This window comes from Ixodes scapularis, unplaced genomic scaffold, assembly GCF_016920785.2.
Source record: "Ixodes scapularis isolate PalLabHiFi unplaced genomic scaffold, ASM1692078v2 PGA_scaffold4__175_contigs__length_147842914, whole genome shotgun sequence".
In the NCBI taxonomy this organism is placed as follows: domain Eukaryota; kingdom Metazoa; phylum Arthropoda; class Arachnida; order Ixodida; family Ixodidae; genus Ixodes; species Ixodes scapularis.
The window spans coordinates 129,390,124-129,508,808 of NW_024609879.1; the positions used below are offsets into that span (position 1 = coordinate 129,390,124).

The 118,685-nt window shown below is 46.3% G+C and overlaps 1 protein-coding gene across 1 annotated transcript; it reads right to left on the reverse strand.

Annotated features, from left to right (window-relative positions):
* Positions 1–24,827: 24,827 nt before the first annotated feature.
* LOC8032028 (A disintegrin and metalloproteinase with thrombospondin motifs 16-like) lies at positions 24,828–93,307 on the reverse strand. Its single transcript, XM_040206570.1, has 14 exons — positions 93,235–93,307; positions 88,700–88,878; positions 85,414–85,506; positions 83,527–83,653; positions 74,307–74,342; positions 71,771–71,904; positions 71,603–71,680; positions 64,248–64,372; positions 44,800–44,852; positions 41,257–41,368; positions 39,948–40,121; positions 37,518–37,662; positions 26,519–26,632; positions 24,828–24,860 (listed from the first exon to the last, which is right to left on the reverse strand). Exons 1-14 carry the CDS (start codon positions 93,278–93,280, stop codon positions 24,828–24,830), a joined length of 1,449 nt encoding a protein of 482 aa, XP_040062504.1. The 5' UTR covers positions 93,281–93,307.
* Positions 93,308–118,685: the final 25,378 nt, after the last annotated feature.

Below are 118,685 nucleotides of genomic sequence, written 5' to 3' on the forward strand. Positions count from 1 at the left end.
TTTGTGACAAGCAAGGTTTCGAGTTGAGAAGTGGTCGGGGCGATCTCTTCCGCTAATGGATACTACACATGATCCGTTTCAAATCCTGGAGCTGCTGCTCTTTTGTATAACGTGCCAGTTCCTCCACATGTGAATAATATGTGGAGAAGCGCGTGTGTGTACGAAAGAGAGTAAAGGCCTCTTGGTTGCCGGTACAAGAAAATATATAAAGCATGAAAACAAAATACCATTTATTTGGAACCAGAGATTGCAAGAAGCACTCTAATTGTTTCTATTCATCAGGGACCAGTGGAGATGTTTCGGGTGAAATAGCGATTGCGGCACTACTAGAAATTTTGCAGCTAGAAAAACCGATAATCTAATGATGCAGCGCACAGTGATGACTGATGATGTAGAGGGGACCCGTTTTTGATTTTTCAATACTTGCGAAAATGTGAAATATAGGTTGGAAGTAGTTCATTGTTAAGAGCGCTAAAGATCTAAGTCTTCACATAATAAAGTAATCGGAAAAGTAACGGTTAGTTCTTAAAGTAATGTCCAACTACTCTTGCTGTCGAGTAATTAAGTAATCTAATCGAATACGTTTCAGCCAAGAGTTATAGTAATTGTAATCGATTACTTTTTTTTAGTAACGTGTACAAGACTGCACAAATGTAGCACAACTTTCCCAGGTTATGAAGCCAACGCTACTGGCGCCCGTCCAGTCGCGAAGCTTTGAGCGCCACTCAAAGCTGTACACGCGCGCTTTTCCCTTCTTCAGAAATGCCCCTCGCTTCAGCTGCATGCGGCTTCGGAACTTTACTGTTATTGCTCTTTTTAGGCGCGTTGTGCATTATATGTTGGGGAAAACACATAAAAACGTCAATTCGTTGGGTGTAGGACATGTAGTACAGCAATTGTTGTTTGAAAATGTTGTTGGAGAGAACCCCCTGGTGTTGGCTCCAAGGCTCAGAAAGAAGGGCCTGTCGCAATCTTTGATTATATTTTTATTAGGAAAATCCCCCCCCCCCCCCCCCCCATGGGTGTAATTTCTGTTTTTGTTGTTCTGTTATTCACAGTATGCTTAGAGCCCGTAGACTGGGTAATCACCATTAATAGACGACATCAGAGTTCATTTGAGTGCCCTTTTTCAGAAACGCAGGACGTGGTTTATTATGGTCACGATCCTTGCTTCGCGATTGGTCCTTCGGGTTTTTATCGGCTAATGCCACATTGTGATTGGCTGCCGAGCTGTCGTAAGATGTTCGGGACTTGTCAGGGACCATAGCAGACGACATTTGCGCCGCTTCAATCAGAAGTCATGACGTCACGAACCCTGGAAGCTGCGAGGCTTGCGTATTTAGTCAACCGACATGTTCATCAGGTCATTCGGCAGATGTCTACTGCATAGCTCCCAGTGATTGGTCCTCCCAATGCTCTACGTCACCATCACCGTTATAGTTTCTGGACTTGTCATGTGTAAGCTCCATGTGGGACAATGCGTGACTCAATTTTGAGTTACAATTAAAGGTGCCCGAGGAGGTTCTTCAGATCCCCTAAAAATGGCGATGAGTCACTCTGGGGTCTCTAAGTATCCCAGAAATTTAGAAATCGTAAGGACGCGTGGCCGGTTTATCTATTAAAAATCAATAAATGATCGAACACACCGAGATCATCTTCGGCGATGGGAGGAGCATTGTTCCGGCAGCCAGGACGACTTGTGACCAATGAAAACGCGACATTTAGTTGAGATTGCAAACTCTGTTGTTGTAGAATGTGCATGCTTTTCTAGATGACTACATCAAATAAGAGTAGTCGAAATATGTGAATTTTTCGCAGAGAAGGAACAAATTAATACAATAATCGTTAAAAAAACAAAAAAACAGCGCAGTACGTTGTTGTTGTTGCTTTTTTTTTTTTTTATTCCCGGCTGTATGGGCAACGCGCTGCGCGCATTCAAGATGTCACTCCGCGGTTCCACCGGTTGGAGGCGCATCTGACAGTGGTCCTGGTTTCGGAACATAGTCCTCCCCAGACCTGTACACATTACTAAAAAAACCAGCAAGGAATGACATTTACAATTAGCCATGGCTAAATGTAACTAATCGCAGTTACAATTACACTTCCATAATTGTAAGTGACCGTTATTTCCAAAAGTAATTGGTTCCTTTCGCGGCTTTACTTTCAACCTTATTGCCCTAGGGGAAATGTTATGAAAGCGTGTATTGTTGCCGCAGCTCACACTCTTGTGACCTTGAGCAACATCTGGCCCTCCAGAAGACTCATCACACATCTTGCCTCGTTTCTATGTCGTCCGATGCGCTAAGCACCTCTTCAGTCCACCTTTTTGCAAATAGGTGCTGCCACCTGGACGCGCGACTGAACGTCTAAAAAACGACGCGTCCGCAAGACCTCCCCTATCCGCACGATACCCAAAATGTCAGCTAGGTCCTGTTGGCCCATTGAGACGCTATTTCCTCACTACGACTTCATTGAACTCCGCTTTCTCCCCAGTGTGGATTGATTATCTTGGTCCCTGAAGTTGATACAAAAAAGTCATCTCACACTCTCTTTCTCTCGGCCAGAAGGAAGCAAAGGAAGAGTGAAGAGACAAAAAGAAAAGGCTCGCAAAGAACCGCTACACCAGCTCGCGTGCACTTTGACGGTTTCATATTTTTTTAAGGAAATGTTTTGAATTAGCGAGTTTGCCTAATATTGTTTGCACAAAAAACCAAACCTTACACAAAAAAAAAAATTGTGTTGAGGTTTTAGGTTATCTGAAGAAAGATTTTCAGCATATAAAGCCTTGCGTTTTGTAAATGCTGTGGAGAGTGTGATTCCGGTAAAACTTACTCTTACGAAAAAAAAAAGAAAAAAGAAGTGTTTACAAGTTCTTTTTTAATATTTAAAGTTCCCGCATTTTTCCTGCGCGAATGAAAACAAAAATGTAACATATTACAATCATTTCCTTACGTAAAAAGTAGGGAAATCGCGTTACTAGTACTATCTGAAATATCTAATTATTACCTTACAAAATTACTGATTAATGTAAGGGATTACAAGTAATTTCGTCACTTGTAACGGATTACGTACAAGTCTGGTCCTCCCCAATGCCGTAGATGACCTCGGTGTGTTGCGATCCTTGATTTCTTTCTTTTTAACATGGAAATCGGCCGCGTATCGTCATGACTTAGAAATTTCTAGTTGCTTTAAGCCAGCAGAGGGCGTTATAGCCATATTTAGGCCTCTGATTTAGGCGATCTAAAAAACCTCCTCAGGGCACCTTTAAGCGTAAAAAAAATTTATATACCTATTTTGTCGTCGGGATCGTGGAATTAGATTTTACACCAAGTCATGTTTACAAACAAACCAGAGCGCCCCTAGCGGACGCCACCGCTGCAGCGCATGTGCGATGGGGGTGTGGGCAAGAAGCTCGCCGTCGCCCATAAACAAACCATTGGAATGCGATGTTGTCGGCGTCAGTGTGAGTCCCCCTGCCCTTTTTCGTGTTCGAATTGTTGATTCTACGTCTTCCTGGCGATTTCTGACTACTTGAGCGGCGACAGCGAAATTTTTGAGGCTCGTTACACCGCAAAACTTCGCGCGAATAATGTGACATCTGGCGATTCATTCCGCGTGGACGTATGTACGCGAAAGCCTGATTCGCATAATGCGATTTCGCTCGCAATTTTCAGTGCCGACGCCACTCGGGCTGCAAAAGCGTGAAGCGTAGCTGAGATAGTCGACGTCTTCCATAGCTTATAGACGTCCTCACTTTTTGGGATGAAAACTGTGTACGCTCACTTGTGTGAACGAACGGGGTAGCATTTTACGTTTGTACGCTTCTGAAGAAACACGCAACAAAAGGGTGGTTTTAGTGCTTTTGAACTTTTTAGAAAACTCCGCCCCGAAACTACTTAGGCCCGGCATCCTTGAGTTGGGCAGATTGTCAATGGCCCTTTCTATCTCCTGTGTGGTGATAGCATCCTCAAGCCTTTCCTGCTCCTCTCGGTCGAGCTGAGGAAGAGACTCAAGTTGGCTCTCGGACGCGGGCTTCTTCCTTCCGTCGACTTGGCTATTAAAGAGCTGCTGATAGTGCTCAGCGAAAGCTTCTTCGATCATACTTGGGCTCGTGCTGCTGACGCCCCGGTTCTCGATTTCCCCAATCTCGTTACGAAGCGCGTACGTCCTCTCATAAGCCAAGGCGCGTCTTCGTCGGTTGCTCCCCTAACAAATACTTTTCCGAGCGAGCTCGGATTACGGCACCTCGGTAACGTTCACGGTGCAGCTCGTCTAAGCGCTCCTTGACTCCTTTCAAATCTTTAAGACCGCTGCCAGGATCCTCACACTCAGCTCTCGACAGTACTTCCATGTCGGTGTTTAAGCTGCTTTCATCGCATCGAGCCTCAAACGCTATAATTAGCGACCTTTCCACAGCTTTTTTTATTTTTTTATTTTAACTTCTTGTTTGTGGTGTTCCCACGTCTCGAAAACGTCGTCCCCCATTCGCTCACGCGAAATTTGGAAAATGCTGTCTACTGCTTCTAAAAATGTTTCATCACTCAGCAGCTTTAACTTCAGTTTCCAAAGTTTCTAGTTAAAAAACTTCGGTGGCGCCCTATCACCTATAATTATTAATAACCAACAATGGTCCGGAAAAAAAGGCGTGATGCGGTATTTTTGCAACATGGTTGCTACTGAAGCCGACACGTATACATTGATATAATCGCGCGTGCGAGTTTGCTTGAAAATCTGTGAAACGAATCTCTGACGTTTCGTTCCTCACGGTTCCGGCATCTACCAAATCAAAATCCTCAAAGTGCTCGTTTAAGATAGGAACACTTCTATCTGCTCGCCGCTAGTATGTACCGCTCTCATGACGCAACCAAAACCGCCGACAAGCAAAATGGTCTTATGGCATTCTACAAAACGGCGGAAGCCGAAAAAAAACAAAAAAACCCGGTCTTTCACCGTGGGGGGGGGGGGGGGGGGGGGTCATATATACAAATAAGCCGCCAGCCAACTATTGCAAAATGAAAAGCGCACAGAATGAAAGGCCTTTCCTCGTCAGTCATGACGCTCAACGCCGGCAGGGGCAAGGACTTCCCTCAAGAGCGAAAAACAACCTCCCGAAAGACCGACAGCGTGGGTAACGCAAACCTCGTACGTAAGTAAAAAGGGTTTCAGTACGTTGCTTCGTGCTCTTCATCAGTCATCTTGGTTTTTTGCACCGCTAAGAAATCGGGTCTATTCTTAAATAGCAAACGTTGTACTTAGTACTGTTTCTTGCGTGAGCTAAGACCACGAACATTTATTCATTTATTTATTTATTAATACTCCTCACCTCGTAGAGGCGGTAGCAGGAGTGAAACTGTAGATATTCGAAAAGAAAAGGAAAAAGTGCTGTTATACACAGTTCAAAAACTCGGCAGCGCCTTGCTTCAACGCGACACAGACAAGCAAAGTGACTGGCTCATCGAATCCCATAGGAAAACGCTCGCGAATATAGACTGCATAATATACAATCAAGATGCAACTCACACGTACAACAACTATTTACTTTTCTAACCGATTTGGGAGAGGAATGAAGACAAGGTTGGGCTGTTCACAACGTCGGCTGGCAGGGAATTCCATTCTCTAACAGTCCGTAGAAGAAATGAATGATGAAATACACTGTTTTTAGCGGAAAATTCCCTTATTGACAGTTGATGTGATCGTCTTGTTAATCGTGGCTGAAAAAATGAGATATACTTTTTTTTTTAATCTTTAGCTGGTCATTAATGATTAGATACAAGAATCTTATTCGATCCCTCCGTGGTTTATTATCAAGGCTCTCGAGGTTGGCATTAGTTTGCGTCGGTGACAAGGGTTCCCTGATATCTTCAAGCTGCCAGTCAGCGGACGGCGGTGCGGCCGCACCATAGCCGTATCAAGATCATCGGGGAGAGCATCGACGCATGCCCGGGGCAACTACGTCACCTGGAAGGGCTACAAAAGTAACTGCGGCGGTTCGGCAGGCTGCAGTCCGGCGGAATGAGAACTGCAGTGTGTAACGCTGTCGCCTTGCTCTTTTAGTTTGCGTCGGTGACAAGGGTTCCCTGATATCTTCAAGCTGCCAGTCAGCGGACGGCGGTGCGGCCGCACCACAGCCGTATCAAGATCATCGGGGAGAGCATCGACGCATGCCCGGGGCAACTACGTCACCTGGAAGGGCTACAAAAGTAACTGCGGCGGTTCGGCAGGCTGCAGTCCGGCGGAATGAGAACTGCAGTGTGTAACGCTGTCGCCTTGCTCTTTTAGGTAAGGTTCCGACATTTTTTCCTTACTGTAGGTTCTTTAACATTCCGCTGGACTGCCCTGTATGTAACATGTCGTCGGAAAGCGATTGCTTAGCTTGCCTTAAAGCCTTGTCACCTGACTGTCTTCATTTAAAATGTGCGGAATGTTCAAACAAGTATCACGTCGGCAAGTGTTCCGGCGTTGGGAAAAAAACATTGAAAGATATGTCACCGGTAGATCTGAACTCTTGGAGTTGCAACACTTGTAAACTCCACCGTCAAAGGCAGTCGGTTGGGTCGAACGATGATGTATCTGGGCCAAGTAAAGAAGCGACTGATAGTTCGTATGGACTTGGTCTCGACATTTTGACGGCAAAAATTTCTGAAATGAACTCAACTCTGGTGACAGTGCTGAATAGGATAGAAAAAATTGAGAAAACCTTAGAAGCGCATGGACCGAAGTATGACAGCATTATCACAAAACTAAATGAGAATGAAAAAAAGGTTGAGGGAGTGGAAACAACCGTCAACCAGCTATCGGAGCAGTATCGGGAGATACTTGCAAACTCCCAAAGTCAGGCAAAACTCATCGAGGAGCTAAACAAGAAAACGAACCATCTGGAGGCACTAATTCTTGAAAGGGACAACCAAATCCTGAGCCTCAAGACTGCTATTGACAACGCAGAACAGTACTCAAGGCGTAAAAACATTGAGATACATGGGGTCAGAGGAAGTGAAAACGAAAACTTGGTAGAGGTTGTGACTGACCTAGCCAGGAAACTTGACCTCCCACCTCCAACAAGTCAAACCATCGAAACGGCACATAGACTCAGGGCCAGAGAGGGGAGAATCGCTCCCATTTTAGTCAGATTCACCCAGAGAAGCACCAGGGACATGTGGATCAAGAAACGTTTTTCCTTGAAAGAGGAAGGGATATATGTAAATGAAAACTTGACAAAGACACTGAAAAACCTCTTCTGGAGCACAAAGACCAAGGCCAGGGAAAAGAACTACAAATTTGTTTGGGCGCGCAACGGAAAGATATTCGTTAAAGAAAAAGAAACCAGTCCTGTCATACGAATCGAGAACGAGAATGACCATAACAAGATAAGATAAATGGCAGGGACGTATCAGTCTTTTCAAGAGTGGGACGCGTTCGTACAGTCCGCTCTTCACAATAAAAACGGTGTTATTGGTCTGAACTTGTTGCATGTTAATATTCGGAGCTTGAGAAAGCACTGGGCTGAATTAAACGTTTATCTTGCAGATAGATTGACTGAGCTTAGCGTGATAATTCTTACTGAAGTAAATGTTGATGAAGAAACTTGTGAGATGTTCACTTTAGAGGGCTTTCATCGATATCAAGCTTGTAGACAAGGCCGTAAAGGAGGAGGTATCGTAATGTTCATAAATGATAACTATTTAACCAATCAGCTTAATATAATCATTACACAGGCAGAGTTGTTAGTGGTTAAAGTAAGTAATCCGACGGTTTCATTTACAGTTTGTGCTGTTTATTGGCCTCCTGATTTAAATGTGGGATCATTCATTTTTGAGTTCTCGGATATGCTAAGTAGTTTAAATGTGTGTAAAGCTTTATTATTAGCCGGTGACTTTAATATAGACGTGAGAAATGCTTCAAAAAGTGGCGTCAATGACTATCTTGACATGTTAGCAGGCTTTGGTATTGAAAACTTGATTGCGGACTACACTAGAGAGGAGCATCTTGGAAACAAAATAACAAAAAGTTGCATTGATCATGTTTTGGTCAGACTAGACTGCATGTCCGTAGTGGCTGGTGTAGTTCGTAAAAAGCTTTCTGATCACTATTTTACTGTCTGTGTCGCAATGCTGGATAACATAGCTGCAGAAAATAAAAATGATAAAAAAGAAATAACAATATTGGACAACAAGAATGTAGATAAATTGATTTCGGAGTTCGACTGGAACTCTTTAAAGCATCTTCCTCACACTTGCATATATGAAACTATGGTTGGAGTGTTCTCTAATATATACAAAAACTCCCAGAAAACTATCAGACTGAAACAGAGAAGTGTGGGTAAAGTATGGATCAACAGTGACATACTAGAGCTGTGTCGACTCAAGGACAAACTATGGACTAGGTGTAAACAAAATCCGGGAAAACAGTCCTTAAAAGATGAATTCCGTTCAGTAAGGAACAAGTTGACAGCTAAACTCAGATTTGCAAAACGCAGTTACTATAAAGAAAAATTTAATAATACTAAAGGTAACTCTAAAGCAGCGTGGAACCTAGTAAATGAGCTAACAGGAAAAGAAACAAAAACAAGCATTGATGATACAATCGCAAGAAACTTCGGTGAATCAGCTGATTGGGTATCGTTATGTGAAACATTCAGTAATAAATTTGCAACCGATGTTGAGGAACTTAAAGCTAAAATGAACTTCCAGCAGCAAACCGAGATATCAAATGTAGCACACAACCTGGAGTCGGCATATCTGCCTTCGATGACTGAAGCAGATTTGCGCTGTATCATAAACACTATGTCGATAAAAAAGCCGGCAGGAATTGACCAGATTCGTTTAAGAGATATTGTACATAATTTTGATAAGCTAAAGGCTGTGTTACTATCTGTTCTAAATGGCATATTCGAGACGGGGGTTATTCCAGCTGGGCTTAAAAGTGCGATTGTAAGGCCGTTATTTAAAGGAGGAAATAAAAAAGATGTAGGAAATTACAGACCCCTATCGATTATGCCAGTAATCTCCCACATAATGGAGAAGCACATTGCGAACACAATAAACTCTTTCTGTGATAAATTTGATTTAATTAATAAAGCGCAGTACGGTTTTAGGAAAGGGAAAAGCACAACATCACTTCTTGAGGATTTCACTGATGTTGTGAACGAAACTCTGGATGAAAATAACATTGGTTTAGCATTGTTTTTAGATCTGTCAAAGGCATTTGACACAATTGACCATCCAAAAATGCTTCAGAAGCTCTTTGCTTTGGGCTTGAGAGGACCTTTTTTTCAGTTCTTTAAGAGCTATTTTTCTAACAGAACGCAGAGAGTTAAGATAAAGAATTATATGAGCAAAACTGTAATGGTAAATTATGGAATACCGCAAGGATCATCATTAGCTCCCTTGTTGTTTAATATTTTTGTTAATGACCTGGGCACACTCAATTTACAATCGAAATTATTTATGTATGCGGATGATACGGCCTTAATTCTCCCACATGAAAATTACGAAGTTGCAGTAACAATATTTCAAAATGATATAAACGTATTAATGAACTGGTTTAATGAAAATAGGATATTTGTAAACTCGAAAAAGACCAAATGTATGTGTTTTAGGAATCCACATAAGCGAGTAGTTTTGGATCGTTTTTTATACCTATGTGAACCAAAAAGGGGACCTCAAATTTATACCGAAATTAATTATGAGACCAGCGTAAAATATCTAGGGTTGCATTTTGACGAACACATGACCTGGGAATATCACGTGGATTACATAAAAAAGAGGTTGAGAATTGTTTCTTCATACATATATCGTATTGGTACGGCAGCGAGTGCCGCTATAAAACAAAAGATCTATCGTGCTCTTGGAGAATCTGTGCTCAGATATGGTATATTAGTTTATGGGTCCTGCTCAAATAACAGACTGCAGACAGTAAATAAATTGATATTTAGGATAGTAAACAACATTTCATATGGGACTCAGTTTCAACAATTAGGTCTGTTTCACAAACTTGAATCATTTAACATAATGCCATTGCATATTCTATTCAAATACATCGTTATAACAACGCATTATTTCTCTAGAACGGAATTCAAACAACCAGTTCGTAAAAGGCCCCTCAGAAAGGCGGAAAGGTTCTATTTGCCAAGAATACATACGCTCTACGGAAAAAGACTAAGAGGTTTCTACATTCCCTGCACTTTCAATGATATACCCGAAGAACTTATAGACCTAGGGTCTCTTAAATCAGTAAAAGACAAATTTAGAGCATGGTGCTTGCAAAAGTATATTTAGAACGTTTTATGTCTTCCTGTGTGCTGACCTTGATGCCTCTTGTACAGTGATTACAGTATAGGTATTTAGGTATATGAATTTTAAGTAATATCCTCCTGATCCTTATGTTTGTTGCGCCGATGATCTCTTTATATTGTATAATTCTGTACTCTGGTATATGTGCTGAATTTATGTGTTCAAATTATCAAGTATTTTAATTCAATAATGCCTGTCTCTATTGTGCGAATTGTGTCCTTTATGCTTCAGTTGCTATATAGCACTTACAGGAACTAAGATTTTGTGATGTATCAGAGGTTCAGATTAGTGAATGTATATTTGAACTTTTGTCATTTGTTGTTTTGCTCTTTGCAGATGGAAGTCATTGTCCTTTCTTTTGTACTAGGCTTGAAGTTATCTTTTCTTTTTTTTTCTGATTTTGTTCAACGCGAGGAGCAGCTTTTGCTTAATTTAGTTTTGAGACTGCCGGGCCACGTCATACAAGCCTCATGGGCTTTGACGGACCCGAACTTTGTAAAACGAAAAGAAAACAATAAATTATTATTATTATTATTATTATTATTTTGCAGGGGCTGGCTAAGAGACACAGACCAACTATAGGAGCTTTAGATAAACCTTACCGCCCTCCTTTGTAATTTTTCCAGTTTATTTTTGTTTACATCGGTGTGCGGATCCCAGACCACTCCTGCATATTCTAGAAAGGGTCACACGTAGGTCTGAAATTCAGTCAGCTTCGCCGATACATGGAGCGCCCCAGGGATACTCTCAGGTAGCCTAGCTTCTGGAAAGCACATCTTGAGATGTAGTCAATGTGATCGTTCCATCGTAGATCCGATGTAATGATCACCCCTAGGTACTTAAATGATTCCTCTGTTTGCAGAGGTACGCCGCCTATTGAGTAAAAAAAATGTGAAATGTTTTTTTTTTTCGTGTGATGTTCATATATACTGTTTTTTTTCGCGTTAAGAGTCATTGGCCACTTCGCGCACCATAAACTAATTTTTGCCAGGGAGGCATCGATGAGAAAGTGGTCGTCAGGGCTAGAAATTTCAGTGTCAAGAACACTGTCGTCGGCGAAAAGGTTAATCTGGACTAGTATATCATCTAAGATGTCATTAATGACTATCAAAAAAAGTAACGGTCCAAGAACGGATCCCTGAGGCACTCCAGAGTAAAAAAAAAACAGGTTCGGAAATTGATCCATCTATGACAACCCCCTGTTGACGAAGTCACTAATCCAATTTGTAATCATGTCGTTCCTTAAGATTGCTTTCAGTTTTATTAATAACTTCGGGTGGGATACTTGGTCGAAAGCTTTTGAGAAGTCCAAGAAGACCACGTCTACCTGGCCTCGACGGTTTAAGGCCTCAGAAAAATAATGCGTGGTTTCAACCAACTGAGTGGAAGTAGACAGAGCTTTGCGGAAACCGTGTTTCCGAGGATGCAGCAAGTTACTTGATTCTAAAAAATGACAAATATGCGTAAATAATACATGTTATAATACTTTCCCCGCAGTACGCAACAGTGAAATTGGTCGGTAATTTGTCCCAAGCTCACGATCTTCGGCCTTAAAAACAGGGATAACTTTTGCGTATTTCCACTCTCTGGGTACCCTGCCGCTTTCTAGAGACCTCCGAAAAATAACTGTAAGATATTTTGCACACCATTCGGCATAACGGCGTAGAAAAGCGTTCGCAACGTGGTCTATCCCGGTAGATTTTTTAACGTCGAGGTCGAGCAACAAAGAAAAGATTCCATCTTCACAGATTGTTAAGTCGTTCAACGGAGGGGTATTCGTCGGCGCCTCAAAAGTGGGGTGTGTGTTATCATCTATTGTGAAGGTAGATTTAAAAAAGAGGTTGAAACAGTTTGCCAGTTTTGCTTTGTCGCTCACATGCTCCCCGGCCACTTTAAGACTACTGATCGTCAGTTTACGATGCGAGAGATACCTCCAAAATCTAGCTGGTGATGTCAGCATAAAATTTGGCAGTGTTTCAGAATGGTATTTCTGTTTAGCCGCTTCAATGCTTTCTTTCAACTGCTGTCTGAGGTCGTCCAGATTACGGCTCTCTTGCAACTTTTCTTTACTCTGTTAATTTTACGTACCAAGTGGATGATGTCGCGGGCCATCCAGGGATTCTTTTTGTGCGTCGTTTTCTTAATTTTAGGCACATAATCTTTGATGCACCGTAGTACCAATGATTTAAAAAAAGAAACCCCGAAAGGCGCGACTTTGATCGATTTAAAAAAAAAGTGAAAGCCGTTTACAACTCCCTGTAACGCCGAATTGGAGCGCAGCTGTTGAGGAGGAGGAGGGAAGGGTACTGAGGAGAGGGTAGACCCCTCCTCCTTCTCCTCCTCACGTGACCTTGGGGTCACCTTGGGGGGTCACGTAGGGGTCACCTTGGGGGTCACGTGACCTTGAGGTGACCTTGGGGTCACATGACCTTGAGGGTCACGTGACCTGGAGGGGTCACGTGACCTGGGGGGTCACGTGACCTTGGGGAGGGGACCACGTGACCTCGAAGGTGACGTAACCTCGGAGGGGTCACGTGACCTTAAGGGGGTCACTTGGGTGTCACCCTGGGGTCACGTGACCTTGGGATGACCTTGGCTACGCCGACGGCGACGGCGACGGCGACGCCGCTCAAGCCGGAAAATGGCGCCTAAGAGCTGCGCTCTAAAAAAAGCCAGAGCTCATCCACATTGCATTGAGGAGAGTCGCTAATGGCTGAACGCTCACAGAAAGCCTCCTCCATTTCGTCGAGAATACAAACATCATTCGCCTGTGCAAAATCAGAGACATACACTGTTCTGCTTTGCTTCTCAGGTTCCGCAGCGATGGAAAGGGACAAGTGAACCGTTTTATGGTCGGAAATCGCGTCCAGAGTGGAAATGACAGGGTCTTTTTGTGCTAGAGTGTTGCTGACGAATACTAAGCCCAACGTAGACCTGGCGGAACCACACACGCGAGTTTCACACTTCACTAGCTCTGTCAGGTTGTGAAAAAAAGCCATGTCAACCAAAGGTTCAGCCTGTGACGATAGCGGAACTGGGTAGGTGGACGACCAATCAATTTCAGACGTGTTGAAGTGAGTCCCCTGCAAGGATTAGGTTCCGCTCCCCTAAATTATTGTTCGTAATGTACTCGTTTAACTTGATAAAGAATGAAGAATCAGAGTTAGGGGGGCGATAGCACGCTCCTATTACTATAGTTACTTCTCCCAGACCTGTCTTAACCCATAGGCATTCCAGATCGGGAATGTCAGCTAGTCTGGTTACGAGAAGTTTGTCCCTAAGGATCACTGCGACACCTCCCCCTCGTCTATTACGGTCTTTTCGAAGCATTCGGTATCCCGGTGGAACTATTTCACGGCCTGCAATGTCATGGTTCAGCAGGTCTCCGTGACAACAATAACATGAGGCGAGTAAGCCCAAATGAGGCTCTCGAGGTCAACAACCTTGTTTACCACTTTCGTGCATTAATGTTTAATAAAATGAATTCATGGTTACAGTCAGCTACCTTCGAACCCGACCTTTTTTCTGGTAACGCTCGTTGTCACGCATATTCGCGTCTTTACCTCATAGGGCCCTTCCCATCTATGAGCAAGCGATGCGGCGAAACCGCTAGCTGCGTTACTCAGAGGGTGGGTTCTTCTCAGGACCAAGTCACCAACCTTGAATTCCAAGTGCCTATGGCTCCTGTCATACTGCGCCGCTTGCTCGATCCTTGCGACATCAAGATTCTCTCTAGCATCGTGCAGCACCCCAGACAAGCGGTTCGTTAGCTGTTCCGCGTACCTAGAGAGCGGGCGTCCTGGTGTTCCTTGGTTGCTCCGTAACTCGTTCTCCAGCGGAGACGGGATCTCTTTACCCAGGTTCAGAAACGCTGGCGTGAAACCAGTCGATCTGTTCACAGTATTCCGGATGGCAAAACCCATCTCAGCGATGTGCTCATCCCAGTCTCGGTGTCTCTCCGTTAGCGCGATCAGCATGCTTTTGATATTCCGATTCACACGCTCAGTGATATTGGCTTGGGGATGGTACGGTGTTGTCCTCTTGTGCTTTATGTTCAGCGCCAAGCAGGAGTCCACGAACACTTTACTAGTAAAATAACTAGCGTTATCACCAATGAGACACCTGGGTGTGCCGAAGCGTAGGAAAGTATCCAGTAACTTTTCCCAGATCCGCTCTGAAACCAGCTTCCTCAGTGGGTACAGCTCTGCCCACTTTGAGAAATGATCGGTAATAACCAAGGGGTACTGGTTTCCCCACGGACTTCTCGGCAGTGGGCCGATGGTGTCGCAAGCGACGATCTCCCACGGGTAGTGACTCTCCACCGACTGCATCAAGCCCGGAGGCTTGCCCCCTCTGGGCTTCGCTTTCTGGCAGGCTGGACAGCTGCGGGCGTATCGGAGTGCGTCTTGCCTCATCCCCGGCCAGGTCGCGGCGCGGCATAACTTATGAAAAGTCTTGCTGCCACTGCCATGACCTGCCAGAGCCGAGTCGTGGAAGTACCCGATAAACCTCTTCCGTAGCTTCCTCGGAATCACCACCCTGAAGGGAGACTCATTACTCTCCCCTTCATCGATCGTTGGGATGTAGCGAAGCAATAAGCCGTCTTCGCCCAGCAGATATGAATCAAATTGATCATTAACTCGACCGCCAGCCTTCCCGGTGTCGACCGCAATTTCAGCCAGTTTACCCAACACCCGCTGGCAAAAACCATCTGCTTTCTGGGCCTCGACAAGCTCTTCCTTGCTGACCACTTCATCCCAAGCGACCATCCTTTGCTCCTTCGTGCGGCGCGCTAAGGCTGCTACGAGTGCCGGTTGCTTCGCCTCCTCCCAACCGTCCGTGAGGGACCTCACCCCTGCATCCGGAGACCTCTCCTGTTCTTCCCGCGCTTCTCGTTACACTCTGGTTGCGTCACCTCCTCCCAACCACCATCCTGGGGCGCCCGAGAGAGCGCATCCGCGACCTTGTTGGTCGATCCCTTTCGGTACTCAACCGTGTACGAGTAGCGCTGCAAGGTTAGTACCCAGCGGGCCAGCATTCCCGCGGGCTCTTTTAGCCTCTGAATCCAGGTAAGTGCTGCGTGATCAGTCTGAATAACGAAAGTCGTACCGTCTAAATAGAGGTCGAACTTCTTCAGAGCAAACATGACGGCCAACCCCTCCTTTTCCGTCACGCTGTAGTTGCGTTCCGACGGTGTGAGCGTTCGACTAGCGAATGCCACAGGGCGCAACTGTCCATCGTGCTCCTGTAGCAATACTGCTCCGACACCGTAGTCGCTCGCATCTGTCTGCACAACAAAATGCCGATTAAGATCTGGTAACCGAAGGCTAGCGGTGCTTGCTATTGCCCTCGCGAGAGACGAGAAGGCAGCACCCTGCTCTGGACCCCAGACCCACCTCGAGCCTTTCCGGAGCAGCAAATTCAATGGCCGCGCCAGCTCCGCGCACATCGGGATGAACTGCCGGTAAAAGCCAACCATCCCCAGAAACCTTTGAAGGCTCTTTACATCGTGCGGTGGTGGATAATCGAGAATGGCCCTCAATTTCTCATCGTTCGGCTTCAGGGTACCATTGTCTACGACAAAGCCCAAAAGATTTACCTTTGAGGCGGCCAGTTGCACCTTTTTTGGATTAATTGTTAGACCGGCCTCACTCATTCGCCTTAAGACGATCTCGAGATGAGTTAGGTGCTCTTTGAACGACTTGGAGAATACCACAACGTCATCCATGTAGGCCATGGCGAAGTTAAATTTCGCATCGCCCAGCACGATGTCCATGAGCCGTTGGAAACTCGACGGCGAGTTCGACAACCCAAACGGAAGACGCGTAAACTCAAATAACCCCCTGTAACAGGTGAACGCCGTCTTTTGGACATCGTCTGGCGCCACCTGGATCTGGAGAAAGCCCCTGCTACAATCCAGCGTGGTGAAAACCCTCGCGCCTCCAAGCGAATACATTATAGACTCAATAGAGGGAAAAGGATACGCGTCCCTTCTAGTGACCTCATTAAGTCTTCGGCAATCAACGCAAAGGCGCGCGGTGCCGTCTTTCTTTGGCGCCAAAACTACTGGAAACGCCCAGGAACTCTGCGATGGCCGCACCGCCCCTGTGTCCAGCATCTCGTCGAGAGCCGCGTCTAGGAGGGCCCGTTTATGTACGCTCAGTGGTCTAGGATTACACCCCCACGGCCTGGCCTCTCCTGTATCTATCTTATGTTGTAAAACAGTCGTAAGCCCCGGTCCCTGGGTAAACATAGCTGCGTGTTGGGACAAGGCGTTCGCTAGCATCCGCCGTTGGTCGGCGGGCCCATCGAAAGACGCAATTATCATTTCGACGTTCCCGGACACGACGCGCGCAGCTAATACCTGCTCCTGGCGTGACGCAGCGAGCGAACGTTCCATTCCCTGCACCAGAGATGATGGGGCAACAAAGGGAATAAGAGGAGAAAACGCATGATAACGATACCCGTTGTTCCTCAAGTCCAGGATTATGCCCTCACGACAGACGAAGTCCTGCCCCAAAATAACAGGAATCGACATACCGGGCAAGTAAACGAAACGTTGCCTCCTTCGTCTGCCGTCAAGGCCAAGGTGAAGGCGGATCGCCCCTAGCGCTTCGGCCAATCCTGTCGCTAAACGCAGCGGAGTTACAAGTTCCCGCGCGCAAAGGTTCCTGTTACGGCAGTCCTCGTACACATTATCGCCAATTAGAGAAAGGGTAGAACCGGTGTCAATTAGTGCCGAATATTCTCTACCACCGATCTCTACACGCACGTACGGGCCTTTCTCAGGTGTCGTGCCCTGAGCCCGACACGCCGACGGGGCCATCGCCACGCGGTCGCCGGCCACAATTTCCGCCCTGTCGGCACACTGATACTGGGCCTCGGCAGCGGCCGGCAACCTCGACTCAGAGGACCTGATTAGTGGCGCCGGCCTCTGGCGTTTCCCTGGGAACCCTGAGAACCAGACGCTACCCACGTGCAATGCCGCCTGATGTGCCCAAGACGGTGACAGTTGTAATACCTGACTTGTGGCCGGTCGTTACGCGCAACCTGTCCATCGTTACTCTCACGCGACACTTCATCTGTGGCAAACCGCGGTGAGTCATGATTCCCGCGACTGTCGTGACCAGTCGCGCCTCTGCGGTGGTTGACCACTGCGCCACCCCCACGGGTCTGCACTCGGGCCGAGTTTGCGTTGGCTGCCCTGCGCCTTTGCTCGTAAGCGAAGGGGTCCAAAGCCCGGGGCGTTATAGTTACCCCGTGATCGCGGTCCGCAACGGCCGTATACGCTGTCCGCGACTCAATGTGAGTGTCTGCGGCGCGTCCTGCCCACGCGCATCTTGGCTCTAGGGACTCCTCGGCCCTCGGAGGGGGGCGGTACTGCAGCTCAGCGAGCAAGCCCGCTTGGACCGTTCGCGCCTCTCTGGCAAGTGCCTCCAGATCCGCGAAATCCCGTCCGTGCAGATAGGCTTTGAATCTAGGGTGACATTGCCGTATCGCTCTAGCTACCTTCTCTGCGTCAGACGCGGATGGTTCGACCCTCGAGTAGAGCTCCTGGAGCGCGCGAACGTACTCCACGAGGCTCTCGTCGGGGTGCTGAGTGCGATTAGCTAGTTCGTCCCTAATCCGCATCTCGTAATCAGGGGGCAAAAATTCCTCCCTAAACCGCGTCCGGAAGTCCGCCATCGATAGAAACGGTCGTTGCAACCGTCTCCAGCGCGACGCGTCACCCGTTAACGCGATTGGCACAATCTGCACCAAGGCCGTTTCGTCTGATGCTCCCAACGCGGCTACATACGCGTCTAAGTCCTGTAAGAAATCGTGGACCGATTTCCCGTCGGAATATCCCGCGTAGGTCGGCGTCGGTACGGACAACCGCGGTCGGGGCAGAGACATAGGCGCGGCACTCGCGACTCCTGGAGTCGTCGCGATTTGTCGCGAGAACGTCTCCATCATCGCCGTCATGGCGCGCATAAACTCGCCGACGTCTGCCGCGCCTCCAGCTGGAGCTGGTGGTAAAATCCCAGCATCTGGAGATGCTCGCGTACTAGAGCCTTCTCCGGCCCCCGCAGCGTCAGTCGGTTCCTGAATTCCGCTCTCAGACGAGTCGTCCTCGTCCCTATTTTGGGTCGACCTCGTCTTGGGTGGCATCGTTAGCGTTTACCCTTCTACACCACGCTGAACGCTCAATAGATCTGTGTGACTCCCCGGGACGAACAGAACAAGCAGCAGACCAATCGGGCCCCACGTTGGAAGCGCCAGTTGTGTGGGTCGCTCTACTATACTGCTGCCCAATCGGTCCCTGCCTGGTCCGCCCTCCCAAGAAGTCACACGAGCAAGAATTGATTCAAATCGTTTTACTGTTCGGCGTCTTGGTTCTGGGCCTGGCAGTCGCTGTCGTTGTCCTGACCGTGCCTGACGGAATCCTTGTGCACTCCCTCACGCGCACCGGGCCGCCGGCCACCGCTCCTGCCCCCTCGCACACCGTCGTCCTCCTCGGCTTCCCACAACACCTGAGAAGAAATCCGCTGCCGCGGGAGCGGATCCGCTCCCGGCGGCGGCGGCGACGAGAGGGTTGCGTTTACATCTGTTTCCTTCGAGCAGTGGCGGCAGCGCCGGCTGCGGCAGCGGTTCCCGTAACGTCTCGTCAAATATGACGAGAAGGCGCGAGAGTTCCCGCCTCGCCTCTCTCTCTCCCGGGCGTTGCTGCTCCCGGAAGAACGCGTACTCATGACGTAGGCAGCGTCGCGCCGCGCAAGAATGGCATATCCGGTCAGCGAAACGCCTCGTTCGGCGGCAGAAATAGATCCCGGACCTAAACGGCTCGCCGCCGCGTTTTCCGCCCAGCGTTTCGCCCCAGCGGCAAAAGCTGGGCGGATTCGCTGTGTAAACGTACCATTATGGTACGTTTACACTTGCGGATCCGCTAGCGAATCTGCCCAGCTTTTGCCGCTGGGGCGAAACGCTGGGCGGAAAACGCGGCGGCGAGCCGTTTTGGTCCAGGACCTATTTCTGCCGCCGAACCAGGCGTTTCGCTGACCGGAAGTGACATTCTTGCGCGGCGCGACGCTGCCTACGTCACGAGTACGCGTTCTTCCGGGAGCAGGAACGCCCGGGAGAGAGAGAGCCGAGGCGGGAACTCTCGCCTCTTCTCGTCATATTTGACGAGATGTTACGGAAACCGCTGCCGCAGCCGGCGCTGCCGCCACTGCTCGAAGGAAATAGATGTAAACACAACCAGCACTTCGCCGCCGCCGCTGGGAGCGGATCCGCTCCCGCGGCAGCGGATTTCTTTTCAGGTGTAAACGTACCATTAGGCGCCCCTTTCCGGCTTGAGCGGCGTCGGCGTCGGCGTCGCCGTCGGCGTAGCCGCGCGATGCATTATGAGAGCGTAAAGTCACTGATGACGTCATCAGTGATGTCATCGGCATCGTCATCGTCACTGAAGACGTCATCATTGACGTCACTAACGACGTCATCGGCATCGCCACTGATGACGTCATCGGTGACATCACTGATGACGTCATCGGCATCCACATCGTCATCGTCCCTGATGACGTCATTGGCATCGTCACCGATGACGTCATCGGCATCGTGACTGATGACGTCATCAGTGATTTCACTGACGACGTCATCGTCATCTACATCGTCATCGTCCTTGATGACGTCATCAGTGATGTCATTGATGACGTCATCGGCATCCGCATCGGCATCGTCACTGATGACGTCATCGGCATCGGCATCGTCACGTTGCTTTCCTTGCGTCAATGTTTCAGACAGAAATTAACATGATCTGGAATCTCCAAGTCAGAATAAATATTGTAAACGATATTTGTGTGGCAAATTGCCCAGCAATGGACCTTTCTCGAGTAAGCTTCTGCGCATGCGTACACTCTCGTCGTCGCAATTTTCGCAGTGCAGCACGACGGTGCTCTGCAAAAATCGCGACAGCAACATTTTGAGAATCTGTGTTGGCACATTTGGCCTCTTTTGACACTTCAAATTTTAGTATCGGTAGTATGGGGGTATAAAAAGCCCTGAAAACCAATACAACGGCACGATGCCAATGTGTTCTGACGGGCGAAGGCATGCTGAACTACTCTTCATTTGTAGTTCGCAGACAACTCCCCAGACGGCACCCGTTATTCAAAAAAGGTTTGTTGTGTGGCATACACGACACGTTCTAGCATCAAGTGACATTTGCATCACGGGACGTTAGTTTCCCCACTAAATTCAGCTGGGAAATCAAATCGGGGCGTAGGTCACGGAACGTTCCTTTTTCCGCTAAATTTAGCGGGGAAATTAACTTCACGTATTCTGATGTCACGTGACCCAGACTTGTACACGTTACTGAAAAAGATTAAGGAATTACATTCCCAATTACTTGAGGCTAAATTGTAATTAAACTTAATTGCAATTACTCTCCTAAAAAGTACGTGTCCTCTACCCAGAAAAAGCAATCCGTTACTTTCGTGGCGTTACTTCCAACACTATGGTCCTCAAGTAGGAAGCAGAGGGGAGAGGGTTATTCAAGTTCTTATCGTTGCACCTGTTATATTTATTGACCTTGAGTATTTAGGAGCAACAACGGGCTCACAAAAGTGTCGTCAGACATTTGTGCGTCATATCATTCTGAAGATATTGAATGCTACGCTGAACACCTTTCGAACTGACGCACTGGATAGGTGTGCCATATCGTGCCTCACGAATGCTCCATGCTCTGCTTCGAGCTTCTTCAGCAAAGCTGAAGAAGCTTTATGCAGATGTACATAAATCGATGAGAATTGATTTCTGTACATCTTGCTATACCGGCATATATTGCCAGAGAATAGCAAAACAGTGTTGGTGACAGTAAGGTGATAAGTAAATAATAAATATTTGATAGGATTAATATTCTTTTTCCTTTGGTTCCGAATAAGCCGAGCTTCGGTTCAGGCGTTGGTGAATAAGAAAACGTTTTAAATATATAAATATCAGTAATAATAAAAAAACTTGGACATTCATAACAAATAATTGGAACGTTGGTTAAAACAATGAAATGTAAACGCACGTTTGCCTTGTATACCTATTTTGATGACGCTCAAAAATGCACAGATCACAGAAAAACAGGAGTTTACTCTGGTGTTCTCAAGATAGACGTCTGCTGAGAATCCCGGACAAAAGCTCACCGGACAAAAGCGCACCCGACAAAAGCTCACCGGACAAAAGTTCACCGGACAGAAACTCACTGGACAAAAGCTCACCAATTTTTTCACAGACCCCGACAGAAGCTCACCAGGAGAAAATTTCATGTTGGTCTTAACACGAGTTTGGACAACTTAGGTGCATGCGTGCGACACTAAACTGCGACGACAAATTAAATCTGACAGGGCCCATGGTTTCTTAATTCGAGTGGAAACAAGTTCATTTATCCATTGGCTAGAAGCGACTACAGTCCCCTACAAGCTCCAGCAGTCTTGGTACATCTCAGTCTACCTGAAAACCCTCGCAAATATTTTTCAGATAATTCTGCAGTCGCAAACAGGTTTTTTGCACCCGCTTCACTGGGGGCTCACCTCTCCGGGCTTTTGTCAAAGCCGTGGCAACAAGCGCCTGAATTTGCTGTAGGCATTCAATCAGCCTCCTGACGATTGAAAGGGCGTGGCCGACGATCTTCCGGAACCCGGTATTCCATCCTTCAAAAGTATTGTTCGTCCTTCTTTATTTTGAAAAGTGGCGTCGTACATGTTTTACCATCCTGGGGGAAACTCCGATCGTCGTCGGCGTACAGTCAGGCAAAAGGAAGAATTCCCTCTAGGTGCCGCCGCATAAGGAGCGGAAGTATCACGGAAAGGGCCTTTGACATACGTACAATCAAAGTAGTCCACCGGTAGACTTTCCCCTGATGTAGGTTAGTCTTTTGGGCATATGTGGTGGAAGGAACGCCAGCCTGTCCAAAATCCACCACAACTTTCTAAAGTGGTCATGTGTCTCGTATTTGTCGAAAAAGCCCAACTCCCGTTCCTTCAAAAATCTTTTTTTTAAATTCGCAATTTGATAGTTTCTATAATGCAGCTTTGCTTTAGTTTCCCTTTCACATTACCCTGAAATATTTCTTGATTTCAAATACGTTTACGACGCAAAATGGCAGAAGCAATTTAATTTTCTTAGCCATTCACTCGAAACATTACCCTAAACCCCCCAAAAAAACATGCATTAGTAATGAAGAAACATTCTGCCTAACCTTTATGTGCGTTTAAAGGTGACAGAAGCACAATAAAAAAGCGAGGTCACCAAAGGGTGACTTCGCTTCTTCGTTGACTCTTCGGGCTCAATAACTTCGGTTCACGAAGTTTCTTCGACGTGGCACAAGGGTCCTCCGGCATACCCTCAATCAAGCAAGCTTGATCTTATCAGCTCCCCTTAATTTAGATTACCTAAAGTTTGGTACCAAATCGTTGCTTCCCTGCCTGCTGTGGCTTATCTGTCCCCACCTTTGCATGGGATGGGGTACCACTTCTCCTAAAAATGGTGCAATGTCCATCACATCCGCACTTCATCCCAGCCCGCGTTTCGCCCGGGTAGCCCCCCCAAAAATGATTTGAGCTTTTGTGAGGGTCTGTGAAAAAACAGGTGAGCTTTTGTCCGGTGAGCTTCTTTCGGGTGAGCTTTTGTCAGGTTACCACCTGGGAAAGTACAACAGCTGTTTTTGAAAGAATTCAGTGGACTTCACCTCACCGTGCAAGTACCTTAGGGTACAGATCTAGCACCACCGAGATACTGCTGAGTACTGGAGGGAAGAAACGGAACAAGCTCGTGCTAAAACGATAAAGTGTGTATGGGGAGGGGGGGGGGGTGGTCTAACCTTTAATGTTCGCTCGCTCAACAGTTTGTAACCTCTTTATTTTGGCAAAAGCATGGTATGTGATCCAGGTGCTTTGGACGTCTAGAGTTAGTGTAGACAAGTTCCACAGGGTGTTCGGGATTGTTGTTTGGGTTTCAAGCTGGGAGTGCACTAGTTGTACTAACTTGATTCGTTCTGTGTGAAGTGAAGCGCTGTGGTAGGCTCATTAGTTTCTACGGCAAGTCGTGTCTAGATTAAGTTTCTTGCAGGATCAAAATTATTTAGATTTGCAGATTGCATTACAGTTTTTTAACTGCGTGATGCCTTGCCTGAATTTGTTATATCTTCGAGTAATGTCAGATGCTTGAGGGTACGAGGTTTCTTGCACGAAGCTGTGAAGGCTTTTCAGTTTCTTAAGGTGCGCTTTTCTTTGGAATACCTGAGCACAAGCGGTTGTACAAAGATCTAGTTGATATGCTTTTTTCCTTTGTTCCTCTGTGCCGTTCTTTTTACTTTGACGGCCCCGGCCAAGATATCCACAAAAGGGTTAAAGAGTTGCCGGTTCGGCCAGCATTGAAGTCGTTCTTTTTCCAACTACACAGAGGCATGGCTCCCTGTTAAGGCGCGGCTTCAGGATAACGACATCTTTGATCTCTGGTCAATCAATCAATCGAATTTTGTGCCGAAAGCTGAAACTATAGAACATATATTTCTAGCCTGCTAGGATACGGTATTTCATTGGGACATCATGCAGCGCACTTTGAAAAGAAAAAAAAAAACTTTGCCAATAGCAATTTATGGAATCAGTTTCCTTTCTGCGGAGAACGAAAGGCGCGTGCCCTTTGGCATATTTATGGCCTTAGCTCTGCATAGTATGTGGAGATCAAGTACGGTGGTGCGACACGCTTATGTGGATACTCGTACCGTTTGAGAATATTTTATTGAGAGTGTTGCTCACGTAAAAGAAGTGTATAGAGCACAGAGTCAGCAGCCCGTCTGGCTGCCAGTTCTGGACAGACTGGTTGCCATGAAAGTTTTTTAACCACACTGCGCCGGCGAGGGTACGCCGTGCGAATTTAAACGTTGAATTTGTGCCCCTGCGTTTTATTCGATTCATGCACTAAAAAGGTGAAAAAGAAAAAAAGCCTTGCGTGTCCTATTTAGTAGCCTGTCTTGCTCACATCGGAAGGGTCGTGGGTTCGAATCCCGACTAAAACTTTTCACATTTTTGTTTAAGGCAAATTATTTACTTTATAGAGTGAAATTATATGAGACATGCGGCGACCTTTCATTCGCATTACAGGCCATGTTTTTTAATCACTTTTTTTTTACCCGCGACGTCACGTGAGCGTTGTGGGTTGTTTGAAATACCCGCGCGAGGCCATGTGGTTGTAACGGTGTTGACGAATTAGGATTTCCGCGGCACGCCCTCGCCGCCGGCTTTTTTTCATCACGCCACCAACGCCAGATTTTCTGTGACACAAACTCCTTAACGCTATCGTTTTAAAACAAAACGGTTTGCTAGAGCTACCTCGTCCATCTCGCACTTAAAATGTAATCTTGAACAATAAAAAAAAAAGCCGTTCTCGACATAATGACGCCCAGTGGCACCAGTACTTGGTTGTTTCAAATATCAATTCACTTTATTCAGTGGAAAATAAACATACATTTTTTTTAAATATTTGTTCTTTTTAGTACGTAGCAAATGCAACGAGTTAATCAGTGATGCACTGTCCTTTGATGCAGCTCTGAAAGAGACGGAGGCATGTAGTTAGTTGCTTGGGTTATGATATTTAGTAAGGTGCCGTGTTTCCGGGTTTTTTTTCCCCTTCGAGTAAGGCGGGCTCTTCCGGGGTTTATTTTCCCCCGGAGATTCGGTCTTTTTGAGCATAAACATTTTCTGTTGGGCAAGCAATTGCGTTTTTTCGGGGCTCATGTTGAAGAAAATGGGACGCGTGCTTGTGATTACCCTTCCTCAGAGGAACATACGCGTGACCCCAGATACTTGGAAAACGTCTTCATACAGATAAAATAAGGAATGAAGAAAAGGGGCGTGGTTCTCAGCGGCCTCACGGCCAGTTCATTGGGGGTCGTTTCTTTTTTAGTCAGCAGAAAATAAAGCTGTATATAAATGTTTGCTCCCCGTGGTGGCTGGGGTTTCTGTTCTTCAATGACAGCTACCATTTGTATTTTTTTTCTGGTTTTTTCTTATTTTGATTACGCAGACTCGGGCGTCACTTATCTGTTTTTACCGGTATTTACCGAAAACACGGAACCTCTTAGATTTGAGGGCACAGCAGAAACAAGCACACAAAAATGCGAAAACGAACAAACTCGAGACAAACGAAACGAGGGATGAAAAAAAAAAGAAATGAAGAAACAAAAAAAAAAAAAAAAGATGCATAGCTAAGGGTGGTTTTCACATTTGCGATTCAGTGTGATCAACTTGATCGCACGCTCTTGTAGCCGCTTACGACTTGAGAACACTCTGGCGCCATTTATTGGGTAGCCCTAAGACAATATACAATCTGTGTACATATTCTCATACATTCTTTACGCGGCATTGTTTTTTTCTTTATATCGTCTTGAGAGTGTTGTAAGCCTGCAGACCGTTTGGTCTCGTGGATGTGTAAGTTTTTTTGGTCGATATTTAGCCGATTAATTATTTTAAAAATTAATTGCGATTAAAACAATCGATTAATCGGTAGGTTGAATGATTTAGTGCCCAGCCATAGTTTTTACCCTACTCTCCACTTGTTTATTCTGCTTCTCTTCTTTCTCTCAAAAACACCCACAAGGATGTATTACCTTTAGTAGGAATAGCATCTTACTCCGTAAAAATCCAATGGTTTTGGCACCGACAGCTTTTACGCAGTAGGAACGGCTGGACGCGCGGATGCTCGGGGTTTTCATCGTTGAATAAGGACGGATGACTGCCGCCATCTATCGTCACGGAGAATCTTCGAGATAGCGGAGACAGCCGTCTTTGCTGTCTTGGCGAATTCGGTATCTCGGCGCCTTGGCGGCCAGAGCTCCGCAGCGCTGTACATCGCGATGCGCATGCGTTCTCTCGAAAGCGGGCTCCTTACCAATAGGGGCGGACTTGGTGCTTCATACGTACGCCACCTAATGCAAATGTGTGGAGTGGAATGTATTATTTTATTCGCCGTTGCAGGCTAAGAAAAGAAGCTCAAGCTTAGCAGAACAAACGCCGGAGAGCAGTTGAGACGATGCGAGGAGAGACTTGCCTCCTGTCCAGTGTTCGCTCTGCTAAAGCGGAAAGAGGCTTTGCAGGAGGAAATTGTTCTGCTTTTTTTAACCTGCAACAGGTTTTAGTGAACTACATGCACAAACTATCGCGAAAATTGGCTCATTATGATAGTATTATTGTACAGATCCTTCTCACCTTTCCCAAGACACAGACCATGCCATCTAGAGCCGGGGTAACGATGGAACGCTTCGACCCATCTGTTCTATAACCGGAACAAACCACCTTGCAATTTATCTCCTTCTGCCGGTCCTGCATCAGAATTTTCGAGAATCACTATTGATAGGGTGACCAGACGTCCCGTTTTGGTCGGGGCGGTCCAGTTTTAGAGGTTCATATATCTGCCGTTCCGTCATCTTGCCTGAATAGAGGCAAATGTCCCGTTTCCGTGGGAACTTTCTCGCTGAATCAATACCAAACGAGGGGAAGAAGACAAAAATGCCTACTCATGATAGTGTATTAGAATGAACATAGTATAAAAATGTTATATTTAGCAGAGTACGAGTTTTAGCCTTTTCAGCGTCTCCACTTGACAATAAGTTTTGTTCGCACAGAAGCGTGCACGCGACACTTTTATATTATAAAACTGTTGTATGCTTAGGTTTTGAAGAATAAGTAAGAAAGGTGCTTCTGTACTCAACTAGTGAATGAAAGGCCCCAGAAAAGAGGGCATTTTCACAATAAACTGAATAGTAGCAAAAACTTTGTTCTTCTGTCTCGTTGATGGAATATAATAAAATATTTTGTTTTATTTTCAAAGCAGAAAAACCACGATTAAGCGGAAGGCCATATTAGAAGGGCGGGGGGAGGAATAGTATTTTTGGATTTCAAGGCTAGGTGGCGCAAGCTACCGCCCGGAACTAGGCCGAGCTGAATGGAATGACTCCAACGAAGCGTCAGAAGCATGTGTCTCCAACTGTCGTGTACGGCGAGTCGGGGCAGCCATTTTCCCTATGATTTCGTACGTCGGATGGGATAGCGTTGTCGCGCATGAGGCCCAGGGGCAGTGGTTTAGCCAGGAACTGCAACAAGGTGTACAGTTGGGCGAGTTGGTTGATGGTCATATTGAATGGGTTGAAACAGCGCGAAAAGACAAAGGACCAGTAAAAGGAAACACACAGACACAGCGCTGTTTCTGTGTGTTTTATTTTACTGGTCGTTCGGTTGTTAGAGCGCAGCTCTTAGGGGCCCGTTTCCAGCCTGAGCGGCGTCGGCGTCGGCACGTCGGCGTCGGGGTCGGCGTCGGCGTAACCGGGGGGGGGGGGGGGTTACGTGACCCCCGAGGTCACGTGACCCCCCCCCCCCCCCCCCGAAATCACGTGACCCCCCGAGGTCACGTGATCTCGGGAGAGGGGGGGTCGCGTGACTACTCGCAGCTGACCTGACCCCCCTCGGTACCCTTCCCTACTCCTCCTCAAGAGCTGCGCTCCAATTCGGCGTTACAGGGATTTGCAAACGGCTCTCATTTTTTGTGCTGTTTTTACCCATTCAGCGCTCTTTCTGCGTGTCTCCTTTTACTGGTCCTTCGTCTTTTTGCGCTGTCTTAACCCAATCAATATGGCTTAGCCAGGAATGTATTACGGGGGGGGGGGGGTGAGTGGCTTGAGGTAATTGGGACGACCATGACTCGGGGTACGGGGGGAGGGGGGGGGGGGAAGGGCTGAGGATACATGTGTATATCATAGACCTGTTTTTTTCGCCGAGTTGCCGCGAGCGCTTCCTAAGGACGCGACCATGGTACCATCTGAGTCACGCGACCACAAAGGCGGTGCTGTATCAGGTAATACACGAGGTATTTTCGAATACAAGCGCCTGTCAGTGTCTGCTCTCCGCGCTACCAGAGTGCCTGAAAAAAAATTAACATCAATGAACAAAATTATACGAGTCGTGGCCTCGTTGTCTATAGAAACGCTAAAAGTGCGTTCCTTACAGCGGCTTTTTTTTATAGCGTCTGTGGGCAACTTCGAGGAGCATGGTGTCACGCAAACAAAGCGCGCGACCAAAAATATTTTATTGTGCTCGCCAGGAGCACTGATAAAAACTCAAAAATTTAAAGGTTTACAGTGTCGGCTGGAATTTGGAGAGTGTGGGAAAGGAGGGGGGGCGGTTGGGGCTGGTGCTGGGGCTGCAGCTGATGTTTAAAAACCTTTCCCCTGGCTACACCGGGGGGCTCGTCATGGTCCTCAGTCATCTCGAAGACACCCTTACCCCCTTCGACCTACCCAGGAGACAACCCGGTGACAACACACCCCAAGCCACCTTCACACTGTACCACAGCTCAATGTACGCTTCGAACGTACTGACCCTCTCTTTTCATGCACCCAAAGGGACGAGTATTCTGGTGGCAATCAGCTGGTCGAACGACGTTGAATCGAGATATCGTTTAGTCGACACGCGACGTCTACAGCCGTGCCACGGCTCAAGCACACCGCCAAGTTTTGAAGACGATTTAAAGGAGCAGTGGACGCCCGATGCTGAAACCGCGGCACGGCGCAAGCGTACCCCGAAGGCATGGTTTTGTAATGTGAGGAAGCAGTCATGAAACACGCATATATGCATTATTAAAAAATTAATTTGTGACTGGCTAGCAACCTCAGACCTCTAAAAGAATTGCTACAAATGAGTTGCAGTAATTGTTAATTCACAAATTAAAACAGAGTAAATTGATAGGCTCTTCGTTTAAAATAGAAGCGTATACGGATTAAATTGGTGATAACCTGGATAAACTTCGTTTTCTCTCGGATTAAATTGGTGCTAACTTAAATTAAATTCATTTGCTTTTGGATTCCATTGATGGCCACTTGGATTAAATTGTTGTACAGCCTAATTATATTCAGGGACGCTCAGATTTAAAAAAAGAATGCTGCCTCTTGGATTGGTATGAGCGGGAAAACTTAGAACCGGATTGTCGTGCCACTGTCAATTCCAAGAGCTTAAGCCTGGAGACGCTCTTTCACGCGCTGTAGAGCGAAACAGAAAGGAAACAAAACGTCGCGGGTAAAATGGTGCTTGTCACAACATTCTTGTTGCTGTGTTGTTTTAAAGCATGACCTAAGACCTAGCTGACAGTTCGGAGAAATTTTATTTCTCTGCCATGCAATGAAAGCATATGAGTGGTTTTTGAGGGTTGGAAAAATGAGAAAGGCTCTGTCATTTAATACAATAACACAATGGTTTTATCCTAATATATGCAGTGCAACGAATTACAATGAAATATAAGCTAGCCCTACGAATGTTTTCTTATAATTCCGAAGGGAACTTTTGGATTCTATGTAGAGTGCTTCAAGATGATTTAATCCAGTCAGATAACTGCAACCTTTACCATAAACTATTAATAAAGTCAACCAGGGAGAGAACATTATACGGCAAAAAATTATATCTAAAATGAGATAATTCTGATCAGTGAGCTTGATTATAGCTTCCACCAAAACAGAACTGTAGCAAAAACTAGTACTTGTTATTTATTTATTTCTTTATTTCAAATAGCCTCAGGTCCCGAGGGCATTGCAGAGGGGAGTGGGTTACAAGGAGACATCAAAAGCAAACAACAATCCTAAGTGTTGTGTAGTTACCGCCAAGCGCGCGCTACTGGGACTATAGTGGCGGCGCTTTAGTTCCTTCGCTCTTCTTTATCGTCGTGTCAGTTTGATAGCACGAGAGGTTCGTTCTAGTTCCACTCTCCATGGAATAAACCTCGGGCCATGGTCCTCCGGTCTACTGTGTCTGTTGCCCCGTCAAGACACGACAACTTGGCGACGAGGATGGGATTGCCATGTTTTGTCATGCTGACAAAGAAAAGAAATCGAAGTGGACGCCATGTAAGGCGATGAAGAAACTGGTTCCTGTTCAAGACGCAGTTAGCATGAAGGAAATGACCACGTCTGGTATGGAACCAATAAAACTCACAATAAACGTGCAGGAAGCTGCCTTGGAAATGGAACTGGACACAGGAGCAACTGTTTCTGTCATGTCACTGCAACAGTTTCGTCAGATATCTCCTTCAACAAAGATCACGCCGACGACGCTCACGCTGCGCACATTCAAGGGAGACATCGTTCAGCCCGTCGGGGTTGCTCACGTCGACGTGCAGTACGGACAGCAGAGGACCGAGCTTCCCCTCTACATCACAAAAGAAAAGGGACCACCTCTGCTCGGCCGGCAGTGGCTGCAAGCGATCCGATTGGATTGGAACCGGATCTTCGGGATCAACAGCATTGCCAGGTCAGATGTTTTGGCGCTTTCCGAACAACGCACAAAGCTTAGTGCGCTTCTGGACAAGTACCAAAATCTGTTCAATAAAGACCTGGCAACTATTGCTGAAGAAAGGGCAGAGCTGACGCTAAAAGAAGGTCACGTACCGAAATTCCTCAAGGCAAGAAACGTGCCGTTTGCACTACAGCCTGCTGTCGAGGCTGAACTAAAGAAGATGCAAGACATGGGCGTCATAACACCAGTCACAACGAGTGATTATGCGACGCCGGTTGTGCCAGTAGTGAAGAAGGACGATGGAATAAGGTTGTGCGGCGACTACAAGACCACCGTGAATCCTTGCCTTGACACTGACCAGTATCCGCTCCCGAGAGTCGACGACTTGTTCGCAGCGCTTTCAGGAGGCCAGGAATTTTCGAAGATTGATTTAAACCGGTATAATCACCAGGTGGTGATGGCTGAAACGTCGAGCAAATACCTAACTTTAAATACACACAAAGGACTGTTTGCCGTAAACAGGTTACCGTTCAGAGTCTCCTCGGCACCCGCCATTTTTCAGAGAACCATGGACACAATGCTGAAAGATCTGAAAGGCGTCAGTTGCTACTTGGATGACGTCCTCATCACCGGTAGGACGCCGGAAGAGCGTTTGGCCAATTTGGAAGCAGTCCTAAAGCGGTTGTCAGAGCGTGGATTTCGTGTGAAGAAGGAAAAATGCGCGTTTTTCCAGAAGGAGCTGCGTTATCTGGGCCACATGATCAGTGCTGCAGGTATCAGCACGACGCCAGAGAAGATCGAGGCTCTGCTGAAGGTTGCTGTACCCTCAAGCAAGCGGCAGCTCCAGTCGTTCCTGGGTATGGTAAATTACTACGGGAAATTTGTTCCACGACTATCCACTCTGACGAGCCCGCTCTACAGGCTGCTGCGTCAAGACCAGCGCTGGTGTTGGGACAAAGCGTGTCAAGCAGCGTTCGAGGAAATCACGACAGCGCTAGCAACACCATCGATTCTGGCACACTACGACCCAAGTAAGCCATTGCAAGTTGCGTGCGACGCATCCCAGTATGGCATAGGCGCTGTTCTGTCTCATGTGACTGAAGATGGAAGCACTCGTCCTGTGGCGTATGCATCACGCACACTGACCGAAGCTGAAAAGAAGTACAGCCAACTTGAAAAGGAGGCACTAGCCATTATTTTTGGGATCAAAAAGTTCCACTTATACATCTACGGCCGAGTTTTCACTCTCGTCACGGATCACAAACCGCTGCAGACTATTTTGGGCCCAAAGACAGGCATTCCGTCTATTGCGGCAGCACGTTTGCAGCGCTGGGCTGTTACCTTGTCAGCGTACAAGTACTCGTTGGTGTACAAGAGATCCAGTGACAATGCAGAGGCCGATTTCTGCTCAAGGTTCCCTTTCGAATGTGGGAAAGACGATAGTTGCGAGGGCGAAGAGCCCTTCTATGCACTGCGCCTAGAGTCAATGCCGGTGTCCTTTAAGGAGATTGCACGCGCGACGTCGCGCGACCCGTTACTTTGTCAAGTACTTGAATACACAAGCATGGGTTGGCCGACGCACGTGCGAGAACAAAAACTCAGACCGTTCTTTGACAGACGCTTGCAGATGAGTGTTCATCAAGGGTGCCTAATGTACGGCATGAAGGTTGTTGTTCCGTCCCAGCTGCAGGAGCCCGTGCTCGACGAACTGCGTCAAGGCCATCCCGGCATCGTGCGAAGTAAGGAGCTGGCTGGCAGCTATGTTTGGTGGCCATCAATTGACTCAGACCTTGAAAGAAAGGTACGAAGCTGCCAAGCATGCCAGGAACAGCGTAATGATCCATGCAAAGCGCCTCTTCACCCCTGGGCATGGCCGACAGCACCGTGGAGACGACTACACCTGAACTTTGCAGGCCCGTTCCGCGGAACCATGTTCCTAGTCGTGGTGGACGCGCACTCAAAGTGGCCAGAGGTGTTCACCATGCAGAGCACTACGACCGAGCGCACTGTGAGCTGCCTGCGTGAACTTTTCTGCAGGTTCGGAATTCCGGAAACAATCGTTTCAGACAACGGGCCGCAGCTGGTGTCCGAGGAATTCAAGGCGTTCATGAGGAACAACGGGGTCAGACACGTCGTGAGCGCCCCATACCACCCGAGCACAAACGACCTGGCAGAACGGTTTGTGTGGACACTGAAGTCTGCACTACGCAAGTCATCCGCTGGTAAGTCTCTGGAAGAAGCATTGCAACACTTTTTGCAGACGTACCGGAATACTCCACATTCAACAAGAGGAGAGACGCCAGCAAACTTGTTGATGGGCAGAAGATTGCGTTCCAGGTTGGATGTAATCAAGCCTACGGTAGAGGGGAAAGTGATCCACAAGCAATTTATACAAAGTAAGCAACGGAGGATAAGCAGAGAAGAAATCTGCCCTGGTGACAATGTCCTAGTGCGAAATTGCAGGAGTTCGCCGAGGTGGCTACGTGGTACCGTCCTCAAGAAGACTGGTCCAGTATCTCACCAAGTCCAGGTTACCACGCCTCGAGGCAAGTTCATCTGGCGTCGGCACCTCGATCAACTTTTGAGCCAAACACGGCCAACGGCAACGCCGGCACCTTCGGACACCGACGACGCAGAGGGGTTCCTGGTCTTTTCACCAGGCGAGCCAAGTGTCCCGACCACGGAACAAGCGCCTGGGCCACTACAGCCTCACACCATCCCACAACGGGATCCTGTACCTCCTACAGGCCGATCTACTTCTGAAGGACGCTACCCATCGAGAGAACGGCGTCCGCCTGACAGATACGAAGCTCGCTCCTAACTTTTGTATAATAGTGCCGTTGGCGCTGCTACGTAATTAAAGGGGGAGGTGTGTTGTGTAGTTACCGCCAAGCGCGCGCTACTGGGACTATAGTGGCGGCGCTTTAGTTCCTTCGCTCTTCCTCTTTATCGTCTTGTCAGTTTGATAGCACGAGAGGTTCGTTCTAGTTCCACGCTCCATGGAATAAACCTTGGGCCATGGTCCTCCGGTCTACTGTGTATGTTGCCCCGTCAAGTCACGACACTAAGAATGAAAAAAATACATAATAATGAAATGCTAAAAGTTAACACAGTTACGGCATTGTTTAAAAGCGATGGAATCGGATATAGATGCCACAGACGCTGGAAGGTGGTTCCATATACCGTTTATACCGTGGTCTGAGGTATAAATGAATTTTAAAAAGTTGTAGCGTTACATTGAGGAATACCCATCTTCTGCGGATGATCGAGACGTGATGATATGTAAATGAGGGGTGTTAGTAACTTGTAACGTAGCAGAGGATTATGGTAATAAATTTTGTGGAACAGACACAAACTCTTAAGATTTCGACGTAATGCAAAATTAGGTAGGTTCAAACTTAGTTTCGCTGATGTCACACTGGAAATGCGGTGATAATTGGTAAGGATAAAACGAACAGATTTGTTCTGAATCGCTTCAAGAGCCGATATCGATACGTTAGTACCAGGGTTCCAAATTGAAGAGGCATATTCCAGCTTAGAGCGCTCGAGCGTTTTGTAAAGAAGTAGCTTGAGAGATAAGGTAACTGACGAGAAGTTTCGTTTGATGAATCCTAACGAACGGTTAGCATTATTCGTTATATACTGAATATGAGTTTCCCAAGATAAGTCAGATGAAATATTAACGCCTTAATATTTGTAAGACGTCACTAGTTGTTGAGAAATATAATAAAGGTAGTAGCATGAGACATTAGCAGTCATTCGGGAGACCCTCATTACTTTACATTTGTTAGTGTTAAGCTTCATATTTCGCTTGTTACACCATTCAGATATACAATTAAGATCAGATTGAAGACAGGGCACATCATGATCATTAGTCACTTCACGATATAAAACACAGTCATCGGCGAACAAAGTGATTGAAGATGTAACACAGGAGGGTAAGTCGTTGATAAATATCAGAAAAAGAAGAGGGCCCAATAAAGATCCTTGCGGGACTCCAGATGTTACAGGTACTAAAGGGAAAGAACAGTCGTTTACAAATACAAATTGGGAGCGATTTGTTAAGAAAACACATGAACTGTCTGACTTAGAGCGGTGTTCGAGTTCTGAGGCACGTTGGTCACACAGGGCATATTCTATGTCGCTACTGACTGACCCTTACCTATTTCAGAAGATGTTCGACTTAAGGTGGTTTTCGACATCGGGGAATTCTCTTTAGCTAGATTGCCAGAGGATAACAGACTAATCCGGAGGAATATGTTTGATATACTTTAAGATAAATGAATAAATAAATAAAAGAATAAATAAATAAATAAAGAAATCAGTAAATACATAAATAAAAAGCTTATGAATTTAAGTTAAAAGAGGTATATAAGTTTTTCTGTAACTTAACCTATCTCACATTTTAACATAACATTTTTTGCAGAAGACTCGTGGGCATAAACCCAGAAGGGGTTCCGGCGGGCTTCACAGAAATTGGCTCTGGTACACCCGAGAACTCTAGAAGTTCAAGAAGTGGCAAGAACATTTAGCACTATAGTTTGTTGCTACAAAATAAACTCAAGATGAGCTCCATCCACTTGAGCAGAGCAAATGCTGGAGAGGAGGTCAGTGGTAAGGAAGATAGTACTAATCATGGCGATCAGAGAGCTTTGCGGGAGCGCCTCTGGGATAAAGTATTAGTAGTTTGATAAGATATCATTTTATCTGTACAGCTGATAATGTTCATTTTATATAAATGATAAAAATTTGAGGCAAAAAACACTTGGTTTTTCTTCACAATATGTTCAATTGAATGGTTCAATACCATCAGGACCAAAGATGTATATGTCACCTTTCTTCAAATCTCTATGAATTTAGAAGTGTATTTTCCCCTTAATACACGGTCATATTGCAGGCAACCACCGAAATTGCTTGCACAAAAAACGCGGCATTCACTCCACGAAGAGCTTCGGGTTCACCAGTTATATGTGCATGTATATGTGAAACAACAGAGACATACACAACCTTCCCGAAGTGTTACATCTTCTAGAATGGGAGTCACAAAACCTGTCCAATGATATAGAGTGTCCTCTAAATATATTTAGTTTTTTTGCACCTCAAAAAAATAATCTATGTATTACCAAGTGCTCGGTTTCCGCTGAGGGGTGACGCTAGTAGTTCGGACCAGATGCCAACATTTCGGAACCTGCCATCTGATTCTATAGTTATAAGTGATTTTCGGAATATTTCAGTGGCCGGTAATGTGAGGCCTGTTCCTGTAAGCTAGGGTCATTCATCTCCATGTATTCGTTGGCAGACATTTCTATATATAAAATTTCATAAAGTGACTTATAACGTTCGAATCAAATAACAAGCTCTGAAACTTTCTAATTTCGTCCAGATGGCTTGTGATAAATTTAGGTGCAAACTGAGCGTTCGGCTATGCATAGTTTATTTTTGCAGTAAAAAAAGCACTACATTTTATGGGGACGCTTACAAAATTGTGAGCGCGCAGTCAGACCTAAAAGTGGAACCTGCGCTGACATTGTTTACAACAGAACATGTGCTGTTTTCGAACATGACACACTTTCCGTATCAGGCAGCACTTGTACCCTTATAGTGGTGTGGGGGACACAGGCATGCTAACCTTGTTGCCCCAACATGTCCCGTACTATTGACTTACGGTTAATGCTCCATTATTCAGTGACACAGAACTTCTTGTTGCAAGAAGTTAAAAGGGATATGTCCCGTACTTCATCGGTATTTTTTATAAGGGTGTAGTTGAAATATATAAAATTAAATAAGCCTCTTCTCTTCTTTCCAGTCAGCAAAAAAATTAAGTTTAAATCAGACATTGGCTTAATCTGCTGTATCGACGCTATGCAACCCGACCCAGTGGAGTAACGTTAGGAGCTGTAAGGGGAAAGAGGTCTTTTTCGATTCCAAATTTCTAAACATTACACATACTGCTTCGTGGACCTTGAGCAAGGAAAGTGGAAATCACAAGGCTTACGGCAGAAATTTATTTGAGCAATTTCAGCGAAATTTTATAACAAAATCCCATTATAGAGGGGCCTACGGTTAAAAAGTTTATGGAGATAGTAAGATAAAAACGAGAATCTTAAAATTGTATTTTTATTTTTGCAACCGTACCTCACAAGCCCACCGATGGAAACAAAGTCATTATGGTTCTATAGTCCGTTGCAACCTAAGAACGAAGGGCGAGGGTAAGACGGGCCGGGGAGGAGGAAGCAGACGGAAGGCTGGAGAAGAGAGGGATAAACCTCCTTCTCTCCTTTGCTTTCCGTCTGCTTCCTCCTCCCCGGCACGTCTTACCCTCGCCCTTTGCTCTTAGGTTGCAACGGACTATATGTAGAGTGAAGTTGTGTGAATGACCGCGAATAACGTGGCCAATCTTACGATGTTTCACGCTCACTAACCAGTTCTGCCGATTATAAATCAAAGAGTGACTACGGCATGTTCATAGTTCTTGGTTGACATTGTCATATCGCGTGACTGTAGATCTCGTGGCATTCAGTTAATCACTGGTCCGGGTTTGGCGGCTACCATGGAAAGTCTTAATATAAAAAGTAAGCCGCATACCATCTAAGGACGTGGCAAGAATCGACTAGGACGAGCGCAGGCAAAAGTGGACAAAGCCGCAAGCCAGTGAGATAAACTGGAATTGAAAAAAACAAAAGATGTGCTCCAACAGCAAATGGGAGTTGCAAGTGAGGCTCGGTCGCTGAATGGCCGTCACAGCAAACTCAGTAGTCACTAAAAGACTAAGAAACGGAGGGCGTGGTTTAATATGTTCTTATCTTTCATGATTCGTTCTTTGGTGCTCTCATCGGCTGACGCCACGATCTCATTGGCTGCGGAGATACATTGAACGTCTTTCATTTCTTTAGAGTGCCAGTGACTATAAGTATGATAAATCTTGAATTACCGGTTCATAGAAGACGTTCTTCATATCTGGGTACTTTGCCTGGCAGTAGCGGCCGACAGATGTGACCCTGGCTGGGAGCAAATTCGGGAAGGTCTTCATGAAGTCCATTTGGAATGTATTTTTGAAGCACTGTTCTACTTGGTTGCTGAAAAATAAGAAGACAGATGTCGCAAATTTGTGAAATCTTCCACGAGAGTATATTTTAGATTCTAAAAATCTGGTGAGTCTTCTTGCCCGAAAAGTACACGAGAGAGCCAATCGCCGTTATCCACAGAGGGAGCTGAGCGAAAGACGAGATTGAATATACGGTATACCTACCCCCCTCCCTTTCAAGGTCATCGCTGTGAGTGACGTTTCACCTGCTTACGTCGTGATTTCTGTGCCATCCGAAATTGTTCATTTAAGTGTAAAAAGATTTTGAGCCTCATAATACGTTGCATTGATTGGCTGCCCCAATTGTTTTGCGGGAAATTGGTAATACAAATAATGGGAAGGTCATAAAACACGGAGATGGAACAGACGATCTTTGAGTCCAGAAGTTAGTTACCTATGAAGTTCATCATCTCTCTTCCGTTTGTTAACATTAGTTCCAACAAAAGTTTTCTTCAGGTTTTGTTTTAGTAGTAGCTTAGTCAGCTAGTGTGCGCTGGTGTTCCGTTTTTAAGGTACTGTTTCTTTAGGTAATAGCCACCTTAAACAGGCGGCACGTTGTGATCTCAAAGGAATGTTCAAGTGTTACCTGAATTCCTCTTTTTCGGGCGTTTTTTTTCGCAGCCGGAATTTATGCCTAATGTGAAATTACGTGAGTTCAAAAATGATAGAAACATTTATTGATATGTTTCTTAGTGGGAGTTACAGTCAACATTTGGGGCATCTTGAAGCTAGGTCGCATGCTAATATTACTGAAGTAAGCAAACAAGAGAAAACATTATAAATGCAAACGAGTCTCAAGGATTCTTGGTCGTCATGTCACCTAACACGCCAAAAAAGAAAAAAAAATGTTAGTTTTTTTTATTTATTGGGAAATGTCTGAAACAATGCACTAAAACAACCTTTTATTTTTCCCATCTTGTTAAAAAAATTCTAACGCAATAACACAATAGGACTGCTGTCTCATTTTTTCAAGCAGCCTTGAGACAAAATGGCGGTTGTCTTATTGATAATAAGGTTCTTGTCGTAATATTGAAATATTGTCTCAACGATGCCACTGTTTTCTGCAACCTCGAAAAACGGACAACTTATTAAAAAAAAAAAAAAACAGTAGGAAGGAAGTTTATAGCGAACGTTCCCCTATTTCTTCTGGCTTTGATGTATCAACTGTCAATGACATCTTAAGACACGCAGGGCGTGGTGGGTGCCAAGAATCTCATTACCGCTCCGCAGCCAATCAGACTGCAGGATTTGACAATAAGACAAACGTAGAACCAATCACAAAACAAGAATAAATTAACATAATAATCTCCGCCCTTAATTCTCTTAGGCTGTCGGCGACAGTCGAAAACATATAGGATCAAACATAGCCTTACAAACTCAACATGTCAGAAATAGAAAGAACATCTTTATACCCAACCTTGGAGTGTTTCGGGACTCCGCGCGTCTGGTATGGACCCGCACGTTAATACTGTGGTGGCTTCATCGTTGAGAATGATCGACGTATGGTCTCAAATATTACGTAAGAGTTTAAAACATTGTCATCTGCCCTTGTGCTGTATAATTGATTTGTCCGCTCGAAATTGGACTTTGGCTTCTACTGCCCAGAATTCGCTTAATTCTTCAAGATATAACTGTATTAAAAACATCCAGGAACACTTTGTTTGTTTAATGTATGATCGATACCTCGCAAAGAAATATTTTTATCGCTACAACTCACTGCTAAGTAAAATACGCATGGACACACTTTCGGAAACACGAGATCTTCATGGTTTGTTTTTTTGCACAAACCTTGAAATGGCAAAGTACCATATGCTCAAGATTATTGTCCCAACGTGAGCGTTTATTTATCTTCTTGCTTTTTGATGTCAGTGGAACTGGTTTATATCGGTTTATATGAAACTGGTGTATGTCGGTAAAAAGAAAAAAAGCTTAACAATGTTAGAAGTATAATAGGATATGTGAATTTGTTTTTTGTTCTGTGTTTAGTTTCGTGATTTGTATGTATAATGTTAGTGTGTTTGCTGCGTGTGTGTATGTTTCTTTTTCTTCTGTGTTGTGATGCACCACCGGAAAGCATGTTGCTGCTTTGGAGATCAAAAATAAACAGAATCATAAGAATTAACATAAACACAAGCATATTACCGAGTGTCTATTTATATGTTTCTGAAATATTTAATTACTCGCCTCCACGGGCATCAAAACCAATTAGATATATATGGACACGTCTGTTCCAAGAACTGATGTTTACAAAAATAAGAGATAAAAGTGACAAAATACCTCAAGAAAACGCGCATCTGCGCCAGACAGCATTTAGAAAAATAAAATCTATTGATTCCGCCGTCAAAATAACTCATGATGTAGCCGTGCTTGAAGGCGCAGTCTGGATCCTGGGAACCCTTATGACCATGAATGTGCTTGGCCGGTCCGTCTCCATCGTGAACGCAACCGTACCTAAAGAAGAAAGCAAAGCGTAAGACTGCAAAAGAGCAAAACTAACTGTGTTGTGCGCATTATTAGACAGCGGGAAGTTAGTCAGTTCCAGTTACTACCGAAGACTGCCATTATCAGTCTTAAGTAGCAACTCGTCACAAGTAACGCGTTACTGTTGCTTCACTACCGTTTTCGTAACTTTTAATTGTTACGCTCTATCTTTTCCAGCTGTAACTTGTTACCGTAGTTCTGTTTCATTTTCTGAAGTAACGACGACATAAACGACGTTATTGCATTGCTAATTTTTGCAATTTCAGCACTACGACGTCATTGAACGAGTAAAATCTAACCATTTTTTGTTCTTTTTCAAATTACATGTTCCGACATCTCGAGTGTCATGTTTGCCTTGCGCCAACTTGCGCCAGCTATACTTGCATGCTCTGTCGTAAAATGCGGGTTGTTCTTCGTTTGTAGCCCCAGAGAAAAGTAACTTAAAAATAACGCTGTTACTTTTTAAAATTAAACGTAACTGGAACGGATTACTTTTTCGCTGCAGTAACTGCAACAGCAACTTCGCTACTTTCATCTAAGAGTAACTGTGGCTGTAAAAAAAACAATTTTTTAAATTAACTTTTTTCGAGTCTGGTTATTGGAAAACTGAGCCGAACGAACCAAACAAATTGTGGCAAATCGCTAGGAAAATATGTTGGATACTTGATACGTTATAGACACACTTTTAGCGATACAATGAGTTTCCAGGCGCGAGATGCCTAAGGTCACGCCACTCTTCATGAGATAGTTTGACGCGTACCATGTGTACACTTGGTAGTTCTTCCTAGAAGGAAGCGATATTACCGTTAATCAGGGCTGATAAACCTGGCGATCTTCCAAAACCTTCCATACTCTCGAACTCCCCTCCCTCAGTGCGCACAGGTGGTCGAGCTCTCCCTCGCCAACATGACTCCTCGCCTACCCGTCTGCTCACGTGGTCTCGCGTTAACCAATCAGCGTCGAGCACATTACTTCTACTCTCCCACCAGTCAACCAATCAGTGACGAGCCTCGCGGCTACGCTTTCATCCAGGCTTCACTTTTATCTGGGCTTCACAAGATGCGGAACACCTAGTCAAGAAACGTGTCCCGTTAAAAACACTTACGAATGGCCCAATTCGTGAACGGCGAAGTGAATGCCAAGGTACGCTTGCCCTCGGTCTTCAACAATGGCAAAGTTCGCATACGTTGAACACGCACCACCGACTTCTGCCATACCTGAAAATATACGTTAAAGAGTATTAAAAAAAAGTACTTCACAGTCTAGGTTTGGTACGTCTCGTCAAGTTGTTGGTAACTAATTCTAGAACAGAGTACGCACATTAATTCGCTTTAAAAAATTGAGGACTAAGGTTAACTGTCGAAACCTAAATCAAAACAAAACAAGCACCATCGTGTTGACGAATACTTGGGGAGCAAATTGTGTCGGGCGCGAAATACCACCTTGCAAAAATAGAAGTCATGTGGCCTAAGCAGCCTTGGGAAAGCTACTTTTAAAAACGTTATTCGTTACAGTTACAGTTACTTTTAGAAAAAAAAAAGTGGTGAGGTTACCGTTACAGTTACCGCTACAAAAACGTAACTCGTTAGAGTTAGAGTTACTTTTAAAAAAGTAACGACGTTACTTTTCAGTTACTTTTTTATAACACACAAATTTAGAAAAAACGAGAAAACGCCCCTCGCCAATTTTGTTTTCATAAAATTTAAAAAGAAATGTATGCTTTTTACATCATATTGTAACTTTGCAGCAGTTGCTTTTTGAAATTAGTGTCTGAAAGTTTCCATCGTTTGATGGCGAACACGTCCCAGCCCTTGCTGAACAAACCCCGCGGAACCAGAGCAACGAGCAAACCCCGCGCAAACACCAGTAAATGTTGCCTCAACTGTTGACACCACACCGAAGTAGTGGCGCAAATCAAAATATGAAACATTCGCAGTGCCCTCCACGTGTATTGTTGTTTTACGGTTGATTCACCCGATTAAAAAGCGTTTCCGCTGAAAAAAAGACTACCGCAACATAGGCAGTGCTTCAAGATACTAAGATGTAAGTTTTTCAGCCACAAAGTACAAGGGTCTGCGTAAAGATAACTAGATTTTTTGTTATCACATCTACACGTGGCTATTTTCGAGTCGTGACTCGAGAGAAATAACGCAATCAAAAGTTTCCGCAAGGCCACCTTGACACTCGAAATGCCGGAACAGCAAATTTGGAAAGTACAAGGAATAGCTATATTGTACTTGTTGAATGATATATTATTCATACAAAAAACTGGAAAGTAACGAAAAAAGAAACGTCGTTAATTTCATTGTTACCTGAGAAAAAGGAATAGAACTACAGTTACAAGTTACACTTTTAAAAAGTAACTCGTTACAGTTACAAGTTACCAAAAAAGTAACGAAGTTACAGTAACGCGTTACTACCCAAGACTGGGCCTAACGTCAAGCTAATTCATTCGCTAAATAAAGCGGGAAAATCAACATTTGGTTCTTTAAGATGGTGTTTTCATGAGATACGGCTGATAAAATACCTTCTCTGATGAAAGCACTGAATAAGTGGTGAGCAGCTGCATTAGTAAAATGGTTCCACGGTAGGCATGCGTGCATTCATTGAACCATTCATCCATTCATCCAGGCATACACAGGGCCCACATATATTGTATGGAACGGGCTCGTTTATAAATAGTGATCAGATGGATGCGAGAGTTTTGCCTTCTTGTTAAGAGTCTTTATTTTCTTTTTCTCGCAAAGTCCAAGAGATCATTTATTTCTCACATTCCTTTTTCGTAATTCCTCTTTGGGTAGCTATTTGCAAAGAAATCGATCTCGAGTTGAGGGATTATGGTGTCGAAGGAAACGCAAAGATTAAGTGTGCAGATGTGCCATAACAGGACACCCTACAGTTACGCTGTATACTTTCCGGTTTCAACTGAAAAGCACCAATAAACATCTGCCGGTGTCGAAAAAAAATCGGTTAAACATCGGAAACTGAGGTTTTCGGTTACTACGATCAAACGTCCACAAAACGTCGTTCGATCAAGATGTATCCACGGGGCACATAGCAGTGAGAGTGACAAATGACTGATCTGATTTTAGAGTCATCGCGTCGAATCCGAAGACAACCCCGGGCTTCGAGCATATTAATTCCAAATATCGAGTAAAATAGCCCATTTAGAAATCCGTCTCGAGTGAGGCAATGTGAACGGAATGCTTATTTTACACGTTTTCGGCATTTATTCATCTCCGACGGCGTTGTATTTTCCACGGCCTCGACTGGAGCCTTCACCTCTGTTAAGCTTCCGGGGTTGCGACAGTCATGTACGCAACATGGCCTATAGCTTCAACATTTGGTCTTCTGCAAAATCCAATAGCAGTGTTAAAAACAATGCACGAATCAACACCTTCAAATTGATGCCTGAACAGCCCCGCGAGAAAGCAGGCTGGCGAAAGGTGTTGCAGTGTTGCAAATACTTTGAGCTAGATGGCGCAACGTGTCACACGCAAGTCATGGGCACTTCGCCTACCTCAGCACCACTCGAAAAAATTCCTGGCTACGCCACTGACTCGAACAAGCAATACGCAGCATTACATAAAAAAAAAAGTTTACAATTTTACTTATTTCTTTTTTTGACGGCTTTGGCAAACACGACATTTGCGTGATTTTCTCGCAACTCTGCTTACATGCCTAACTAAAACATACAACAAAAATCGCGAAGCGCGCAGCTCGAAACCTTGAACACAAAGAAACGGGGCCATGAAAGTAGTCTGTCGCTGTGCATCAACCCAAGATGACCGCGATTCTGAAGTTACTACGAAAGGTTGCTCATAGAAGGCGCCACGGGATAGATAGTAAAATCCATTGGGAAAGGCAGTTTTCATGCTTCACCGGAGTGCACACTCGACTCTCCTATTTCACTATTGAAATACAGGGAATGAAGATCTTGTAAAATATATGTTAAGAAATACATTCCCTTCCGCAACGCCTTGTCATATAATTTATTAGTGCCTCTGTTTTGTTCCGAACTGCTCGGGACTGGCAGGTTGGGGAAGTTGGAAGGAATTCAAGCTCCCGCAGAAAATCTCTAGCTTTAAAATTGGGAAATGTGCGACCGGGAAACGTGCAAAAAGAAGCAGCCAATATAATCGTTTCGAAGAAGTGGTCCTTGTTCAACTGCTGTGTTCGTCAGGTGGGGGTATTGAACATCGTGGCTTCTTCAGGCGGTGATCTAAGTGTCGAAAGCGCGTTTTCGCAAGTTGAGTGACGAAAATTCTTGAACCTACTCGTAATTGTGCATTTCTTATAATACGTTAAACTGTAACAATTGAATTGAATATGTTTATTTAATGCCTCCTACGTGAGTAATAGTAACCAAAAAGTAGGTCTCAAATGCCTTGCGAAAATGTTTGATATATTTTATTTTTCAAAACCAACGACAGTTTTATTTATAGGTGCCAGAAAACGCTTATTTTATTTCTCTAGCTAACCATACAATGAGGCAAATGAATGTCAAAATTCACCCTCTAATTCCGCAAACATAAAGACAGAAAACTTAAAACCCGAATTCGAGTTGTTTCCTAGGTGGCGTTGCTGCGTTCATCGTTAAATGTGAATAGATATAGAATAACAAAAATTAAGAAATATTGAAGCTTACCTGCAATTCCCTTAGACATATGTCCGCCGTTGTCCACAGTAACTAAATCTCTCCTGTTGTAAAAAAAGTGTAATTTCAGGCGAACAAAACTGTAAAACGGCACTGAGCTTTTTATTTTAATTTAGATTAAAGTTTCAAGTTGACAAACATAGATTTTTAAATTAAAAAAAAATCCGGTTTTAATCTAAATAAACAAATTACTTTATACCATTGTTGTGCACGCTCCTCAGAACGAAAAATTAAAGCTATCTCCTTGTTCCTTCTCTCTCTTTGAACGAGTTCCACTACAAGTTTCAGTGGGTCGAAAGGAACGTGATCCCGTTAATTTTCTAACATTGGAAAGTGTTGTTACTTTAAAGGGGCCCTGCAATCATATTTAAGCGTCTACCATTTTGCGGTTTCCACGTCTCTTGAGGTTCGGGCAAGACAGCGGGCAGCGAGAGAGTAACTAAATATCAGTGCGTCGCATTTTAACCAGACAACGCGGAAACCTCCTACCCCTACGGGGCGACCCGTGGTGCCGAAAGTGAGCGATATGTGGCCTCTTTGGTCCTTGGCTTACTACTGGTGAGAACCGCTAAAAGCTTATTTTTATTCGAAATACAAAATACAAGTGGCGCAAACCGTTGCAATTATCTGTAAACGTAGTTTTTGTTCAGTATTTTAGATCAAAAAAAGAAACAAGTGCAGTTTAGAAAGTACAAAAATAAAAAATGACCCGTCGACATACCCGCCACCAAGCGATGCAAAAGGCGGCGCATACTATACTTTGTTTCAGCTTCCGTCCGAGGGCAGCCAAAGCTACGTGTGGCCGGAGCCAATCACACGCCGGCAATAGGTCACGCGATCTCGCCTGCACCCTTGTATCACTCCGCTTTGCCGCTGGTCGCCCGCGCCGCCCGCGCTCCCCGAGTATTTCGTCTGCTACGGGTGTATCAACGGTATCATCTCCTACAGGTTTAAAAAGTGCCCTCTCAAGTTCTGAAATTTAGTGACGAAGGATGTCGTACGTAAGCTGGCCGCTGGCATCTGTGTCCCAGCTTTCCACTTGTTCGGCATTTCGGCATAGTTTCGAGATAGAAATACATAATGCAAGGTGCCCGATGACCCGGCCGCTGATGCTTTTTTGTATTGTCTGGATATACCATGGGCTCGAGGCGCAGTCAGCCCAGTCCTTTCCACCAGCTTCTCGGCGCAGTATGTGATCGGCAGGTAAAGGGGAGCCCTGATTTCGTCGCGTATCAGTGAATTGTAATGGCCTGGACGCTCTCCTTTGTTTACAACGCATTCGCGGTACGACACTGCCGGAGTCTTCCGCCGAATTTCAACAATCATCACGACCCTTCGCGTCTGACACCCAAACGTGCCTTTGCGAAAGGACGTTTTGAAGCGACTGGGTGAGGAAAGCAGCGAAGCACATGATTCGGCCATTACGGGAACGAAATAACACACAAAAACCGAGCGCTGCAGCCGTGTTGCCAGCGGATGCTGGCAACACGGCTGCAGCGCAAATTACATGCATTTACATTTAATAACAAAAAACATAAACTTCAGATTATTAATTCCTTTAGTTGCAAATCATTCTTAGCAGTACACATCCGGAATGTTGTGCAATATTTAAGCACAAAACAGTTATTTTAAAAATAGTACTTTTGCGGACCACTTCGTGCTGCGTAGGAGTGCTTTTCTCGAAGTTGCGAACCGTCCCTCAGCATTCGGCTGCGCTCGGACGGAAGCTGAAACGAAGTATAGAAACGTGTAGCGGCATCAGGCACCAACGAGCGGCGAATGTAGAAAGGCTCCGGATGTACACGGCGGCGCTGCGGTCGTATGGACTGGAGGATCCGACAGGTTCCGAGTGTTCTGAAGGCCTTCGGCGAGCAGCTTTGGCTTGCGGTTTGGCCTTTTGGCGGTATGGCAGCGCGAAGTGACTCCCGCTCTGAAGTGATCTTTACCCCGTGTTTGCTGACGTTTGTGGCCAATAAGTGTCATGCCGAATAAGTGTTGAATCGCGCAGCAAATGCAATGTGAGCCGCCCTGGCTTCCCGCTTCATACAGTCTATTCAGAGCATGCTTTAGTGGCGCCGTCTCGAGCCGTCGACACACACTGCGGCAGCCGTGAGCGTTGGCTGAGCTCACTACCCCTCCTCTAGTTTACGGTCCCTCAAGCAACCAAGGACGTCATGAAGGAAATTATTTTTTGCTTGTTTTTGTAATTTTAATTTGCCTTTAACTTTCAAAATAAAGCAAAATTCCAGAACAGAAAAGTTTAATCGAGTTACTACGTTCAGTGCGCTCAGGTTCGGTGCAAATTAGGAACCAGTAAAAAAGTCCTTGCAGGGTTCTTTAAGGTTACATTAGCATATTTTGATACGATGTTGTGCTGGATAGGCCGTGCACTGAATATAAGCAAGCTTGTGAAAATATTAACACCGAACAACGCGTTGTATCTCCACGATCACGTTTGTTCAAGTTGTTAGTTTTCGACTATCTCTCGGACACTTCCCCATGCGTTAAAGCCGATGCTGAAATAGGCGAAAAAACAACTACAAATAACCTTAATGCCTACTGAATTCGGGTAAAATTTGAGATATATAGACGAAGAAAGCAGAACGCCGTTCCGCCTGCCGTTCTCTCGGAAACCTAACGAGTTTCCGTTCCAGTTTGTGGGGACCGTTGGTCGCCCTTCCCCGATGGCCGGTATAACGGCCGTGGTTCGGGACGCGCGGCCTGGTTGCCGTGAGTTTCAACCTGTTCGTGAAGCGTAGGAGAGCCGCCTGGCTTGGGGGGCTCTCCTCCTCACTCTCTCCCGGGGGGACCTTTTCCGTCCCCCCGCTCATCCGGGACCTAGTTGTTTTGGGTGAGGACGACGCCCGCGGGGGGAGGAGGTCGACGCACGTTCCCGACATCGGGAACGTGGGGGGGACTCCTCCCGCGGATGCGATAGAGATCGGACGTGTCGCGAAGGACTTCCTTTGCCCGCTCCGGACTGCGCTCTCGGGACGGTGTCGACAGGGTGAGCCTTTCATCTGACCTTGTCGGCGCGGGGGTTTGGGGACAGTGTGTCTTTTGGTGTTCCAATAAACACCGTTGGACCCAGTCCTATTGTGGTACGTGCTCCTCCTTTTTAGAGAAGCGATCAGTTGTGCGGCTGACGTTCGGACCCGCCCGTAGCGGTGTTCTCGAGAGAAAGCTGCGGGGTGTGGGAGTAGGCTTGGCGTCTCCTGATTAGAGACCGCCGCTGAACCCTTCGGTTACCACCACCCGTGACCATCCCACATATTCTGGCGCCCAACGTGGGGCCACGACTTCCTTTATCGCGGTCGTGGCATTCGTTGAACGTTTGGCTAGCACTGTTGTCTGCCCTTTCACGCCATGTCGACAGGTCAGCCCAATCTTGGGTCGCTGATCACGTTGGCAGAAGTGGCTACGAGAGGGCTCACTTCTGATCCCCTCGTACCCATCGGTGACCCGGCTGCCTCTTATGCAAGCCGTGTGTTGTCGCCGAGCCAGCCAGGTGCACCTCTGATTGGAGGAAGCGCCTCGGTTGATGGGCCCACGAGAGCTTCTCCTTTCCGAGACGGCTCTCTGTTGCGGCCAGAGCCCTACGCCGCTCCTATTAGAGCCAGCGTTGGGGGCTCCTTCGATGCCACTCCCCTCGGAGGCGGCGCAGATCACCGGCATTTGGGTGTAGCTACTGTTCAAGCTGACGCCCTGCCGGGCAGCCACATGACAACTTCTCCTGTCCGAGACGGTTATCAGGTTCGGCAACCGCCCGGTCGCTTCCCGATGGGAGGCAACCCGGCGGCTGGACCGAGCGCGCCCCTCTTTTGTGGTGCCGCTCGGAGTTCCGTGCAGTTCGGCGCCTCTCCCCTTCGGGACGGCGCGCTGCCCGATGGCCACGAAGCGGTTCCTCTGCCGCGAGGCAATATCCCACCCTGGCCCGCGCAAAGCACGACCCCGATTGGAGTCAATGCTTCCGGCGACTTGATTGAGTTGCCCGCCGACAATGTCCGTCCACCGGCTCCGTGCGACCCCGCTCCCTTCCGAGCTGGCGCGTCGCCCGTTAGCGGCCTGGAGGCTTCTCTGTTTGGAGATGGCCCCCGGGCTCCGCCGGTGTCTAGCGCCGCTCCCTTTGGGGCTGGTGCTGGGAGCTCTCATGATGTGCTGCTACAAGAAGCGGCGCGAGTCATTGAAAGCTTGACCGGTGCAATGCAGTCAGTACTGCAGGCACCCAGGGCACTGCGACCACCTGTGCGAGTCCCAATTCCCAAGTACAAGGGTTACGGAGACTCCATAAGCGCGAACGACTTTCTCGAGGACCTGCTCCATTACCAGCAGGCCACGGGAATGGTCGATCAAGAGGTTCTTGGCCGAGTCCTGCCTGTCGCACTGACTGACCAAGCTGCGCGGTGGTTCCGCCTTTGCGGACAAAACGCGCTGACTCTCGATCAATTCCGGGCCCTGTTTCGCCAGGAATTTCTCCCCGCTGACTACGAAAGGCGGATGAGACGGGAGTTGGAGCGGCGTACACAGCACCCAGACGAATCGTTGCTGGAGTACGTGAGGGCGATGCAGGAGCTGTTCCTTCTCGCTGACCCCTCGGCCCCTAATGCGGAACGGGTTGAGCGTGTCATTCGGCAGGCGCACCCGACTTTCTCCGCCTACCTTCGAGGCAGCCGTTTCCATTCACTGGATGACCTGGCACTCGAGGCTCGCCGCATTCAAGGTGACATTCTTGCGGCTCGAGCCTACCGGCCCCCACCCCCACCCACGGCATCTCTTGAGCCGCGGTGCGCGTGGAATGGCGACCCTGTCGCTCCCCATTCCCGCCGGGCCGAGGCCTCCACGGCATATGCCGACGCCCGGGGTCGAGACGCACGAGAGATTTCTGATCGGGCGCTTGATCCATACTCCTACGGGTTGCGAAGATCCGCTGCCAAATCGCAGTCGGGCCCGCACAGTCAGGACCGCGTTGTGGGTCCTAGACGCGAGGAGAGGCGACCTCGAAACGAGCCTTTCGCTCCGAACGAGAGGAGGAATTCCCCGAGACCTGCCGGACGGAACCCTTTGGCTCCCGAAATTCGATGCTATCGCTGTGACCGCATTGGTCACTTGGCGCGAAACTGCACGAATCCACAGGCATCGGGAAACGGGCCAAGCCGCCGCTAACGAGGCCGGCGGCTCGACGGAAGGCTGGAGCACCTGGTTCTGCTCTAGCGCCGTCGGCGTACCGGGCCGATGGTTTGTCCGGTGCGCCCGCCCCGTTCCTGGCCTTGACGATCGCTGGCCGAACGTTTAAGGCTCTCCTGGACTCCGGAGCCAGTGCTTCGTTGTTCGGTGAGGACGTGTTGGCGCACCTCCGGACCCATTCTGTCCGATTGAGAGAGTGTAACACGGCATTTCGGCTCGCAGCGGGGGGCACTGCTCTTTCGAGCGGCTCCGTGCGGCTGGTTGTACGCTGGGACAATCGGGTGAGGCGACATCGCTTTGTGCACCTCCCTGGTCTTTCTGTGCCGGTAATTTTGGGTCGAGACTTCTTGGCTCAGACTGGCATAGTCATTGATCTCGGCAACGCTGGCTATCGTGAAGGCGCTTTCGGCTCAGTCAAGCCGTTCGCCGAACCCCCCGCCGCCGCTCCGGCCTCTTTCCCGTTGAGCAGCCGCAACAACCGCGGCCACGCGGGAGACGCTGTTTCCCGGAAACCGGTTGTGGACCCTGCGGTCGCGCGCCCCCCTCTTTTGGGAGCGAGCGCCGCCGCGGCGTCCCGAGTCGCCACCCACCCGCTAATTGCTGGTTCTTGCGGTTTGGGGAGGCGCGACAAGGCTCGTCTTGCGTCGTTGTTGTACTCTTACGACTCGATGTTCACGGATCGTCCGGGCTGCGCCGATTCGGTGCGGCATCGGATTGACACGGGTGAGGCCCCTGCTTGGAAGTGCCATCCCCGTCCCGTGAGTCTGGCCAAACGAAAGGCCATTGACGCTGCCTTGGACGAGATGATTGACACCGGCGTTGTCCGGTCGTCGGAGAGCCCATGGGGGTTCCCCGTCGTTCTCGTTCCAAAAAAGGACGGCAGCTCGCGCCTGTGCGTGGACTACCGCAAGCTGAATGAGGTCACTCGCAAGGACGCTTATCCGTTCCAAAGCATTGACTCGATCATATCCAACCTGGGCGGAGCTAGATATTTCACTACGCTCGACGCCAGCAGAGGGTACCTGCAGGTTCGGATGGAGCCCGGTGACGAAGAAAAGACCGCATTTGTTTGTCACCGTGGGCTTTTCGAGTTTACTCGGATGCCCTTTGGCCTAGCCGGAGCTCCTATGACGTTCCAACGGCTAATGGACAATGTCTTAGGCAATGCCAGATGGTCGCATGCAATGGCTTACCTAGACGACATCGTCGTGTACTCCGACACCTTCGAGGACCACTTACGTCACTTGAAGGATGTTCTCGAGAAGCTGCGGGCTGCGGGGATCACTTTGAACCCCAACAAAGCCCAAATCGCTGAGACCCGTATCTCCTTACTGGGTTTCGTGATCGACGACGGGCGCGTTGCGCCCTGCCCGCAAAAGCTCCAGTCTATTCTGGAGTATCCGAGGCCGTCTGATGTCAGCTCTCTGCGCCGCTATCTCGGACTGATGAATTTTTATCGTCACTTTATTCCGGGATGTGCGGCCCTCCAGGCACCTCTCACTCGTTTGTTGAGGAAGTCTGAGAGATGGAGTTGGGGTCCCGAGCAGGAGGCGGCTTTTATTCGTCTTTCCAACGCTCTGGTTGACACAGCCAACTTAAGGCTGCCCGACCTGAACCGGCCGTTCGTGATTCAGACTGACGCCAGCAATCTGGGTCTCGGGGCAGTTTTGCTCCAGGAACACGAAGCCGAGCTCCGACCGGTGGCCTTTGCCAGTCGATCGTTGACGCCGGCGGAGGTCAACTACAGCACCACGGAGAAGGAGTGCCTGGCGATCATTTTTGCCCTGTCCAAGTTCGACATGTTTGTCGATGGAACCACCTTTGTGGTAGAAACGGACCATATGGCACTTGTGTGGTTGCAAAGGCTTCGCGAACCCTCTGGTCGTCTAGCAAGGTGGGCCTTGACGTTGCAGCGCTATACCTATGTGGTGCGCTACAGGAAGGGGAGCTCGAATGTCGTGGCGGACGCCTTGTCGCGTGCCCCCGTTTCTTGCCCGAACCCTCCCGCGTCCGACGCCCCGGCTCAGCACGTAGCGCCGTTGGCGCCGCGTGAAGCCGAAAGCCAGTCCCAAAAGGAGGCGATTCCGCCACATTCCTCGGACGAAATCGTGAACCACCTGAACCTGATTAGTTCGGTGGGGATTGCGTTCAGCAGAGAAGAGCTCCTCAAAGCTCAGCAGGGTGATTCTTTGTGTCGAGAGATGATCGACGAGCTCAAGAAAGAGCTGGACTCCGCGGAGTCGGACGGCGCGGCCGTCGGGCGAATAGCAGCTGGTAATGCTGTGGAAAACGCCGAGCACCGAGAAACTGCTGGTATTGCAGTTGGTGCGTTGGATTCATACCTGCTTGACGCTGACGGACTCCTGCTGCGGTACATACCATCCGAGAACGACACTAATGCGTTCAAAGTGGTCGTACCCCGCAGTCTTAAGGGCGCACTTATGCGCTTTTATCACGACACGCCCCTGGCAGGGCACGCGAGTGGCCCCAAGACTTATTTCAAGTTGTGTCACTTCGCCACCTGGCTGGGCATGAAGCGCGACGTACTTCAGTATGCGCGTTCGTGTCACCTGTGCCAGAGCCTCAAGCCACGAGGCGGCAAACCCCCGGGCCTCCTGCAGCCAATTCAAAGCCAGCAATCCTGGGCTCTGGTGGCGTGCGATCTGGTCGGACCCTTTCCAAAGAGCCCGAAAGGACACCAGTATTTGCTGGTCGTCACCGACCACTTCAGTAAATGGGTAGAGCTTTTTCCTCTGCGCAAACTGACGGCCCGGGCAGTGCTGGACAAGCTAATGGAGGTGTTTTCCCGTTTCGGATACCCTCAAGCTTTGATTTCTGACAACGCCAGCATCTTCACGGCAAAGGTATTCGCCGATTCCTGTGCAGCCCTTGGCATAAAGCACAAAAGGACGACGACGTACCACCCCCAGTCGAACATCACCGAGCGTGTCAATCGCAACCTGAAGCCTATGCTTGCAGCGTATGTGGAACGACACCGGGATTGGGATGCCTATCTACCCGAGATCGGGTTTGCACTCCGCTCCACGGTGAACAGATCGACAGGTTTCAGCCCTGCTCTCCTCAATCTTGGGAGGGAGCTGCCGAACCCCATGGATCGGGTCTTGGCGGCTACAGGCGACGGGGGCGGCGCGCAGCCAGCCTATGCTGACTACGCCCGGCGGTTGCAAACGCGGATGGAGGCGGCCCTGTCGAAAGCCCGCCAAAATCTGTATGCAGCCAGAGCCAGTCAGAAGGCTCAGTACGACCGTTCACACCGGGATGTCCGCTATCAAGTGGGCGATCTGGTGCTCAGACGAACGCACGTCTTGAGCGACGCTAGCAAAGCCTTTTCTGCTGCGCTGGCACCGAAATGGTCGGGCCCCTACCGAGTAAAAGAGACTGTTTCTCCTCTCGTGTATAGACTGACGGACCTGCAATCCAGGGACGTTGGCGGGCCGGTGCACGTCGGCGATCTCAAACCCTACATTAGCAGGGATGAGACGGCCGAGGAAACGTGTCGCATGCGTCAGCAGACACGCACGAGGCGTTCCCGTGACGGCCCCTCTGGGCCACAGCCGCGCTACAATCTGCGGAGTTTTCGGTCCTAATGTCCGAATAACTTCGTACGACTGAGGCCATAGTGCTGGCTATGTCGTCTGCCCAAGCCGCTTATAGCCAACGGACGGGTTTCCGGGGGCTAGAAAGCCGGATAATGTGGGCAGCTTCCGTGTCTGCTGGTGGGGTGAGCTCTGTACTTTTTCTCAGAAATTCTCCCCCTTGGACTCCGCCGCAGAGCAGACCCTATTTGGTTTACTTTGCGTGTGGACAAGGAAGAACAAATGGCTTTTCTTTGTGTGTCTCCTGCCCTCCCTTGTCGGCGGTAGAAGACAGACCCCAGCCATGTCGTTCGCGCTTTCGGAATGACTTCTTCCCGGCTCGACAGACGAACCCCCGGAGTGTTTGGGGGTGCCGTCAGGTCTGAGCCGTTTTTGCGCAAGGTCCATCATGGAGGCGCGCGGCAGTGGCCTGGAATGCCGCTGCCCCCGCTCTGGTGGAGGGGGACGGGTGAGCCAGGCGGAAGTGCTTTCCCCTTTTGGGGAAGCTTGCCCCCTCATCTCGCAGACGAGGCGTCTTTTCGTCGCCTTTGCTCTCCGCCGCCCGAAAGAAGGCTCGAGCGGCATGGCCTAGCTTTGCCTTGCTGCTCGCCTGACGGTGGGCCACCAAGAGATTTATGTGGCTCCTGTCGGTTGCCGACCCCGTTTGGAGACAGCAACCTTTCCCCCGTTGGACTTGCGTCGGTCCGCAGGCTCGTCGTTTCCGTTTTGAAATGGCTTGAAGCCTGGCCGACCAGGACCTGGCTCGCCCGCTCCGTGACACCTGATACTCGCGGAGCGGAGCGGCCAGGGACGGCGGGCCACTTTGTGACTCTGGAGGCCACCCGTCCCATTGGAGGGGTTTGCCAGAAGCCACCATGTCGCCGACCGCCAAGCACGCAGGGTCATCGTCGTCAACATCTTCGCCGTCTTCACCGTCGCCGTCGGGCACTCGGGCCGGGGGTCAGCGTCGCCGGGGTGGCCGTGGCGGGCCGAGGATGGAGCGGTCGCCGCCGTCATCTGTGTCCCGGGCTGGAGATCGACGTGGGCGCCGTCGCCGGGATCGTCGTGACGGCCCCGGGCAAAATCGGATCCTGGGGAGCGGACGGGGCTTGCCTGCCCCACGTTCGGCAACTCCGGTCGGGCTCTCTGTGGCCACCTGGACCTCCCAGGACGGCACGGAGCCCCCTCGGTTCTACGTCTCGAGAAAGCCCTGGGGGGACCAGAGACGACCGGAGCCGGGGCATGCACTCGACCGCGTCCCCTGGCCGTTCCGGGGCCGCACGGTCAGCGAGATGGACACCCGAGCGCGCGGTGCCTGCCTCCCGTCTCGGCCGAGGGACATCTTTTGCCGCGTCTGCGGCGGGCTGCTTCTTCACGGCGACGGGCACGACCGGTCGCTGTTCCACCGGAGCCGGGCCAACGGCGGGGACGGCGACATCATCGGGCCACGGCGCGTGGACGACCCGGCGGAGCACCCGGACGCCATCCGCTGTTTCGGCGCCCGGCTGGCCCGGGACCCAGTGTTTGCTGCCGCCGCCCTGGCAGCGGCCGGGCTCCAAGGGGTGGCTGCTTCGGCTCCGGCAGCAGTGGTACCGGGACCGCAAACGCCGCCCATCGACGAGCAGGCCGGGCCCAGCGGACTCCAGGACCTGATTGACGTGGATGTTGACATCGACCTGTTTTGACCTGGAGGCCGCTGGGCAGAGACGACGACTTCGAGCCCCTTTGGGCTCGGGTAAGCCTGCGATTCCTTTTTTTTTTATTTATGAGAGCCGGTGGGCCTCCCTCTTACATCGGGGAGGCCCACCAAGCGTTTTAAGGAGGGGGGGATGTGGGGACCGTTGGTCGCCCTTCCCCGATGGCCGGTATAACGGCCGTGGTTCGGGACGCGCGGCCTGGTTGCCGTGAGTTTCAACCTGTTCGTGAAGCGTAGGAGAGCCGCCTGGCTTGGGGGGCTCTCCTCCTCACTCTCTCCCGGGGGGACCTTTTCCGTCCCCCCGCTCATCCGGGACCTAGTTGTTTTGGGTGAGGACGACGCCCGCGGGGGGAGGAGGTCGACGCACGTTCCCGACATCGGGAACGTGGGGGGGACTCCTCCCGCGGATGCGATAGAGATCGGACGTGTCGCGAAGGACTTCCTTTGCCCGCTCCGGACTGCGCTCTCGGGACGGTGTCGACAGGGTGAGCCTTTCATCTGACCTTGTCGGCGCGGGGGTTTGGGGACAGTGTGTCTTTTGGTGTTCCAATAAACACCGTTGGACCCAGTCCTATTGTGGTACGTGCTCCTCCTTTTTAGAGAAGCGATCAGTTGTGCGGCTGACGTTCGGACCCGCCCGTAGCGGTGTTCTCGAGAGAAAGCTGCGGGGTGTGGGAGTAGGCTTGGCGTCTCCGCCGACACACGTCCTATCTCTTTCGCGGTCACCCGGACGAGTCCCTTTCCCGAAAGCGGGAAAACAAGAGGCGAAACCTCCTCGCCTGTCAGCAGTGATCCGCATCCGAGCGGGGGAACGGAAATCGGTCCCCCCGGGAGAGAGTGAGAGGAGAGCTCCCCAAGCCAAGCGGCCCTCCGCGTCACGAACAAGTCGGTGCTCACGGCGAAGAAGGCCGAGCGTTCCGACCCGCGGCCGTTATCACAGCCATTGGGGAAGGGAGACCAGAGGAATCCCCACATCCCCCCCCTCCTTAAAACGGTAGGTGGGTCTCAAGAAAGAATAAAGGAGGCCCACCTGCTCTCATAAAATAATATATCTCTCTGTGCACCCCCAAACATATACACGCGACACCGAGCGCGCGTCTTCACAGTGTCCGCCGTCAACAGCTGGCCCGCAGGACCTAAGACCCGGAAAGTTCAAGTTCCAAGCACTTGGCAGTCGCTGCCACAGCACCGCAGAGCATCACAGGCACCGCGCTGACGCCGCTGGACGTAGGTGTCGCGGTACGAGCTGGCCGGCAGCGGGGGCAGTCAGGCGGTCGTGAAGGCGGAAGCACCAAAAGACCAACGACCGCCGCACACCAGCGGAGACCAGCTGGGGAAGTCCCAGACACGCTGCCCGGGGGGTTCGGCGCCATCTCGGCCGCAGTGGGCTGGTGAAGGGGGGGTGGACGACCTCGGAGCAGACCTGCGAAGTCGTTTTGCGCCAGCAGCCAACACGCCGAGAGCCGGCCGTAGACCTCCCCAAAGGGAAGGGGCGCCGCAGCCTCCAAACGAGGGGGGCGCGCGCGACCGACGCTCGCCTGCCTCGGGCCGCAAAGGCGGCAGAAACGGGCAGGAGCAAACGACAAACAAAAACCACAAAAAAGGCGGCCAGTTTGTCAACGGTGACGAGAACATGCCAGAGTGACCCGATTCGACACCGGAAGAAGAAGCCATAAAAAAGGGGCCCCTCCGTTCGAAACGCGTCCACATACCAAGCAAGCTAATTGAGTTCGCTTAATGTGGGCACCGGGGAGAGAGCTTCTAGGAAAAACGCCGAGTTCTCAATCCGTTGCGCAGGCAGCTAACACAGAGGCTGCCTACAATACCCGGTTTTATAGTTACCGGAAGAGTCTGTTGACTATAAATGGCCAAAAACAGATAACAGTCTGCAGCTGGCCCGTCTTCTGAAGTCGAGGTAAATAGATACGGGGACTTCGAAGGGGGCGAATAGAAACGAACCGCCATGCATGTGCGTCTGCGAGCGGGGAAGACGCAAGTTCCCGCGCAAAATAGCCGCCATCTTGCTCCCCAGGGAGGAAGACAAAAGGGGCCGCAGCTCACACGCTCAAACCTGCTAGCTTCGCCAAATATTTGAGCTAGCTAGCTTACCGAGGATAGAAAAATATGTCTTGCACTCGATACGGCTTGATCAAGGGCTCACAACGGTGTGGACCCTTCTTTTGAGGCAAGGCCAGGTTTCAGAGCAACGTAACTGCTAAGAGTCTTAGAGTCACTCTTCCACCTGGATCACGCGAGTCTGACAGATATCGCCAAAGGGCGCTCTGGCTACATGGCGCCTGGGTTTCAGAGCAACATGACCTCCGAAAGTCTTGGAGTCACTCGTCCACCCAGATACTGTCAAAGTGCGCCTCAAACCGCGTAGCGCCACTACCATGAACGCAAAACTAGTGTCGTTCCTGGAGAACAACAACAGGCTGCAGGAGTACGTTGGCATCTAGCAGATACAAATCTTTCCCGAAGAAAACCCTCCGCGCCCACTGCAATACCAGCAGTGAATACAGCGCGCGCGTCAACAGTGTGCAAACTGCTTCTCGACGCCGACGGTTACGCGGCCCGGCTCCCGGAGCCCGTCAGTAGCAGTACCAGCTACTTATCGACGTTATTGGCAGGCGTACCGTCCGACTCTAACTGAGTGTCCGCGACTACTCAGAGCCAAAGAAAACGCGAATATTTACATTCCCAGACTGCACTGCTGATCCTTCGCTACTCTTTTCTGCAAAGCCTCGCTTCCCGCCGTACTTAAAAGTCCACCCGGTACTCAAAAACGTCATCAAAACTTCTATTTACATTTTCCCTTCAGGACAAGTTGTTGGTGGCGCGCAAGGAACCCAAATACACACAGGTGAAGGGTTCGCCACAAGCATGGAGAACACAGAGTCTCCCGCAACAACGAATGTTGCTTGACGCACGCTAATTCAAAACAGGAACACGCGTACGAATCACACTGCGCTCGCTCATAGGAGTGGCACTGCGGGTTGCCGACTCGGCATTAATCGCTCAGCCATAAGTGGCGAGATCAGGACGCTCGTGGTACGGGGCGATCAAAGGCAAGGAATTGCTGGCAAAGGCCGGACAAAAGGGACGGAGGCCAGGAGCCACGACCACGATAAAGGAAGTCGTGGCCCCACGTTGGGCGCCATTTTATGTGGGATTTCGCTAGCTACCAACACAGGTACCGATAGAGTAACCAAAGGATTGTCTCAACAGCGGCGATATCTCAAAGGAGACGTCAAACCTAGTAGCCCGCGGTCCCCACATCTCCGCGGCAATGTAGACGAACGTTTAGGGCCACATTACCGCGGGTCGGTTCGATTAATTACCTCCGTCGGTGCCAATGATCGTCTACCTTGTCTCACTCTCTCGGATATAGCGGAAGAGAAGACACACGTACCAGAGTAAGGACAGAGTCCAAGAGCATTTATTGGAACACTCTTAAGATGAACTACTATGTCCCCATCCAAAATGCCCCCCGCGCCGGCAAGGTAAGAAAAGGTCCTTACCTGGCCAGACGCGGGGTTCCGGAGAGCCAAGACCGGGAAAGCGTCGGAGAAGTCGCCGACACACGTCCTATCTCTTTCGCGGTCACCCGGACGAGTCCCTTTCCCGAAAGCGGGAAAACAAGAGGCGAAACCTCCTCGCCTGTCAGCAGTGATCCGCATCCGAGCGGGGGAACGGAAATCGGTCCCCCCGGGAGAGAGTGAGAGGAGAGCTCCCCAAGCCAAGCGGCCCTCCGCCTCACGAACAAGTCGGAGCTCACGGCGAAGAAGGCCGAGCGTTCCGACCCGCGGCCGTTATCACAGCCATTGGGGAAGGGAGACCAGAGGAATCCCCACAAGTTATACCGATGCACTATGGAACGACAGCGTTTCTCCGTCCCTCTGAAGATGAGCGCGCTCTAGGAACGTCGTTCCGTATAATACTGCTTTGTACTATGCGGAGCGCAAGTTCGTCTGCATCTTTTGTAGGGGCTGGGATGACGTCAGAACACCGAGCTCTGTTTGGCTCTGATTGAAGAATAGTGGGTAGACCTCAAGACAGCTTGCTTTGACGTCTACCCGTAATCCTACAGCCAAAGCTGATCAGAACTCGGCGTCGTTCTGACGTCACCGGAACCCCTGTGCAAAAAGCAGGCGACTTGCTCTTCGCATAGTGCCTGAAACGCGTTTCGGACCGTTGTGTTTCCTTAGCCGTTATATGTGGTCCTTCGATTTCCGTCTGGTGACGTCATCAAAGTGTCATGCTCTCGCCGGTCGCTTTTCTGGCGGTGAGACAGCAGCTCTGGTGTATGTGGTAGACGCCTATTCTGCTGGAGGTCGCTCTCTATCTTGACAGTCTAGGGAAGCTTCGGCAACCGGGAATTGGGACGCCGCGACGATAGCGACATTCGCGGTCGCTCCTACTTCTTGCCGGGACTTCTAACACTTACTGCCAGGATCTCGACATCCGATAGCGTAACACCAGTAACATGCCGGCTTTGGTGACTTCACTTGTTGCCACTTCGGGATCACTTTGATGTATGGGCTGCATACGACGCTAAATACACCAGTCAGAGACGCGTTCCACGCAGCGTACTTCTGCACAGATAACGCGGACACACGGGGGGAAGAAACCGCGTCCCAGAGTGGTGCCTGGGACGCGTCTGCGTTCTCAAAGCCACTTCTCCGCGTAATTATCGCACAGGTCATAGCCTCCTCTATACTCAGAAGTCCTGGCAGTTCGACGACGGAGCCATAGAGTGCCCGATCGCAGATTCGGGGCGCGAGGGTCCGATAGCGTTCGCATGCGCCATGCAGAACCACATATAAGGGAGAGTTTGGCCACATGGCGTGGCTTCGTTGACAGCTCGTCAACTATCTCACTGACACGCCACGAAAATGCCATGTCGACGCCCATTTCGCCATCTTCGAGCCTAACCAACACCACCTAGACAGATTTCAAGCCTGGGCGTCACATGAGATGACATCACGCCCCGGAGGCCTGCACGGGCGTTGAATGGGTCCGAGTACCGCGTCAGCTTTCGCGTGAGACTATGATAGGAAACGAGTCCCACGCGAACGCTGACGCGGCACTCGCATCCAATCAGCGCCCGTGCAGGCCTCCCAGACGTGACGTCACGTCACCTGACGCGCAGGCTATTGAAAGCTGTCTAGGAGGTGTTGGCCCAACCAAGCGCGGAGACCCATGCCCGTAGGCTTGGCTCTCGGTTGCCTCCTACGCGTATGAAAGTTTTATTGTGTTTTAAGTCATCCGCTAGCAGTATTTGGAGTGTGCCGTGTTTATTCAGAAGCCACATTATTTTAGTTTCCGGTTTTCTTGTCTCTTCTCCCTTCGTACGCGCCGGGTTATCCAGTCCGTCCATTGGCTTCGAGGACGGCCGGTGTGTCGCGCAAATCACGCTCCCGTAAATTTTGCAAACCTTAGTTCTGGTTAACGCCTCTTGTTATTGTAGCAGTGCGCAATGGTAGCAACTTCTAAATCGCAGCTGAGGGGCTTTCCGTAGAGTGTCCTGATAAGCGAGCGCATACGAGAGCGTGTTGTTTGTTAGATTGTAAAGTTAACTAAAGCCCTTCGTCCGAGAGTATTCCGGCGTTTCGTTCCTTCCTAATTGTTTTTCCTATTGACTATGCGTCAAAGTGTCAAACGAGATGGCTTGAGCGAAGCGATCGCTACTCCTGATATGTGATGGCGACGCCGTGCATGATTACCGTTTTCCTCCACCGAACTCTCTCAGCAATGAAAGAGCCGATTTTGTTCTTCAAGCATCTAAAAAGCCGGAAGGTTACGAAGAAATAAACAAAATAAATGAAGGTTGTGCGAGTTTGCTGGCATTAAAAACGTTGCCGGGACTAACATTTGTTGTAACGTTAGAGCCGTCTGTTTCATAGCGAAAGGTTACGAAATAAACATCGAGCGACTCAGCATCAGGCGGCTTTTCGCGAATGGTAAGATGGCTCGCTTTACTCGATTTAAGTCAAACGATTGGCCGTTCCTAACCGCGGTGAGATCCCAGCAGCCATCGTCATGTCCTCACATGAAAAGTAAAGGAAGATAGAAACACAAGAAAGCCAGCTTTTTCATACCAAAACAAAAAAAAAAAACATTTATTAGAAGGTATCAAACAATAAATTCATTCACTTCGCAGTTTGGAGAAGAAGGCAGGGGAAAAACGCTTCGCAGACGGGACGTCCCTTTCTCGTGCCGCAATTATTCACATTCCATATTGTCACGGGTGGTGACCAAAAAAACAAGAAAGAAACAGGAAGAAATAAACGTTTAATGTGGCGAACTTGTGCCAAAAATAAAAGGGTACAAAAGATAATAACAGCGTCACGGGCGTCGAAGTCGGCGTAGCAGCAGAGTCGAACGGTGGGGCGAGACTGACTCCGCTCGCCTTGCGGAATCCCTTATGTACCCTCGTGGGTTTCCGGATCGTTCGGCGTAGAAGGTTCGGCGCGTAGAACATTCTAACCTCGAATCAGCAAGACGGTTCTCGAATTCACCAGAACCTTACATTACAGTGTCAACAAAAATGTGTAGCCGCGGCCAGCAATCGAACCCTGGCCTTCTGCGTGGAAGGCAAGCGCTATGACCGTTAGGCCACGCGCGATGACCGTTAGGCCACGCGCGCGCTGCCTACTTGGCCGGCTGCGCGCGCGACAATGTTACATCCGTTCTTCGTGTAGCAACAAGTTCGCTAGTTTTCGTCGTTAGTGCGACGAAATCTCGATTTTATAAAGCGTCCCAAGGTGAAATAGTTCACTCTTAAAAAAAGGGTATAACCTTACACCCTTTTGTCCCTTATATTGCACCCCAACATTCAGTTTGACATAGAGCGCCCATAGTCGAACAGACGGCCCCATATTTTACGAGAGGCCTGATAACGGTGCAATATAACTTACTAAATAGCTAAAGTACGTATCAAAGACCATATAAAGAAAACACGGAGCCTTTGCAGTATAAAGCCAAGAAAACCCCGATTGTTTTTTTTTTTTCGTAGTCAGTAACACGTACATTGGGTATTTTATAAGTTGAGCCACACGGCTATCAAGCCTCTGGTGAAAGTAATACTCTCAACTCGACGTCAGTGTGCTGTACGTCGAACTGAAGTTTTGGGGTGTCTTATATGGGACAAAAGGTCTAAGAATACTCCCTTTTCTTTTAGAGTGAAGCATTCTTACCTCAACAAAGACGGGAGCCTTCCGTGGGCGTCCACAATTGTGGCGCTCCATTTTATTCAACCATATTTTGCGAAAGATTTTTGTTTCATTTCTTATTTAGAATGACATACAAGGGAGAATGAAAACCGCGACGGTGGTGATTGGAACATCCAACACCACAACAACCGACCATTGCCTCACTTAAAAATAATGGTCTTTACGCAGGATACTAGAGAGTTTTAGTAGATCGTTCCCATGACTCCGATAACGATACCCAATACTCCGCCACCGCCTTCCTTGTGCATGCATAGTATCGTTATCGGGGCTATCGGAGGTATCGGAACGATCTACTAAAACTCTCTAACATGTGGCCCTATATGCATGAGCTTTGGCCTGGGATCGGTAATGGCGGACATGCCCGCGCTGTTCCCCTATGGTCCCTAAAAAGGCTGGCTATACTCTGTTTCATGCTGAGTGTGCAACGCCGTCGAAGCTAGTGGCGTGAGCATGGGGCTGGATCTCGTTGATCATTTGCACGCGTTCTCGCGCAAACAAAACCATAGATGAAGCCACGCGCTCGCTCACCAGTAGCTTTGACAGCGTTGCACGCTATGAAGCGGAGTATAGTCTTCCGTCCACTGCCCCCCTTGGTAACTGCTCCGGAATGAAAGAGCGTGTCGGCGCTGCGAGCAATCGGCGTGATAGAATTTGGCAGTTGCCAAACCACTTAAGAAATCTAAAACAAAAAAAGAAGCACTGACACAGGCCATCAAGCACTTCACAGATGAAATATTTACACCTCCTGGCCTTTAGAAGCCTCAGCCGCTCCCGCCTTGCTCCCCCCTCCCCCCCCCCCCCAAAAAAAAAAAAAAAAGAAAGAAAAGGTCAAATTAGTTGTTAGTTGTTTATACAGCAGGAGTTTAGTCTGCCAGAACATGGCGACATTGTTACCCACTCTAGGTAAGCAATTTAGCCAGTGCAGTACTACTGCTAACCTGGGGTCTTTAACGTGCATCATGCAGTAGCGTTACACGACTGCACGCCGGCACGATGCTCATCCAGATCTAAACGGACAGGGGTGGGGATTGAGCCCCGGATCTCTGCAGGTTCGGCAGCGGAAGCTTTCGCTCCACGTGCTCCGAGCTGGTGCGCGCTAGCGCACTCGGCCATCGATACCCCCCCCTTCCCCTCCCCCCCCCCCCCCTTCCTGCTCCCCTCTCGCTGTTCATAACTTTGGGGTCAAGACGGAGAAGCAGGAGGATGAAGAGCTTTAGTATGCTTGTTGGTATCGCCACGGCATGGAACTCAAAACTTAGCAAATGTGAATCTGTCCTTGCTAAGAAGGTAGAGAAGTCAACAATGATTGTCGCAAAAAAGTTGTTGAGATTGAAGAAGGTAGTGAGCGAGGCACGTAGAGACTACAACGACGCGCAGCGCCCCTTGCAGTTTCAACCACAGTTCTGCCATCTCGCTGCGTGGAGGCAGGCGTTCGAACGGGAGACTAGCCAGTCTTTTTAGGTACCATAGTCCCTCCGGCGTTTCCCGTTGCTAGGCGGTTGCTAGGCGTGACGTCAGTTCTATGAGAGTAGTCTGGGAGGAGCGAAGGTACGGCGAGAGGTCACCGAGGACAATAGCTGTCCAGACTCTTCCCCCATATATGGCAATGGCGCCATGCTTACAGCAGCGCCACCGCTGTAATGTGATGTGATTAGAGCCGCTGGTCGGTCTATTTCTGTAAAAAAAATTGTTTTATGGCCTTCGGTACGAATCGAATGTTTTACTTACCCGGACAACGCCAAAAATAGGTCGGGATAGGAGTTTTCGTATTGCCTCGTGAACTCATACATTTGCTTTACCGTAGCATAGGCTTCCACGTATTCATTGTGCATATGAAGGAACAATAGGTCTTGCTGCGGCAGGGAACAAAAGGGACGCATGCAAAACGAATGTGAAACACACACACAAACACATATATATATATATATATATATATATATATATATTTAATTTCTAACAAATTTCGCAGTAGCTTGTTTGTTTGCAAAGTACACAAAATTACTGTTCCTTAGTCGATGGCTTTCCCATTCGTAGAACTATTAAACTAAATTAGTTTTCAAGTTTTTCGAAATTGCAAACAACATGAGATGTGTCGGCGAAACAATCTTGCAAATCACGCATACTTAAAGGGGCGATGCAACGATTTTTGTACTTAGCGCAAATACCGCTTAGAACGGATGAATCCCTGACGTTAATCACATGTAAAACACCCGTACATTTTTCACCACACACAATCGAAGTCACAGAAAAAAATTTTAAGAAGAACGAACAGCGTTCACCCCGTCAACTCGCAGCCAGAACAAGCGGCCACGTGATCTGGAGCAGATTATATGCCGCCAATGTTGATCATAACCACGCGCTGGGGTTGGCAAGGCACAGGTCACGCGGTTCCAGGCATTGTTATGGTTCGGCTATTGTCGTCATTGCAGCGATTGGAAACGGGCCACTACCCGAATGCTTCTCGGGCGATCGATTATCACGAGCCAAAATCGAGTATCCACGCAATGCTGGGGTCCAGTCTATCAGCCGCATTCAAATCTCGTCACTGGGCGGTACTGTGACCACCCAGCTATATGTCATCAAGTTTTGGACGACCGAATTAAAATGCACGCTTTTGTCCTTGAAATTACACCGCAACAAAGATGTTTCTTAGCCAGTAACGTTGCGTGCGAGCATCCCTGAGTCCCACTAGTGGCAGTAAGCTCGCGTAAAGTGAAAAATATTCCAACTGATTATCGTCGCACCGCCCCTTTAAGGCAGACCGGTGATTTACATGTTTTTGTTTTATTTATTTATTTATACAGGTACCTGCAGCGCCATTAGACATTACGCTGGTGGGTATATGGATTGCTTACACATAATGGATACATTAAAAATTCGTGCGCAGGCACATAGAAAAAAATTAATAATACATTCCTATACTTCAATACAATGTTAGGCATAGTGTTGTACATAGATTTTGTACACATAATGAACATCTACATTAATGGACACACACAAAAAGAAAAACAACGAAGAATATATTTTTATATTTCAATACAACTCTCTAATCTCTTATAAAAAAACGTCATCAGAAACCGAGATTAGCTCATCTGAAAGTGAAATCCACTCCCTAATAGTTCGAACAAAAAATGATGGAGAAAAACTGTGAGTTCCATAACGAAACTCTGCCATTCGTTAGAATGATTCAATCTTGCAGATACATGATGCGGCTCCAATTTATACAAACTTCGGTCAATACCTGTCTGCCCGTGATACACTATGAGATAGAATCTTAAAACTTAAACACTTTTTCCGATGTATAAGATCTTAAAACTTAAACACTTTCTCCGATGTATAAGAGGGACCCAACCCAATTTTATTTTTTCATTCCTGTACATCTGTCTATGGGCTTTAATCTCGAGTCATAAACATTAATGCCTGACTCTGAAACTTCTCTAACTTTTGTATTACGTAACTCTGCGGCAGGTTTCAGATAAAACACGAATATTCAAGAATCGACAACATATCAAAACAAATATAATGCCTGTTTCACGCTACTTAGTGTATTTTTAAGATTTTTACGGACAAAGCACAACATATTACTATTGTTGGCAAAAGTATTACCGATGTGGTTACTCCTTTTTTAAACTTGACGAGAGATAAACCCCTGGGTACTTATAGCTGCCTACATATTCAAGTATGACATTTTTCAGTTCATATGCAGTTGGGCAAGCCATACCACGTAAAGAACACTCGTATTTAAAATTTTTATATTTAACCTCATTTCCCTGCGGTCACACTTCAGGGCGATTTAGAAGTACTGCAAGGTTGTTGCAGTACTTCTAAATCACCCTGAAGTACGCAAGCATCTGTGTCATGTTAAACTATTCAGTATACTGTTACGTTTCTCCGGGAGAATCGACGAATCCGGAGACCGACGTTTATTTGGCAGCGTTTATTGTTCGGCAGCCGGAACCAAAAGAGCACAAAGCTTGCCGGCGATGCCGCTTATATCGGCAGCAAGCACCAGAGGTACGCCCCCCTGACTCAGCAGTTCTGCTGCGGCCGCGACAGCGATAAGCGATAACATCGCATCGTAACAATACCACATAAACGTCCGCAAATAATTTCACATTCGATTGTATACCTTCAAAAATGTCGTTGATAATGAAACGAAATAACAAGGGCTCCAGCACACTTCCGTGTGGTACCCCTGAGCCTACTAGATTTGACGAAGATTTCTGGCCTTTCAGTACGGTACCTTGTTAACGACCGGACAAGCAGTCAGTAATCCAGTTGAACATTTTGTTGTTGATAATTAGAGAAATATATATTTCTAATAATAAATAATCTGGCACGGTATAGAAGGCTTTACAAAAGTCTGAAGATATATAATCTACACGTTCTTTGTTGTTAATAGCATTCGAAACTAAACGGGTAAATTTTCCAGTTGTATGACACATTAGTAACCGCGACGAAATCCGTGCTCTGCTGGTGAAAATAAACAACTTGAATATAAGGGACTATACATCGAGCTTTATAATTTATGTTTAAAAAGCTCGCAATAAATGTCTGTAACTGACACTGGGCGATGATGTTCTACCAGGTTTCTTGAACCGGAATTAAAAGTCGGAGACATAATTGTACTTTTCCAGTCACTCGGGATTAAACCAGTATCTAGCGAAATAATATGTAAATACACAGCAATTAGGTATCTGCAATTGTGACAAATTTTTGGGGAAAGTCTATCTGGTCGTCAAAATTCGGACGTGTCTATGCCTCTTAGTAAAACCCATCTACTTCGAATATCATATCCAACATGACCGTTTCTATTGTCTGACCAGACACAAGAACGATAGGATTAAAACAAAAGGCGTGAAAACTGATTTAAAATAAAGTTAAAGATATTTGGCTTTTTCAATGTCCCTATTTATTAAATTGCCTGCATTATCTTTTTGTTATTTTTCACACATTTCCAGAATTCTCGATCACATCCTCTTGAAAAGACGCATCCAAAGTAAGTTTGCTTTCTTGTACATCTTTTCTTAAGATTCCTGAATCATCCTTAAAATTTTTCTTCGATGAATCAGACAGACTCCTTTGGTACCTTTTATAATCTCTGCCTTTACGTCTTATTTATTTTCGCTTAGGGTAAGTAACCCAGGATTTATGTATCTTACTCGCTTTGAGAATTTTGATTGGTAGAGAATTTCGGAGTGTAGAATAATTTTGAATGCGAAAGCATTAACTCTCCCATGACGAAGCTGGCGTTGTTTGTAGCCGTTGTCTTTAGTATAGCAAAAAACGGCACCTAAATTTCTATTGGCTGAGCGAAGCGGCACCTAACATCCCATTGACCAAAAGCACAGCAACGCAGATGCTTCGTCACGGAAGCCGGCGGGGCGCTCAAGGTCAAAGCGGACACGCCTTAGAAACAAAACAAAAAGAAAAGCAGAGCAACGCAGATGCATCGTCACGGAAGCAGTGGAGTCGGCGGGTTTCGCCGCGCCTGCGCAGTGAGGGAGCGTGACGTCACCGCCGGAGCGCCGTGTGCAAAAGGAAGACCTGGCGCGCTGCTTGTAAGAATGCGCTGCGTGTAGGAATGCTTTGGCATTCCTACACGCAAGCAGTCTTAAGTGTCTTCGTTTCATTTGTTTTGTCCGAAACATTTCGACAAGTAGTAAACAGCCTTTTCCACATTTTGTTTAGAAGTAAAACTTTAGTGTCAATGTTATTAATGTAAACAAAAAGTTGTTCTCATACAGATTGTAGAACTGAATATCCAAAATTTCGTTGCTGTACCACTAAATTGCGTGACTACAATTTTAGAAAGTCGCAACTTTGTGAAGACAAGAAACGCTTTTCAAAAGAACGCGCCATCTAGATAGCTGCTATGCCCATTACCTGAGTCAGCCATTGTTTGGGCACGGGCTCTGAGCATGTATTGAAACTAAAGCCGCGACAATGTCTCGGCGATACCTCGGCTCAACCTGTATCGAGAGTGAGTGGTGCGCCAGTGTTCGGCGATTACTCGGATCCCATCACAAGCGTCGTGCCCAATGAATGGATGGATGTTAATGGCCCTACCCTTTGTAACGGTCGTAGCTTGCGCCACCTGGCCTAAGCCTAAAAAGACAAACATGGGATTCCTCCCGCCCTTCTAAGCCAATTTTCTCCCCCTATCACCAGGCAGTGTGATATATCAGCAAGGAATGGCGACCGTTAATATTGTTTGATAATTTCCCCAAAAAGGGTCTTTAACAGTGTTGTACACGTTCCTAAAAAAAAAAGGAACGGAAGCTCGTTCCTCGTTCCTTCTGATTTTTCGAACACGTTCCCGTTACAAGTTCCATTTGTGAAAAAGGAACTCGTTCCCGTTACAGCTTAAAAAATGGAACGTATCGTTACATATACGTTACATTTGTATTTTTTGCTAATTACCATATTTAGTTAAATCAAGCAGTTTTTTTTATCTATCCCAATAATAGTCAACATACGAGTTTGTATGTCGTGATGGAAGGGCACCAGGAGTAAAAAACACGCGGAAATGGGGTTTCATTTGTTGATATATTCATGTTAAAAATCTCAGCTATTAATCATGTCCATGTTTGTAGTGGGCAATTCAGACGAGCCAAATGTCCTTTTACCCAACATTGTACGAGCGTTTTACAACAACTTCACAAGGCTCAATTTAATAGAGTCCCGTGTTAGAACTTAACAACAGTTGCTTCTCAATGTTGCAGTCCGCAAGACGAGCAAGCGAAGGAAAGGGTAGGGCTTTAGGAAAGTCAGTCTTGAAAGCTACAAATACTTCGTTGTGAAGGTTGAATTGGTTGTTTAGTTTGAAGGTAGAGGACAAGAGAAGGAATGAAGGTTTTTTTTTTTTGTGTATCTTTTAAGTGAATAATGTTCGGGATACAAGGGTGAGTCCGATATCTGGCAATCTGTGATCTTGTTGTAATTGTAGGTCTCGTTATTGAAGTTCAAAAATGGCTGTAGTCGGAATAAGATTTCTAGGTGTACGAGGATTCGTGGAACCAAAGAAAGTAGCTGAGTTTGAAACAACCCTCTTTCTTTGTCTTTTCCTACGACTAGAAGTTTTGCTTTTTGTACCGCGCAGTTTCGGGCACTCAAAAAAGTATCAATACCCACCAGCTCTCCTGCACCCAAAACTGTTAACAAGCGAGGACCACACAAAATAATCTATTATATTAAGAGCCAAAAAGTTAAAGAGATCCTGCACGCCGTAAAGATATTGTCTCTGTACTTTCACACTTTCCCTGTGAGAAATAAAATAAAAATTACCCCACCGGACGAAAAAAGGAACGCCGTTACTTCTTCCGTTCCAGTAAAAAAGTAACGCGTTCCCGTTCCAGTTCCAGCGATGCAAAATGGAACGGCGGCGTTCCTTCGTTCCTCCTAAAAGGAACGCGTTCCAGGAACGCCGTTCCTTGGAACGCTGTTCCGTACAACACTGGTCTTTAAGAACTCCAGCGGAAGACCCGCATTTTTTTAAAAAATTTCTAAAACATTTTTACCATGAAACACCAAACTTTTTCCGACCAAGGGGGCAATTAGTTCTTCGATCCACGTTGACATTATGTCACACTACGCTCCATAAATAAGGTGTTCGAGCTAACTTTCCTGCAGCACACAAAACAATTAACCGACCACGGCCAACGATGGACACATGCCTAAGGAACGACGAGGCAGAGAACATATGACTTGCACCAACGGCCTTGCTGCTGAGCGCGTGCTTAAGACTGGAGCGTGCATTTCAGACCATCGAATTTGTTTTCCTGGGCAGAAAAAATTCTAGGAAAAAAAATGGTGTGTGTGTGTGTATGTTTATACAGCCTAGAACTTGGTCTGCCTCAACGGGCGACGAGTGACCCAGCTGTAGATGAGCAATTTAGCCAGCGCGGTACAACCGCTAGCATGGGGTCTTTAATGTGCATCACGAAGTAGTGATACGCGACCACACGGATGCTCATCCAGATCGAAACGGACAGTGGTGGCGATTGAACCCAGGATCCCTGGGTTCTGCAGCGCGAACTTTCGCTCCACGTGCACCGAGCTGGTGTGCACTAGCCCACTCGGCCACCGATCCCTCTAGACAATTGTAAGAATGGCCACCAGCATTGCGCAGTGACGTCACGTCCAAACAATGCGTACGTTTAGAGTTGAAAAATACGACTTGAGCAGGGAAAATATGAACACGACGAGCCACGTCCTCGTTGCCCCAGTTCACGATCAGGTCTTGTTTCAGATATAATTATATTTTAAGCTTCGTCATTCGCTCAGATCTATGCATTGCTCTCCCTAAATGACAGTCTCTGCGTTTTCATAGTAACATGAACGTAGAGACTAAGCACAGAGATGATATCATACAGCCACCGAAAGCTTCAGAAATGCAGGTCATGGCTCGTCATGTTTACAATTCTGGCTTCGTGCTTCCTTCTGCAGCGTCCTTATTGGCTGATTCCACAACCTCATTGGAGGAGAAGCTATAGTAAGATGGCCAGGATGCGGCGCGCCATGCGTTTTTTAAGACGCTAGTAGCCACGGATACATGGATGCGACAAGGCACGTAGGCAGCATTTTGTTGGAGGGGGGGGGGGGGGGGGGGCCCATGACAGAATGCAGCACGGGGAGGAGGGAGGAGGGGAGGACCCAGCAAAATTGAAAATTTGGGGGGGGGGGGGCATGCCCCCCCCCCCCCCCCCCTGGCTACGTGTTTGGATGCGACAGTAGCTTATCGAATCGATATATGACGACTGTAATTGGGTAGAAAAGAAAAAAAAAAACAGAGGGACTGGGCGCGTGTGATCGGTTCTTTCTCAATTCGATGCGCTACGGTCGCATCCATGTAAAAGCAGCCATTCACAGTATGGCGTGCGAGTTTGTCTGCTCTTTGCTGCGTTTGTTCACTCCATGAGAGGCGCCCGCGGGCTTTTGTTTCCGCCCGACCTCGAGCAATGACGCTGCGCGCTTGGCTGCCTCTCGCTCCGATGCGCCAAAAGATGCATGTTAGGAACACATCCGCGCCATATAAATGTCAAGCAAGGGGCATTCGGGTGAATACAAGACTAATCACTCACCTCCTTTGTTGTCATCACTATCTGAACCACTCGAAACGAGAGAGTTGGATTTGACGTCTGATCAAATCGCATGCTGACCTGACAAGAAAAGTCGATATGCGATTTTTGGCGTCGCATGGTGAATGGGAATTACTATAACTGACACGAATTACTATAATTAATACTTACAGCAGTCATAAAAATGACAAGGTAAGCACACAGCTGTTCTCTGGACATGTTCTTGTGGTGCTCCGAATCCGAGATGATAGACACCTCTTGCTTGACTTCGCGCCGATGTACATCGACCCTCGTGGATCTTGGAGCTAAATAACGACATGACAGCCGTTAGAAGTCTGCCGTAGTTCAATCAGTGCGGGCTACCAATACACCGGATGGTTGGGTGAAAAGAAAATCGCCTTTGTTTTCGTTCATAATTAGTGCTAGGTGTTGGGACCAGATTATAAATTTTCACCAAGTTTATGTAGCCTCATTAAAAATTTAGAAGAAATTTTGGGAAATTTTCAATGAAGAATTTGTGCCCGTTAATACTGGGAGATGGATGGCGATAGGAAAGGGTACTTTGCAGAATCTAACCAATTTCTTTAAGTGAGCGACGTTTCGAAGCCGGCTCGGCTCCTTGTTCTCGGGTGACTGTATGTGAGCCCAAAGGTAGCAATATGCCGTTTTCTTCTTCTTCTCTACCTTAGCATTGTTTTCTTCTGTTTTTTGTGTAGGGCGCACCGTAGTCCGTGTTTATAGCTGCTTGGAAGCGTTCCGGTGGATTGGTTCAGATTGTTGTTAGTGTTTTGCATGTGGCAATATTCTAATAAAAGCCACTTTCTCCAATTTCTTTCTCCGTCGAGGATGGAACTGCTGTCCAAGCCGATGACATGGCCGGTCTTCTGAGCATGTTCCGCCAGCGCGTTGCCTTCGATGTCTTTCTTCTTTACGTCATACTAATGTCTGCGCAGACGTTCGGGAAAGCTCTTCGTTTCTCCAGCATGAAAGGCGTCGCATTCAGCACATGGAACGTACTGGCGGAACATGCTCAGAAGATCGGCCACGTCATCGGCTTTGACAGCAGTTCCAACCTCGACGGAGAACGAAACTGGAGAAAGCAGCTTTTATAAGAATCTTGGCACATAAAAAATACAAACAACAATCTGAACCGATCCACCGGAACGCTTCCAAGCAGCTATAAACACGGGCTACGATACGCCACAAACAAAAACGGAAGAAGGAAAGTGTGCTAAGATAGAGCAGAGGGGCCCACATACAGTCACCGGTGAGCAAGGAGCCGAGACGGCTTCGAAACGTCGGGCACTTTGAAGAAAATGGTTAGAGTTCTACAAGGTACCAATTCCTATTACTTACCTAACCAGGTGGAGTTCCACCGAAATGTTTACTTTTACCACAAGGAACGCTCCTTTTTAGAGTGCAGCTCTTAGGCGCCCGTTTCGGGGCTAAGCGGCGTCTCGCTGTAGCCGTCCCCGTCGGCGTGACCGCGCGTTGCATCATGGGACGTTTCCCGTAATGACGTCACACGTGACGTCACATGTGACGTCACAAGGGTGAAATTTTCCTGCTATATTTTGAGGAAAATTTTTGCGCTAAATTTAGCGCGGAAGCTTTTCCGCTAAATTTATCGGAGAAATTCTTCCGCAAAATTTACCGGGGAAATTTTCCCGCTAAATTTAGCGAGAAGATTTTTCCGCTAAATTTAGCGGGAAAATTTTACCCTCGTGACGTCACACGCGACGTCAGGTGTGACGTCATTATGAAACGTTGCATTATGGGACGCTTCCCATGATGACGCAACACGTGACGTCAAGTGTGACGTTATGAGTGTAAAATTTTGTAGCTGAATTTAGCGAGGAAAATTGCATCAGGTGACCTCAACATCAGTTCAGTTTCCCTGCTAAATTTAGCGGGAATATCTTCGCTAAGTTTCCAGTTAAGTTTCCCGAGAAACTGGTTATAAATTTCCCGCCAAATTTAGCGGGAATATTTCGCCTTAAATTTAGCGGGAATATTTCCCCGCCAAATTTAGCGGAGTCATTTTCACTAACTTTAGCGAAAATTTCCCGCTAAATGGGGGGGTAGCAGGAGAGGACGTGGATAGGGTACAGAGGGGAAAGGTCCCTTCCCTTTGTTCCCTCGCCTCCTTATTTTTGAGAGGTGCGCAACAATTCGGTATTTACAGAGAATTGTAGGCGTCTTTCATTTTCTGGATGAAAAAAAAATCATTTAATGCTTTTGCATTGGATAGTGGTAGGCTCTGAAACTTTGGCATCTGCTTCATACTGCTCTCGATAAACAGGTAATCGGAGACTCAGTGTTCCGCGATGCGTAGTTTAGCTTAGCAGTAGAAAAACATGCTTCTCTTTTCACCCACACACTCGGTACCTCTAGGTGCGACCACAAAAGCAAATCTAGCCGAAATCTCCGATACTGCCACTGTAAAAAGAATTTAAAATGTTGGATAAATTTGTGAAATAAGAAAGGAAGAAGGAATTTAGTTTCATAATAACAATGATTCCACTCTGATTTGAAGCAGAGTTAGAAAGATTGATTTAATACTTGCAACATGGTTTCTTACGCATGCTCAGCTAGTGAAACGTAAAGTTGTTTAGACAACACTGTGTTATATTGAATCGAACAGGTTATACCAACTCTCGCGATTGTATCTGAACTCGCATTAACGAGTAAACTCGAAGCAACTCACCCAGGAGCGATGCCATCGAAGATTTGATCGGAGTAGCTGGAACAAAAAAACACTCAAAATGAATTGTATACACGCGGCTTTGCAACCGAAGTTTCGGACCGGTTCTTTCATTTTTAGTTAACAATATCTTAAACAAGGTGGAAAGTTGGGCGAGTTGGTTGATGGTCATATTGAATGGGTTAAAACAGCGCAAAAAATACGAAGGACCAGTAAAAGGAAACACACAGACACAGCGCTGTGTCTGTGTGTTTCCTTTTACTGGTCCTTCGTCTTTTTTGCGCTGTTTTAACCCATTCAATATAACAATATCTTAATTTAGTTCCGACCATTATACTCAAAACCCTCTACTTTACAAAGAATATCATGCGCTTGATCATACCAGGCGTACAAACTAAACACGCGCGCAAAGAAAAAAAAATTGCTTTAAGTGAAGCGTTTACGCATGCGCCATGACGACAGCAGTGCCAAACAGCGACGTACGTCAGGGCCTCTCGGGGATCTATAGATCACGTAGCATAACACCTCTACACACCTGTGCCGAGTCTTAAAATGTGCAGGCCGGAATCTGTGATCTAGTTAAGAATACGCTCGTCAATAAGTTGCACATATAAACCTCCTTCTTGTACACGTCAGGGACACACAATGTTTAGAGCTGACTGCATGAGCCTACTTTTAAGGTACTCGCGCAGGAATGCATCAAGAGCGTGTTGTATAGGCAACAAGAGCATGTTCAAGTAATAATGGAGAGCTCTGTAACTGCGTATTGACCAAACGCAAGCACTGTGGCTTTGCGTTAGCAATGCGTTCTCCACACTGCACTTGCGAGAGCGGTTTGCGCGTGCACATGTAGACGGAGCTGGAACTACTTGCGGACACTGTTATAGTGCTAAGAAGCTTAACGGTACTTTTTAATTCATTTATTCATTTTAATCAAAAATAAATAAATTGTTCAACTAAAAGGTTTGGATAGGTGGCGCAAGCCACCGCCCTATTAAAAGGGTTCAGCCACAGTCATTTATCCATCTATGCCTTTCCGTTCCCCTGCACTGAATGTGGTGGTTAGAGGCCCTCCTCAAGGGTTCGCTGAGAGCTTACGTCCGTCGTAGGCAGTTCTAACGCAAAGGCCATTAAGCGTATTTTGGAACTGGTTAAAACACAATCCAAACCAACGCGTTTTTGTGTGCGCGTGGGTCATGCGCCCAACGGAAATTGCGTATCTCGTGACGTCGCGCTGATCTCTCGCGCCTTCCGGGCTCGCATGAGAAAGTTGGATTATTTCAACCTTTTCTGAACGCGCACCAAAACGCGCTGTGACGTAGTAGGGCGCTCCTTTCCCATATCCTTTCCCGGACAATTGTTGAAGGGCACTACAGTCGGTGACACGTCAAGAACCAAGTAGAAGCTCCTCCCACCCCTTTCCACTTTCGCAGAGCGAGCTCTGGAGAGGAGGTCACTTCTTTCATGCGTTCGCTCTGCGAAAGTGGAAATGAGTGGGAGGAGCTTCAACTTCGTTCCTGACACATCACTGACTATACACTCCGTGCGGGAACTATAGGGGGCGCTTTGAAAAACGCGCGCAGCGCCGCTAGCGGAGGAGCTGGCGTTCGACAGTGAGGCGCGTTCAGCAGCCTGCGGCGCCTTTTCGCATGCCAAGTTGTGGCGGCGGAAGCGCGCACGGACGAAACTTTTGCTTTTTGAGCCGATACGTTGAGGCTGACGTTGCATGAGTGCTGGGGCAGAAGGGCATTTAGCTGTTCTCTGCTTCTTATATATTGAGTTTGAGTCGTTATTAAGGGTAATTTCTCTAGTTGCGGCCGAAAAAGGACTTGGAGCAATTTTCCGAAAAGCAAGATGGCCGCCACCATAATTGCTCTGAGTGGGAAATTTATTTCGCTCGTCGCTGTAAACGTAGGACTGTTGGAACGATAATATTGGAGGCGAGTGAGATGTTCACTAAGTTTGTGCACGAAGTGTGCCAAGTTTCATTAAGACAGCAGGTGTGAAAGTTATGTTTCTAACGAATAAAGAAATAAAGCTGTACGGGATATCCAATATTGGACCCAAAATGTTGTGTTATAACCGGGCTCTGCGAAGTGCAGATTTGGGCACACAGGTGCAGTAACATGATACAGCACTTATTGTACCAAAAAGAGGTGGCAGAGGGAACCCAGGAGGAAATTTGGTTTGGGCGGCGTAACTCAATGGTAACAGGTTTTGACCATGAAAGGGCTGTCAAGAGAATACCACTCGTTGTTGGAGGTGGAGACTTTACCGATAGGAAGGGACTAGTGGACTGTACTCCCAATTGAAGCAACTTTACGAAAGGTGGTTCCAAAGCCGAGAAAACAAAGTTGTCGGCCAACAGACGGTTCGGCCGCCAAGGGCTTTTGCGGTCATCTGTTGTGTAATAACCTGTTGTGCGAGGTGCTGATTTTCGGCGCACAGGTACTTTGACATGACCGTAACTTGGCACAACACTTATTATAACAAAAAGAGTTGGCATAGCGAAACCTGTGGCGGCGTAACTAAATGGGAACTGGCTTTGACCGTCAAAGGCTGTCTGATAATATCACTCATCGTGGCAGGTGCACGCTTTAGAGGTAGGAAGGGACCAGTGGACGGTACTCCCAGTTCGAACCACTTTGCGATAGTTGGCTCTAAAGCCGAGAAAAAAAAAATGTTGTCTACAGAACTGGGGATGTCAGCGTTTCATCATCTAAAAGGAGGCTGATCAAGAAAGGAAGCACACCACATAAACTTCCATACTCAAACGTCGATTCTCCAGTGATTTCGAGTTTCATTGTTGTTTTCTTTAGACTTATATTTGTCACTTTTTTACCGTTCGAATCTTTCTTCATGAAGTACAGATTGCGTGCCATACTTGTCCGGAAATATCATCGACACGTACGATGGGGACGAAACTTCTTTGGAGGGCATTCCTCCAACGAAATTGGCACTGCATACCCGCGAGTGTGGGATGGCATTTCACTTCGTTCCATCGGCGCTGACACATGTAGGCGTTACTGGTACGAAAACAAACGCAGAGCGCCAAGCGGCAGTGTAGAATATGTCAGCCGTGCCGACACAGTGGCAGACATGATCGAGAGACCAAATTTCTCGCGTCGTACGGCACGGCTCCATCGTTGTCGCTGTCCCACAAAACATCGGCAAGCTGAAAAACTGTGAAACTTTGTCCCCACGAGATACGACGCATAACTATGGAAGCACTTAATGACGCAGCACAGGCAGCACTTCATGCTGTGAACCCAGCGCAACCGCACCGATCCGACTTCAACGCGTACCAACGTGCGCGACGTGGTTTCGGTTTCGTTTTCTCTGGGGTTCTCACTGCCTACCTTCGGTACCGGCCGCGCGGCGGCGCGCCAGTCGCGTCGCACGGAGTGTATAGTTCCAGCTCCGCGTTTCTTCGCCGTTTGGCGTAGATGCTCTCCGCTCTCCCGAAAGCAGACCGTCCTAAACAACGCGCATAATTGTGACTCAGAAAGCACACCGGAAACAGCAAAAAGGTCACGAAATACGCAATTTCCGGAAAGCGCCCGACCTACGCGCGCACAAAAACGCGTTGGACGTTGGATCGCGCTAACCGCTCATTCACACTGGAAGCGGATCCGCGTTCGCAAAGCGGTTGCGAACGAGGTTGTATAAAGATCCAGTACAATTGCACGCGCACTTGATGTCATCGAGTGCGCGTGAGATTGTACTGGATCTTTATACAACCGCGTTCGCAACCACTTTGCGAACGTGGATCCGCTTCCGGTGTAAATGAGCGGTTAAGCGGTTGGCGCAGAAGGATTCCTACCAAGCACGCGCCAATATTGTAGGCGGATGTTGTGGGACGTCGGTGCGCGTGCCATTTGTTGCAATGCTAACACAACACCACGGAGTCGAACCGGTCACTCTTCCGGTTTGGGTTCGAGTTCGGGTTCGTACCTTTGTATTTATTGCGGTTCAGTTCCGGTTGAGTGATGAATTCGAAATAACTGTTCGGTTAACGGTTTCCCCAAGAGGGAACCGATTTAAACCGGTGGTTAAAAAGGAAAGTCCCCAGCCTCAAGTCGTTTAAGAAGTGTGTTCAACACCGCGTCATTTGCATTTAAAAGAAAAGGTAATCAGAAGCCGCGCTGCGGAAACTAGGAAAGCAAAAACAAATATATGCATGCTTAATTTCATGTTGTGATCTCGACGTTTTATCGCAATCACCGTTCTACGGAAATTAAGAGGTCCTACATGCACTCAGAAACAGTTCGAAGTACAGTAATCACATGTGATCTCACTCATCTGGCATGCAGTGACACCGTCACGGTATATTACGGACCGTACTCGCAAACTGCACACCCGAAAACTTTTTCTCGAATGACTAGACTTTAGAGGAGAAAAACAGTGAAAAGCGGTCTAAAAATGATAAAAACAAAAACGGGTGTAAAAAAAGAAATTAGGGCGACATGTTGCTATTAAAACTTAGGCGTTATTTTTTTTTTTAGGCATGGCTAAGGGTTTTGGGCTGCTGTGGACAATTGTCATCCAGACGACCGGCACCAGAGTGTCGGTCGCGCTCGTCGCTGTTTCGCCTCTTGGCGCCTCCGGATTCTTTCTCCGCAGGACAAACACTTAAAAGCCGCCGACTTATTATTTCTTATTTTGATGTTTGTTTGCTTTCTCTTCCCTCGGGGAATATTGCTTAGCAACAAGAAAAGAAAAACAAAGACATACACATGATACACACATACTCAGAAATACATAAAAATAGCTCTTCAGCCTTACGTCATAATCAAGCGACTATGCCAAGAGGCATAGTCGTTTGAAAACGTTAGAACTTTCGTAAGGAGACAAAGTTATTCAATGTGATAGCAAATGTAGCGAACAGAGCGTTTCCCGTATGTTTCCGAGGAAACCTTTGACCTTAGGATGTTCCACGATGGACTTTACGAGCTTCCCGTGCCAATCCATAGCTAGTAGCTTGTCACCTGACTTCTCGCTTCCCGGGTCCAACCGCCCAACCGGGAAGACACGTGAAAACCTCCGAGTTGTGAACTGACTCGGGAGGCTCGTGGCATCCTTTTGCGGTTTACGATAAGGTGAAACAATATGTGGAAATGCACGCCACAGTACCGAGTCGCCGGCACCAAGTCGTGCTGTACAAAGACGTAAAATAACTTTGTCTGTTTCATTATTTTTCAGCCGTCTCCACATCGCCGCCGTTCGCTTAGTCAAAAATGCTCCGGGGACACCACAGTCGCAATTATGTTATTGACTTCGCGCCCCTTCTCGCAAGAACTCGCGGCTCATATGTCGTTACGCCGAAACGTTTCTGAATGAGCCGGTAACCGCTGCACGAGAATACGGTACACTCTAAGAAATAGGAGGTGTATAAAGGTACACCCCTTGTCCTATATGTAACCCCCCAAATCTACATTTGGACGTTCATGTCTACGGACGTCGAACCGACGATACCAGCTTTTAAGAGCGTCTTGATAGTTGACCGATACGACTTATTGATGTAGCTAATGTACGCAATAAAGGCTACAGTAAGACAATCAAGGTTGTTTTGGCGCTGCTGCAAAACCTCAGTGTTTTTTTTTTGTTTTCTTTCTTGTCCTTTATACGCACATCAGCTATTTAGTACGTTATATCCAACAGCTATCAATCCACTCGGAAAAGTAGGTATCGCCGGCTCGTGGTCAGTGCACTGAACGTCCAAATGTAGTTTTGGGGTGTTAGATAAGGTACAAGGGGTTTCACCGATACACCCCCTATTTCTAAGAGTGTAACAGTCTGGTTTGGGTTTAATAGTAAATGCTTAATTGCGGTTATGGTTTTGTTACAGTTCGGTCAAAAATAACGAGTTTGCTCCGGTTCTTGGTTCGTGATGTGGTTCGGTTCGACACCATGCGACCAAACACATAGAACTTGAAATTCCCTCTCAAACTTACAGAAGCATGACGTTCCGTTAAACCCTTGGAAGGGTTAAGTCAGTCGTCGGCCAACCTTTCCATGACGTCAGCAGGAAAACATGGAACGTGGAAGAAAGACGCCCGAACGCGAAATAAAATACACTAAATGTCATCTCGTACAATACCGGGATTTGTCTAACATATGTTTAGTTGTGTGATAGACTCTTCATCCTAAATGTTAACTTTCCGAAAAGACCATGTGGTGGGTCAATTACAAAGGACTGAGCGCGCCAAACAAATTTATTATTTATTTTGTTAAAACTCAGCCGGCCGACCTTTGAAGATTAAGACATGGCGGAAGTGAACAAGCCAGCAGAAACAAAATTACCGATGCAAATGAAAAATAAGAAAACGCGCACACAGAATAATCTAAACAAAATACAAACAAAAAGTATACACTTTTGTAGGGAGGAAAAGTTCATATATTGTGATAGCAAAAGTAGCGAACAGAGCGACTCCCATATTTTTGCGAAGAAACCTTTTCCGTTCGGGTTACGTTGGAGACGAACCAGAATATTTGCACAACGTCTTTTCTTTTTTTTCTTTTTTTGCAAAACTTTTTGAAGAAATAGACCTTTCGCTGAGTTGTGCTAACACCAAGCAGCCTGCTGCGAATGATGTTACATACGCTGCACTCGCTGACGTCTGCAGCAGTAACTGTTTTAAGACAAAAATGTAAAAAGGCAGATGGCGCTTTACACGTGTGTTCAATAACATCTTATTTTGGTTTATAAACTTCGAATTTTTTATACTGAGACGCCAAGCGCGTGCAGCTCGTTCCCCTACGTTCCCAGCATTCTCCTTGGTGCTTGGGAAATTTCGCAAAAGGTTATTACGTGTGCTTTTGAGAGGTTAATGGACCTCTTGCCATGTATATTTGAGTTAATCGCCGCAGTTTAACTGTTTATACATAAGTACATGAGGTTGTACAAAACATTTCAAGCGACAATGGGCGCAAGCGGCATGCAACTATAGTACATCAAATTTTTTGGGCATATAAATTACAAATACATTGTGACTTTTTAGTCACATAAAATGACAACATATGATTTCGATAAAGTACACATTAAAGATCTATATATACGCCTCGAGCTTTCTCGTAAGAGCACAGTAGCTGCATGCCTGAAAAGGCGTGTTCGATTGGTGTGTTTAGAGTACTGATCCCCACTATTTGCGACGTGTGTGACCCAAAGCGTCAATCTGGTCAAAGTTCGCGATTGGCCAAACTATAGCTTCCTCTATTATGATAATGCCTGCGAAATCGTCGGTTCACGGTGAGGCAAATCCTGTTCGTGACGTCATCAAAGGAAACCATAAGAGGGCGTTACCGAAACATCTCGGTGCTAATAGTCACTGAGAGTTCAAGAAAGGAAGGCCGATGCTTACTACGTACATGGCTCTTACTTCGTGATTGCTCGTTCGGCGTCTTTCTCGAATAATGCTGAAATCTCATTGGCTGCAGAGGAATAATGAGACGCATGGAGCTCGCCACTCCCTGCGAGTGCGTCGTGGCGTCACCGCCTGCCATGATTAGAGCAATTCGTCTGCTTCTTGCACAAGGGTTGCGGTTACGTCAGGACAATTCCGGGCTCTGATTGACTTTGGCATAAAAAAAATAGTGGGTAGACCTTAATCTAGCCACCTTGAGATCGACACACTATCTTTCCTAAAGGAACCAATCAGAGCTCGCTGTTCTCACGTCACGGCAACACCTCCTGAAGAAGCAGACGAACTTGCACTGCACATAGCGTCTCACGAGCGCGACGCTGGTACGCGGAGACGCCATGACGGACGCGTGTGCCACTTCGCGGCCACTCTCGCTCATGCTTCAGCCTGCTTGGCACTTGGAGCGGAAAGGGGGTCCACTAACGATGACGTCATACGCAGGCCTTCTCTTCTAGGTAGAATTGGATGAGCACGCGGGTTTTATCGACCGCAAGTAAGCGGCTTGTTGCCTGAGTGGGTTCCTGTCGGGTCTTGTGAACGCAGTTATTGAAGATATTGACTTTTATTTTTTTGACTCAGGATAACCTGCCTGTTGCGCACTAAACACAAGCGGAACAGAGAAATCTTCAATAAAACCGTTTCTCCTATGAGTAACTCGAGATTCCAGTTGGTTAGGCTTATACATCCGCGTTCAAGCTCTTCGATCTCGTGATCTAATGCTAAAGGAAACATAGGAATCACCCAAAGAGTCAGATAATTGTAGACTCACACAATCGCTTCCACCAGAAGGAACCAAAATACGCTTAAAGTACCCGCACCTCATTTTCCAGATTCTCTTCTGGGTGACGCTATTTTTGTGCCTAGCGCAGAGCGATGGCAATCGGCAATCGTCACAACTAAACAAATATACTTCCACAGCTTTAGATACTATGTCAGGAAAGCTATTTCAGGCAATATCAGTTTACTTTGTCCCGGACTGTTTTATTATTTCTGAAGGACAGAAAAGCTTTTCTTGCGATTTGAGATAAAGCTTTAGACAAGTGGCAACACCGAGTTTCAATAGCAGGATGGTTTAACTGCCACCATACTTTGAAGAAAGGCGCAGCAAGCTCCTAACTTCCAGAACAAATGTCCAACTTCCGGATGCTTCAAGCAAGTCCGAGTCGGAGTGAAGTCCATGCTGGAACGTAGACTAGCGGACATTATTTTCCTTTTCGGGTAATAGTGACTTACGTTGAGGTATGTCTTAAACATAAAGATGAGTTACTGAGCATTTTCTAGAACTCATTTAGAGTCATTACAATGCTACGCATCGAGTATTTTTGTTCCTCTGTACCATTGACCGATGCGGCAAGGCGGTCATATACATCTGTCGCAATGAACGACAGTTGTCCTAAATCGTTGCGACTACTAATCGCAGCATCGTTTTTTTCGGTCGTGAACCATTTTAGAAAGCACATGAACGGAAAGCTTTTTTTTTCACATCTTTCACCAGGCACGTCGACGAAAACTGGTGAGAACTGGCAACATAGGCTCTACGTACGCACATGTATGGGCGAAGTGTAATTATTAAAGCCTGTCAGCACGTCTAGCGCAGTGATAACCCAGCGCTGTATAAACGTTCCGATGCCTAGGTGGCTCCTATTTTCTTGTTTACAAACCATACAGTGCAACGCTAGCTCAGCGCTGAGGCAGCGCTAACAGCAATACTGATATCATTGCTGGGTTGGCGTTATCTCAGCGCTGAGTGTCAATGTGTAGAGCGGCCTTAAAGCGTGACTTAGTTGGGGCTCTAAACTCACCGATCTTCTTGAGCCGTTCCAATTCTTCCTCTGGCATGGTGTGCAACCTGTGCGGCAAGGACCCGTCCAACGATCGCGGCGCTGTGAGCACAGGTTCGATTCGTGTGACAGTGTCCACTATCCCTGTCTGGCGAACATTATATCCGATAGAACAGACCGAAATACAAAGAATACAGTTAGTTCGTGGGACAGTGAATGCGAAACCCATATCAGATCACTTTTGTTTCTAGTATTTTTCTCACAGAAAACCGTGCGTTTATATAAATTCGCAAGATTTTCACCATAAATTTGTGACAAAACTTGCGCAATTTACCGAACTACTCATTTTAATGAATCTAGCATTCCTAACTTTGCTGACGAACATCATATTCTACGGAGCAGACAGAAATGCAGTAATATTGTGAGATTCTATTCGCGGAGCAGTAAGAGCGAACACAAGATGTGGCTGATATATTCCAGTATTTTTCTCAGAGAGGAGATTCAGGAGCAAAATGATTCACGGTATAAGTTTGTGACCAAAATGAGCACATTCGGCCATACTGTTAATTTTAACGAATGACTATATCGATTATATCTGAAAGTCGATAGTAATAAAACTGTCGACCACTTCGTGACAACTGAAGCACCATGTGAATCACCCCAGATTATAATGTTCCAGTCGGTTAAGAAATTGACAGTATTACATTATAAGGAATCGTTCTCTTTGACGTCTTTCAAAGCAGAAGGCAAAGCGATCCCCCCGTGCCGTACGTCTCCTGGAATGAAATACCAACTAAGTGGTTTACTTTTCGATTTTTTAAGTCGAGCAGGCTTTGAATAGATCACATGATCATTTAAAACTTACTTTAAATTCTCGACGCAATAAAAAAATATTGATATTGTTTAAAAATATGCAGTTGAGACCTCTTGAAGATATTGGGAGTTATGGGGGATTTCTTTCCCAATACAAATTCACTAGAATCATAGTTGCTACGTCTGCTATTTCACTGGTTGACCAAGTCATTTCTAAACACCCTATGCATACCGCTACCATTGTAAAGTACAGAATATACTAATAAGTGAATATAACTTAAAGGCTGCGCACCGCTGGTTGCTTTCGGTCTCTTAGGAACGTATAAATGGAATGTCGTGGCCCTTTTGACATAATAATAGTCTTAAGCAGTTTTGAGCCTTCCCAGAAACAACATAATAATCACAACTACGGCGAAAAAGTTGTTTACTCTATTATTTTTGCATTTAGTTTTTAAATATCGTTTCGCGGAACCTTTTAGAAGGGTTGATAGAGCTAGCGCCGCTGCAAAATGCCCCGAAGATGTCATCGGGCAGCTGCGCTAACCACTCGAGGATACACACGATACTAAGGTCTTCAATGCGTCAACTGGTTTGCAATACAGCCTAAGGGCCACTCATTGGTGTCCCTTCAGTCAATAAAACCGATGGAGAGAAGGAGCAGTATCTCAGATCAATGGTATCTTTTTTCCCGCGAAACTGAGTTGTTATTGGTTAGCGATGCCGAATAATCTTTTCGGTGGCTCAAGTCATTAATTCATTTTCTTTGTATAATATATCAATGTATGTGAAAAGAAATTCTATAATTACGGGTTGGTAGGGAATATAATCACGAAATTATTACCACTGACAGCTTAAGAAACGCAATACTTCAAGTTGTTGTTCTTCGGTGTTCTTTATGGTTAATTTAGCAGTATCATTGACCCCGAAGCAATGCTAATATATTCGATAGTGAGCGTGCACTGCATTTCTCAAGCTGTCAACGAATATGATTGTGACGATGCCAAACGCTGTTCACACTTTCATTTTCTACAGTATCCGAAGCTCAGTGTCAAATAAGTATCTTAATTATTACTCAAAAGGCAGTATTATTGTTACCATTTCGAGGCCATTCCCTGTGTCGCGCACCATCAAGGAGGCGTATTGGTCGCGGTCACGGTAGTGGTACTTCTCAATTTCTTCGGCTTGAATCTAAAATGACGAAAATAAAAGCATATATGTATTTAAGGAATTTGCGTAAATTATCGCAAACAACACTGTTAACATCTCTTAGCGTAACGTTTGTAGTAGATTTTTTTTTTCAACCTCTCGGAATAAATTAATTATTTGCCGCCTGCACTCTGACTATTTTTTCGTTAATCGTACCTGAAGCAGGCTTAATCCCTTTTTCTTATGAAACCACTCTTCCTTCGTCGTCTTCTATACTAATTTTTCAAGCATACATGGTACTGGACAAGTTGGCACTTCGTTTGGCGGAACTGGAAGCGGATGTAGCGTACTATGGGCTTTCGTTGCGGAAGAACTTCATCGACCCAGCGCAGTTCAGGCATCTATCAACAAGTGGTTTTGCTTGGAGTTCAAAGAAGAAAGTTATCAAGGTCTACAGGGAAGGAGCCACCAGGAGAATACAAGAACTTTACACGGCGTGCAACAGACTTTGGGACCTCCTCTTGGGAATGGACTACAGGCGTCGCAAGGAGTTCCAGCACTGGGACAGCATCAAGAGGGCACAGTTCCACAGGATCTGGTATGTCAAGCGAACGCAAGTCTTGAACTCTGTTAAGATAATGAAGAGGAAGGAGAATTGTTTGCCATTGGCATGGCGTAATACTCAGTGTGTGTCGGGATCGCGTTTAAATGTAGTCAACCCTTGTAGCATTTCGATTTCAGAAAGAACGGAAAGTTTTTTATCCAAGGGACCTAAATTTTGTATCAATGTGAGGCCTTCCAGACTCGATGTATTTTCCGCAGTTCAAAACGTTGCGCGCGTAGTAGGTCATGATGAAAAGACGGCTTTTTTGGATCAGACGGTGGGGAGATTAGATAAAATCATGGGAGATATGTACCCGAAAGAAAAAAGGAATTTTAAGGATGTAAACATGGTCAAGAATGAGATAGATTCACGGTCGTTAAAATTACTCCAAACAGATAAATCGGGGAGGTTTGGTATCCTCCCGATGAAAGAATTTCAAAACAAAGCAGAAAATGCCATGAGTGTATTGTTCAAGGACTGGAACGGAAAGTTGGCAAAGATGAGAAGGGACATATGCACAGTGTTAAAGGAAGAAGATAAAGAGCAAGTTGTCAAAAGCATAATGAGTCAATCAAAAATGTACCTATGTTTAAAATTTTTCCTAAAGGACCATAAAGTGGAGATGCCTCTCAAAGTGGTTGTAAACGAAAACGGAACGTGGCAAAAAGTTGTGCCTAAGTTTCTGCAGCATGTGTTAGGTCAGGTCAGTTTAGACAAATCCTTATCGCTGAGAAACACAGAAGAACTCATTCAGATCTTAGAACACAACCATGGGAGGAGGTATGCGGTATTCTCCATGGATATAAAAGATTTGTATTATTCTCTGGAAAAGAAGAGGCTGATGAATGCCGTGAAGGAGGTGCTAGAGTTGAATCTGGTAAAGTTTCAATCAGGATCGGGCGTGACAGTGGAAAGCTTCCTTACCGTGTTAGATCTCTATTTAAAGTCAACAGTCCTCGAATATAATAATCGCAAATACATCCAGAAAGAAGGTGTATGCATAGGCTCGTCCGTCGCTCCGTTGTTAGCTGAGATATACCTCAACAGTTTGGATAGAGTATTGTTTGACAGGATGAATGAGTTGTCACCTAACGTGGGCTTCATCAGAAGATATGTAGATGATATTTTTGTCTGCACGTTTGAAGAAGGAAAGTCGGAGTATCTTGAAAAGCTTATTAGGTCAACGGCCTCGGAGTTGCATTTCACAGTAGAAAAACCAGAGGAGAACATGTTGCAGTTTTTGGACTTGCGCATTCAGGTAAAAAATGGTTTATGTTGGGATAATGGTAAGAAGATGGCTAAACCGGTGCTCCCGAGACAAAGTTGTCACTCTAAAATTATTAAGGCGGGAGTTGCGAAATCATTTATTGGTAATGCGCTAAAAAGGTCATGTACCCATTTCATGAGTCAAGCTTTAAAAAGACAATGGGGTAGACTGGAGGACGCGGGGTATGATGAAACTTTTCTAAAACGGCAACTTTCTATTTAAATCAGAGACAAGCGGAATGAACCAACTGTTAGGAACCGACGAGTTGCTATACCGTATTTTCACGATATTTCCCATAACATAAAAGCGTCGGCAAAAAGGTTTGGCGTAGAAACTGTGTTTACATCCGATTTTAAGTTGTGCAAGCTTACACCTTTTGAATCGAAACAGGAAGTTTGCCAGAAGGCACATCGCGAGAAGTCGGTACCGTGTGAGAATTCGGTGGTTTATGAGATTCCTTTGGAGTGTGGATTTAAATACGTAGGTCAGACGTCGAGATGTCTAAATGATAGACTGACGGAACACAAACGGAATGTGATAAACAACGCGTCCAATTCCGAGTTAGCGAGGGACCTTCTAGAGTGTAATAATTGTAAAGCCAACTGGTCCGAAACGGAAGTAATTCACAAAGAACACAATGATATGAAACGTGTAGTCCAAGAAACGATTCGTATAAAAACGTCTGGCAACTGTATAAGTCAGGCGTCATTGCAGTTTGCGAACGAATGTAAACAATTTCAACGCTTGTAAAGTTTTTTTTTTTAATTTTAGTGTTGTTTATATGTGTATCCTTGGACTTGTTCGAGAAAGTCGCTGTGTTACCCATTTGTGGTTCGTGGTAGGAGGGCAATGTCGTTCTCATTTTTGGAGATGGCCCCAGTTCCGGCTGGTAGCAGTGTATAGTATTGTTTCTTTGGACTGAGTGATTTGTAAGTGGGAACGCACCTTTGAAGGTCAAACCCTTTCTTTCTGTTCAGCAGTGTTTTCACCTACGTTCGCCGGGTAGCGGTGGTTATGCTAGAATGTGTCCCTTTCTGTAAGTGTACCACAGCCAAGGTGAAGAGAGATAAGAGAAGGTTAACCGAAGTGTCATTGTCCTCTTGTCATGTGTGTTTTTTTTTTTTGTTTTATTGTAGAGACGGCGTTGGAGATGGGTATATAAAGCGTGTTCGAAATAAACTTTGCAGCTGAGTTTGAGACGTTGCCTCCTCTTTTACTGCCTTCTGTTGTGTTCTCTTCCTGCCCCAGTCTCAGGTTTACAATCATGTTTAATTATACACGTTAGAAGGAGGAACGCTAGAAAGAGTTGGTTTAGTTTTGATTTGGTATGGATAAATCTCCCATGGGGCATGGCGTGTACTCACCGTCGTGTGCGTCACTTGCCCGTTCCCGTCGTATGACGTCACGAGTAGGGTCTCGGCTAGCACGGACGCCTTCTCCAGCCTGAGAATCTTCTTCCCGTCGACGGACACCAGCTTGAGGCCATCTGAAGATCTCTCCTCCAGGATCCGGGGGTACACGTACTCCTCCCCGATCCTGGCTCCTGGAACGAGTCACACTAGCTTGACCATGCTGAAAAAGACTGGAAAGTACGGAGTGTTATGCGAATGAGCTGGTCAGACGCTTTCACGGAGTCAGTTACTGGAGCTGCCACCAGTCGGCGCGCCCTCCTCGCGCTTTCCGGGCCGCCATAGCCGACCTTCAGTATCTCGCCGTGTGTGCTGCGCCGGCCGCCACCGGAGCTTTGTTCTCGTGTTCTTTTGAGTTCCGCGTAAAAAACGTGTGTTTTCTTCAGGTCTTTTTGATATTTTGGGCTTTCATTCGATCTTGTGATATCTATATTTCAACATAGCTCTTGTATTTTCTTATTTATGGTATGGAATCGGACAGCGAATGGATCGACGATGCAAGATTTCGGCCTAGGCTTCAGAGACCATGTAGGCTCATCACATTCTTGCGTTTTTGTCGCTAATAAAGGGCAGTCAACACCATTGCAACATATGAAAATTTCGGGTGTAGGAAAAAATGTCCCCGGAATAAATGTCCCCGGAAAAAATGTCCCCGGAAAAAAAGGCCCCGGAAAAAAAGGCCCCGAAAAAAAAGGCCCCAGATGAAAAATAGGAAAAAATGTCCCGAAAGGATTTTCTATCTCTGGGTTTCCCTGATCCTCATGTGCTTCGGGCGGTCCGGTCAGATGTCCTGGGAAAAAAGGCACCGTGTGGCAGGTAGGGGAAAACAGCTCCGAAAGAGGATTAGTGAGAACGAAATGTTACCGTTTGCATTATATCCCCAAATAAGCACCTTCAATACCTATAATACCTTTGATGACAATTAACCTCTCGTTTCTATAAAAAAATGACCGCATCTCCACGTGTTGAATTATGTTGATTGGGGCGAAGCTCTGGTGGTGCTGATGATACTGATTTTATTGTTCATATAGGTAGTGCTGATGGTGCTAATTTGTTTTTATTGCTCATAGGTATTGCTGGGTCCCGGGTTGCGTTTCGACTTTATTATTACTGCTTTATGGTCGGTGAAATGCAGAGCCAGTGGTTCTTCTAGCGGACCAGCTTGGATCCGCTGGGTGCCGTGGGAAAGCATCTCCACGTCCATATCAGAAAGAGAATGTGTGGTATAAAACGTGGTTATATACGCATTTGAGCATTTGACCGCAGCGCCCTCCGCCCTCTCCTCTATAAACGTTGATCCAATGCATGCAAAGTTTAACGCGATTACATACGCATTTGACCGCAGCGCCCCCTGTTGTATAGACGTTGAGCGGCTACATGCAACGTTTCAGCCATGACATCCCCAGCTCTTGAGTTACTACCACATCTCAGAGCCCCTACTCGTCTCGATGGACTAGAAATCCATTGGGGTCTCCCGCACAGGTTTGAATCCTGTCGACTGCGCAAACATTTTTTCTTTTTTTAAGAAGACGGATGGGATGGCAATCGATGTGAGCACGGACGCCGGACGGACAAGGCTAAACCCTAAAAAGCTTCGCCCCTTAAAAAAAAAAAAAACAACTAGCGATTGCTTGTTCGTGTTAAGTGTCGCGCTTTTTACCTATTTGGGAAAGGGTACACAAGTACCTCTCAAATTTCCCGACACAATAATTTGGTTTTAGCTAGAAGCGTTATGAATGTTTTATTCACAATGAAAAACAAACACAAACAGTTGAGATGCACTGTTGCAAAATCAGGAATGAAATGACAAACTCTTGATTCATACACAAAAGTCAAAAACTTGAAGTGGAAAAAATGTCCCTTTGGGGACATTTTTTCCTATTTTTCACCTGGGGCCTTTTTTTCCGGGGACATTTTTTCCGGGGACTTTTTTAACGGGGACATTTTTTCCGGGGACGTTTTTTCCGGGGACATTTCTTCCGGAACCCGAAAATTTCAACTGACGCAGTAAGGCTATCACAGTCGTGCTTCTCGCTGCATGTGCGCGCTTTAGACACCGTTTCCGTAAGTAAAATCCGAACCGCATGTAAGCGCTTTAGCGAGCGACGACACGAGCGACGGCGACCATTACGAGAATCAGCGACGAAGATTTCTCACTGTCACCCGTCGCGTCGTTCGGTTTTTAGATTTCTAGAAAACGTCGCTCACCGTCTTGGTCGCTTGCTACCGTCGCTTCCATGCAGTTTGCCTCGTCGCGCGATTGACCGAGCGACAGCGAAGCGGGTCGCCGTCGCTTGCCTCGTTGCTCGCCGAAACGCTTGCATGCGGTTTATACTTAATATCGAAGCGCCAATGGTTCAGTGCTGTGTGCATCGAAATTAAATAAGTTTAAATCGCACTCTCGTCCAAGCAAAGACAGGAACAAAACTCGTTGTCTACACTGCTCTTGTTAGATCTCAACTAGAGTATGCATCCTTTATTTACTATCTTCACCAATTATATCTGGGAGAGAATGTAGAATCACTACAAAACAAAGCCGCTCGTCTCATAGTTCGTGACTACTCCCGCTTTAATAGTGTTAGCGGATTAAAATATCGACTTATCACTCCTTCATACTATAGAACGCATCTTGCGCGCCTATAATTTATTCACAAACTCTACCATAGCCCATCAGCTTTTAGATGTTTTCTTACGGCTAGCTAACCATATATCGCCCCGTTCAGATAACTTTTTTTTCTTTAAATTGACCCCATATATGCACGAACTAATAAATTCCAAAATTCGCCTCTTCTTACCATTTCACATTAGAATAGCCTTCCAAGAGAAATTGCCGTCATCAGTGATCATGAGTCGTTTGTTGCCACGGTAAACCTAATGCTGTTTGAGTAGGCTAGGTGGAATTGAAATTTTCGTCTTTTGTTTTGTGCAGCTATGTTTATGGTAACCTTTTAACGCATATATCTTAATTACTACTGAAATTGCCGGAATGTATCAAAATATGTTTTATTTTGCATGCATACATTTTATCTTTCTTTGTGTGTGTGTTGCTGCTTGGCTTTTGTTTTTCACGTTACTGTACGGTTGTACCCCCTATGCAATGCCCGTGAAGGCCTTTAGGGGGAATAAATAAATAAATGAACAGGCTGCTATGATTTGTGGCGTTATGATTCCTGGGTGCAGCTGCGCAGATGGCATCTCCTATGGTCTCTGACAACTCAATTAAGACAGTGTGTGGCGAGTCCCGAAGATGGTCTGATTAGAGCTGGGCAGTTTATGGAGTAACCTACCCATTACTCGATTAATGCTGTAATTTCGATGTATTTTTTAACCAGTAGATCAAATAAATGTAGCAAAAAAAAAAAAAAACATAACGCTTTTATTAAGCGGACGTGGACGAATGCACCTGTAGAAAGGCAAACTTTAGGTAAAATTTTGACCTAAGGTAAACTGTAGGGGCAAGATTTGTAAGTCCAAACAAGGGTGGTGAAGGTTACACGTAGCCCTGCCAGGTAAACGCCATGCGAGTATCCGTTTACCGCAGCAGAGACTGTTGTGAACGATGAAAGCAGTTCGCAATTCCGAAGAATATCAATAAGCTTCTTTGCCTCATACGGCTGAAGTGAAAACTTGTGAGTTGGTGTCGTTTCACTGTTCTCAACTACACATCAAAGTTGATTTAAAGTCTGAAATCTTACATTTTGCGATTTATTAGATATTCAGCAAAAAAAAAAGTACTTTTGACTTTAAAAAAAAAGCTATTATGCAATGGAATGGACGAAACCAATTAATCAATTAATTAATTTTTACTCGATGCTCGGCCCTAATAGGTAATATAGCTCCGCAGAAAATCAAAATGCGGCATTAGCAAGTAAGGACGACGAAGGACCAATCACAAAAGAAGGATCGTGTACATAATTAACCACAACCTGCGTTTCTGAAAAGGGCGCTGCAGGGGATTATGAGATTGTCTATTTATGGTAATAACTCAATTTACACGCTTTAAACATGCTTAAAAAAAATAAATAAGAAATTACACTCATGGGGCGGCCGATTTTCCTAACATAATCAAAGATAGCGACACAGGACCCTCTTTCTGCTCCTTAGAGGAGACACCAGCGGGCGCCGTCGGACGGCGTTTCCAAGGAACAATTTCTTTGTTACGTGTCTTACCACCCAAAGAATTTACTTTTTTTTTGAGAATATAATGCACAATTCACGTAAAAATAGCAATAATAATAAACTTCGGAATCTCCAATCAATCAACTATTTTTAGTGGTCAAATTGTATGTAGGTGGTGGGACCCGAAAGATTGTGGCTGCGTAGTTCTATTGCTGCGATTTTACCAAGACGTCTTGCCGTCTAGAACTCTTGCTTTTAAAGGACTAAAGTCCAACAAACAATATGCAATCAAGAACAATCTTCGACAGAAAGTATTTGAGTGCCATATTAAGCTGCCAGTGGCTGAATAGCAGTTAATCTGTTTACCCTACCTGTAGCAGTGCCCAGCAGGCAGATGGCAAGTTTCCAAGCAAGCATACTGGTATTCCTGCCCCCGACTCGTTGAGTGGTCGAGACAATCGGCAAAGCCTCCAGGGTGTGCAAGAGCTCTTGACTTAAATCTCCAACCAGTGACATTTTAGGTCTGTTTCTTGTATTTGGAGATTTCCATCCTTTCAAAGTTAGCTTATTTCCATGTTTCCACGAGATACTTTAAGACGGCGCGGTGCCTATAAACGGGCGTGTTATTTAAAGAGCACGTCACTCAAACGTTCTTGGCTAACAAAGATTTTTCTCTCGAGTGCTTTGAAAGCTATTGCGTTGTATTGCCTACATCCATTATTCGAGCATATGCCAGTCGCCTCAAGACCTCATAACCTCATGACGTACATTGAAGTATTTGTTATGACCTTTGTCGCTTGGTAATGGACGTGCTGTACGATATCGAAAAGTGCTCTGAGAGGTCGCGGAGAAATTGTGGGACTTGAGCGTTGCAACATGCTCGAGTCACTCAACTTCAAAATGTTTCGCTTATGCGCATTCTGTTGTTTTATGGAGGTGGCAGGCCGACCTGAGGTGTTTGTGGTCAGTCCTACAAACTTAACTTTTGACATTATCCCTCGTCATGGAAACAATGCAATGGATAGGAATTGGGATTCATCCGTCAGGCCGGAGAACGCGCCGTTGAAGGCTCTTTTATTTCCGACCTTGAGCGCTGCGAACGCAACGTAGCGCATGACGCGCGCGTTTCATTGGTTGACGAGCAGAAACTCGACTTCTGCGACCAATCAGGATCTGTGTCCGCTGCCTTACGTCGCGTTTGATTGGAGGCTGGTTCACTAGGTTGCGAACCAGCCTTCTAGCTTCACAAGGAACGATGAGGCGGTGACAAACAGGCCTGTCCACCCGCACACATTATCGTCTCTGTTCCCTTTGGGAACTACATCGCCGACACAAACACACACACACGCTCGACGTCAGATCATGACAGCCTTAAGCGTCACGAAAGGGCATTCAGTGTTCATAAGCACCAACTGCTCTCTTTCAATTTGCCTCTGCTCTCTAAGATTCCTGGACCGTGTGCTTTTTTTGCAAAGCCCCTGGTGGAGCCTATCGCTGCAATCAGCGGAGTTAGCTTGGCGAGTGACAAAACTGCAGTGTTTGACAAAATACTCAATAAAATTATTTAAGTTCAGTTACTAAGTACCTGCTTCCTAATGTATTTAAAATACTACTGAAGTTAATTTCACTGTAGAGTATTTTGAGTAGAATACAAATACTTAGATATGTAATTCAATTACTTTCGAAGATACTTGCGCATTGTGTAATTTGTATTGACGTCAGTGACAGTTGCGCAAATCTGGTTTACCAGAATGGTTTGTTAGCACACAACAACACAAAACGGCAACAAAAACCTAGTTTTTTTATGCAGCTTAACTTTAAGGATCAGGATATCACTGACATATGTTACAAAACATTTCTAAGACATAAAAAAGAAGAAAAAGGTTGCTTTAGTTTTAGTGATTTTGCTGAATATCTCGTCCTGCAGCGCATCTTAGACGCATCGTTTAACTACAATTCATATTCCTTATATGGGGAGTTCACTATAAACGAACTTGGGATACTGATATGAGTGAATGGATAACAAAGAGAACCCACATAATAGCCACGGCAGTGGTCGCACCTTCTTCAAGTAGGTTGCGTTCAGAAAGGCACTCAACGTTGGGGGACGCTTCGTTGGCTTTTTGAGAGGTCATCCTGCTCGTAGTTCGTTTCATGTCCTGGGGCCCTAAGCTAAACATTTGTCGAGAATGTCGCCGAGATTTCTAACGGCCGTGATTGGCCAGCGCTGCGCTTGACCTTGGCGCTGGCCAATCGCGGCCGTCAGAAATATCACCGACTTTTCGCCGAGTGTCAAGCTTAGGGCCCCTGTTTTCTGGTTATCAATGTTCGCCTATAGACAGTGTTCGCGAGAGCAATAAGTGCCGGACTGACGGCACAAAGAAAAAAAAACAAACAAAAACTCGACGTTTTGCTCTCGCGGGGTTAAATATGAAATAAGCAAAAAAAATTTCTTCTTTTGTGTCCACTTCTCATTTTCTTCGGTTTTTTTTGTTATCTTTTTGATACTGAAGTCTGCATTGATGTCGTGGTTTGTTCCCCGTTCTGCGTTGTGCCTCACTGTGGTCATTTTTGCTTCCGTAAAACCACCCCTTTTGTTTCATGATTTTTAGAGGGCAACTCTAGAAAACAAAATGCGCCTTTCGGAAGGCGAGGGGAAAACCTTCATTGTACGAAATATGAAATATTTCGTACAATTGAAATATGAGTCACAATCGGCACAAAAGCGATGTTTTCACTAGCTCAATCTAAGTCACCGTAGCTAATCGGAGCTAGCAACAGGATTTGGTTGCTCGAAACAATGTTCACGTTTGCTCGTGCCGCGCCCACGCCACTTCATACCGAAAAACTCGGAAAATGGCGAAACGTCAAAAATGTATTTAAGAAAATGAGCACAAGATACTCAGAAAATGTAATTAAAATACAGTATTAAATACTCTTAATCAAAAGTATTTGCAAGATACCAAGATACTTCAAAAAGTAATTGAAGTACAGTATCTTGAGTAGGGTATTTGAGATAAGCACAAGTCTGCAAAACTGATAATGTTCAGACATAAAAAAAGAAGAAATCTGCTGTGTGACCTTCAGCTAGCCGGTTCACCATGCGCAGAGTCATAGCGGACGAAACACTCAACACCAAAATGTTTGTACGTTCTTCCTTCCGTGCATTTCCCGCTAAATTTTTGGGGAAAACTATATTCGTGTTCAGATAACTTGGCGTCTACTTATGTCACGTGACGTGCCGTCACGTGATCTATACACAAATTAAGCTGCCCCACCAGTGAAGGCGAGTAAATTCATGATATATAACCTGACGCCACATGACCTATACACCACTTCAGTTTCTCTGCTAAATTTAGCGGGAAAATTGAAGCAATGTGACTTCACGTCACTTGACTTATACACCTTCAGTTTTCGCGCTAGATTGAGAGAAATTAGGAACAGCGCGCAAAAAGACGAGGACAACGAGAGTAGAGCACAGGACGGGCGCTGACTTTCAACTGAAGTTTTATTAAATAAAAACGGCTCAAACATGAAAACACCACAAAGCCAACCAACGCCGTAACAACCAATGGCCGTGTCGCTCACCAGGCATCTATAAAATGTATCTCTTTTTTGTGTAGATAAATTGAAGGCTGGGGTGACGCAGTGCCCTGAGCCAGCTTTTTTTATTGCATGCGCCTCCAGCACCTCTTTTTGCACTTTTGCACGCCCCCTGGAAATAATTACGATATCGTCGAAGGTAGAATGACACAGACAGTCTCTGAAGCCTACGTATAGGTGGCTTCGGTCATTGGCCCTAAGGAGAGGGCATGTTCGAACATTCTCTCACTGACACAGCGTCCCGATTACCTTATATAAACCCGGCAGGATACAACGGAATTGTGTAGATGACACCTACCACGCAATCTACGAACTTGTTGGCATGCTTAACCGTGCTCGACCGCTTGTTACTTTTTGCCTGATTGGCCTGGTTTACGCGCGGGCAAAGTTGTGCCAACTTGCGAGGCGCCGAGAACACCATTAGCACATTGAACCGATTCCCCCCTTTTAAAAAATTATGTGAAACCTTACGTAGATATGGAATCACCTGTGGCCTTTGTTCGGGCTTTACTTTTGGGTCTTGAGAACCACTCTTGACTCTTTTGAAGAGTGTCTAAGAGACACCATGCAAAACGGACAAAGGAAATCCTGCTCCTAAAGGTTGCTTGACCTGGGCCTGGGCCTCATAGCTGTCAAGCATGGCAAGGTGGCAAGACCCAGCTGTACAGTGCAGCCTAGAGGCATGACGTGGCAGTATTTTGTTTCACAAGTTTGGGATGAACTCAGTCGTAAATTGAAAGCGAAAATTAACGTCGCGTGACCTGACGGCACGTGATACATCAATACAATTTCCCCTTTAAATCTAATAGGAAAATTGATGTATCGTGACCTATATACCAGTTTAGTTTCCCTGCTAAATTTAGCGAGAAAATTGATGCCACGCGACCACCCAGTTTTTTTTTATTAAAGTGACAATGACAGGGTATTTATCCTCGCCGAGGTTTCTAGTTGAACATGGCCTATAAGAGTCCAACTACTCAGAACATAATTTGCGGCTTGAAATTCGTTTCCTTACCTCCCGGAAACAGCCGGTCGAGAATCGGCGGGTTTGAATCGCGCTTTTCAATGATTACGTGGCGTTCAAACTATCTGTACACACTGAAGGTCGTGGGTTATCTAAGGCACACATCCAACATTAAAATAGAAATGATATGAACACCAATTTCGTGGCCTCCAAAAATGCAAACACGCTGATCGACAAAAAAAATGTTGCACAGATCACAGGAAGTACTTGTGCACGTCCATCTCAGTGTGTTAACGTGTCGCGTTCTGGACGACGCGGTGGCGGGGAACGACGGACCAACGTTGCGACGGATGTGGGGAGCGCTACTTCGGAATTGTTGTTCGCGGTAAAGACCGATCGATTTTCAAACGCAGAGAACAGCGAGCGGAAGAGATGTAAGTTCGAAGTAATCGCACTACGAACGGTGCACGCAAATTACGCCAAAAAAGCGGGAAAAAAACAAACAAAAAACAGTCGGGTGTAGCCGCGGGACTTCCGGCCACGAACTTCCGTGCTTGTGTTTCGGTTTAGATTTCGAGTAGTTGAGTTTATTGGCTTTATTAAAAATATGCATGGATCTGCAGAAAAAAATATTGATTGAGTAGTCTCTTGACATAATTTCAAATCGTCGAATATTACTTTCTTTTGGGGAGGGGGGGGGGGGGGGTGGTATTATGCTTTTTTTAAAATTTACCTGGGAAATTGAAAAAAATAAAGGTGCTGCTTCAGTCCCCGAAACGAAGTATTAATAACCTAAATAACGTAAAAATACACATTAAATAAATTTAAAAAAACGCGCTTTAAACACTACATTTTATTCCTCATAGGACTTTTTTAGGTCGTTGACAATTTGCTTAGGCTTAAACATAATTATTATATTTTACTCCAGTCATTCGCCGAGCTCCCTACATAGACTGCAGCGATTGGCTTTCCTAGAGTGCCTTCATGTGCGCTTCGCATAGAGTGATGCCAACTGCCTGTTTCCCTTTCCCACACCCTCTTCCACCGCCATTTTGTTTCTCTCATTGCTTCCCCGCGCGCCGGAAAGTGGCCTTTGTGTCCATCGGTAATTTCATCCGAGGGGGAAAATGCTAATCCTCCCTCCGTGAGTTCCACAACGCTGCTCCGAACTTCTGAGATAAGGTGCTTGTTTCCGGGAGGGTTATAAGCCCCACGGATTATCGCCGAGGAACAAAATGGCTGCTGGTTTGTCGGCGAGTGGTACTAGAAAGGATGGCACCACCCTAGCAAAGCGCACATGAAGGCTCCCTAGGCTTTCCCAAGTGTGTTCCTTCTTATGTATATGAATACGTATATGGATATGGATATGGATATGGATACGGATATGAGTATGGATATGGATGGATATGGAGTGGAGTGTATGAACCACGTCGACCTCTTTTTCTTTTTTCTTAAGGTCACAAGGGGGCACAGAGGGTATGAAAATGTGGTAAAGTCATTATGCAAATTGTACCCGCCACTTCTGGCCTCAATGCCAGGGGGAGAGAAATACTTCCGGTTCTCCTATGTTTACCTTGTGTTTGGGTGGGTGCGCTACGACAATTGGTTCACTAGCGAGCGATTTCGTGAGTGCCACACTATATAAACGCACCAGTGTTCTACTTTAAGTTATCGATGCTTACCGGCAGGAACAATATGTTAGAAGTGAAGTTATTTCGATCACCTCAAGATGAGGGACGCCGCCAAGCCTGGGTCATCCCAGGACAACGGCCTTGGCGAACGGTACCAGCTACTTTGATGTGCTGCCCACACATGGCGCAATGCCAGAATCTGGTGCCGGAGCCTCGGTCAACCATCTCTGTAAAACGACGGGCCATTACGGCAGGCGGGAATGCAATGTGCACAGTGCTCTGGGAAAGAAACCTTGATACCAAAGCAAGCACGTGAAAACATTTTGCATTACTGAGATTCGCGTCGCGCTAAAAAAAAGCGTAATAAAAAAAAAAAAAAAATCGGAAGATTGTTAAAACCAGGACCCGGCACGACGATCCCTGCGGAGAAGCTCGGCGCGTACCTTCGGCGCTTGAAGATCGAGGTAGGTGCTTATATCGCCGATACCTTGTCGCACACGAAGTAGTTGAACGCGTTTAGAAATTTGTAGGTTTAAAGTCTTTCTCATGTAAATGCACCAGGCGAGTCAAATAGAAAGTCCTGAAGACGCGCCCTCGATGTGGAAGATTTGTCCTTTTGTTGACGAACAATCGTGCTTTTTTCTTTTTACCCCAAGGGATCGGTAAAGCATGTCGATCCCGCATATCCCTCCTTCTTCTCCCTCTTCGTTCTCCTCCTCCTCCCCCTCCCCCGTCCTCTGCTCCTCCTCCCTTCTCCTCCTCGTCCCCTCTTCCTCTTCCTCCATGTTCCTTCTCCTTCTCCCTCCCCTCCTCCTTCTCCCCCCTTCCCCTCCTCTTCCCTCCTCCTCTCGTCATTGACCCTAGTCGAGACGTCACTCTTGACCCTAGTGATCCCGGTGACATCACACTTGGGTGCCACGTGTGACGTCGTTATGGAAAACGTCCCATAATACAGCGCACGTGTCACACGTGACGTCACGTCTGACGTCATTGAGAAACTTCCCATAATACAACGCGCGGGGCCAGGCGTGACGTCACATGGGAGAGGTCCCATGATGCAACGCGCGGTTACGACGATGGCGACGGCGACGCCGCTCAAGCCGGAAACGGGCGCCTAAGAGCTGCGCACTAAAACAAAGTATATGATATGAAGATGTATCAGCTTGAACGAGCTGTTTGTCCTCTCCTGTCGTTTCTTTCGTCGTGTTCAAGTTTAACTCTAAAGTTCAAGCTGATATATTTAAAAGTATGTATGAACAAGCTCAAATTAACTGTTATATGATGTGAGCCGGAGTTTGACACGAGCGCGTGAAACATCGCGCTGAGTACGACAATGCCGACAATTATAAGATGCAAATATATTGTCGGAGTCGTCGTTGGTCAGCCCTCCTCCTGTACAGATAGCAGTGATTATACTCCGTTTCACTCCAAGTCTGACCACAGCTGACGGCACGCTCCGATTAATCCAATCAGGCAACGCTAAACTGCATCGTCACGGCGCTATCCTGTTTTGCACGTTTGGTGTCACTTACTCAATAACCCGTCACGCACGGTGAGAGTTAGTGTCACGCGTTCATGCGCTTTATTCTGTCCGTGATTTATGTAGCCGGTGATAGACAAGAAAACCTAGATAGAATACGAGCGCAGCGCCGTGACGATGCATTTTCGACATCCATCCATAGCGTCGGCTGCTTTCGAAGTGAAACGGAATATATGCTATAGGCGACGTGCGTGATCGAAAGCGTCGCTGTGATCGGCCTTCCACAATTAACCGAATGCTGACTATGACGTCTACAAAGGATTTCTCTTGGACGGAAATAAGAGTAATGGAAGAACTTCAATTTTAGTGGTGTTCGCAGCGTTGGTTTCAGAGCGCAATGATTTCAAGATTCCACCATGCTAACTAGAAACACAATCGAACTCGATGTTCACAAGGTAATGACGTCACGAGGGAGAAACCATAAGAGTGCGCCACCAAACATCTCGCCGCTTATAGGACCTTTGCAAAAATCACCTTCTGCGCTCTGCCATCTTAGTCTGCCGAGCTGCGGAACAACGCCTTCTGAGCATGCGCTGTTGTTCTGCTGTGAGGTATATCGGACGCTGCGCATGCGTCCACAACTGAGTGACTCGACATTTTTGCCCCGGCTAATAAGCGGTGGAGAGGTCTTCGCACCGCCCACTTTGGGCGGTGCGCAAAAACGATTTCTCAACGTATCCCACTAAGATTGTACTTCAGAGGTACGGCTTGACTCTAAGGGGAAAAAGAAGTGTGTACACTTACACCCATCGTGATATACAATGCAACCCAACTCCGGTTCTACGTACAGCGCTCTGATCTTGAACCGACGGTACAGACCTTTACAAGTGGCTCAATAGCCTCGTTGACCAACTTCATAGAATAGCTAATGTATGTGTGACTGACTGCAGAAAGAAGTAAGCGAGGTTTTCTGCGCCTACTGCAAAACCGCAGTGTCTTTTGAGAGCGGAGCTCTTCGGCGCCCGTTTCCGGCTTGAGCGGCGTTGCCGTTGCCGTCGCCATCGGCGTAACCGCGCGTTGCGTTATGGGACATTTCCCATAATGACGTAATGTGCGACGTCATGAGGGTCACGAGTGACATCACGAGGGCCACGAGGGAGGAAAAGGAGGAAGGAATTTTTTTCCGTTAAATTTAGGGGAAAACATTCTCCGCTACATTTAGCGCGGGAAGACTTCCCCGCTAGATGTAGCGCGGGAAACATTCCTCGCTAGATTTAGCAGCGACATTTCCCCGCTATATTTAGTGGAAAAATTTCCGCGCTAAATTTAGCTGAAAAAGTCCCCGCTATATTAAGGGGAAAAATTTCCCGGCTACATTTAGCGGAAAAATGACTCCGCCCAAGTTAGCAGAAAAACTTCCTTGCTAAATTCAGCGGAAACATTTCCCCGCTAAATTGAGTGGAATAATATTTTCGATATTTTTAGCGGGAAAAATTTCATGCTAAATTTGGCGGAAAGAAATCCCCGCTAACTTTAGCGAAAACATTTTCGCGTTATATTTAACGGAAAAAAATTCCCGCAAACTTAGCAGAAATCTTATCCTGCTATATATAGCAGGGAAAATTCCAGCTAAATGTAGCGAAAAAAATTCCCCGATAAATTTACCAGAAAAACTTCTCCGCCCAAATTAGCGGAAAAAATACCCGCTAAATTTAGCAGAAGAATTTCTTCGCTGAATTTAGCAGGCAAAATGCTCCGCTAAATTCATCTGAACCATTCCGCGCTATATTTAGCAGGAAATTTCCCTACTAAATTTAGCAAAACAATTTCTCCACCGAAATTAGTCGAAAAACTTTCCCGCTAAATTTTGCAGAAAAAGTTCTCCACTAAAATTAGCAGGAAAAATTCCCCGCTAAAAACTTTCCCTCCAGACTTTGCGGAAAAAATTCTTCGCCCAATTTAGCGGAAAAATTCCCCGCTAAATTGAGCGAAAAAGTTTTCCCGCCAAATCTAGCGGAAAATATTCTCCACTATATTAGCAGAATAATTTCCCCGATAAACTTAGCGAAAAAATTTCTCCACCCAAGTTAGTGGAAATAATTCTCCGCTAAATTTAGCAGGAAAATTTCCCCGTTAAATTTAACGGATAAATGTCCCCGATAAACGTAACGGAAAAATTTCTCCACCCAAAATTAGTGAAAAGATTCACTGCAAAATTTAACAGAAAAAATGTTCAGCTATGTTTAGCGGAAAAATTTTCCCGCTAAATTTAGAAGCAAAATAACCCTGCTAAGTTTATCGGGAAAATTTTCCGATAAATTTAGCGGAAAATTTCCACGGTAAATTTAGCGGGGAATTTAACTGAATTTAGCGGGAAATTTAGCGAACATTTCTCGCTAAATTGAAGGGGAGTAGGAGAAAAGGAGGGGAGGGGAGGAGGGGCATACCCTCTCCTCCGTACCCTGCCTTCCTCCTGCTTTCAATTCTTTTTCTTTAGTTTTCGATACATGCTTTAGCAGCTTGATATATTATGTCGCACTGTTATCAATCCCCTCGTAAAAGTTTGGGCCGTCGGTTGGACGTAAGACCGCTCGGGTGTACGTGGAACTGAAGTTCTGGGGTGTATTATGTGGGACAAAGAGTGTAAGGCCACACCCTGTTTTTAGAGAGTAGGTGGTGCACGCACCGAGGTGAAATATCAACAGATGAGCTTACCATGTTCACTCACACAAACAGAAAAAAAAAGAAGAAAAACGTCTTCCGGGCAATCCGCCGTGGCATTCGCGATTGACGTCACGACCGGGCTCGCCCAGTTAAATGTGCCACCGACAGATGTCGGAAGCGTCGAGCACGCAAGCAGAGACGCGCGCCGGCATAGCGAAAAGTTTCCGAAGATCGTTTTCTACCAACGAGGTAGAGGAGCTTAGAGCGATTAACTGGTATCCCGGTCACCAGGCAAAAGTGACGCCCACTTTTCTGCCGCCATGGGGTACAATTTGGACCACTGGACACGTGACTGTACCAAATCCAAGACTGAGCTGAGATTTGTATCGCGATCGCTGTAAAACACACGATGAACTATTTTTTCGATAGTGTTTGCCCCAGACATCAGTGTCTAGCTTCGATGAAAACCCAAAATACAGCTCCGCGGCTGACGACATCTAGCGGAGGCAGTGCGAAGCTGCCAGAGAGTTAGTCTTAAAAGCACATTTTGTATTTAAAACAAACGAAACATAACTTATCTCGACGGTACTTTTATAAAAGATCAGTAAGGAATTATTATTGCGCTCCACTTCGTTAAAATCTAGACGTAAAGCTATAAGGTCACGTGTCTAGTGGTCAAAATGTGCAACATGACGGCAGCGAATTGGGGGTCACTTTCGGCTGCCAGTTTATCGCTCCAAGGCCCTCTACCTGGTTGTCCACTACGCTCGACGGCGGCGCGCTCGACGCTTCCGACATCTTCGGCGGCATATTTAACTAGGCAAGCCATGTCGTGATGTCGTCTGCGAACGCTGAAGCAAATAACCTAACGCAGTTTTTTTTTTTTTTTTTAGCAAGGTATACTTGTTGGTTGATATATTAACTTTATATGCGCGCCACCTAGCCGCACCTCTGAAGTAAATTCCACCGCGATGCGGTGAGAAACCGATTTTTGCGGACTGTTCAATGTCGAATTGAGGCGTTCGTGTACATGCTGTAGTTCTCCGAGCCCGCTGAAGAGAAGTAGACGCAAGGTCAGTGTTTCGTGTGAGATTTATAACAAAGGCAGCTACGTCGGGATGCGTTCTTTGGTGTTCTTATCGTTGAACGCTTCGACCTGATTGGCGAAGGAGCGATAATAAGACAAAGGACTTGCCATACTCTTAAACTTTATTTAATGTTAAGTTATTTAAACTAAACTTAATGATTATAGTCACTGGCAGTCTCTTAAACTGCCACTGACGTTAATGCCTGCACATCGTAGACACGCGTACAACCATCCATTAAACGGTATACTGAACATTATTTCGCGTGTCTTTGAAGGAATGCTTGTATTTTAGCGTATTAATATTGCGTATAATACGTTTAGCGATTGTGTTGTTTAGTGTGCTTAAGTGAGGCTATTGAGACGCATTTTTATGGGTCTTTTTTGTGTGGGTTTCTAGAATAAACTTGAAATTAATTCTAAGTGGCCTTAGTGGTGGTTTAACTCGGAACCAGCTTTCTCGTAATGAAATTAGTAGATCCTATTTAACGCAGTCTTAAGCAAAAGCACCGCCAAGGCTAGGAGCACCATCGCTTGGTGGGCAATCTTCACGTGTGAGTTCACTTGTGCCGACAATTTGGTTGTGCTCAGTTTAAGAAGGACGTAACAAAGGCGCAACTGTTTTTGTTATTAACAAGTCATTGCCATTGTCTGTAGGCTGCTGTGAAATAAAACACAGTTTCTATTTACTTTCAAATAAAACATTTTCCTAAATGTCTTCTATGGTGTAGCATATGTCATCTAAATTCGATCCCTACTGCTAATAACTACATATTTTATTATGTATAAGGAGCAATTGGTTGTTTATCAGTGTTCGTCGGTAAGTACATTTAAAGCAACGGAGTTTTGTTTACGGACAAAGTAGAGGTGTCTACTCCTTCGAATTAGGCAAGTTATTGGGGCTTGTTAATAACGAGCCAACTCCAATCTAATTTATTTGAGAGCAATTTATTTTTTACCGGATTTATTTGAATGGGCCTGTTATCTCGCGAACGGTGTGCTCTCTTTGCAGAAGTATTTTCGCTACTGAGCGAGTAGCGGCTTAACGGGATATGTAGAATGTGCCTCATAATTTGCTTTCTATATTCATCAAGCTTTCGCGGTTGTTAAAGCTCTAGTAGTTGCAAGAATCAATTTACGAGTGTTGATTATTTTCATTTCGCCACCAGGCAACACTGAACGAGTGAGTCACATCATGCTGCTCATAAGCCACATGATGATGACGGGTACTTGAAAGCTTTCCATATTCGTGCTTCGTCCCTGTCCCCATGCTCGCCCAGCCGCCACGCTACGATCGCAACCTTTCACGCTACACTCGGCAAATCCAACGCTACTGCCGCTCTCGCGTTCTTGCCCTTTGGCCTTCCGCCGACTCGCTAAACTACTCTCGGTACTTCGGCCTCTGCCAGGGTGTCATGGCCTCCGCTCGCCGGTTTCCTTTCTGACCACATGTGCTAAGGGTTAAAATAGAAAAAAAAAAGAAAAAGAACGCTTGCGTAGCGTCCAAGGCGTAAGCTGTTCCAAATGTCGTGCGAAATCTGTTGTGCGGTGGGATGTCGAAATGTACGGGAAATATCGCCACCGGTTTCGTTGTTTTGGTACCGAAAAATCCTGCGACGGGAGGCATGAAAAAGAAATGTCGCGCGCGTTGGCTGGACGTGACGGTTTCGTGTGCGGACCATTTCACGGTCGAGTATTTTTAATGTGCGAGATCGTCGCGGACGACGGCGTGTTTGTCCGTGACGATCTCGTCGTCGTTGCTGGAGCTGCTCGCCAGCGGGTCAAAGTCATAATGACCAGCTTCGAAAACCTGTTAATCACTCTCATCGCTGTTGCGATCAGTGTCGAAAACCCCGACGAAGCGAGCGATGCCGTAAACGTCATCGTCTTTCGAAACCGCGTGCTCTAAACGCGGAAGGTAAAAATGGAAACTGAAGCGCGAGACGCCGAAATAATTAAGTCTGGGCACAGAACACGATGGGCACAGAACGTCACCGACCCGCCAAACATGGCAGCCTTCCCGAATGGGGTGGATCCGAGGGTCCCGCGAATAAATAGATTTATGCACGGAACTATCGGGCCATTTACAAAACAAGTTTACCAAAAATATGGGAACGCGCAAAGGGCCCCATAGCAGTATAGTCATCTTATATTTTATTTTCCGTGTCTCCTATAGAATGGATCACCGATATCCGAAAATATGTAGTTTTGTTAACGTATTGCTGTAGTTATTGATAAATTTAAAAAATCGCAGGGTGGGTCTTACTCTGTGAACAATTCTGACTTCGTAATTTTGTTTCGTTTAATTCCTGCAGAAGAGTTTTGTTTTTTCATTGGCTGGGGCGCGATAATCAGTTGTTCGAAACCATGGAGGTAGGAAGCTTCTTGAGGCAATGTGAGGCCACCAGAAGTGATTAGAAGTGTAGAGTGACGCGCTATCAACGATAACACTCTCCTTTTCGTCCAATTGCGCATCGTGGTTTTGGTCATTCTTGGGGGCGTGTTCCTCAATACTTCTGGGTTCACCTCTGGTGGTGCTTTAGCCCGCTAGAAAATGTTTTCGAGCGTTCCCACGTCTTTTTTTTTTTTTTAATGTACCACCATCTCCAACTCGACTGATGCAACAGCAAAAAATAATTTCATGGTCGTCAGTTGCGTTCAAGGCATCCGCACTCACACCTTTCATATAAAACTATTAGATTCAATAAATGAAATATGAATATAAAAGGTAATAAATAAATATATAAATATTATATCAAATATAAATGCATTTTGTAGTATTGTGTTTTATTTTTTAAGCACCTACCGATATCTGGCCCACAAACACAAGCAGCACGGCGATGCTCGGCCAGTGTCTTGCCGGTGTCGGCCGAAAATAGGCTCCACTATCAGCGGAATGTGCGGCCTTCCACCCCGACATTGGCTTACCACCGTTTCGACACCGGCCTAGTATCGGCGGGATATCGTGCGAGTACTGCCCAGATAGGATGGTCGACCGGGTATCGGTCAGATGTCGCATATGCGTCTTCTCTGTACCGGCAGGACGTCAGTTATGCGTCCGCTTTGAATCGCAATATCGGCAGCATTTGCTTGCGCGGTAATTACCGATATTGGGTGCACCTCGGACGCGTACAGGGGCAAATGGAATTGTTTTCCATCGCTCTCAGCAGTTTATTAAACCACTATCATTACATAGATCTTGTTATTGGCATGTTTACAAACGTGATACTTCTCTCGGCGACGGAAAGTAATTTATTAAATAGAATTACACTGTTCCCATTCGAAGCAGAGCTCTTAAATCAAACACGATAGACCGTGGATATTAGAGAGATTTAGTAAGTCGTTCTGATGACTCCGAAAAAGCTACCCGATACTCTGCCGCTGCCTTTGTGCATACACTGTATCGTTATCGGGTAACGTTATCGGGGTATCGGAGGTATCAGAACGATAAACTGAGGCTTTCTGTTGAGATTCAAGAAGGGCTACTATCAGAAGCATGCTTGGTAGTGTACTTAACAATAGGACGGCGATATCATGTAATCCGTGATAGACGCATAATCCGACTCGGTCAACACAAAGCCACGAAAACAAAAAGCCGAGGAAAAAGAAGGTCGCCCACATTCGACACAAGTCTCGCTGTAGCCGATGAACAGTTCTTTGCAGAAGCGCGTCCAACAAACACATCAGAAAAATTCCAGTTACTCCGCTGACCAAAACGACCATTACCGGAAAGTTGTCATAGACATACGCCGGCCATTTACGAAGAAAAACCACGTCCATGACTGCAACACACAAAATTAGCATAACACTGAAGAGAGCATTACGGAAGCCGGACCCACGTGAACTCCCATCTATCACCATAACTTTGTAAACCTATTCACAAATGCCTATTCACAAACGACATTGTAGACACTGTACGAAAAACGACGGCGGGCACGGTATGTCAGGATGGCGTCGGCGCTACCCATCCGATAGTTAAAATATATCGGTTGGATCAAAATGGCATTCCTACAATCTTTCCGATTTGACGCCAATATCGGCCCAATACTGAGTGCAGCCTGAAAAATACATGCTGTGCACATTTCTTCTTTCGCTGAAACACAATCCTAGTCTGAACAATCAAGCCAACTATACAGATTGTATCATCAATGAGAGCTGGAGAAATGCTGGTTGGGCGAGTCCTGAACATCCTGTTATCACTGCGGTGCCAATAAGATCGCTGCATTGGTCTATAAGAACATCGAAGAATCGATCTTGACGATTTTTAAGCTCTTTGTGACTTTAGTTGCCACACTGATTTCCATATTTCGATTCAACTTTAAATGAGAAATTGTTACAAGATAGCTATATACACGCCATGAACGCCAAAAACGTACTGGCCAATCCCTCTACAGATTACCGTGTGTCTTGTTTTCTGCGGAGATTCTAAATTCTGATCACGGCGAGGTATGGAAAAAACTCGGCGAATATAGAGCCCTGAATTATTATTGGGTACAAGACACCGTTATTCTGTCGTTATGTACAAGATGAGACAAAAGAGTCTGTGATGAGACACTGAGTTTGGCACGAGCGTACGAAACGTCGCGCTGAGTGTGATATTCATCGCGCACCCTAATTAGGTTCTCCCTTCCACTGTGAAGGTTATGAATGACGCAATACTATTCCATTCGAACCGGTACTCATAGCACACCCCTAGTTTTTAACGTATTTTCGACCTTGTCATTCACGCAACCTCCTCCGTATATCCCAGTTGTTAGCTGCCCGAGCCCGCTGCTGGAAGATTGACCAATGAGCAATTCCGAAATTGAGGTCTATAACAAACACGGGTATGTCCACTGTAGGTCAACGTACACTTAGCACTTTACAATGTTTATCGGTTCCTCTTTTCGAATATCTTCTCCACTTTTTAACTTGCCCCAATTAACACGGCTGCCCCCGTAGTTCTTGAGAGGAGGACGCTAAGAGGATTATTTTTCCTCCGGAAAAGCGAGGTTAGAGGTCGGTCTTTAAGAAACGCGGGGCTTGGTTTTTGCGCCGAAAAACGGGGGGATAGAAGCTCCTATCACCCGTTTTCTCCACTGCACTCGTCGAACACCTTCGAATGCGAGAGGCAAACGCAAGGCGCCTGCGTTCCGCGTTTTAACGCGTTCGATGAGTGCAGTGAAGGCAAAGGCTGATAGCTTTCGGTCTACCCACTAATCGTTCCAATCAGAGCTCAGCGTTCTGACGTCAACGCATGATCTCGTCATGTCTTCTACCTTACTTTCTCGGGGCATATTAACGCACTTTTAGAAACCTTCTTTTTGGTGTGTGTGTGTGTGCTACCAGGAGAAATGCTTTACATGAATTGTCACTGGAGTCGGTGGTGTTTTAACTATGTTTCGAGTGTGTGCCTGCAATAATATCAGATCTTTTTTTTATCTCGAATGAGTAGCTTATTGTTACCACTTTCTCTTCGTGGAAAAGTGTCCCGCGCATGTTTGTTCCATAAAATATAACATTAGAGCTCATCTCTCAAGCAAAGGTTGCTGACAAAACCCGATTACATCTGAGCGCGCCACAATCATAGAGTTGTCAATCCATCCTGTATGAAAAACGCACGTTATCATTCTTTTATTCTCAACGTATCTCTGAATTGGAATCACCTTTCCATATGTGGTGCCGAAATTATTTACACTAATTGTATTAGAAATGCCGTGTTGAACTTGTATTAACCTGTATTACTTTAATGGGCAGCTATTTGAGTTCTCTACGGTGCTGTGTGTTTTTCTAATGTATTAAAAAAAAAAACTCCCATCTGTAACGCATTGGGCCTTAAGGGTAAATAAATAAATAAATATAAACCTTGCCATGTCTAGAAGCGCCATATTTGGATGGCTACCTCTAAGTTCTATGTCATTTTAAGAATGACGTCAATAAAAAGCAACTGTTTTCGCTCTGAACGAGTCAACGCCCTGGTGAAGTAACATTTCTATTTATCTTGAAATATAACCTTTTCCTAAATGTTTTTTGTATCCTAGCGTAAGGTCATCTAAATTCGATGCGGACTGTTTTGTACGATATAAATATTTTTTTTAGTATAATAATCATTTATTTTTATTTCGAAGGCACCTAAAGAATCAATCTTAATGCAGTGGAGTTTGTTGATAGACGAAAATATTAGAGTTTTAGCAGATCGTTTTTTTTCGCCCCGATAACGATACGTTCACTCCTTGGGCATGCATGCCTTGGGCATGCATCGTATCGTTATCGGGTGTCATTGTCGGGACGAAAAAACGGCCTGCTAAAACTCTCTAATGGCTGTGTGCAGAAAAAATTAAGGGCGGAATAATAAAAACAAAAAGTGCATGGTCACAAGAAACCTTACTCCTGGGAATCATGCCAGTAATTCGGTTTTGTTAAAAAAATACGAGTGCACTCGGACTTAAAATAATCCAACATACTTTATTGCTCACAGGATTAAATTCAAGGTCCGCGTATTTTCGCTTGTGGCATGCTCTCTTGCAGACTAGTTTTTACCACTGCGGAAGGTGCCATTTAACGGGCTGCTTTTAATGTGCGTTCATCATTTATTCTGTACAAAGGGCCACTGAAAACCCAAAATAAATAGGTATGTTAATCACTTTGCTAGGGAGAAAACACTTCACTCTTTTCATTCGCGTTAGACACTGCGTCTAATGCACCACATCCTACGCTAGCGGTGTTGATATCTCACGTCCGAGAGAACGCCTTTGAGCCGAAAAATCGGGTTTGAAGAGACCACTGGGACCGCTGTCTCCTCCATCACGAAGGCTGTCTATACTAAAAAAAAAACAAAAAACCTCACCCCCCCCCCCCCCCCCTAAAAAAAAAAAAAAAAAAAAAATTCTAAGGGAGGAAACTCCGACCCTGCGGCGTATCCGGCCACTTTAACTACGCCAAACCTGTCCCCACCAAGGCCATTCGATTGTCGAGGAGTGAGACGTAAATCCTTAGTAAAATATCTTGTTCTGCCATTGTCCTAGACGATTTGAATTGAGTATGAGACATCACCCTCGAAATGTAAAGGTTGGAAACTGGATAATCGCGACAAAATAATGTAAAAGAAACAAGACAAAATTTGAAGGCCCCGCTCGAGTCTATGACGTGAATGAAGAACTGCTACGTCCCTTTTTTTTCTTCTTTTGAAACGGAAGTATCGTATTAAAGTAACGTGTGCGATACTTTTCGTCCTCGTGCAGTGTACGTCTCAGTTTTCGATTTCGTCGGGAACGGTTATTCGGGTTTGATCAAGCATCATCGTACTGCAGCAATCCGAACTTTGCCGAACACTGGATAATAGGCTCCTCGAAGTGCAAAACGTCACCTGGCACAGAAAGAAATTTGAACAATAAGGTCTCCGTTTATTACGCGGGACAGTCATCGAAAGCCGCCTATTGAGAAGTGAGAAGAAGCAAGTGGGCCAGGAAAAAGCGAAGTGCTGGTTTCTGATACGACCGGGCTTTGCCTGTGACGTTTGGAAAGAAGCAGGGTAGTGCATTTGCAAGAGATTTAAACATACCTTAATGATTGGGCGTTTTCAAAATTCAGCGCCATTTGGTGGTTTAAGAAGCCGTTTCACTTCCGATAAACTTAGGTGGTCATGAAGCAGTATTTTATCGGGTGCCGTCCCTTTCGCATGACGATGATTTTTTTTGTTGATTTGTTTCAGTTTCGATGCTGTGAACATAATAACTGACGAGTACATAGCGGCGAGCCATATGTTCCTTGATAATGTTTCCGCCATGAAAACGCTTTAGAGCCAAACTTTTTTCCGAGAGATTGATCGAACCCTGATCCAAAATAAACGCTTATGCAACCGTTTTAGCTAATTCTTGCGGTGTGCTGTACCGACGTCTCAAAGGTACACGTCTTGTATATCCTCCGCTTAATAGTATCTCCAACGTTTTCCTTTATCAAGCTCAGAAAAAGCGACATTAGTGTGGCACAGGTGCCATACACTAAGATGATGATAATAATCAGTTGCCAAGCTAAAATTAAAGAAAACAATACGTGGTTATTGATCAATGTTAAACAAATATAACTGGCCGATCCTCTTAATGCCTTTGCCATATACGAAGATTTGAACGCAACGAATTACACGCAACTGATTTCTTGTAATCAATTACATTTTATTCTAACTTTTTTTAACGCTTCAGTTACTTTTTTACTGCGGTTACGTTCTCTGTAATACATTTGCTATTTTTTGTAGCCAATTACAAGTAATCAATTTTATGTTTCCGAAAGAACTAAAATGATTGAGTTGAGTTTCCGTACGTAGGAAATAGCTCTGTCTACCCGTGCGCCACTCATCTATTGGTGAGTTCGGGTGGTCGCCTCTCTCCTCTAACCTTGGTCCAGCAGAGCGCCCACTTTCGCCTCCAGAGCTACTCGGGATCCTTTTCAGCCGATCACAACTGCTGGGTTCAGGGCGCCCTGACATTCTCAGACCAGTCACGGAAGTAAAACTTCTTGATTTTAATAATGCATTAAAAAAGAGATTTTACAGCGTATGGTGGACGAGTGAGCAAAATTTACGCTCGCAACGTGAAGAAATAAAGGTTGTGACGTAAATTGTTTTACGCATCGGCACGTAAAAATAGAAAAAAAAAACAGCAGTATGCGAATTGATTTTTGCAGAACACAACGAAAGCTAAGGCTTGGAAAGAGTTGTCAACTCGTCGAGTTTTCGACAGTGAACGCGCTGCGATAGCGGTCACGGGCAGAACAGGCAAATATAAAATGCCTAATAAACCGCATCTGTCGGCAGTTCCGGACAGTGTGAATGAAAACTAATCATGTCGTTAAACACCTGAGACTGGTCAATAAAAAACAACCTTTAGTCGAAGGCACTCACACAGAAGAGAACGTCTCTACTACCAAACTTATGCGCTCACGCAAGGAATTTCAGTCTACTGCGTAAACAAAGCGAGCGAAGTCTTCTTTGACACGTTCCCTCCAAATATTAATGTGAGCGTTTCTGAATGCCTCTCTCTCCGCTCCGAATGTTTGGTTAGCATGGTGAAACCAAAACAGCAAAAAAATCGTCTTTGTGGTTACCAACTTCTGTCTGTATTCCCTGTACGTTACGTTACACGTCGATACTTTGAAGTGGTAAGCCGATGTTGTTTGTTTTCCACCTCACAATGTTCGGCAGAAAGATACTATTCCCTTCACTTTGTTTACGCGGTGATTGACCTTCCTTGTGCGGTCACTTGAGTTTCATGGCAATCTGTCATATACTGCTCGCAACTGCCGGCAGCAGCGGCGTGCACCGACAGTCCCTAAGAAACAAGAAAAAAAGGGGGGGGGGGATTAGGAGGCAACGTGAGAAACCGAAAAATTAAATAACATTTTGGCAGTATGGTTCTCTGAAAAGTGAACGGACTCAAAGGAGCTGGTTAGGAAATATCATAATCTAACAGCCTGACATTAGGAAGTAGGTTGGTTATCGTAGTCTTGAGGGAGATGATCGTAGCGGGTGCTTGACGGCGGATGCTCGCTGTCGGAAGCGTGTCTATAGTCTCAATAATGTTGTAAGGATTTAGAAGCCACATCTGGTGAAATGTTCATGATGTCATGTTCTGTTTTCTTGATCTTTTCTTTTTTAGTGTGGTCGAATAAATTCAGCTGTTCTTGATATTTTGTACTGTGTTGTCCGCTTTTTTTAATTCTTCCTAGTCTCTTAATGTTACGTTATGACGACGTTCTACGCTCTGCAACAGAGCAGCACCGTTGTTCACACATTGCCGGCTCCAGAGAAAATCTCTTTGGAGCCGACGTTATGCGGAAAAGCCCCTCTAACGAAGACAAGGTAGCTCAATTCGAGTGAAGGTTTGTTGTGGATTTTCTCAATTGGGGGTATATGCTACTCAATATCTTGCCTTCAAAGGTTAATTCAAGTTACTAAAAGGACTTAAGGGAAGCTTAAAGAAAATAAAAGATGGAGGTTTTTCTTAATATTGACGAGCAATTTTGCTACTTTTAGAGAAATGACTTACATTTCTTCGTGAATAACGAAACTACAGTATTGGCTAAGCAAATATTTTATTATAGTTGTGAGATGCATTCCAAGGTACAAATTTTGATGTGTTTTGCGACGTTTTGCATACAGGTGTTTGTTTGTTAATATAATTTGTGAAAGTTCTCTAAAACGTGTTTTTTTATGTTGTCTCATAGTTCATTTCGCATAGAAATATATAATTGTAATTCTCTATATTTGGAGTGCATTTTGTAAATTGTAAAAAAACTGTCTTTTTTTAAACTACATGCCTGCTGGTGTGTGACATTGGCGGGTGTGTAAATTACCATAGTGAAATCTCGGCAATGTCCACGCCATAAGCTGCTCAATTTCATGTCCATGGAAAAAATTTACCTAGGCGTTCACATATAGCTGAATTTTCCTCCCAAGACATGGCTTTCACATGTATTTTTTACAAAAATATTAAAAATTATGACCAGGACAGTCATTCTACGATCTGACGAGGAAAAACCTTATTGGTGACAAGATTTTTTGGTGACACCTCCTTGCGGGCACCCTCATGTGACGGAGCTGGTATACGATGCGAGCAGATGACGCGCTATGTCAAAGCATAAAGTGGCGAAGTTAGTTACCATCTACGTCGATTAAAAGCGGTTTATTTATAAAAGAAACGCGTAAGACGTTTTGTGATTGATCTTTCTAATTTATAACAGCGCCTCGAAGTTGCTCTTAATATTAAAAAGCTTTAAAATATCCAAAAACAAGTCTGGAGCTTCAGAACACTGCTTCGCCGCGTGCGTCAGAGCTATCCACAACCTCTCTGATTCTTTTTTTTTCTTCTACTTTTCTGATGTGTGCACGCGAGCGCAGTTGTGTTGCAAAGCGCCGCACATTTGTTTTAACTAAATTGAGCTTGCCGATATACCGACGCTTCTGCAGTCTAGTCGCAGTTGCTAGGCAGCAACTGCGACTAGACAGTTGCTGCCTAGCAAAAGCTCGCCAGCAATCGAGCACCTTTCGCATCGAATTCGTAACAAAGAAGATTGTCGCATTGCGACTTCTGCTCAAAAGAAAAGCAGGCATTTTCATAAATTCTTACATTTTTGGACATAGCCACGCGAATTGAGGTGATTGAATAATGGGTTGTATCCAGTTTAACTATAAGAACTGTTTACAAATTTAAAATCACTCGCTTAGAAGCGCGTCAAGCATTATGCACATTTGTGTTCGCAAAATTAAACATACAAACGGTAGCAATTCATGGTAGGTCTATACCTTATTTCTTGCGACGCTGAAATGTCACCGACTTATAAGATCTAAGACTTTGAACGCGAGTGGGTCTGGCATGTTTCGCGTCGACCGGGTATTTAATTGAAACGACTTTCGGAAGCCAAGCGCTGCCTCTTGCTGGCAGTGACTGTGAGGAAATATTCGTTTACTGGATTACGAAATTCATAAAAGGATCAAGTTAGAACTAATAAGAGACCAGCACTTACAGAACACATTGTGCCCGACAGGATACAATGAGTCGTTTTGACTGAAAAGTGTTTTACAAACGCGAGAGTTTCTCGACTTTCGCTTCCTATAGTTTCAATTTAATGATACATTTCTTTTTCAGTTTTATTTTATCCTAATCACAATAAAAATGCTCCCTATTCGTCGTGGTAGATGTAATAGTGGGGTAAAGCGCTGGATATTCTATCTTCATCATCATGCTTTTTGTACTGGGGTAGAGGACAGTACACCACCATCCCAGCGCTTCGACACCTCAGTGCCAAAAGCTTCTGTTAGCACGACTAGAGCACGACTACGCGTGCCACAGTTTCAAGCTTTGGACAAATGTCCTCCAACCCATATCACTTCACATAATAAACAGAACGCGTGAAACAGGCTTTGCCGCGTGTTGCCTCAAACAGCGGATGAAGCGAGCCAACGAGTCGAGGTATTGAAGATCTGCGCGGTCTGTCCCAGTCTGTCCTACCCGTGACGTCCCAAGCGATGATGACGATAGCTAGAGATGCACCCCCTGTAGCTCGCGCACCCTGCAAATAGTAACGGTTTGTTTTTGTAGAACAAGTGTATTCTTCAGTGTACACATATGCCTACATGTAAAGGCACCGTTAAAAGGGAACTCCGCCGATTTTTTGAAAACCTAATCCAAAGGCATCATCTGAATGCGGATGGCTTTCTGATTCCGATATGCTATCTCGTTCTCCCAGATTCACTTTAAATAATTAAAAAAGTGATATTTTCTTTGCTGCCGAAACCGAAAAATCGTTCTCCCTAGTTTTCACCCAGTTTTCTCCGCCACTCAAGCGTGACGTCACGGATATGCAGGGAGGCGCGTGGCCGGCAATCGGGTACGCTCGCGGCCGCCTTTCTCGCGTCTAACAGCGAGAAAACCTGGGCGTTCGTACTATATGAAGTTAAAAATTATCTATATGTGCACAAAGTATGACCTTGGCCTACGAAATGAACTACGAGAAACTAAAAAAAAAGAAAAACGAAAAAGAAACGGGAGCAATTGGAATTTCGGTAAAGCCGTTTTTCCAATTCGGTACGTTCAAGCCGTGGCTCCCTAGTTTCGTGATATCGCTAGTAAATCCGTTCTCTTTGTATTAGAAGATGGCTGGCGAAGAAAGGTCAAAGACGCACGCAATGCATTTTTTCGATAAATTGCCAAAGCACCACAGAAAATGCTTGGAATGTGGGTACATGTGCCCCACACGCTCGTATAACCTGAAAGAACGTGCCATTTATTTTAGATTTTCTTCAGAAAAGTTACTGTTGCAGCCGCCAGCACGTGTAACTACTCTTGTGGCATGGGATTGCTCCTTGGTGCTTAAGTAATTTAGCAAAATATCTATAGACCATTTCTGAAAAGCGCTTCTTGTCGGTGCCGTTTTCAGCGTTCATGTGCTTCCAGAGCGATGAACATGTGTGTGCTGGGCTGGGACCTAACACATATGGACTGTGATTCTCATGAACAATTAAATGTATAGAACAGAATTCGATGCATTCGTGTAGATCAGATGGCAGGTTACTGGTCACGAAGATTGTAGTAAAATGGCAATTAAAAGAGCCCCGCAACCGCCAAGCCAAATATCAAGTGCAATAGAATGCGTATAAAATACTCGAATACACTGCTATTGACTTGAAGATACATTAATGCGTAAAGTTCAGAAAGGCATCATAAAACTTTTAATTCAAAATAATTAAGTTAACAAAAGCTACTAAAACATGTGTACCCGTATTTTATTTTATTTTATTTTTACTTTTGGAGTAGAATGCAACGCGTTCAAACACCCATCCACGAGAGCACGTGGGAAGGGGGTAATTCTATATAAGATTTTGTTCTTAAATTAAGTTTTGGTTTAGCACAGTTTCCATCGGCTGTAAATTTGCGTGCCTAAACTCACCGACATTAATATTTTCATGGTTTTAAAACACTTTTAAGCCCTGTATAAACTTTCTCCGCAATCGAATACATTAAAGACGTTTTCATCACTTCTTCTGCAGAGAATAATGCACGCCAATCATTTGACAAGCCAGGCAAAGGCTCTACCGTATATTAATGGAGCTCGACACCTGCTTCAGAAACATCTGTAATAGCAGACAGGAATAGCATTATGTCGAAAGTCATGTCCAAATTCGGACTTGAACTTTGTTTAGACGTTTCACTTCTCGTCTTCAACATATCGGCCAATTGTGAATAAAAAATGTGACTTTGCAAAATGTCGGCCATAGTGCTAGATTGTGTACTATTTTTCTCACTATTACTAGCGCTCTTCTTTGGACGGATGTCGTAGTGGTCACAGCCGGCTTGAGTTTGCGCTTGCCGCTCTTGAAGCTGTTCCAGCTGCTGAAAGATACTCAACTCGCAGCACGCGGCTATAAAGTGTTCCGAGCATAAGTGAAAATGTTTCACGTGACACTAGTTTTCGCGGCACACAGCTCGCGCAAAAGCACCTTGACGTGGCTGGCCTCCATTGCTGTCGGGGAACGCATTTTTTTCTTTCTCTCATGAAAACAAGGGTAAAAAGGAAGCTTTTCCCCGGCACTGTTCCTGAAATCTATCGTGGAGCGCAGATTGCTACCCTTTGCAAAGGAACTTTCAACCTTGAAGCTGCGAAAAATGTATCTCGATGGCTGGTGCCCGGAAAGCCACTTCGCGGCTACCAGAGTCGCTCGTCCGCCTGCCCACCGGTGACGTACGCGGGGAGGGATTGGATTGGATTGGATTGGATTGGAGTCTGCGGCTCTTCCCTTTGTATCGGGTGATCAACAGCAACAAGTACTGGATCTAGCCTGTCGCGCCTCCCGCGACTTCCGCTTCCGCTTGATGTTGAAAAGTAAGGATTCTTCATTGTTCCCAGTGGAGAGTCGCCGCCTGGAA

Bases quoted from the DNA above. Each gene is read 5' to 3' on its own strand.
- LOC8032028 (XM_040206570.1), bottom strand. From the start codon at position 93,280: ATGCTTGCTTGGAAACTTGCCATCTGCCTGCTGGGCACTGCTACAG. The intron at 71,905-74,306 runs GTGAGTTGCTTC...GTCGTTATTTAG, and splicing joins TTCGATGGCATCGCTCCTGG to CTCCAAGATCCACGAGGGTC. The intron at 24,861-26,518 runs GTGAGAAGGATC...CGTCTCTTTCAG, and splicing joins TGGTCTGTGTCTTGGGAAAG to AGCTGCATCAAAGGACAGTG.